Source organism: Peromyscus californicus, unplaced genomic scaffold, assembly GCF_007827085.1.
Source record: "Peromyscus californicus insignis strain IS unplaced genomic scaffold, ASM782708v3 Scaffold_4__1_contigs__length_199733344, whole genome shotgun sequence".
Taxonomy (NCBI): Eukaryota; Metazoa; Chordata; class Mammalia; order Rodentia; family Cricetidae; genus Peromyscus; species Peromyscus californicus.
Genome location: NW_026294562.1, coordinates 155,711,691 through 155,855,869, shown reverse-complemented (window position 1 = coordinate 155,855,869; position 144,179 = coordinate 155,711,691). Strand labels below are relative to the sequence as shown.

The window sequence follows — 144,179 nt, the reverse complement described above, 5'->3', positions numbered from 1 at the left end:
ATCTGTAACTCCAATTCCAAGGGACCCAACACCCGCTTCTGGCCTCTTTGGGCACCAAGGATGCGCGTGGTACACAGACACACCTACAGGCAAATTACTCCTGTGCATAAAATATAGAATAAAAATAAATCTAAAAAATTATTTTAATCACATTCTTTCACATCATTGCTAATGTTTAACATCATCAGAAAAGTCTTTAAATATTGAGAGTCTGTCAAGCTCATAGTGGCAGATAAAAGGGTCCCCTAAATTGTAATGCTTGAGAGCTTGCTTTTAGTTGTCAGAGACAGGCACTGGCAGTTGTTCTCCTGGGAGTGACAGGCTCATTTTGTTCATTTTAAACAAAATGTCTGTTAAACACCTGTGATGATTAATCTTGTTTGCTGACCTTCCTGGCTTTCAATTTATGTAGGAGATGGTAAGTCACACCTCTGGAGGGGGCTGTGAAGGTCTTTCCAGAGAGGAGGAACTATGGGGAGAAAACAAACTTTGAATGTGGGTGGCACCATCCCATGGGCTGGAGGCCCAGAGAAAATGAAAAAAAAAAAACCCACCGTTTTAGTTTGATCATCTGTCGCTGTGATAAACACCACGAGCAAAAGCAACTTGGAAGAGGAAAGGGTTTATTTCACTTCATCGTCGTCCATCATGGAGAGAAGTTACGGCAGGAACTCAAGCAGAAACCATGAAGGAACTCTGCTTATTGGCTTTAGCTCACTTACTGGCTTCTGCTCATCTAGCTTTCTTATACAGTAGGACCCAGCTGCCTAGGGATAGTTCTGCCTACAGTGGGCTGAGTCCAAAACAAAGTCAAGACATTCTCTCAGAGACATGGCCACAGGCCAGTCTGATCTTGATTATGCTTCACTTGAAGTTCCCTCTTCCCAGGTGATTCTAGGTTGGATCAAGGTGATTATAAAAACTAATCAGGACATGGAGGAAAAGGGAGACACCCACATCCTCCCACCCCCTACCCCCACTTCCTGTATACCGTGATGTAAGTTGCTGAGTTCTACCATGCCCTCCCTGTCATGACATCAGAAGCCAAACAAACTGTCCTTCCCTAAGTTGTTTCTGTGAGGTATCTTGTCACTGCACTGAGACAGTAAGAGCGCAGTATGTGCATTTGAATGACCACAGTTCAACAGACTGGGTCTACCAAGTAAAAACAGACGGAGGAGGGACTAGCAAGAAGGCTCAGCAGTTAAGGGTACATGTTTCTCTTGCAGAGAATGCTGGTTCAGTTCCCAGCACCCAAATGGTGGATCACAACTATCTATCACTCCAGTTCTACAGGACCTGATACTCTCTTCTGACCTTTCTGGACATTAGGCATCTAAGTGGTATACTTACATGCAAGCAAATCATACATAAAATAAAATAACAGCCGGGCGGTGGTGGCGCACGCCTTTAATCCCAGCACTCGGGAGGCAGAGCCAGGCGGATCTCTGTGAGTTCGAGGCCAGCCTGGTCTCCAAAGCGAGTTCCAGGAAAGGCGCAAAGCTACACAGAGAAACCCTGTCTCGAAAAACCAAAAAAAATAAAATAAAATAAAATAACAGCTGAGACATAGCTAGGTGGTAGAGCACCTGCCTAGCACATAAAAAATGCACACAGCCCAAAGGTCATTCCCTAGCACTGAAAAAAAAAATAATAAGATAATAGTATTTCAACCAGTGTGGTGGTTCACAAGTTTAATCCCAGCACTCAAGCAGAAGAAGCAGATGGATCTCTATGAGTTCAAGGCCAGCCTGGGAGGGTTACATAGTGGGACCCTATCTCAAAACAAACAAATGTAACTAGTTCAGCTCACAGCTCATTGTGTTCAGCAGCGTGTTTCCCATCATCACACAGACATCTCAAAGGCATATCGTTGTTAGAGATGCTCTGAAGTGAAAGTGTATGAGTGACTGGTGACAAGGAATTCAATGACTAGTAATGTAGCCAAGTGTCACCGACACATTGATGCCAACATTTTACCCACACTGCTGCCTTTGTACTGTCACACAAATATCAAAGGTACTAACAGAAGGGCACTAGGAAATGAATATTTTTATTTTAGAGTTTTAATTTTTATTTTATGTGTATAAGTGTTTTGCTTGCACGTGTGTATGTGTACTACAGGCATGCCTGGTGTCCACAGTGGATAGAAGAGGGTGCCAGCTCCCCTGGGACTGGAGCTATGGATTGTTGTGAATCATCATGTGGGCGCTGGGAACCAAACCTAGGTCTTGTGCAAGAGCAACAAGTGCTCTTAACTGCCAAGCCATCTCTCTAGGCCCCTATAAAATAGTTTTGCTTTGTGAACTACTGGATTTTGGAGATCACTTATTTAGAGACAGGGTCCTGCTACATAGCCTAAGCTAGCCTTAAATTCTTATCTAGTCACAGCTAGATTCTAACTCATGATCTTCCTGCCTCAGCCTTTGGGGCAGTGGGATAACAGGCATGTGCTCAGCTTGGAATCAAAAAATTTTGATCCAATATACTCTTCCCAGTTGAATGACTGTTGGGTGATGTCCTATACTAAAATTTTATGTCAGGAATCTTTTCCCAAAGTATGTCTGATTAATATATTTTTAAAGTTGTTTTCAGATTGGCTTGAAAACATGACCAGGGCCTGGCTAACTATTATACTGTTGTTTTCTAAGTGGACATGTTCTCACACTGTCTTCTGAATATTTATGTTAATAGGTATAGATTAGTGAGACTTTCAACCTTGGTCAGAGAAGTTTCCTTTAGTAGTAGGTAGCAGCTAATGCAGAGACTCATAAGTGGTCAGAGTCCTGAGAAGAGACTGTGGAGTGCTCAGTTCTAAATGGCACATCTATATCAATTCTACCGAGGCCAAAGAGGGAGCAGATGAATGTAACAGCCGGAGGATGTGAGAAGTGCTGTGAAATGCTGTCACCTGTAGATGACATGGCCATTGTACCCATTAACTCATCGAAATTATGGTGCACAGATCTGTCAACAAGATCCATCAGGAGTCCAGTGAGTTGTCCAAGTTGACTCCATGGGTGATCAGAAATGAACAGGAGAGGACATGAAGGTAGGAGAGGAATGCTGGGATAGATATGATTGAGATACCGTATGTGCATCTATGAAATTATAGAAAAACAAAAGTATCCTTTTACATTTTTATTACAATTATTTACTTATTTTATTTATTTATGTGTACATGCATGTTCACATGCCACGGTATATGTGTAGAAAAAGTCAGAAGACAACTCACAGGAGTATATTCTCTCCTTCTACTATGTGGGTCCCAGAGATTGAACTTAGGCTATCAGGGTTAGCTTCAGGTGTCTTTGTCCCCAACACCAGCCCAAGAAAATATTTTTTAAAAAGCAAACCAGGCCATGTACATTCCTGTAATGCCAGTACTTAGGAGGCTGAGGCAGGAAGACTGAAAGTTCAGGACCAGCCTGGGCTACATAGTAAGATGCTGTTTCAAAGAAACAGAGAGGGCCTGGAGAGATGGCTCAGAGGGTAAGAGCACAGACTGCTCTTCCAGAGGTCCTGAGTTCAATTCCCAGCAACCACATGGTGGCTCACAACCATCTGTAATGAGATCTGGTGCCCTCTTCTGGTCTGCAGTCATCCATGCTGTATACATAATAAATAAATAAATCTTAAAAAAAAAAAAAAAAAAAAAGAAAGAAAAGAAAAAAGAAACAGAGAAAGATGAGGCAAAAGATGCTTTCAGATTAGTGGGTCCCCAGGTTGCTGACTATAACCAAGTTGAGAAAAGCAGCTTAGGGGATAGAGAGATGGCTCAATGGTTAAGAACACTTCTGCTCTTGCAGATTAGCTAAGTTTGGTTCCCGCACCCACACAGTGGCTCACAACTGCCTGTGACTCCAGTTCCAAGGTAATCTGAAGACCTCTTCTCGCTTCCATAGACACTGCGTGCACATGGTGTGTATATGCACATGCAGACAAATACTCATGCACATAAAAATAAAAATAAATAAATCTTTTAGAGGATAGAAAGACAGCCAAACTCTCCCAGAATTGTAACCCACCCTTGGGATCTTTCCCAGGGCATTGGCAACCCATCTGTGATCAGGGTCAAGGTCAGGAGTTAGTGGCTCTGAGGCCTGTGCTCTATGTTGGTCCTCCTCCTAAGACCGGGTGATCTTACATGCCCCAGCAATGGTTACATTGTCACTACCCTTCCATTGCTTTGCCTTAGCTATAGAAATGCAAAGTGCTGGGCACTTTGGATAGGAAGCAGAATTAACCTGATCAATTGCACTTCCTCGCCCTGATCCATAAGGAATGACCTCATAGTTTTCTAATTTGTCTTTCTCTTCTTGCTCATTTGGTCCTCCACAACACAAGTGGTTCAGCAGCGTTCTCATCGTTTACATGCAAGCCAGAGCCCTTGAGTTCAGTCGTCTATTCTCAGGAGGAAATGAAGCTGATGCTCTCTCTAACCAACTGCATATATTACTGACCTGAGGCATTTCCAACCCTAGGGGCTTCAAGATTTGCCCTCCTTATAAATGCACCCAAGCATCCTGGCTGCTATGTCCTATGTCATCATTCTGTACAAAACTACCTCAGGGACTGAGGAATTACTGTCCCCAGCTTCTCTCTAATCCTTCCAGCTATGCAAAGTCTCTGTTCAAGACCTGGCTCATAAGTTGGCATAGAATTTCACAGAGCACAGAGGAGCAGAAAGAGGTAAAAGAGGCTCAAAGAATCCCATTTTATACAGCATAAACTAAGCCTCTGCAATTTGAAAGTCCAGTCAAACCGAAGCAGAACCTGTCTGCAGACATGCTTAGGGACAACACTGCTTCTTCTTATGTTTTTTAAAGTTGTGTGTGTGTGTGTGTGTGTGTGTGTGTGTGTGTGTGTGTGTGTGTGTGTGTATGCCTCTGTGTGTTGGATAGAGGGTGTCCATGGAGGTCAGGAAAAGGTTTCAGATCCCCTGAGGCTGGAGTTATAAATAATTGTTAGTACTGGGAGGTGGGTGCTGGGAACCCAACTTGGGTCCTCCGGAAGAACAGCAAGTGCTCTAACCACTGAGATATCTCTTCAACTCAATGTAGCTATACCTTTTACAAGAGGTGAAATATAATCATAAATGCTATTAACTTAATTCTTTACCTAAATGTATCTGGGAAAAAACATATTTATAGATTCACTGCCCAAAATAAACTGTAGAACTAAACCTGATAAGATCTGTGTAAAACCTACTTGAAGAAAACCAGTAATTTTTACATAAAGTCATTAAGATAGAGCAGGAGATATGTCTCAGTGATTAAATTCACTTGTTGCTCTTGTGGAGGACCCAGGTTCTATTCCTAGCATTCACATCATGGCTTACCACCATTCATAATTCCAGTTTCAGGGAATGATACCCTATTTTGACTTCTGTAGGCACAAGGTGCACACATGGTACACAGACACACATGTAGGCAAAATATCCATACACATTAAAAATAATGAAATAAATCGCTTAAAAAGAAAAAATAAAAGTTATAAACTTCTAAACATCAAAGCATATATCAGTGCTATCAAAGTATGATTCTCTACAAATTAATCTATATGTTTGATGCAATCCCAACAAAATCCACATAGAATTTGTGATGAATTTGTTAATACTCTCAAGTTCATTTGGAAGAGTAAATGCCAAGAATTAAAAAAAAATTGTGTAAAGAGCAATTGGGAGTGCTTTGCCTGAAGACACAAAAATGTAGTTTAAGACATCAGCAGTCAGAGAACACAGCATTGACACAACGCGTGGGAATCAGTGGAATAGAACAAAAACTCCAGAAACACCCTTAATTAAAATCTTGTTTAAGTTTGGCGTTTCAAATTAAAAAGAAGTAATGGAGTATTTGATAAACACTGTTGGAATAATTATCTATTGTTTTAAGGAAAGAATCTTTTACTTAAAATAAGTAGGGCTGGGGGCATAGCTCAGTGGTAGGGCACTTGTGCGTGAGGCCCTGGGTTTGAACTTCAGCACCACAAAATAAGTAAAAAACAAAATTGAAAATCAATGTCAGAAGCTGCCTTTTCAGTGGGCAGCAGTCACATGCTGAGAATAAGAGACTGGGTGCTCAGACCTAAATGGAACATCTAAATCAAACAGTTCCCATCTCACCAAGGCTCCAGGAATATCTCAGAAGAGGAGCCTGAGAGAACCTGGAGCCAGAGAATTTTAATAAGTGCTATGAAACACTGTCTTTTGGACTTGACCTGGTTACCACACTCATGAACTCACAGTCACTGCAATTTCCTGCATGAGACCAGAACAAGATGAGGGTGTGGCCACCAATAGGTTTCCCACACTCCAGTGGGAGGTCCCATCCCCCGGCACATATGAGCACTAACTGGATTTAGTGACTTATTAAAAAAAATTATGCTAGGCATGATCACTTGGGAGGCAAGCAGATTCCTGAGTTCAAGGCCAGCCTGGTCTACACAGCTACTTCCAAGACAGTCAGGGTTACACAGAGGAAACTCTGTCTTGAAAAACAAACAAACAAATAAACATAAGTTTGAAGGAGGACATATTGAGGGGAAGTATGAGGGGTCTGGAAGGTGGAAATAGGTGCTAAATATGATCATATTTCATTGTATACATGTAAGATATTTTCAAGAATAAAACAAAATTTTAAAATAAAGAATAAAATAAATATCAGTTGAAATATTGACCCCCAAAACCATAAGCATTATAAATATAATACAAAAGCTGAGCACAGTGGTTCATGCCTTTATTCCCAGCACTCAGGAGGCAGAGGCAGGCAGATCTCTGTGAGTTCAAGGCCAGCCTGGTCTACAAAGAGTGTTACAGAGCATCCAGGGCTACACATTGAGATACTGTCTCAAAATAATAACTGACTATAATGTAATGTAAAAAGTCATAGTCGATTTCAATAGTTTTGAATATAGCTGAGTGGGAAAATATTCTTAGGTAAACACAGATCCATAAAGAAAAAACATAAAACTATGAACCTTCTCTACAGTAAAAGGTAACTCAGTGGTACAGCACTTTCCTCACTGCCTCAAGGTCCTAGGTTCCATCTTTAGTGTCACAGAAAAGAAGAAAAGGGAGGAGAGGGAGAGGAGGGGGTGGAAATGAAAGGAACTGAAGAGATGGCTTGTTAGCACATACTGTTCTTCCAGACAATCCAAATTCAATTCCCAGCGTCCATGTTGGACAGCTGACAACTGTCTGTAACACCAGCTACTGGAGATTAGATGACTTCTTCTGGCCTCCTTGGGCACTTGCACACATGTGTGCATACATGCATGTAGACATACACATACATACAAAATAAAAAACAAATCTTTTTTTTTAGGAAAGAAAAAAGGAGAGTACCTCAAAATTAAAGAAAATGCTTGCAATGTTTTTAATAAATAAAAACCTAATATCCATATCATAAAAGAAATCTACAAATAATTGACAAAGAATAAAATCCTTATTATGAAAAGAAACAAAGACTACAGTGGAGCAATTTGAATAAGAAGACAAAATGATCAAGGACTGTATGGAAGATGATTCAATCTCTCTAATGCTCAGAGAAATGCAAATTGAAATCAATATTATATTTCATTTATTAGATTGATGACAACTAAACATTTTAGCATTCAGTGTTGGGAAAATATGAAAAAAAAATAGATGCTTATAAACTGCTCATAAGAGTGTGAGTCAAGCTGGAGATAGTGGTGTGTACCTGGAGCCCCAAACCTCAGGGGAAGGAAGGTGGGAAGATTAGTAAGAGTTAGGAAGAAGAAAAAGGAAAAGAAGAAAGAGGAAGACGGGGGGGGGGGGGGGGGGGGGGGGGGGGGGGGGGGGGGGCAAACAAGGAAGGAAGGAGAAGAAGAAGGAGTGGGAGGGGAAGAGAAAGGGAAAATTTTTTTAATGTGTCTAATGCACTAAGCTTACAGTGGCTATGTTGAGGATCAGAGGACACTAAAAGAGCAAAGACCTTGTGAAGCTCACAGCCATTAAGGACAAGACCTCAATCCTATGAAGATATAAATGAATTTGGAGGCAAAGTCCCCCTCCCCACCATTCTTGCCAGCACCTTCAGATAGAGCCAAGGCCTTGACTTCATTCAGCCTTTTAAAATACTAAGGAAGCAACCCAGTTAATTTATCCCACATTCAGACTTCTGACTACAGAACTGTGAAGCATGTAGACATTGTTCTAGGCACTGAATCCATGCTAATTTGCTATCATGGGGGAATGAAAACTAATATATGCCCAGAAGAATAGACTAGTGTACAGGGGTTGGAGAGAAGTCTCAACCCTTCGGAGTACTTGCTATTTTTGTGGAGAACACAGGTTTGCTTCTCATCATCCACATGGCAGCTCACAACTACTATAACTCCAGCTCCAGGAGATCCTATGCCCTTTTCTGGCCTCCTCAGACAACTGCACATGGATACACACACACACACACACACACACACACACACACACACACAACATACTAAAAATTAAAATAAAAAATAGACTTACACATAGGCGCATTTTGTGGGGGACAGGGATGAAACTCAGGGCTAGACTCATGCACAAGTGTGTACTGTGGGGGGCAGGGATGAAGCTAGACTCATGCACAAGTGTATGTTGTGGGGGACAGGCTGCACAAATGCTACAAACATGCTCTTCCCTGAGCTGTACCCTGGCCCCAGATGTTCATTGTTTATCTCCAAACAAAAACTGAAAACAGGGGTTTGGGTGATGCCTCAGCAGCTATCAGCACTGGGTGCTCTTCCAGAGGATCTGGGTTCAATTCCCAGCACCTACATTGTAGTTCATATTCATCCATAACTCAAGTTCTAGGGAACCTGATGCCCTTTACTGACTTCTGCAGTATTGGGCACACATTAGTGCACATATACACATGTAGACAAAACATCAAGATACATAAAATAAAAATATTTTTTTAAACCCTGAAAAACATCATAAATGACAATGCATCACGTAAATGAATTAAAAGTATATCATGCAACAGAAAACACCTTGATAGTGCATGTGCATGAGCCATATGGAAAAATATCAAAATAATGGTGCCATGTGAAAGATTCCAGACACCAAAGAATGCAGGATTTCACTCACATGGGATCTAAATGATACAAACACACCTCTGGGAGCAGAAAGCAGATGAAGGCTAGGCAGGGCCAGGCACTGAGAGAAGAATGACTGCAGGGAAACAAGGAAGTAATGGTAATGTTCTGTGCCTCCACTGTGGTTTTGGTTGTGAGCCTAGCCTTTAATAGCTGAGTCGTCTCTCCAGTTAGTCCTTGTGCCTCCATTGTGACACTTTCAAGGGTGCACACATTTTCCAAGCTCATCACCATGTACAATTTAAATGGATGCAGGTTTTTGTATGGAAATTAAACCTCAATTAACTTGATTAAAAAAATAAAATTCAAAGGCATCAAGGGGGGCCTTCAGGAGTTCTTAAAAGAAAGGAATAAAATTTTTGATAGAATGAGTTTCTCTTACCTCTGATTGGAGTTACACTAAGTTTGTAGACTGGTCCAGTGGAACTCACCATTGTTTCAATGACCAGTCTTTCTATATCTTGGGACAACTAGATCTGAGTCCTGGGCATCTAAGCATTGCAATCTTCAAGGACTTGATAGACTTTACCTATCAAACAATATTGTGGGAGAAGAGGATATGGAGTCCGGGGAAAGATTAATGTTTATGGTTTGGATGGGAAATGTCTCCAAAAGCTATGCCTAAGGATCAGAAGACATTCTTCAAGAGCAAATACCATGTGGTACTGACAGTCAGCAAGGACAGGACCTACCCCAGACCTCCCTAGACTGACCCATATCTTCTCAGCTTACCCTATGCCACCTCAGCCCATTCTATATCTTCTTAGCCTGCCTACCCCACTTCTCTTCAGCCCACCCCACATCTCTAACCCACTCCATATTTCCTTAACCCATTTGATATTTCCTTAACTCACCTCATATCTCCCTGCCCTACTCCATAACTCCTTCACTGATGCCTGAATTCATGGATAGCTGGGGTGAACACTTCCCAAACATGCTAACAAATTTCTACTACCAGTTTTTTGTTCCTGAAACCTCAGCCTATGTGGAGGGCAGACCAGAAGTGTCAGGAAGCTCATATGCCAAGGGTGACTCTATTTTAAAAATGTTTTTGTTTTTAATTTTATGTATATGGATATTTTGTCTACATGATTGTCTGTGTACCATATGTGTGCAGTGCCCATAGAGGCTAAAAGACAGCATTGGATCCCCTGGAACTTAAGTTATCTGCAGTGTGAGCCATAGTGTAGGTGCTGAGAATCAAATCTGGGTCCACTGGAAGAGCAGCCTGTGCTTTTAACCAGTGAGCCATCACTCCAGCCCCCACCCCTAAGGATGACCCTTCAATCTAAACAAGACAGGAGGCAGGGGAAAGGATCTGTTTCCCCATCCTAGCTAGGTATGGTGGTACACACCTATAATCCCAGCACTGGGAAGGTTGAGGTAGAGGATGCTGAGTTCCTGGCCAACCTGGGCTACACAGAGACCCTGTCTCAAATATAAATACAAAATCACTTTTCTGCAGAGGGTCCTGTGGAGTAAGATGAGCCAGTCACTAAAGCATCCACTCTGTGTCCCATTCCCCTCCCCCCTCATGCTTCCTGAGAATAAATAATACTTAAAATAACTTATGAACAATACAACCTTCTTGCTCTCACCCAAATATTAATTATGATATCCCCAGTGAGTGGCAATGTGATTAAACGTGCTTCATTATTTTTGACGATCTTGATTACACAATTTGTGGTGCAGCGATTTGAAAACCTCGTTCAAGTTCATTTTATCTGAATATCTGGTTTAATGGTACTTTGGAAAGATAGGTGGATCCAGGGCCTGCTGGCCATACCTATCTATGACCTTGGCACTCTGTAGGCTGAAGCAGAAGATCTCATGCTAAGGCTGGCCTGAGTGAGCTACATAGGAGATCTTGTTTCAAAAACTAAAGCGAGCTCATGATACCACATTGTGCATTTTCCAGGGACTGCACATAAACCCACCAAGTAGGCAATGAGGCAAAGATTTTAGTTAAATTCCAGGCAGTGAGATGGTTCAGTAGGTCAAAGGTGCTTACTGCTCAGGCTTGACTACCCAAGTTTGACCTCTGGAGCCCATGGGAAAAGGAGACCACTAACATCTGAGAATTATCCTCTGAACTGCATGTTCATGCTGTGACACACACACACACACACACACACACACACACACACACACACACACATCAAAACAAAAATAAATAAAACAGTGGCAGGAGAGATGGCTCAGAAGTTAAGATCACTTGCTGCTCTTGCAGAGCACCCAGTTTGGTTCCCAGAACTCATACAATGACTCACAGCCTTCGAAAACTCCAGTTCCAAGGGGATGTAACGCCCACTTCTGGTTTTCACAGGTACTGCATACATTTGGTGCGAGACATGCAGACACTCAAACATAATATAATAAAAATGTTTAAATGGTACTAAAATAATAAATAAAAAATTTAAATAAGTAAAATGAATTTTGATAAATTAATCTGGTCAGTTCTGGTCTTGGTAGCACAGGTCTGTCATCCCAGCCACTTGAGAGGCTGTAGCTGTAACTAAAGGAGCCAGAGTTCAAGGCCTACCTGGACTAGAATCAAGTTCAACTTAGACAAAAGACAAAATAAAAAGAAAGAAAAAGGCTGTGGATACAACTCAAAGATATAGTGTTTGTTCAACATCCTAAATCCCCAGCACCCAGGAGGTATGTGTTGGGGAAGGAATCCAACCACAAATAATACTTTTCCCTGATGCCAGTCTTTTTTATCACAGATAGACAGGTAGACAGACAGACAGACAGACAATGATAGATAGATAGATAGATAGATAGATAGATAGATAGATAGATAAACAGAGAGAGATTGATAGATTGATAGATGAATGTATGTATGTATGTATGTATGTATGTATGTATGTATGTATGTGTTTGAGACAGACTGTAGCTCTGTGTAGCTCTGATTGTCCTGGAACACACTAAGTAGACCAGGTTGGTCTCAAAATCACAGAGATCTGCCTGCCTCTACCTCACAAATACTAGGGTTAAAGGTGTACACCACCATGTCTGACTTGATCACTGATTTTTCTTAATGATACACCTGCTTATTTTGAAATTTATTCTATTTTATGTGTATAAGTGCCTTGCTTACACATATTTCTGTGACCATTTGTGTGCCTGGTACCTTAGGAGACCAGAAGAGGGCTTTCGATCCCCTGGAACTGAAATTACAGATGGTTGTGAGCAGCTACACAGGTGCTAAGAATCAAATCCAGAACACTGGAAGAGCAGCCAGTGTTCTTAACTGCTGAGCCATCTTTTCAGGAGCTATCGTTCTAGCCCTGATCAATGATTTTCAAATGTTACATTTGAAAGAAAGAAGGGGTGGGGAGCAAGCAGACAGGCAGATGTGGTGGCACTGCCTATAATTCTAGCACTCAGGAAATAGGCTGGAGGCTTAGGAGTTCATTCAAGGCTAGCCTTAGCTACCACTGAGTTCCAGCTCACCCAAGGCCATATGGCAGCCCCACCCCAAGTTGCAGGTTTATGTTTATAGTGGAGAGAACCCAAACTCACCCAAATTATATATTCTGGAAGATTTGAGGTTTGCTTAGGCCTGTAAACCTACTCACCAAAATTCTTCAAACTCCATTAAAACTTAGTACATTTCCTTGTGAGTAGGTTGCTTGATGTCTCCACAGCTAACAACAACAGCAGCAACAACAACAACAAAGGTCCAAGATGTTCCAGGAATCTGTGGAGAGGCTATAAAGCTTCCTGGGAAATTCCATAGGTCCTCTGCAGGGGTCCCTTCTTTCTTGAGTAGTCAGCATTTGGCTTCTGAGCTGGGGAAGATTTGCAGGGCTAGAGAGAAGGCTGGACCACCAGGAAGTCTAGAGCAGACATAAACCATCCTCCCAGATGGAAGGGAGACTTGGAAGCATAGTCTTGTTTGGTGTGTCACCTGCCCTGACTCAGGTCCTCTGGAAGAGAAGCCAGTGTCGTAAACTGTTGAGTCATTGATCCAGCCCTCTACTTACTTTTAAAATCATATATATAATTAAAATTATATGATATAATAATTATATATTGATTACTATATAATATAATACTTAATTATTGTATGCAATATAATAATTATTATATGTAATTGAAATAAATATAAATTTTATATTTTTTTTATCTTTTAAGTCCAGGGTGCCAGGGTGTCCTTGAACTCACAATTATCATGCTCCAGCTTTGATTATTAGTATTTCCACATGTCTACAATTTTGTTAAGGTTGTTGTTAATGTTCTTTGTTTGTTTGCTATAGAGGGCTTGTAGGGTTCCCCAGGCTGACCCTGAACTCCTAGGCTCAAGTGATCCTCCTGTCTCAGCCGCCCAATTAGCCAGGACTACAAATGGGTGTATACCACCATGCCCAAGAAAGAGATCTTCATAGTCTCACCACCAACACTCTCCCCAAAACACAGATAAATACCTAAGGAGAGTCAGGTTCTGTTATTATACAATGGATGTGCATTCAAACATGGTGACACACCCCTATAAATGGCAAAACTGTTACATGTGGAATCAAGAATAAAATTTTGAAGGGGAAGCTGGGGGGTGTAGCTTAATGGAAAGTGCTGGCCTAGCATGGGTGTGGTGGTTTCCGATGAGAATGGCCCCCATGGGCTAAGATGTTTGAATACTTGGTCCCCAATTGATGTTGCTGTTTGGGTAGGTTTAGAAGATGTGGCATTGCTGGAGGAAGGATGTCACTGGGGCGGCCTTTTAGGTTTCAAAGTCACTCACCATTCTTAGTTCACTCTCTGCTTCTATCTTGTGGTTAAAGATACAAGCTCTCACTGGGTGACCTTTAATCCCAGCACTCATGAGGCAGAAGCAGGCAGATCTCTGAGTTCAAGGCCAGCCTGGTCTACAGGGGGAGTTCCAGGACAGCCAAGGCTACACGAAGAAACCTTGTCTTAAAAAAAAGAAAGGAAGGAAGGAAGGAAGGAAGGAAGGAAGGAAGGAAGGAAGGAAGGAAGGAAGGAAGGAAGAAAAAGAAGCCGGGCGGTGGTGGCACACGCCTTTAATCCTAGCACTCAGGAGGCAGAGCCAGGCGGATCTCTGTGAGTTCGAGGATAGCCTGGGATACAGAGTGAGTTCCAGGAAAGGCGCAAAGCTACATAAAGAAACCCTGTCTCGGAACCCCCCCCCCCCCCAAAAAAAAAGATGTGAGCTCTCAGCTGTTTCTGCTGCTACAGTTCCCCACCATGAAGAACTCTTCCTTACCACTCTGGAACCATAAGCCAAATAAATCCTTCTTTCTATAAGTTGCCTTGGTCATGGTGTTTTATCATATCAACAGAGGACAAACTAAGACTATGGGTAAGACCCTGGGTTCCACCCCAGCATTACCAAAGTGTGAGCAGAAAAGACAGATGCTCCATCTGAAGCTGGAGAATGTGAACTAAATGGGAGATGGATGGCAAGCAAGCATGGCTTCGCTGTTCAATCTCCTAGCTGAGGGAGGGCCTGGCACAGGCCTGGGCGATACTCGTGTTTGTGGAGTGGAGGGACAGGTGGTTGAGTGGGTGGAGTGGTGACTCTTAGCTCCTCTGGGTCCTCCTTAGTAGACCTGACTAGATCTGGGCCCAGAGCTGCCAGCCTGCTGGGTCCCAGAGCTGAGATTCCTGAAGGTATGATGAGAGCAGTGTCTGGGAAGGACACTGGTGAGGGTGAGTAGGAAGGTAAAAGTGAATTGGAAGGCCCCTTCCTGATGGAGGGAGGTCCTGGGGAAAATGAAGGCAGTGAACAAGCTGGGGTGCTGGGCTCTGGGGCATGACAACTGGATGTTGTTGGCTGGAAATAAAGCAGTGGATAGGCTTTGCTGAGGGGATAGAGCCCCAGATCTGTGCTACCTTATGCTCTGTTCTGCTTCCAGGCCTGTAATCTTCTAGACCAAGTCTCGTCCAAGGCCAAGGCTCCACCAGGCTCCCCAGACATTCAGTTTCTGCAGCTTCAATGAGGGAAGGAGTAGGTGCAGATCCATCAGGCAGCAGCTTCCCAGCCTTTTGTCCTTTGTTGCTTTACCCTTGAACCTAGAAGTGGGAGGCAGAAGAGACTTTGGAGACCAAATCCATAAACCCAGACTTCACCAGCTTTTCAAGGCCCAGAGACTCCAGCCCTGCTTCACAGGGGCCTTGAAAAAGTCAGAAAACAAAAGACTGAAAGAAGTCTCTGGATGCAAGACTCAAACACGGAGTCATGAATATGCAAAGTCATCTTGTTAGAATTTGCTGATTGATTGATTATAGGCTCACTAATCTCCTGGATTCAGATTTACCCAAACAACGATGGAAAACTTGGGAATTCTATCAAATACCATAGGATAGTGTCCCACTTATGTTCTTTAAAGTGACTTGTCCAGAGATCTTTGGCTTCCAGTTCACCATGAATATTTCATAAATACGCCATACATTTAATATTTTAACACTTTTACATCATATCTACAGTAGCGGTACCTGACTTGTATATTTATGTGACTATTGTTAGAAGTGACTAATTGGGTTTGATTAGTTCCATCATTAATATTCTGTCCATAATTTAACATGCTTCAATAAAATACCCTAAAGCAGTGTAATGATTAGATTTCAGGAATATGTGTTTTGCAATTAAGTTCCTCTTGATTTTGATATGCAGATGAAGAAATGGTGGTCTCATTTAAAAAAAAAAACTGCCCTTATTAACTCAGCAGTACACTCCGAAGATTAGGTAAGAAGCCCAAGATTTTCTCTTTGTATATGCTAGTTAAAATGTATTTCAATCAAGTCTATGTGGGCAAATCAGATTTGATTAGTTTAAGTTCACAGTCATTCTATCTAAATGAATAATGTGTCACCTAACATTGCAAAAATTTGATTAATAGTTTATCAGTTAATTAAAACCAAGGTTTAATTTTTCTTTTTTAGGAAAATGCAAGGTAGATATTCTTTGTGTTCATCATAAATGCAAATTATTTCAGCTTGAATCTATTGTTCTTATTCTTTCTTCATTTTTTTCTTCTTCTTAGCCAACTGGCAAGAAAATAAAGCTTTTTAGGCATATCTTCCTGAGGGATGTGCACTGAAACTTTCTTTGGCTCCTACAGTAGCTGTCACTTGCATCTTGTTCTAGAAGGGACAACTGTTTGTCTGGCCTCAGTTTCTCCAAGTGCCCCTTGGCCTTGGCCAGTCCCCCACCAAAAGCTCCTGCAGTCCTTGGCCATGAGACATTTCTAAGTGGCAGGTAAGGCAACCTTGTTTTGTCTAATTGATCCATGGAGCTGGAACCAGGGAACAGAGGATCCTGTATTTCCGGGACACTGCAGCCCAGCATAAGAGCTAAAGCTGTCTGGTCCTCTCCTACCCTCCTGGTCCAGGAGATCTGCATCTGGGGGTGAGAATCTCAGAGAACACCTTCTTTGTGGAACATGGATCATCCCTGAGAGGCTACTGTGCATACATGGAGCATAAAAGTGCTTCTCCTGGGCACAATGAAGAGGGAAGGCTGACAGGACTACGCTGAGCAAGACTGAGTAGGTTGTAGCATGAATCTTAAAAGTTCTTATTAATAAAATCAAACCTGAGGCCAGTTATTGGGGCGAATGCTGGAAGGTCAGAGAGACAGAACAAGCCACAGCTAACCTCACCTGGCCAACTTCTCAGTTGATCTTGTTTCCTCAGACTGGAAGCCTCTGTGTCCTCATATGCGAATGGCTCTCAGCTGAACTGTGCTGCTCAAAACCTAAAAGCTTAACCAGCCAAATGCTTAACCAGGCCAAATACTTCTAGTTCCAGGTTTTCACACCTTATATACCTTTCTGCTTTCTGACATCACTTCCTGGGATTAAAGGCTCACTTCAGCTGGGCGGTGGTGGCGCACGCCTTTAATCCCAGCACTCGGGAGGCAGAGGCAGGCGGATCTTTGTGAGTTCGAGGCCAGCCTGGTCTACAGAGCGAGATCCAGGAAAGGCGCAAAGCTACACAGAGAAACCCTGTCTCGAAAAACAAAAACAAAAACAAAAACAAATAAAGGCTCACTTCTTGGGATTAAAGGCGTGTGTCACCATGCCTGGCTGTATCCTTGAACACATGGATTCTGCCTCTGGAATGCTAAGATTAAAGGTGTGTGCTACCACTGCCTATCCTCTATGTTTAATATTGTGGCTGTTATGGTCTCTGACCCCAGATAAGTTTATTAGGGTGCACAATATTTCAGAGAACACAATACCACCACAGTAGGTCCCCCACAGCAACCTCTGGGGGCACAAAACAGACCAGGCCTTCACCATCCTGAGAGCAAAGCAAGGGTGTCAGACTGTTTCTCCCTCCTTGGTTCCCTGAAACCCTAACCTGGCCTTTCCCACACATTCTGTACACTAGCGGAGTGACCGTCCATGGTTACAGCTTGTCCCCAGAAGAAGGGGTGAGGTCTTGCTTCATTGCTTAGCTGCACCTGAGGCCACAGTGAGTGCAGAGGCTAGGGGAGGGCAGATTCCACTATATGGGGCCCTGTGCTGATGTGGTCAGTCCTGTGAATGATACAAAATCCAAACTTAGCTTTCAAAGGAACTTACTGTCACTCAGTGTTTACCAAGAACACATGCTTACATGGGGATCCGACCCTGTCCCAGCAACACTGGTAGGTACTGTAGCAATTGCTATCAGTTTATAGTATAGAAGCAGGGAGTGGCACAGATGTGTCAGATGTAGGAAGTACAATGGAGCTAGGGTGTGGGGCACTTGGGCCTGGGTCAGGGCAAACTGTCTTCTCAAGCTGAGATTTGAAAGGTGACAATCAACCTAGCAAGCAAAGATCTGGGGGTGGATATTCAGGCGGAGAGCTGAGACTGAAACAGGTTTCAAGTGTGGGGGAAGTATGGCCAGACTACAGGGAGGGAGAGGAGTAGAGATCAAGTGGCTTTGGGACAGCAGTCAGGGACCAGGTACAGGGGATCTCAAAGTGTTCACGGAAGGATCCACACAGTGAAACCAGAGTTACTGGGAAAGGTTTTGGATCCCCTCCAGGACAGTGTTTAGGCCTCAACGGGTTCATGTAGTAATAACAACAAAAACAAGACCAGAGTCTTGCTATGTAACTCAGGCTGATCTCCATGTTATGACCCCCCTGCCTCTGAGTCCTGGGATTATAGAAGTACTCCTGTATACCTGGCTTCTGTATAGTAAATTTTATGCATGTTTAAGTAAGAGACCCTCTACTCTGGACTGAAAATCAGAATTCAATTCCAGCTCACAAGTAGGGAGCCAAGAAGGGAACGTGAAGAGCTCTAAGGTGCACCTGCCTGGCTCAGCAACAGAAGCAGAGCGTCTTTCTCACCCGATGTTCAAGGAAGTCCCCATACATTGTCCAAGTCTGATGTCCCAGCAAGGCCTGGCCTGCTGCTGACTGTTAAAGCTTTAACCAGGATTGGGTCCACATGCTTGTTGTCATCTAGAAAGATCTGGAAAGAATCTCAGTCTATCTCTATCCCTTGCTGTGTCTGTCCCCTGAGAGAAGCTGGCATTTCTCTTCTGCTGCACTAGAGGGCTAGACTTTAGATTTCTGCTCCAGACCATTAGGGAGCGATCTCTGACCTGGGTTTAGAATCTGGAGTCAAATATGCGTGCCTGGAACACAGATTGGGCCCGGACAGGTTGTTAATGCCATGGAGGTGGAAAGGTGAACCACAGGTTTTTATTTTTACATAGACTTATTTGTTTTATTTTATGTGTATGGGTGTTTTGCCTACATGTATGTATATGCACACATGCTTGCAGTGTCCACAGAGGTCAGAAAAGGGCGTCAGAACTTTTGGAATTGAACTTACAGATGATTGTAAACTGCCATGTAGGTGCTGGGAATCAAACATGGATGCTCTGGAAGAGCAGTCAGTGCTCTTAACCACTGAGCCTTCCCTCCAGCCACTGGCAATTTAAAAACCCTGTACCAGGATTCTGTAAATTACCAATAGACAAATATGGTGGTTCAACTCTTGGGAAGCTAAGGCAAGAGGATCCCAATTTTGAGGCCAGCCTGTGCTACTCAGTGAGTTCCAGAACAGTGTGCTGACATTCTGTCTCAAAACAAACTGCAAGTAAACACACACACACACACACACACACACACACACACACACACACACACACACATACACACACACATACACACACACACACACACACACACACACACACACACACACACACACACACCAGTCCCTGGACAAGCCATCAGGGAGGAAGGACTGCTCAAGGAGGCAAACCCAACAAGGAGGGCCTTGACTCCAGCGCATCACAGCCCCCCTCTCTCATACCCTCACAGAGCAGATGCCCACTTCCAATTCCCCACCTTCAAAGAGCTACAGGATTTTTGGCTCTCAGGTCCTGCTTTAGCAAGGCACCAGGGTGATTATTTCTGTCCCTCTTACTGCTGTGGGCAGGGTATGACAGGCCTTAAATGATCCTGATTAGTCTCCAAAGAAGACTGTTGCCGCTGTGCTGGTGAGGGTTTCTAGAATCCTCCCATGCATCTGTTAAAATGTTTACTTGCTATATGTAATAGATTATGACCTTAAATATATCTTACTCTGGAATTGTGGGTGTTGTTGTTTGTTTTTCTTTTTGTTTTTGGAGAGAGAGTTTCTCTGTGTAACAGTCCTGGCTATTCTGGAACTTGCTTTGTAGACCAAACTGGCCTTGAACTCACAAGGATCAGCCTGCTTCTGCCTCCTGAGTGCTGGGATTAAAGGCATGTGCCACCATGCCCGGCTTAGCACTGTAGTTTTTTTAATGATAATATATTAAAAGTAACTCTCCTAACCCTTCTGAGACTGAGTCAAGGGCTGGAGAAAAGACTTTGGGTGATAAAAGGACCAGAGTCAGGCAGGTAACCTTGGAGACCATATCCTGAAAGTCCCAAGCCGAACCACAGTCCTGGGCCTGGGTTGCTTCCCTGCCCTCTGCCTCTTGGCTGCTCTTTAAATGATGCCTCACTCTCCAGCAGCAGCAAAGGACTTACATATTCAAGAACCAGGCTCCCCTGCTGCTGGAGAGATGAGAGGAGGCGAGCTGTCAGTGATGCGGTCTTTTAAAAAGAAAAGAGAAGGAGAAAAGAAAGAAAGATATCTACAGCCCACCAGAACAAACTCCAAAATCAGGCAAGTTCAGCCCTCAGGAAGGTCTCTGAGCATTGTGACATCCATGGCTTTGTGGGGCTCAGTGGTGTGTGAATATCTGCATGAAGCCATATTTTGAGGAGCATGTGTTTTCAAATAAAAGCAATTAATTCCAAAGCAGGCATGGTGGCACAAGTCCCATATCCCAACTTTTAGGAGATAGAGGCAGGAAGATTGTGAGTTCAAGGCCAGCTAGGGCTATTTAATGAGAAACTACACATCACAAAATAAAAAGTAACGTTTAGAATCCAGTAGTTAGGAGCACTGACTAAGCTTTGAAAAGACCTCGATTCTGCTCCCAGTACCCACATGATGGCTTAAAACCATCTGTAACTCCAGCTCCAGGGGATCCAACACCCTCTTCCAATATCCTCAAGTACCAGGCATGCATATGTTGTACATACATACTTTTTGAAAGGAAAAAAAAATCTAAAAAAAATTTTTTAAAGATATCCTTATGAGGCAGTACAAAAAATAAATATAGGAAAGTTTAAAACTGGGTGATGGAATCCCCTAAAAACTAATCCTAAACAATGGGGTCAGAGGTTGAATTTAGACTGAAAAACAAAACAAAGCAAAAACACAAAAACAAAACCTTATCTGCAAATCGGGCAGACTGGACCGGCTCATCTACAAAGACAGATGGATCAGAAATGGATGATTTTAAATCCAAGCCTGAGATGCTGGCCTCCTGGTCGCAGGACTAACTAAGCTTGCTGGGTCTCTTGAATTCCCAGTGCTAGCCCAAATTTGCAGGCTGCAGGTGGGAAGACCAGAGATGCCTCTGTAAATTATTAACTCCGTGTCTGCTAGACATCTCAGGGGAGACTGAGGGAAGGTGAGGGAGCTCCTGCTGGCTGAGACCCTGCTAAGATGTGCTGCTGAAGGAGGAGCCAGGAGGAGCCATGTGTGAGCATTTGAGGACACCATTAATTCTGCTTCTGGGATCCTCAGCCTCTACCTGGAGGGATCCCCAAGATTGTACGAGGTTCCTTCTCCTGCCAAGGGAGGGGTGGGATGCAGAAAACTCCCAGAAGTTAACAAAACGATTTGTTATTTTCATGAGTATTGGCTGGTGCCTATTAGTTTTGACACATCACTCAACAGATTTACTTTTTTTTGTTTGTTTGTTTTTTTCAGACAGGGTTTCTCTGTGTAGCTTTGAGCCTTTCCTGGAACTCACTTGGTAGCCCAGGCTGGCCTCAAACTCATAGAGATCCACCTGGCTCTGCCTCCCAAGTGCTGGGATTAAAGGCGTGCGCCACCACTGCCCAGCCAGATTTATCTTTTTGTTTGCTTTTCACTGCTCAGGATAGAAACCCTGGCTTTGTGCATGCCAGGCAAGTACTCTACCACCTAGCAACATCCTCAACCCTAACATATGCTCTTTTGAATCTCAGCAATGCCCAAGGCAAGGTGGAGAGGAATGAGCACACTCTGCTAACATGGATATAAGGTAGCTGCCAGCTGTTTTGAGAGAGTCAAAGAGCTGCAGAGGTAGTGGTGAACCTTCTACCCGTGGTCTGGGGCAGCCACCTAGAGAAGTACTGTTAGTCCAAGTGCCGTATGACCCTACAGCCCTCCTGAGTACTGTGGATACCCATTCTCCCAGTTAGCCTGGGAAAGGCTAAAGGATTTTCTCACCCTGCTCACTGATGAGTCCCAGTGCTGGGACCTGAACCCATCACTCATGTCCTACATCTATTTTAGGACCTAAAGAACAAAAGGTCTACTCTGGATAACACAGGGACAACTGAGGTGAACATTTTCAGTGTGAAAATGCTATTTCCTCTATCAGATGGACCCATGCCAGCTGAGTGCCAAGGAGTTTGCTGGGTTTCCTGTTTACTTCTCTCCCACCTCAGATTTGAAATTGAACATTGCACAGGAGACCTTTTGACATTACCTATGGGTGGCGATGAGCATTTTTACTCATTGTCTTAGAGCCCTGTTCTGTGTTCGGATGATATGGGACAGACAAGAAAACAGTCCACCCCTGGGAGCTAAAAATTCCACCTAGAAATTAAGGACCAGAAGATAAAGCAGGGGCATAGTGAGCTGAGCATTCTATAGATCTCCCATCTCCTCATTTCCTTATCACTCTTAAAGTTTCAGCCACAGACTGGCACTCTCGGGCAGGCTTTGTATCCCCTCCCCCATATTTGGACTGAGCCACTGATGCAAGTGGGAGAGTTTGTGCCCTGATTCCATAGCTCTCTGGAGACTTGCCTGCCCCACCCCATGCAGGAGATCTTGTGAACGGTAGCCACTAGCCTGCTTTCCACTCTGTTTCCCTCTTCTGCAGGTGCCTTCTTCTTAATTACACCCAGAGAGAACAGGAAAGTGGATGCCAGCGATATTTATTTTCTGCTCTGAACCAAGCACAGGTAACTCACAAGGGGCATCTTTCTTAATGAGGGAAGAAAAATGTCAGAGCACTGATCAGCCACGATGTGCCCAGTGGACTTAAAAATAAGCAAAAAATCACATGGAATTTCATTTTGCATTAGCTGGCTGCATATATGAGATTAGGAGAGTAGGAATTTTTTTGTAACTGGGTGAAAACCGATACTGGGAGTTATCCCAAAAGTGGACATACCTCCTAAGACACTATTCATTTGGGGGGGATTTTGTTCCATTTAACACCAGCTGGATGAGAGCCTGAGGCAGGAAGATGGCAATTCAAAACACAGTTCTGTCAAAAGCAAAGGCTTTGCCTTCTGCGGCTGTGGGGTCAATGCCAGAGCCCTGGTGAAGTAATTACCCAGACTAACTGGCTGAATGATGGACTGACTGCATACTGACAGGATTCAGCTCTGGAGCTGGGCACACAGTAGGAGCTCACCATAAGGGCTTGGTGGTGCTCAGGGAGCCGGGGAGCTGGGAATGAACTCCTGATTGGTTTCACTTAGAGCAACACGGACGGACGAGGTGTGGAGGGTATGACAGAAAAAGCCAGGATGTAGTGAGGTCCCTAGAGGGAGCTGCCTGGCTCCCTCTGTGTAATTCGGGAGGCGGTGGGCAGACCTCCAGGTTGGGAACAGAGCTGCCAGAGTCTTTGCAAACGATCAGGAATCAGGCCGGAGGCTCACAGATGAAAGCGGAAGGCCTGTATGCCCTTCTGTACCCTTCTCTACCTGCTCTTTACACCTCCCTCCAAAAGCAGACACTCCCACGTGGATGCTCCCTTCAACTTTCTGGATAGTTGGACCATGTGAGTACCAAGAAGAGACTGAGGTAGGGGCAAAGCTGGAAGTTAGGCATTCCCTGGGCTCTAACTTTATGGGTCATAGCTCCTCTATGTACCCATTAGACCCAGAGTCTGCCCCTACTTTTCAAGTCCTCATCATAAGCATGCTTTCATTTCTGCTGGGTCCTGGAAGCTACAGGGACATCCTGGGCTTCTAACCCCCAAGGGGAAAAAAGGAGCCATATTTGGACAAGAGAGGATCTTGTCTCTAAGAAGCACTACCCTGCCCAAATGTCAAAGGACACCCTCAGGAACAGAGCCTGGCCTCTTTTGGAAGGCAGCAAGCAGCATAGACCTTAGTGGTCTCAGCCTCTTCCATGTACCTGAGTTGTTTGATGAATGTGTCCCTAGGCTCAGCTGCAGCTGTCCCCAGAGGACAGCTCTCAAGATAAATAAATAAAGTCTTCTCTGATGGTACATGCCGGTGTCCGGGCTCCAATGCCTATTTTTAGAATGTAGGGCAATTTTCTCCCAGAATAGACAAGACAGCTAATCCAGGAGGGAGGCTTGAGAGAGATGAAGACGTCGAGTCTAGATATGAATTAGTTGTGAGTATATTATTTGAAGAAATGTTGAACAGCTAAGCAAATATTTGATACCTTTGAATTGGAGCTGGCGTTTCCACAGGCTGAGCACTATGCACTGCCACTGCTGAGACATCCCCCTTCCTCCAGAATGTACCTGGCTGTCACACCCGGCTCTGTAGCCCTCCTCCTGCTACATGCTGAGAGCCATGGCAGCTGTGTGCCTGCTGGAACTGTGTGCAGCCAGCCTAGCACGTCTCTGGGACAGTAGCTGCTTGCAGAACTCTCTCTCTCTCTCTCTCTCTCTCTCTCTCTCTCTCTCTCTCTCTCTCGATGCTCCAGCCTCAGCCTCTTGGATACTGGGACCACAGGCCTGTGCCGCCACACCTGATCACTTTCCTTTTTTAAGAGTTGTTTATTGCCCTTCAATTTATCATCTTTTTAACATTTTTATTACGTTTATTCATTGTTTGTGTGTATGCCACAGAGCATATGTGGTCAGAAAAGGAAGTCTCTCCTCTCCTTCCATCATGTGGATCCTGAGTATCAAACTTAGACCATCAGGCTTGGTTGGCAAGCACCGTTACCACCTGAGTCCTCTTACCATGTCTTATTAGAGGGAGTGAGGCAGCTGCTCCTGTAGGGCCACATTGAAAAGGGTCAAAGAAAATGATCTGTTCTATATTTGGATCTTTTAGTCTGTGACCTTGGAGAGAGGGTTTGGAGACAGAGAATAAGCCTTATCTATAAGGCAGGAGACAGAGTCTCAAGGTTTGGACACAGTTGTGAGAGCTTGCAAACTGGTTGAGAATCAGCTTATAGTTGGAAGGAAGACCTAGGAGACCCAGGACAACCAGTAGATCTGTCCTCAGAGTGGTAGAGCCATGTTATTAGTTAACCAACCTAGGGGTGGAAGCCAGCATTGGTATTCCCATTTTACAGATGGAAAAAGTGAAAATCCATGACATGACCAGTGAGCACACTCATCTGGTGTGTGTGCCTGTGCCTGTGTCTGTGTGTTTCATTCTATGCCTTGCATATGCCTGCTATCTGCAGTCTACCCCAGTGTTTGATGTCAACTTGACACAAACTAGAGTTAACTAAAAGGGGAGAACTTCAATGAGGAAAATGCCTCCATAACTTCCTGCTGTAGGGCATTTTCTTAATTAGTGATTGATAGGGGAGGACCCAACCCACTGTGGGTGGTGCCATCCTGTGGCTGTTGGCCCTGAGGTTTGTAAGAAAGCAGGCTGAGCAAGCCATGATGAACAAGCCAGTAAGCAGCACCGCCTCCCCCACCATGGTCTCTGCATCAGCTTCTGCCTTCAGGTTCCTTCCCTGGCTGAGTTCCTGTCCTGAACTTCTTCAGTGCTTGACTGCGATGTGGAAATGTAAGCCAAATAAACCCTTTCCTCCCCAATTTGCTTTTGGTCATGGTTTTTCATCATAGCAATAGTAACTCTAAGACACCCAATAACAGTTAGCATGCTTTGACCCGAGGCTTGACCTGAATCAACCCAGCTGATCATTACAAAGGCTTCAAAAGGCATGCAGTTCTATCAACTCCAACTTACAGAATAATAAAAGGGGTTCAGAGAGATGAAAGGCCCTGCCTCCTGCTACTTAGCTGGGGCATACCGAGCTTGCCTCCCATGTCTGTACACCGACCATTGTACACATGGCCTTCTTGGGGATGCTTGCTTTCTCACTCTGCCAGGAGAATCCCAAGCAGGGAAAGAGGTGGCAGCGTGGACACTGTGTGGTTCCAGAGGCTCTGGGTGCAGCTATGAGCAGGGCCTGCAAGCGCTGATGGCGCACCTGCAGGAGCGCAGCCACCAGATGGCAGCAGATGCCTTACGATCCAGTGACCGCGAGGGAGCGCTGCCCGGGCCGGACCTGCGGAGCCCACCCGCGGTGCACTCCCGGGAGCTGTGCTGCCAAGGCCAGCAGCTCTGCTGCCCCCGAGACTTCCTCGCGTCTCACCCCACCCGCCCTCAGCGGGCCGCCGCCTGCTGTTCGCGGCGCGCACACACTGATTGGCTTGGGCTGCAGCTAGGGAGCCCGCCGAGCAATCAGCCCCTGCGGAGAACCAGCGTGGGCGAGCGCTGGGCTGCAAAAAGAGGCTGGATTTTCCTACCCAGGCGGGTTAGAACGTACCCTCCCGCCTGCCCATCTTACATCTCCCCGCAGGCGTCACCCTATTTGACTTCCGACAGTGGCACATGGCAGACCAGGGCCTGCCGGTTCCAACGCCCAGGTAGGCCATCACATTTAAAACAGCCTAGGTCTGGCCCGCAGCGCTGTGAATGATGAACAGGGCCAAATACATGTAGGTCCCAGGGGCTTCTGAGATTACTATGGGTACTGGGCAAGGGGTGGGGGAGGTGAGGAGCTGTAGAAAGGGTAGATCAGGCTCACTCGGCACTCCTGGAGATCAAACCATTGGCCATCCTGAGCCAAACACCATCAGTGCAGAGCCAGAATAGAATCCTCTGCCCCAGAAGAACTGACTGAGAGTCATGCGTGCCCTGGACTCCATTCCACAGAGAGAGAAACCGAAGCAAGGTGGGAACTGAAAGCACGCAGGGAGGGGTAAGTCAGAGAAAGAGAAAGGGGCATAGAAGAAAAAAAGTGGACTTGAACCTTTTAGTCAGTGACATTAGAGATATGTCACAGCTATAGAGTCTTTAAGGGGCTTAAAAAAAAAAAAAAGAGCTTCATCCTGAGCATTACAAACCTCACACTAGTAAGACCCCTTCTGGCCATGCCATAAAAAGCCCACCTAGCCAAGAGTGCACATATGCCCAACCCTCATGACTCCATGCAAGAGGGAGGCTGGGCTGCAAGAAACTGGGGACCTGTCAGACTTGTACTAATCTACTCCACTGCCCACCTGGTGTAGGCCAACCTAGGCTAGGCCACCACTTTGGGGCAGAAGTTGAGGCTTCTCTGGTTGTAATTGGGGAGCCAACTGTACCAATTTTGCAGTATTCTGTGTGCATATTACAAGTCTTCTGTGGTCCTTAGAAAAGGAAGGGCTAGTTGAAATAAAACAAAATACCAGCCCTGAATATGGGTGGTGCCTGCAGAGTCCAAGAGAACAGATTCCCTAGAGCTGAAGTTACATGTAGTTGTGAGCTGCCGTGTAGGTACTGAGAATCAAACCTGTGTCCTCTGCAAGAACAGCAAGTGCTCCTAACGGCTGAGACATCCCCAGTACCTGAGTCTATTTCTCTGGGCATATATTAGTTTTCTATCCCCACAATAGCAAATTAGCATGGATTCAGTGCTTAGAATGATGTCTACCTGCCTCACAATTCTATACACAGAATTCTTTCTTAGTATTTTAAAAGGCTGAAGTCAAGGCCTTGGCTCCTATCTGAAGGTGCTGGCAAGGATGGTGGGGGAAAGGGACTTTGCCTCTAAATTCATTCATATCTTCATAGGATTGAGGTCCTGTCCTTGCTGGCTGTGAGTTCCACATGGTATTGCTTGTCAGTAGAGCCACAGAGAATTATGTTTTCATGCAGGTGCTAAAGATTTTTTTTAATGGTTTTAAATTTAAAGATGATTTGATAAGATTTTTTTATTCCAAATAAATAGATGAAGATGAATGGCTTTTCTTGATAACCACAATAAACGGTCAGGGATGGAAATGGGGAGATGGAATCCCCTACACAATGACCACAGAACCCAGAACTTAATAAAGAATAATATTATGGACTAGAGCAATGGTGGTTAAATGCACTGGCTGCTCTTCCAGAGGAGCAAGGTTCAATTCCCAGCACCCACATGGCAGTATACAACTGTTGGCTCCAGGGGATCCAATGTCCTCTTCTGGCCTCCACCAGCACCATACATGGCAGACAGACATACTTGCAGACAAAACATTCATACACTTAAAATAAAAAATAATAATACATCTTTAAATTAAAGAATATTAACCATAAAGTCTTAGCATTTGAAAGGAGACCACTTTCAGACTTTATTCAAAGAAGACTAAAAGAGTGACTTACAGATATACTGTGTCTGGATGGCAAACCATCTGTCGCCATTCTGGTTCTTCTCTGGTTTTTGGTCAGCTCTGATATAGTTACCAATCCTTCGAAAATGATCCCTTTTATTCCTGACTCTAAAGTGTGCTGCCATAGGCACACGGTTGTATGCGCATGTGCATGCATATATGTGTGCTATAGCAGGTTTGTCGAGGTCAGAAAACAATTTTGTGGAGTTGGTTCTCTCCTTCCCCCTGTACGTGGGTTCTAGGAGCCAACTCAGTTTTCAGGCCTGTGGTGATGAGTGCTGTTACCCACTGAACTGTCTTAGAAACTCAGTTAAAACACACACACACACACACACACACACACACACACACACACACACACACACACACAATTTGTATTCATTTGTCTCTATATTGTTTTCGGTTTTTCTAATTTGAAAATTTTTGTATTTATTAATTCGCTCCTACTGTTGCTTTGTGTGTGGCCTTCTCTACTCTTCTTTTTCTAATCTCCTAAATTATGTAAGCAAGTTGATTTTGGTGGCCCATGCCTGTAACACCAGGACTTGGAAGGCTGAGCCAGACCAAGAGTTAGAGACCAGGGATGGAGAGATGGCTCAGGGGCTAAGAGCACTTGCTTCTCTTCTAAGGGATCTGGGTTCCATTCCCAGCACCTACACAGTGACTCACAACCATCTGTAATCCTAGTTCCATGAAATCTGATGCCCTCCTCTGGCCTCCACTGGCATTGCACACACGTGGTACACAGACAAACATGCAGGTAAAACAACATACAAATAAAAATACGAGAGGGCATAGAGAGAAGAGGGGGGAGGAGCTAGTCCTGGAGAGACAGCTCACCAGTTAAGAGCACAAGTTGCTCTTGCAGGGGACTGGATTCAATTCCCAGTTCCTACATGGTGGCTCACAACTGTAATTCCAGTCCCAAGGGATCCAACACCTCTTCTGGCCTCCACAGGCACCAGGTACACATGTGGTGCACAGACATACATATAGGCAAAACACTCATACACATACAGATAAGTAAATAAAATGAAAAAAAGAAAAAATTATAAGCCAACTTGGGCTATATAGTAAGATCGTCTCTAAAAACCTGGAAAAACTGAAATATTTTTTCTGTTTGTATTATTTACTGTAAATTTTCCTTTGATTGAAACTTTGCCTGCATTGTTAGGTTTTTATGTAAAGTTGTCATTAATTCTTATTGTGACCCAGATATTAAGGAAGCTGCTTAATTTTCAATGATCACAAATTTGTTCTTCATTCTTGGGGAGGAGTCATTTTTTAAAAAAACTTTTTATTTATTCTCTCATACAACATATCTCCACCATAGTTTCCCCTCCACTTCACTCTCTCCCCTGCTTCTGCACATCCACTCCCCTCCCAGTCTCCCCCAAGAAAAGAGCAGGTCTCCCCAGAACATCAGCCGAACATGGCACAAGATACAATTAGACCAGACACAAACCCTCACATCAATGCCAGGTGAGATAACCCAGTAGGAGGAAAAGGGTCATAAGAACAGGCAAAAAGAGTCATAGACACCCCCACTCTCGCTGTCAGGAGTCCCTCCCTAAGATACCAATCCAACAACCATAACATGTATGCAGAGGACCTAGCACAGACCTGTGTAGACGCAGTGATTGCCGTTTCAGTCTCTGAGTCCCCATCAGCCCTGGTTACTTGATTCCACAGGCTGTGCTCTCCAGGTGCCCTCACCCCTTCTGGGCACCACAATTCCTCCTCATCTACAGGGTTCCTCAAGCTCTAAGGGGACAGACACATTGAAGACTTCCAACCTGGGCTCTCTCTCTGCGTAATACTTGGCTGTGAGTTTCTGCATCTGCTCTCATCAGCTGCAGGAGGCAGCATCTCTAGGCACCAATCTATGTATATAGCAGAACATCATTATGAATCATTTCATTGATTTTTTTCTTTTCTTTTTTTTTTTCTGCCAGTAGTGTTTGGTTCTACCCTAGGTCTCTGGAATATCCAGCCTTTAGTTTCTGGACATCCAGTGTGGGAGTCCAGCTCCCACTTTTTGAAGGGTTCTTAGGTGGAGGAGAGAGGAATGAGGAACTATCAGATAGAAAGAGAGACCTAGACCATTAGAAGAAAGACAGAGACACAGGATAGCTTCATGAAGGCCTGGGTCAATACCCAACAGTCTCATCATTTATTGAAAAGGGCTTTTTATAAATGCCAAGGGGAGAGGCAAAAGACCTCCTCCTTGTAAGATCAAAGAATACTGTACAGCCAAGTGTAGACCCTCCAAACACCTGGTAACCATGCCCGTGACCAAATCATCTGCTTACACAGTCCTGCTGGGTAAAGCAAGCTCAGATTCTCTGACCCTGAGTAAGGTCTCACTAGATAGCTTCTGTGGGCTCCCACAATCCAGGCAGTGTTGGGCATGGGCTTCCTCTCATTGCTGGCATGGGCCTCAAATTAGACCACTCCCACAAGTTCTGCACCACTATTGCCCCAGTACATCTTGCAGGCAAGGCAGAGTGTAGGTCGAAGGTTTTGTAGCTGGGTTGGTGTCCCAGTCCCACCACTGGAAGTTGCCTGGTTACAGGAGATGGACAGTTTGGGTTCCATATCCTCCATTACTAGGAGTCCTTGCTAGGATCACCTTCAAAGATTCCGGAGAGTTTCCACTGCACTAGGTTTCCACATCACCCCACACAAATGCCCCCCAATTCTAGGCATCTACCAGTAGTCTCTCCCTCTATCCCTCCCACCCCTACCTCATTCTACCTCTTCCCATCCCCATGTGCCCCCAGTCTACCCACAAAATCTATTCTATTTCTTCTTCCCAGGGAGATCCACGTGTTCCCCCTAGGGCCCTCCTTGTTACTTAGCCTCTCTGGGTCTGTGGATTGTAGCATGATTATCATTTACTTAACAGCTAATATCCATTTATGAGTGAGCACATACCATGTTTGTTTTTGTGGGTCTGTGTTACCTAACTCAGGATGACTTTTTTCCAAATTCCATCCATTTGCCTATAAATGTCATGATGGCATTTTTTAAAAAACAACTGAGTAATACTCCATTGTGTAAATGTACTGCATTTTCTTTATCCATTCTTTGGTTGAGGGACATCTAGGTTATTTCCAGTTTCTGGTTATTATGAATAAAGCTGCTATGAACATAGTTGAGCGAGTGTCCTTGTGGTAGAATGGGACATCTTTTGGGTAAATGGCCAAGAATGGTATAGCTGGGTCTTAAGGTAGATCAGTTCTCAATTTTCTGAGGAATCGTCATATTGTTTTCCATAGTTGCTGTACATGAGGAGCCATTTTTTTAAGCTGGCTCTTTCTAGTTTAACTGGAAAATGATCAGACAGTGTGGCTTTCATTCACACTGCCTAGGATTGTCCTTGCAGACAATAACCTGTTTGATGTTTAGAGATATCCAGAGAGACAGAAAGGGACACAGCAGAATGGCGTTTCTCTAGTATAGAGTAAAACTCACAATCTTAATTAATGTTAATCACTTAACCTTAATTAAACTCAACTCGTAAATTAAGGTCCTAACTGCATTATTCAAATCCTACATCTTTGTCCACCAGGGTCTTCTACTTTCTAAAAGAAATAAAGGACACTGCCATTATCCAAGGCTGTTGTACTGAGAGACAAAGCTAAGATTCCTTGAAGTGAATCCACTTGGGGAGTTTCATACACAATGTAAATAAAAAAAATATTAACACTGAATGCTGAGAGATGAAACCAAATATTATGGAAAACATTTATAATCCAATATTTACTAAAGATGATAGCTTCTAGCTAGAGTTTTCCTGCCTTGCCCACAGTCAGGACAAATCTTTGTCACCCGCCAGTCCCACAGCCACTCAGACCCAACCAAGTAAACACAGACACTTATATTGGTTACAAACTGTATGGCCGTGGCAGGCTTCTTGCTAACTGTTCTTACAGCTTAAATTAATCCATTTCCATTTATCTATACCTTGCCACATGGCTCGTGGCTTACCAGCATCTTCACATGCTGTTTCTCATCATGGCGGCTGGCAGTGTCTCTCTGACTCAGCCTTCCACTTCCCAGGTTTATTCTCCTCCTTGTCCCGCCTACACTTCCTGCCTAGCCAATGGCCAATCAGTGTTTTATTTATTGACTAATTAGCAACACATTTGCCATGCAGAACATCCCACAGCAATAGCTTTTAATTTAAAAAATTTATTTTTATGAGCACTTTGGCTCCATGTATGTATGTACATCATGTGTGTGCAGTGCCCATGAAGGCATCAGATCCCCTGGAACTGGAGTTATAAATAGCTATGAGCTTCTTTGTGGTTGCTGGGAATCGAACTCAGGTTCTTTGTAAGTGTGTTAAGTGCTCTTAACTGCTGAATCAGCTCTCTGGCCCCAAGACCCACTTCTTGAAGAGATCATCTAAGTGTCTGAAGACCTATGTCAAACTAGACATAGATGGATCAATCCCTCCCTACAGTGTCCTGCCTTCAGGCTGCTTCTCTTACTTTCAAAGCCATTAGCTTCTTTGCTTCTTTTCCCTTGGTGATGCCCTTCCATCCCTCCCTTTGGCGACTGTATTGTTCAGAACTGATCTCCAGGTCAGGATCTGCTCTCTCTCAGAGTCCCAGTCCACCTTGTTGGGGATGTAGCACTTCCCCAGCCTTGTCTTCAGACAGAATACAGATTCAGCATGCTTTGAAACCTCTGGTGTCTTAGTTAAGTTTCTTTCTTTCTTTTTTTTTTTTTTTTTTTTTTTTTTTTTTTTTTTTTTTTGAGACGGGGTTTCTCTGTGTAGCTTTGTGCCTTTCCTGGAACTCACTCTGCAGCCTAGGCTGGCCTCGAACTCACAGAGATCTACCTACCTCCCGAGTGCTGGGATTAAAGGCGTGCACCACTACCGCCCAGCTCTTAGTTAGGTTTCTATTGCTGTGATAAAACACCATGACCAAAAGCAACTTGGGGAGGAGAGGGTCTATTTCACTTCCACTTCTACATCACAGTCTATCATCAAAAAAAGTCAGGGCAGGAACTCAAGGAGGGTCTAATACAGAGGCCATTGAAGAACCTGTTTACTGGCTTGCTCTTCACGGTTTGTTCAGCCTGCCTTTGTTACAGAGTTCAAAACCACTGAGAACAGATCACAAACTCACTCCAAATTATAATTAGATGAATCTATTAATACTGCTAACAGGACAAGAGCCTTAAAGCCAAATCAAAGGTGTGCCACCCAGAATGGGCTAAGAGAAGGGCTTTAAAGGTGGAGCTCATGATTACATCATCTCTGTGGAATTTGCAGCTGCATGAAAAACTGCTTTACTCCCCTTAGCTGGTGAGTAGCTGTCTCCCTCCCCCTGGTACACAGCGATAAATGGGTTTACAAAACCCAGAGCAAGCAGTTAATTATCTCACAGCCCTTACATCATTCTGGGGAAGGGACAAGGGGAGCAAAGAGTCAGAGTTGCTTTGAACTTATTTTTAAGAAATTTAGAATGGGTGCCTAGCACAAAAATGGAGTTTTCCTAGCCATCACACCTTCTTATAACATCCAAGACCCCTGCCCACGGGTGGCACCACCAACAATGAGCTGGGCCCTCACACATCAATCATCAACCAAGGAAATGCAGCACATGCTTTCCTATAGGCCAGCCTAGCAGGGGCATTTTCTCAATTCAGGATCCCTCTTCCCAAATGGTTCTAGCTTGTGTCAAGTTGACATAAAACTAGCCAGCACGTCTGGCAATCCATTTCCTGGTATGCAAAGGATACCTTGTAAGGAGGGATGACTCTTGGGCCACTGTCCGTGACACTCAGGAATCTGATCAACCTGTTATTCCACCTTCCAGGGAAGCAGATGAGAAAGTCAATACTAACCTGATGTTTTTCCCTCTGTCTTGTCTTTTTCTCTTTTTTCCTTTTCTTCTCTTTCTTCCCCTTTTCTTTTCTAAACAAGATCCCACTAACTTGCCCATACTGGCTTCAAATTCACAATTCCTCTGCCTTAGCTCCCTAGGTACTAGGATTACAGATGTGTGCCACCACATTAGACCAATTTTCCTTTCCTTTTAAGTAGCCCCTCTTTTGTCTGAGAGTTCATAATTCTGGAATTACACCAGGGTCTGTCTAAGTATATGCCTTTCTTTAATTAATCCTTCCTGGAACTTTATCAGCCCCTTTAGTCTTTCTGAAGCTCAGAAAACGCTCTTTAATTAATTGTTCAACTCTTGTTTTCCCTTTATACATTTCCCCTTTTCTCTTCTTCTAAAGCCCCTCTCCTTCCAGTGTTAGGTCCCAGGATTTGTCCTCCGTCTCTCTCTTGTGCTCTGGTGAGACTTTGCTCCACATGAACCTCCAGGACACCTGCATTTCTCAGCACATCTCATTCTCTGAACTCACTGACTGTATTTGTATTTATTTTTATTCGGTTGGTCTTTTATTATGTTTTTGTTTGTGCTATGATTTGAATCTGGAATGCTCCCCCACAGGCTCATTTTGAGCACTTTGTTTCCGGCTGCTGGTGCAATTTGTGGGGGAGGGGCTGTAGGACTTTAGGAGGTGAGGCCTTGCTGGAAGAATGAAGGCTGGGCCTCCAGGATATATTACTCCTGATTCCTCCCTTCCAGCTTCAGGGTGTGGCTGTTACTGACTCTCTGCAGCATGGTTCTTGCCTTCTCTTCCCTACTTGATGACCATACTCCTGGAAACTAAATTAAGATGAAAACCCTCCATGGCTGCTGCTGATTGTAGGTCCCGTGGAATGTGGAGTGGAGCCTCTCAGCAGGACTGTAGAGAATTATCCTGATTGCGATTCGGTTGTAATGGGAAGATCCGCCCACTCTGGGTGAGCACATTCCCTGTGCAGGGGATTCTGGACTGTGTAAGATGGAGAGTGTGGTGGGCAGCAGCACACATTTGTTGCTCTCTTCTCACCATGGATGTGGTGTAGCCAACTGCTTCAGGCTCTTGCTGCCTTAACGTCACTGCAGTAACAGACGATACCTGAAACTGTGAGCTAATATGAACGCTTCCTCCTGAGTTGCTTTTGTCAGGGTGTTTTATCACAGCAAAAAGAAGAAAGACACTCCTATAGGTGGTTGTTGTCAAGTACTCAGTCACAGCTACACAAAACACTAATACAGTTAGGGTTTTGAGACAGAGTTTCCCTATGTAACAACTCTAGGTAGCCTCAAACCCTGCATCCTCCATCTGCCTCCAGGGTTACCTCCAGGCTGGGCTGGGCTAAATTTCAAATGGAGAGAAGGCTTCCTGTTCGCAGCTCCTTACAGTCTCAGCTTCCTTCTCGGTTGCTGTAATAAACACTATGGCCAAAAGTCACTTGGGGAGGAAAGGGTTTATTTCAACTTACTCTTCAAGTCATATCCATCTTTGAGGGAAGTCAGGGTAGGAACTCAAGGCGGGTACCTGGAAGAGTGATGCTAACTGTGTGTGTGTGTGTCTTTGTGTCTGTCTGTCTCTCTCTCTCTCCTTCTCTGTGTGTGTGTCTCTGCATCTCTCTGTGTGTCTCTGTCTCACTTTGTGTGTGTTTGTGTGTGTGTCTCTCTCTCTGTATCTCTCTGTGTCTCTGTCTCACTTTGTGTGTGTCTCTCTGTCTCTCTCCCTCTCTGTGTGTCTCTGCTCACTTTGTGTCTATTTGTCTCTGTGTGTCTCTATTTCTCTTTATGTCTGCCTATGTGTGTGTGTGTGTGTGTGTGTGTGTGTGTGTGTGTGTGTGTGCAAGCGCCTAATGCTCAGCCTTGCTGTCACAAGCCAAGACAACCTGAGGTGGTGGTACTGCCCACAGAGAGCTAGGTCCTCCCACATCAATCACCAACCAACCATGACAGTTCCCCCCAGATACCGCCACAGGCCAGTCTGATCTGGAAAATCCTTCAATTGAGACTTCCTTGTGTCTAGTTGACAATGGAAATAACAAAGGGCATTCACAGTCCCTCTGCAGGCACCCCCAAGGATCTCCATGAGAATTCTTACTTTTTGGAGACAGTTCACTTCCTTCCTCAGTGCTTTGCTCTCATCTGGGCTTTGGCTTTGCACTTCCTCCTTGATCCCGGGCTCTTTGGGTCAGGTATTGTTTTTGTTTGTTTGTTTGTTCTTTTGTTTTTGTTTTTGGGTGGGGGGTGACTTGCCCGGACACCATGTAGGTAAGGTTGTTAATATTTATCTCCTAATGATGACAAATCTACACAACAGTCTTGGGCAGTCTAGCCCTTACAGGGCTGGCAATGAGCAAACTGGTAATTGTTCTCTTCTGCCCAGGGCTGGCAGTGTCCTCTCAGGCCACACAATCTGCTAAATTCCATCTTCCAGGGGTGAGGGGCACAGGGCAGGGTAGAGGAAAGTATGTACAGGCTGGGAGGCCGTGGAGGTTAACGGGACCCTTCTCAAGCTTTCTACTGCAAGGGGCCTCCCTGGACTTTGTGGGAGAGGAAGGGCCATTTGGAAGGGAAATCAGAGAGAAAGTGTTGCCCCTCATATTCGTTTGCATGCTGGAATAGAGCCAAGAGGAGACCAGGAATTCTATCAGGAACTGGAAATCCAAACCAGAGGTTTCTGAAGCACATGAAATTGCCTGAAACCTTCTAAAATAGATTAACACAGGCCGTATTCCATCCCAGTTAAACTGGGATCATCGAGCTGGAGGCTTCGATGTTGTTAGGTTTCCACCCTGGGACATCAAATGAATGAAAAAAGAAATAAAAAAGAAAAAAAGGAACATGGCTGTTCCTATGTATGATGGAGGAAAAAGTTGATTGTAGATATATGGGAGAACATAGCAAGAGGCAGGGACAGGGACATCTGGGAGAGTCCAGAGTGGTCACAATCCTGAGCCATGTGGGGAGAGAGGGGAGGGAAAAGGAAGAGGACAGACGGGAACCAGGTACAGCAGCCAGGAGGCCAAAGGTACAAAGAAAGTGGGCAACCAAAATGGTTGGATTACACAGAAAAGAGCAGCCCAGCCCCCTGGCCTGGAGAGTTCAGGGTAGGGGGTGGGTACTTCAGCCAGAGGGCCCTGAAATAAGTAGGGACAGAGGGATGAAGGAAGAACCTGACTGCAACGTCCACTTTGATGTGTTAAGTAGGCACCTCTGCCTTTTGTCCCAGGGTTGAAATCTAACAGGTCAGTATTTTCACTCTATGCAGGTGGATTCTTCCAGACAGTCAGGGCCAGAACTGTTAGGGACGCCTACTGAACCCATCTGATTTGGTTCAGGATGATGGTGTTATCTACCCTCTCCTAATATGCTGGGGGATTCACCTGTTGCTGTGGCTTGTATTTGGTTTATCCTTACCAAAACTGATGTGGAGACTTAAAAACTTAGCACAGCCTTGTTGAGAAATACGGCCCAACAGAAGGAAGGTGGGTAGTTAACGGAGGCTATGATCACTGGAGAAGGAGAGCGCCCTCTAGTGGTACTGGATTCTTTGCCGCCAAAGCAGACTGACTTTAGGTTCTGCACAGGCCACCAACCCTGCCCTGTTCAGCCCTGCCGGGAGCAGCAAATCCCTCACCAGAAGCGGCCAGATGCGACCAAACTTGGATTTCCCAGCCACCAAGGCTGTGAGCCATGGAACTGGGTTATAGCAACAGAAAATGGATTAAGACGCTTGCTTATTTGTGTGTCTCTAAAAGAAGTAATCATACTTTTCTCTGTACCCCAGATCCTAGTAGGGTCTGACAACAGAGTGCCAATATAGAAATGAAGGAATAAAACTGTAGTTAGAAAGTCTGTAAAAATGCAAAACTGAGAAGCCCAGTTTCCTCATGAGACACTCACACATACTTTACAGGTGCAGGAATTAAGGAGAAACAAAGATTAACACTGGCTAGAGTCTGGCTGAGAACCCATGAAGTCTATTTTTACTGTCTTCATTTTGGTCTCCTTCATGTTCCTTGCATGTCTGTGCATATGTGAGGAGAGGTGAAATAGAGTGCCACAGGCTGGGAAGTGGGGATATCACTTCCCACCCTCTCTCTACAAATGCTGCTCATTCCAGGAGTCCATGAATGGGTCTGAATGTGGACTGAATGTTGGCAACATTTGTACTTAACACCAAGTATTTATTGAATATCTACTGCATTAGGAAACAGTCCCCAGTATCCATTTTGTGGCTACATCAGTGAACAAAGGAGAGAAGAAAGAAAAAAAGTCATCCTGCCGTGAAACAACTCTTGTAGAGTATAGCAGATGTCTCCAAAGATGTTGGCCAATTGTTCCAACCACAGCAGTCTGGGCAAGGTGTCCCTCCCATTAAAAAGTGAAATGCCCTGCCCCAATTTAAACTGCCTTTGACCAATAGAATGTCTTAGAAATGGGCTTGGGCCATTTCTGACTCTGCTCCTTAAGATAATTGGCATCTTTTTTTAAAATGTATTTTATTTATTCATTTTATTTTATCTCTGTGTATGTGTGCTTGCCTGAGTTTTATGTGCACCAAGTGCTTGAAGGAGCCTGAGGAGGCCAGAAGAGGGCATTGGATCTCCTGGACCTGGAGATACAGATGTTCAGCTGGAATCTCCAGCTCGGGCCCCAATTCTCTCTCTCCAAACCCTGACCTCTCAGAAAAACCGCCAAGTGGTGGATTCTCCCCTAAGGCTGCCAGGTCCCCATTTCCCACCCAAAGCTTTATAATTGGGCACAAACAAACCCAGTTTGTGGAGGACAAGTCATTGCCTCACACCTACAGGGTATTTAAGCCCCCTTCTCTAGAACAGCCATGTGATTTCTCTCCTGCCCTCTTCCCCTGCCTCCCTCTCTGGGGGCTGGAGGACTCACCTTGGAGTGCTTTGTTCAAATACACCTGGTCTTTTACTTTTTAATTCAGCTTGACCTAGCTTACTGCGTAGGCAGAGAAAGCTACTATTGGAGTACAGAAATCTATCAGCAGGCAGTTGTGAATCATTATGTGGGTGCTGGGAACCAAACTCAGGTCCTCTACAATAGCAGATGAAACTCTCAACACCAAGCTGTCTCTTCAAATAAACTGACACCTTTTAATTTGGTCTCATAGAGCCTGGATCTGCAATAAGAGAAGTCCAAACTTTACTGAGTCAGCTATCCTAGTCACTGCAGCTAAGGTTCCAGACACAAAGCAGTGCCATCTTGGTATCCCAGCCCTATCCAAGTCCAAGTTATGTGGTGCCAACCAACACCATGTAGAAAAGAACCACCCAGCCAAGCCCAGCCACCCATAGTCATTAGACATAGTAAATCACTGTTGTTTCAAGCTCCTAATTCATGTGGTTGCTTAAATCAACAGATAACTAAAATATGAGGGAGTCAGATTGCAAACAACAATCATAAAATATTAATTAATAGTCACCTGACTTATCCTCAGTTATCAGTATTTGTGTTGCTTAGCTTTTTCAACACTGTGGAAAAATACCTGTAAAAACAAGAGGAAGGATTTTTTTTTTTTTGAAACAGGGTCTCAAAAGGTTCTATGTAGCCAAGAGTGACCCTGAACTCCCAATCTTCCCGCCTCTGCTTCCAAAGTGCTGAGATAACAGCCAGGAGTCACCACATCCAGCAAGGAAGGATTTATTTTGCTCATGGACTCTAAGGTTTAGTCTGTAGTCATCTGATTCCATTACTGTGGGCCCAAAGTAAAACTCATCATGGCAGGATCACATGATGGAACAAAGCCACTTACATAATGAACAGAAGCAGAAACAGACAGGATAGGATAGGATAGGATTAAGACAGGACACCCAAGGACTTGCCCTAGGCTGTTGGATGGTTCTACCCATATTCAGGGAAGGTCTGTGCAAACACACATACAAACACACTCAACTGTGTGGTCTACTGATCTCCAAGACCTCACTCGATTGAGCCAAGTTGATGATCAACATTAACTATCACATGACTCTCAATTCTTCCATTTAGGTCCATGAATATTATTCTTCTCAGCAAATATCCCCATACCCAGGACCTTCCCCACCTTGTCTCCCTCTTTGAGGCATAATCACATGATCAGAACTGTTCCCCATGAGTGCAGGCTTCGCACCTGCCCCCATCTCTCAGAGTATCTGGTACACAGTGCTCTGTGCATTGGGCTGACTCTGGCAGACCCCTCTTCCTCTCTTCCAATCCACACTAGATCACTGCTCACATGGCAGTGCCTCCCATGAGGGGAATGGATGAATGATGATAATTCCAGTGCCTTTCCAATCATCTATCCATGATACCTCCCTTCTTTCACTGGCCTTGCCTCCACATTTTGCATCTGGAGGGTACCTTCTGAATAGTAACATCCCCAGAGCAGGGAAGGCCCCGAGCAGTGTGTCATATGGTCTTCTGCTCACATCCATGTGAGGAGAAGCTGCAGACAGGACCAGGTCACAAATGGTGGCAGCGGGACCATGAAGGCAGCTGCTTCTGCTCCATGTTGCTGGCTGCTTCTCATTATGTTGGTGGCGATGGTGACACTGCTACTGGAGACTAAGGGTTTACCGCTGCTTGTTCAGAGAACAATTGCCAGGACCATCATGTTACAAGAAACCATCTGCAAAGGTCAGTTTCAAGAAGTTTGGTGAGGCAAATGGTGGGGAGAAATTGCTGTGAAGATATTCTCTTCTAGGGAAGAACGTTCATGGTACAGAGAGACAGATATTTATCAGACTGTGATTGCTCCAAACCACAGAGGAGGGAAAAAAAATTCTTCAGGGAACCATGACCACGCTAAACAGTGACTTTAAAGTCTCCAAACAGATGACATGGTCCCACAACGATGATTCCACACAGACTATGATAAAGTCATTTAGCTGATTAACACCAGCCACAGATCAGCTTTGGACTACAAACTGCTCAGAACAATTTCGAGGTGGCTAGGTGAGATGATCCAGCCTGACAGACTACTTGAACAAGGACTTGAGACAAGCCACGCACTTTTCCATTATGCAGAGACTGGACAGATGATACAGGACTTGACAGTTAACCCAAAAATTTTCTTTTCAAGATCCCCTAAAGATGTCTTTGCCCCCAGAAAGCAGGAAGTAAAACAATGCCCACATTCCCAAGAGGTGGGATGGGTGGTTTTTGGTCATTTGAGTTATGGATGTTGTCATTGTTTATGATGGTTGTTTACAAGTTGTTAATTGTTAATGGTCGGGGGGAAAAAGCTAAATAAAGGAGATTAGATTCAGGGTTCTTGTTTAAAGAAAAGAAGAAAAAGAAAAAAGAGGATATAGATAAGAAGTAGATTATTGAATCTACTCTAAAAAAAGAAATAATAAGATAAAAGGTATATTTTTGAATCTACTCAGAGAAGAAAAAAGAAAGAATATGAGTATAAGATAAAAAGGTAGATTATTGAATCTACTTTTAAAAGGGAACTACTCGTTTTAAATAGGATAAGTAATGAAATTTTTTGGCTAAATTTGTCAAATGTTAATGGACTGGACATTGTTAAAGTATATAATGGAGTTTTTGTCTGAATCTGTCAAATGTTAATGGACTAGACATTGTTAATGTAATTCTTGACTGTATATATTGTATATACTTATTGGATATAGTTTTTCTTGTATTAATTATAAGTTTTTTTTAATTTTAGACAAAAAGGGGGAAATGTGGTGATATTGTGTACCCTAATAAACTTATCTGGGGTCAGAGAACAGAACAGCCACTAGATAGACATAGAGGCCAGAAAATAGTGGCACACACGCCTTTTATCACGAGTTTGAGGCCACACTAGGAACAGAACCAGGTGTGGTGGCACACACCTTCAATCCCAACACTTGAGATCTCATATCTTTACTTGGGAAAGACACATGTCTTTAATCCCAAAAGGTGATGGCAGGAAGCAGAAAGGTATATAAGGCGTGAAGACCATAAACTAGAGGCTTTTTAAGCTTTTAGGCTTTTGAGCAGCAGTTCAGCTGAGATCCATTTGGGTGAGGGCTCAGAAGCTTTCAGTTTGAGGAAACAAGATCAGTTGAGGAATTGGCAAGGTGAGGTTGGTTGTAGCTTGTTCTGTTTCTCTGATCTTTCAGCGTTCACCCCAATATCTGGCTCCTGGGTTTGTTTTTATTAATAAGACCTGTAGCTAAAGTTTTCCTGCCTGGCCCACAGTCAGGACAAATCTCTCTCACCCACCAGTCCCAAGCCGCTCAGACCCAACCAAGTAAACACAGAGACTTATATTGCTTACAAACTGTATGGCCGTGGCAGGCTTCTTGTTAACTGTTTTTACAGCTTAAATTAATCCATTTCTATTAACCTATACCTTGCCACGTGGCTTGTGGCTTACCGGTACTTTACATCTTCCTTGTCCTGATGGTGGCTGGCAGTGTCTCCCCTCCCAGCTTCCTGTTCTCTCAATTTTTTTCTCTGTTAGTCCCGCCTATACTTCCTGCCTGGCCACTGCCAATCAGTGATTTATTCATTGACCAATCAGCAACACATTTGACATACAGACCATCCCACAGCACCTCCCCTTTTCTTTTCTTAAAAAGGAAGGTTTTAACCTTTACACATCTCCAAAGTTAGCTTGGTATATTTGGGAATTTGGGCGTAGCTTCTCTTATTACTTTCTGCTGGAGGGGGGCGCTGTATCTTCTGGGGAAACAAAGAAAATTTTAGGATCATGGAGTAGTCCGTGAGGCTGTATCATCTGAGCCAGTTGCCTTGAAACGGTTCTGGATGTTGGATCATCTGGGCCATGGTGTCATCGGAGACCTTTCAGGGGGTCTTGGTTGGTCAAACCTGATGTGTCTTAATCTGGAACAAATCCATAGCTTCTGGCTTTTTGTGGAAACAAAAGCAGAGTCTCCTTTCCAAAGTAACATATCCTTATATCCAAATTTTGAAGTCAAGGTACCTTTAAAATATGTATATTTGTTTAACTCAGCTTTCTTTACAATCAAATATCTCTCTGTAGTTAAGAATCCCAAAGACAACACAATCCAGACTCTCTGTGTAATAGTCATCTCTACGTGGCTTATTTTTTATATTAATTTTACTGTCTCTTTAAAGACTTTACTTTTTAAAACTATGTATTTGTTTTTATAACTGTATATATCACCTTTTTTGTCTCTTTCAAGCCTACGTATCTTTTACACACATTTTAAACTATTACATCTGAATCTGTCTTATTGTGAATCTATTGCTTTAAGCTGCAGCAGCTGTAGCTGCTGGCTCCGCCCACCTCAGCTTCCCAACATGGCGGTGGTACGCTTTCCACCAGCTCTGGGAGCTATCGTGGGTCTCTATGCTTTTATCCAAGCAGCGTGTAGCCCAAAAACCTCTTTTTTTGTTTTGTACTAGTAAAGGCTAAATCCACCATGTAGCTTAATGTGCTATTTGTAGAGGCCTCATTCCCGCCATATGGCAGGTCCAGCGCGCACAATAGGAACCCGCCAGTAGCTCAAACCAGCAGCTGCTGCTCATTTGAGAGAGACAATTAGGAACTGTTTTTAGCTCTGTTTTAGAATCTTTTTTCTCAGTTTTTAGGTGGAAACTCTTGCCCCACGTTGGGCGCCATTTGTAGCTAAAGTTTTCCTGCCTGGCCCACAGTCAGGACAAATCTCTCTCACCTGCCAGTCCCAAGCCGCTCAGACCCAACCAAGTAAACACAGAGACTTATATTGCTTACAAACTGTATGGCCGTGGCAGGCTTCTTGTTAACTGTTTTTACAGCTTAAATTAATCCATTTCTATTAATCTATACCTTGCCACGTGGCTTGTGGCTTACCGGTACTTTACATCTTCCTTGTCCTGATGGCGGCTGGCAGTGTCTCCCCTCCCAGCTTCCTGTTCTCTCAATTTTTTTTCTCTGTTAGTCCCGCCTATACTTCCTGCCTGGCCACTGCCAATCAGTGATTTATTCATTGACCAATCAGCAACACATTTGACATACAGACCATCCCACAGCAAAGACCTTCTAACAATTCGTGCTACACATCCATTCACTCTTCCTGTGGGAACAGAGCCTTTACTTTGCTCAAGGAGCCACTGCAATGAAAGGCATTTCAGTGTCTTACTCGACGCCCCCCCCCCCCAATTCAAACCCATACTATTGGTGAATTTTTATGACAGCCACATTGATGGTTTTAGGGATAGTGTGCATAGCCAAAGCCCATCCAATCAGAGTGGATTCTGGGACATCTGGGCTTCCAATGGGAAGGAAGTTCCTTCCTCCACTGAAACTTCCTTGGGTATGGCTATTGTCAACATGGAGTCCCTTTCTCCAGCAGGAAAACAACCAGAAACCCACAGAAGCAGAACCCAAGCAGAGGAGAGCAGCTCTGGAGAGTGGAGTGGACACAAGAAATGATGATATCCTCAGACCCTGCAGTTCCAGCAGCCATCTGGTCTCCTTAGCAGAGGAGTAAAAAGTATCCTCCACTTAACTTCTCTCAGGCCAGTGGGGAGATGGCTCAGCAGAAAGGGCACTTACCACTAAGACCCGTGACCCAACTTCCATTCCTAGAGCCCACATAGTAGAGAGAGAACCTCATCTTGTCCTCTGACCTCCACATATACTCGGAGTCATGGCTGGTATGTCCTGCCCCCAAGTAAATGTTTTTTAAAGACCACAACTCTCCACTCTGAAGGACAGAGGACATATTCAGGGAAGCTAACTACACTTTTCTGGCAGGTATTATTTACAGCTAGATAATTGAAAGTCACTGGGCCTGATGACATGTTTGTCATCCCAGGACTAGGCTGAGGCAGGGGGACTGATTTGAGACCAGTCTAGGCTACATAAGAGTTCAATGTTTAGCCTGTGCTACATTTTGAGACTGGAGAGATAGTTCAGCAGTTAAGAGTGTCTATAACTCTTTCAAAGGACTCAAGTTCCATTCCCAGCACCAACCCTGAGCAGCTAGCTTATAACTGCCTGGAACTCCTGCTCCAGTGGGATCCTGCACCCTCTTCAGGCCTCCTCAGGTATGGCACTCTTGTGCACATAGACATACGCATATAAACAAGTAATAAAGTAAGTCTTTTTAGAAATGCCCCAGCAGCTACATTATAGAAAAAAGAAAAAAAATCCCAGTGGAGAAAGGATACTTCATTCCTACTGGAAGCACAGATGTTCCAGGATCATGTTGATTGGATGGGTTTTGGTTATGTGCCCGTTTATTTTGTTTGTTTGGTAGATTAGTTGGCTGGTTTTGGTTTTCTCAAGACACAGTCTCACTGTGTAGCTCAGGCTGTCTTGGAACTCACTATATAGATGCCAGGCTGGCCTCAAACTCACAGAGATCTGTCAGCCTCTGCCTCCCAAATGCTGGGACTAAAGGCCTGTGCCACTACACCCAGCTCATATGTGCCCATTCTAAAACCAATGTGTGTGTCCATAGTGAGAATTCACTGATAGGCTAGGCTTGAGGAGAGTGGAGTAAAAGAATGGAGTAAGACACAAGGGAAGAAGTTGTGGATCTCCAAGCAAGGAGATGGTACTATTTTCCTAGGGAGGGTGAGTGATATCTACTGAGGTAGGAGAGGAGGAAGCCAGGCCTGGTAGTACACACCTGTCATCTTGTACTTGAAGCAGGAGGATCAGAGTTCCAGGCCATCCAGAGCTAAAGAATGTGTGTGTGTGTGTGTGTGTGTGTGTGTGTGTGTGTGTGTGTGTGTGTGTGTGTAGGGAAGGAAGGAAGGAAAAGAGAGGGGGAGGGGAAAGGAGAAGGAGGGATGGAGGAGAAAGGGATGGAAAAGGAGACCTGTTTGGGGAGCCATGGGAACTGTCTACAGCTCAGCCATCTTGATGTCTAAACATGTACCAGTGCCCAATCATGCGGTATCCTGAGTCTCAGAATTGGGCTCAAACTGAGTATCTTCCTTTCAGACAGAAGGACTGATCCCACTGTAGGGGGAGGGGGAGAACCTAGAGAGAAGGCTGGCTTGCCTTTGAATTATGCACAGTGGAATGTCTTGGTGGCTTTGATGGTGTTTAATTAAATATTTGGCACATTTAATTAATTAAATATTTAAACGTTAAATACAGAATCGGATGTGACTTGGTGGACATTATGTCTCAATAGCCATTAGTCATTCAGAAGCCCTGTGAATGGATCTCTGCATCCTGGGCCTCCCTCCTGGCTTGCAGAATGGCTCCACGAGACATTTGTAACCACCCCAAATTAATCTTCCCTCCCTAGCTGGGCTGCCCTGGCTCTGGGCAGTGCACACAGCACATGTGCAGGAGAGGGGGTCCTGTTGTTTTTTCAGCATCTGCTCACAAAGTGGTGGAATAGGCCAGAAGCCCAAAACTGCACCTGCCCCCATGAGTACACCTTCTCTTTCCAAAACAGTATAGATGTACCCCCACCCCATAATCATGGCAGGATGCTTCCTCACTTCCAGCACATCCTCACCCTTATCCTGTCATGTACCCAGAAGGTGTAAGAGACTCCTGAACAGCCATAAAAGGGGGTCTGAGAACATGTCTGAGAACATGCTCCCCTAATGACCCAGCATGAGGTGTGGTGACCTGCAACCCCTTGCTGCTGAGTCACCTAGGGACACCCTGAGGCACCTGTGTCCACCAGTGCCCAGAGCAAAGAGTAGGAACAGATGCCTTCACATAGCCTCTTTTTGCTCCTTCCTTTGGAATGGCAGAGTCACCTGCTACCTAACTATCCTTGGGTTCAGGGAGGTCCAGCTAGCTCATCCATGCACATGCTCAGCGGCAGGCTCAGATGTGTATATGGGGTGGGGAGACAACGAAATGTCAGCAGACAGAATCCTTTCCATGGGGTGGAAAGATAGTCCCTCAAAACAAAGTCCAGATTTCCCGAAGCTTCCCTTGCCAGCTTTGCTGCCCCTATCCCAAGCACCATCTTGACTCTTCCTCAGCCACTCTCCTTCCAATGTTTGACATACAGTCACACCAGGTCCTGTCAACTGTTAGGTTTCAAACCCAGGACAAATGGCTGAGTGCCTACTTAACATATCAAAGCATCCTGGCAGCCAGGTTCTCCCAGCATCCCTCAGTCCTCACCCGTTATGGGTCCTCTTGGCTAGCATACCCTGTTGCCTACCCTGAACTCTCCAGCCCAGGAACTGGGCTGCCCTTCCCTACATAATCCAACCATTTTGTGTACCTGGTCTTTTGGGCCTCCTGGCTGATGCACCTGGTTCCCCTCTCTCCTCTCTCCCATCCCCTTCCCCCTCTCCTCAGGTGACTCAGTCATGTCCACTCTGGACTCTCCCAGATGTTGCTGCCTCTGGCTATGTCTCCCTTTTATCTATAATAAACTTTCTCCTACACCATACCTAAGGCCAGTAATGTTCCTTTCCTTTTTGTTTCTCTTTTTCATTCATCAACTTTTTTTGTTTTGTTTTTCGAGACAGGGTTTCTCTGTGTAGCTTTGCGCCGTTCCTTGAACTCACTCTGTAGTCCAGGCTGGCCTCGAACTCAAAGAGATCCGCCTGGCTCTGCCTCTCGAGCCCACGCCTTTAATCTCATTCATCAACTTTTAAAAGCTCCGGGATCTGGGTCCCTTCCCTTTCCTTAAGTCTTTTAGAGGAGTCACTTAAGATGACACTTCCTGCTCCTGGAAGACCCCGGCATTTAACACGGAACTAGGGGTGAGAGACTGAGTAGGCAGCCCCAGGCACGGACACTGGCTGGCCACTAGACTGTCCTGTCTAGCTTAGGTGCATCAGGGCCTGGATGCTGTCCACCCCACCCACCCTCAACCCCCAAGGCATCAGCAGAGATTGTGTGACATATTACTGAAGACAAATGGAATCCTGGGGTGGAAAGGGAGGATGGCCAAGAAGAAAGCTCAGAAGTGCCACCTACTGGCTGTTGAGAGAAAGACCTGTGATTGGTCCTAGACCTAAAGGATATCGGGGATCTCCTCTCCCCACTTCTAGGCTGAGTCTGGCCAAGATTGGGAAAGGGGGAAACCAGTTACTTTGAGGTTTGCAGAATATCCTTTGATATGAGTCAGGCGAAGAGGGAAAAAAAAAAAACCTAAAATAAGGTTATAAAACTCAGAATTATTTAAAACAAATAATAGCTTTTACATTGGAATATACAAGGATTTTAAAAAACAAACAAAACTGTCTACTACTGACGCAACACAGGTGCTCTAGGAAGACAGGTCCGTCGTCCCCCCCCCCCCCCCCCCCCCCCCCCCCCCCCCCCCGGCTCCCGTTGCACGGCGTTGGATTCTCCCGGATAACCCCATTTGGGACCCAAAGTCTGGAGCAAGAGAAACCCGAGGTTTAGCGCAGGCCCAGAGCAAGCACAAACACGCTGCGCCCTGCAGTGACCTCTTCCAGGCTCTGGGCCGGCTCCTCTGCACACCTCTCGGCCACCCAGCCTCACTTCCCAGCCCTTTATAAATATGCATATGCATGAAGCCTCAGAGACGGGGGGGGGGGGGGGGGGGGCAGGCTTCCCCGCCCCTTTTCTTTTTGAGGGAAAATTAAGCACAATGACAAATTTAGTTATTCATGCAAACCATGAGCCTGCTATCCTGATTATGCTGGACGCAAACTGTGAGTATCTGAGTGCCTGCGCTCTCATCAAAGGCGCCATCGGGCTGCAAGAGCCCCGGCCCTGTCCTCTTGGCCACTGCCTTTGTACTCACGTCACGACCAGAGAGGCCGGCCATCTCCCTCTGACTGTGCGCTCCAAACGCAGGGACCCCTCCAAGCTTTATTTTAAAGGATTAATTAACCTTGTGAGATTGGTGGGGGGAAACTCCACCTGGCTATCTGTGCATGAAAGCATCCGCTCACCAGAGTATTTTAAGCCCACGGTGAAGACCATATGGTATTTCAAAGAACAGAAGTTGAAAGTACGGTACATATTTATTCCTTCCACAGAGTGCATGAAAGGGTTTAAGTATTTTATTAAAGCCTGTATGTGCAGGCATGTGTGCGCACGTCTGTGTGTGTGTGTGTGTGTGTGTGTGTGTGTGTGTGTGTGCGCGCGCGTGCGTGCACGTGTGTGCTCATGAAGTGAACAGAAATCTACTTGACGCATGGAAAAAATAAATTACACAGATTTATTTTCATCTCTCTGCCAAGCCACCCCATAGCAACAGTGAAAACTTGGTCTATGTAAACTCGAGAAAACAAGAAATATTTTATCAAGTCGACTCAACTCATAGGGCTACTGCCAATTTTTCCTTTTCCATTTTTTTTTTTTTTTTACAAAAAAACCACCATCAGTCCCCTGAAGTCCTTGGGCCAGGCTGAGGGAAGACAGCGCAAGTTCAGGGCCACTGGATCACAGCAAAGCTGTGAGAACCTCGGTGCAACACTTCATAGGGTTGTCCCAAGACCAAAAAGAGAACTGTGTGGTAAGTACTCAGAACAGCAACTCTGGACACAGAGCAAGAAGCACAAGATTTTTATCTTGCAGACCCCTAGCTCTGGAATGTGAAAAGGTCTGTGGATTTGATCCCACTCCCTTCTGTACCTAAAGTTCTATCCTAGTCCATCAGGAAGCAAGGCTTCCTATTTAAGTAATTAGCTTGGGTTGGATTAACGCCATCCCTAACGGGTCACCATGACAACTTCTGACCAACCAGAGTTCGGTATCTCCCTGGCCTCCAGGACCTGGTCAGGGAATGGTCAAAAGACCCAAAGCAGGCCTGCTCCTTGAATTACTGGGGAAAGAGGCTCTCCTGTGGGGACAGAATTCTCAAGTCAGGAATGTAAAGCTCTTTGCTAGCCTAGTTGTGGGTAAAAATCATATGTACTGGGGCTGGAGGGAGGGCTCAGCAGTTAACAGTGCTTTCACAGTGGACCTCAGTTTGGTGGCCAACACCCACATGGCAGTTTAGAATCATCTATAAACAACTCCAGTTCCCAGGGACCTGTAGCTCTCTTCTGGCCTCTGTAGGCAACAAGCACATGTACAGGCAAGACAACAGGGTTTCTCTGTGTGTAGCCCAGGCTATCTTGGGACTTACTCTGTAGACCAGGCTAGCCTCGAACTCTTAAAGATCCTCCTGCCTCTGCCTCCCAAGTGCTGGGATTAAAGGTGTGTACCACCACCACCCAGATGTATAGATAGATAGATAGATAGATAGATAGATAGATAGATAGATAGATAGATAGATTGAATGACTGGTTGGTTGGTTGATTGATTGATTGATTGGTTGATTGATTGATTGATTATCAGTTCCTTTTGTATTTCTGTGACAAAATTCCTGACAGAAGTGACTTAAGGAGGAAATGTTTAGCTGGCTCACTGCTTCATGGACCTAACTCTTCTTCCTTAACTTATCCATAAATCTGACCAACCTAGAGACAAAATAATAATAATAAAGAAAGAAGAGCCTGGCGGTGGTGGCGCACGCCTTTAATCCCAGCACTCGGGAGTCAGAGCCAGGCAGATCTCTGTGAGTTCGAGGCCAGCATGGTCTACAGAGTGAGTTCCAGGAAAGGCGCAAAGCCACACAGAGAAACCCTGTCTCGAAAAACCAAAAAAAAAAAAAAAATAATAATAATAATAATAATAATAATAATAATAATAATAATGAAAGACCCCCGTTTGGAGTCTTCCCTCTGGAGAGACCCTCGCCCAGAGATCACACCGAGACCACAAGTCAGATGCAACAGCAAGAGGCTTTATTCAAGAACACGGGTACCCGGGGCGATACAGTCCCTCCAGAGGCTGAAGAGACTGGCGCGCCGTCGGGCTGGAGTGGAGGGTTTTTATAGGGTTGGGCAGCGGAAGGGCGGGTACAGAAGCAGGAAGCATAGTTTACAGGGTTCTGATTGGACGATTCGTATGAGGCCAGGTTCAAACTCAGGACAGCTCGTGGTTTCCCCCCCCCCCGCCCCCCAGCTCGACACGCCTGCTGACTTGGCTCTTATCCAGGGTACAAGTTGTTTTTCTGACCTTTAGTACCCTGTTCTGGGGCCAGGTGGCCGACCGCAGATACCCTGTTTGTTCCTGTGCCTATGAACTTTCCCCGTACTTTTCAGGCCTTGCTCAAAAATGGCGTTAGGCTAAGCAAGTATGCTGGGGCCCTTTCAATAATAATAATAATAATAATAAAGAAGGAAGGAAGGAGAGAGAGAGAGAGAAAGAGAGGGGGAGGGAGGGAGGGAAGGCAAGAGGGAGAGGGAGGAAGGGGAGGGGGAGAGGGGAGGGGTAAAGGGAGAGAGAGGAAACAGGGAGAATACCAAACCACTCTGTCCTCTCCAACTGGGGTTCTGCCTGCAGTTCCCAAACTTGTCAGAGGGGGCGCAATGAGTCCTGCACCTGAGATCTGATGGAGGTGGAGCCTCTTGAGCAAGTCTTTGGAGGAGTTTGAGGATTAGGAAGAGACTTCCAGAAGATACACAATCCTGATGCACAATCCCAGGAAGGCATTTATGGCCTCATCAGTTCACTAAGAGCCCACAGACTTTGAAATCCCCCAGACCTCCTTTTACACCAATACTCTAAAGATAAAGACTCCAGGCAGCCTCCAGCCGTCTATGTTTGCCTTCTTGACTTTGGGGGTGAGAGAGTTTATTCCAGTCATAAGATCTAAGTGTGAAAACGCAATTTTCTCTATGATTTGCTTCCAGGTGCTTTGTTCAGTTATGTCAGATTTCAACTCAGACACTTTTCTTTTTACTGTTTGGGTTGTTTGTTGTTGAAACAAAGCTTCACTATACAGCCCAAGCTGGCCTCTAACTCAACATCCTCCTGCCTCGGCCTCCCAAATGCTGAAATTACAGGCATGTGCCACCATGTATGGCTCCCTCAGTCACCTTAGATTATCCTCTCCACCTGCTTTTTCTTCCGAGTTCCTAAGGCCAACAGAGTCAGAGCTTGAGTGACACTGTCTTGAGAAGTATTTGTCTGGCCTATCCAGTTTCATGCCTCAGAAGTCCTGCTCTGCTCACAGCTAAATAACACATAATAGTCACACACACAACAATGGTGAAATTGAATTTTCAACCACCATCCTCTGCAAGGGAACTGAAGCCACACATATGGTAAGAATTAAGCCAGGTTTAGTGCCTACTTAAATGTACTCTTCAGATTTGAATGTTGCCCAGAGTGCCAGCATGGTGGCCCACACTTGTAATCCTAGCACTGGGAGTCCAAGACAGGCAGATCAAAAGTTAAAGGTCAACCTGGGCCACAAAGTGAGTGGAGTGTTGTGGGAGATGATGGAAATATAGTATATGTGTAAAATATGTTTGCACATAGCAAACATCACATTAAACACTGTAAATGTATACTATTATTTTCTAGTTGTCTCTTAAAAATAGACCTGCTGGGCTTGTAGCACATGCCTTTAATCCCTGCACTCTGGAGGCAGAGGCAGGCAAAGCTCTGTGAGTTTGAGAGTAGCCTTGGTCCATGGTACAAATTCCAAGAAAGCCAGGGCTACACAAAGAGACCCAATCTCGAAAAAATCAAAACAAAAGAAAGGAAGGAAGGAAAAGAAAGAAAGAAATCAATCAATCAATCCCCGAGGTTATGTGGGAATTCATTTGCTGGGAGGTGCACAGACCTTTAATCCTAGTACCCAGATGGATCTCTGAGTTCAAGACCAGCCTGGTTTAGAGAGGGAGTTCCAGGACAACCAGGGCTACACAGGGTCCTGGCTACACCTGTCTTGAAAAAACAAACAAACAAAAAGCACAGAGAAGGGGGTTCAATATTTCAGTGCTCTCCAAATTCTACAAAGTCTCCAACACCTTATCACAACATGGAAAAAACCAGGGAACTGCCTGACATAGGAAAACATAAGTCAACTCCAGAGAAAATAAATAGATACAAACACAATGTAGCTTTAGATGATGAAATTAGCCATTACTTTAAAATTTATTTTTATTTTGTGTATGTTGAATGTTTTTCTTGCATGCATGTCTGTATACCATGTGAATGACTGTTGTCCAGGGAGGCCAGAAGAAGGTGTTGGATCCCCAGGAACTGGAATTAAGAATAGTTGTGGCCAGTAATGGTCCATGCCTTTAATCCCATGTATGGGAGACAGAGGCAGGCAATCTCTGTGAGTTCAAGTGCCTGGTCTACTTAGTGAGTCTCAGGACAGCCAGACCTACAAAGTGAGACCCTATCTTGAAAAAAATAAATAACAAACAAATGAGAGAGGGGAGGGAGAGGAAAAAGAAGAGAAAGAAAGAGAAAACAAAACCAAAGGATGGTGGTGAGCTGCCATGTGCTGGAGACTGAACCCAGCACCTTTGCAAGAGCAGTCAGTTCTTAGCCTCTGAGCCATTTCTCCCATACCCTTTATTATTCTTTGAAAAATTATGTGTGGATGTTGGGTGTCAGAGGAGTTCAGAAGAGGGTGTCAGATTCTCTGGAATTGAAGTCACAAGCTATTGCAAGCCACCACGTGGGTTCTGGAAACCAAACTCTAGCCCTCTGCAAAAGTAGCAAGTGCTATTAACCACTGAGCCATCTCTCCAGCACCAGCCATTAATGTTTAAAAACAGTTAACAGGTTCAATATTCCTTATCCGAAATGCTTCAAACCAGCAATGTCTTGGATTTTAGATTTTTCCCTTTTTTCCTTCCTTCCTTCCCTTCTTTTTCTTCCATTCTTTCCTCCTCCCTTCTTTCCTTCCTTCCTTCCCCTCTCTTTTTCTTCCCTTCTTTCTTTCGTGTGTGTGTGTGTGTGTGTGTGTGTGTGTGTGTGTGTGTGTGTGTGTCTGAGAGAGAGAAAGAGAGAGAGAGAGAGAGACAGACAGACAGACAGACAGACAGAGACATAGAGAGAAAGTGAGTGACCAGGTCCTTTAATAACACTGGCATTTGAAGGTGGAATGGGAGACCCAACAGCAATGCACAGAACAAGGAAATTCCTCACATTTATAGACCTTAGGGGGAGCTTAGGAGGAGGGGTCTCTGAGCTTAGAGGGAGGGGTCCCTGGCCTTAGAGGAAGTGGTACCTGATCATAAAGGAAGGGGTCCCTGGTCTTAGAGGGAGGAGTCTCTGAAGTTAGAAGGAAGGGTCTCTGATTTTAGAGGGAGAGGTCCCTGAGTTCAGCAGTTTAGGGAAGGTACTAGATAGGACATAAGGTGTGGCTGATCCCCTCTTTAGAGGCAACCTCTGGGATTCTAGCCTTTTTGCTTATATACATAAAGAAGAATGACTTCATAGAACAGAGGTTAGAGGTAGGTGGGGTCCAGTTTATGGTTGTCAACTTTAATTCGGGCTACTACCTGCAGAAAATGGAGCATTGTGGGAGTTAAAGTCAAGCCCTTACCCTCTCCATCCTATGCCATTTGGTCCATTGGTGGTTCCTTAGTCAAGAGCTGAGGTCTCTCCTCAGGATTCTCCAAGAGGTACTCCTCTGAGATGGGATTCAGAATTGAACTCAGAGTTGACTCAGTGGTTAGGAGCGCTTTGAGGGGACCCAGGTTCCATGCCCAGCTCCCACATCAGATGACTTACAACTGTCCTGTGACTCCGGTTCCAGGGGATCTTACCCCCTCTTCTGGTCTCCACAGGAAACTGCACAGAGATGCCCCCCACACACACACACACACAACAGACACATAAGCAATATATATATTACTTGGGTTGGAGAGATGGTTCAGTGGTAAGAGCATTTAATGCTCTGCCACAAGACCCAGGTTCCATTCTCAGCACCCACATGACATCTGTAATCTAGATTCCAGGGGATCCAATATTCTCTTCTAGCCTCTGTGGGCACCAGATATGCATGTGGCGCACAGACATACCCTCAGGCAAAATACACATACACATAAAATAAAATAAAAATAAATTTTAAGGTAAATTTAAGTAAATTTTACTGACTGGAGGTGGAGCAAGGATCTGGGAAAAGTTAGAGGAAGAATTGGGTGAACATGATAAAAATACATTGGATACATGTATAAAATTCTCAAATAATTAATAAACTATGTATATGAAGATTTTTGTTGTTTGTTTTTTGAAACAGGGTCTTATCTATCCTGGAGATCACTATGTAGACCAGGCTGGTCTCAAACTCACGAAGATCCTCTAGACTCTCCCTCCTGAGTACTGGAATTAAAGGCGTGCCCAGTATGTATATATTTTTACAAAGAGCTGAACTCATATCTGATTGAAGTGTAGGGTGTGTTGTCCTTGCATTCCAGGAGCTGGTTTTATCCTGGAAAAATGAACAGACACCTGATACTTTGGTGAAAGTGGGGGTGATAAGGAAGACCAGAGGAGTCCTGACCACAGAGGCTGGAGATTTAAGATGGAGAAGCAGACCCAATCAATCTTCTTGGTGGAGTCACAGGATGAAGATAAAGAAAATCCACCTGTAACAAGAGATGGCACCAGCGCCTCCTTTAAAAGTCCTGCAGCATCCAGGTCCTTGGTTCTCCAAGCTCTCAAGTGCCAGAGTTCTGCATCACATGCTTTAAACAATAAGAATTCTTTGCAGGTTTATTAGAGTGATGCACTAAGATAGATTTCACATGATTGGGTCCTTCAATAACACCCCCAAACACAAGGCAAAGAAGCTAGGATAGGAGATCTAACATCAACCTGCTGGATTTCATTAATGCACATGACTATACTAACATATGCATAATGAGCTCTTTGGAGTCAAGACCTAAGTCTGAGCACATGTATGTTTCATGTACACCATTTATATATAGCCTTAAGTAATTATATACAATATGTATAGCACTCCTATGTTTGGACTGAGGCCTGTCTTATAAAGTCAGGGCTAGAATTTTCCACTTGTGCCATCATGTGGGTGCTCAAAACTTTTGGATTTCAGGGTTGTGGATGTGGTTTAGTAGTAGAAGGATGCTTATGTAGTATTCATGAAGCCCACAAAAAAAATAATAATTGAATTTCAGAGCATTTCAGATTTTAAGTTTTCAGACATGAGATATGCATATGTACAAGTATGTAGGAAAACCCAACCCAATAAAGGGATAAATATGCTAAAGGAAATACAAATTGTAGGATGCTCAAGAATGATGTCACTTCCTCTTGGAAATCCACTGGTTACAGCTCATGCATCTGTACTTGTAGACATTAGTGTCTGCTTCCATCTGGGTCAGAGATGTCAGAACACATGAGCCCCTCATATTCATGTAGAATAGGAGATCCTCTCTTGACAAACATCTTCCCCTGATTTATTTGTTTGTTTATTTACTTATTTATTTAAGACAGGGTTTCACTATGCTGCCCTGAGTATCCCTATTTAGACCAGGCTGGCACCAACTCAAAAAGTCCACCTGCATCTGCCTCCCTATTGCTGGGCTTGAAAGTGTGTGTCACTGTATTTAGAGGATAGCGGTTCCAGCTTTGACCTGGAAATACTAGCCCCATTGAGGCTTCGGTAACTGTCATGCCTACAAGGCAGAGCTGAGAGAGGACCCCTGAAGACCCGAGAGCCGGAGGGGCTGGCTCTTTTGGTTCCTGGACGCTGGAGGTAGACAGAGCAGAGTTCTCCAGAGAACACTGCTGGATGTGGTGGTATTGTGTTCCCTAAAATATTGTGCACCCTAATAATTTTATCTGGGGTCAGAGACAGAACAGCCACTAGATACAAAGGCTAGAAAATGGTGGCACTCACACCTTTGATCCTAGCATTCCAGAGGCAGAAATCCCTCTGGATCTCTGTGAGTTCATGGCCACACTGGAAACAGCCAGGCATGGTGACACACACCTTTAATCCCAGATAGTGAGCCTTTAATCCCAGGGAGTGAGGCAGAAAGCAGAAAGGTATATAAGGCGTGAAGATCAGGAACTAGAAGCATTTGGCTGGTTAAGCTTTCAGGCTTTTGAGCAACAGTTCAGCTGAGATTCATTTGGATGAGGACTCAGAGGCTTCCAGTCTGAGGAAACAGGATCAGCTGAGGCACTAGCAAGGTGAAGTTGGCTGTGGCTTGTTCTGATTCTCTGATCCAGCATTCACCCCAATAACTGGCCTCAGTTTGATTTTATTAATAAGGCCATTTAAGATTCATGCTACAGCTAGACTGCGCTTCACCTTTCCCAGACCCTGTAACCTATCCCTTCAATTGTAAGTTACCCCACAGAATAAACCTCCCTTTTAACTATGTGGAGTAGCCTTAATAATTCTACCAGTAACTGTGCCCAGCTGAGAAATCCATTCTTATCAGAGAGCACCTTCATAATATTAACTGTCTTAGTTACTTTTCTATTGCTGTGAAGACACTGTCACCAAGGCAACTAATAGAAAAACAGAGTTTCTTTGGGGCTTACAGTTTCAAAGGGTTAGAGCCCATGACCAGCATTGGGGAGAGCATGGCAGCAGTCAGGGAGCCATGGCACTGGAGCAGTAGCTAAGAGCTTACATCCTGATGCATAAAGCACTAGGCAGAGAGAGCTAACTAGGAATGATTGTGGGCTTTCAAAACCTCAAAGGCCAGTGACACATCTCCAACAAGGCCATACCTCTTAAGTTTTCCCAAACAGTTCTATCAACTGAGGACCAAGTATTAAAACATGAGCCTATGGGGGACATTCTCATTCAAAACTCCATACTAATATATCACTGTTTTACTTCACCACTCATAATTAGGTATTTAATCTATTTCATGTATATAAATATGTATAATATATATACACATATATATGGATAGATACACACACACACACACACACAGAGCTTGAAGATGTGTGGACACAACTTTACTTTTTCTCTGCTGTGGAAAGCTCGGACCCCTAATGCCAATTGGTAAATCAGGGTGTCTCACATCATAGCATTTCATCACCTAACATGACACATATAATTGATTTCTCTTGACACGTGTAATTGATTCACTCTGGACTCTTACACTATTCTATTTGTCTGTTTCTACACAAAGATCTCTCACTATGCCACTGCAATTTGTGATAACACCAGTACAGCAAGACATTCCTTTCTTCTTTTTCAAAATTGCCTTAGCAGATCATCGACCATTATTGTCCTACACCATAGATTATTTCCCTAATTCCAATACAACTAGATTGGAGTTCTTGTAATGAACTTGTATTGAATATGTAGGTCATCTGATAGAAAGCTTACATTCTTTTAAAGGTTCTAGTTTGGGTCGGGCAGTGAATCTCTGTGAGTTCGAGGCCAGTCTGGTCTATAAAGTGAGTTCCAGGACAGGCTCCAAAAGCTACACAGAGAAACCCTGTCTCGGGGGAAAAAAATTCTAGTTTGATTTCTGTTGCTGTGATAAAACATTCTGACCAAAAAAGAAATTGGAGAAGGGAGGAAAAGGGTTTGTTTGGCTTACAGGTTAACCCTTCATTGAAGGAAACCAAAGCAAGAACCTGGAAGCAGGAACTGAAACAGAGACCATGAAGGAACTCTGTTTCCTGACTTGCTCCCAGGTTCAGCTACTTTTCTTGTAAAGCCTAAATCCACCTGGCTAAGTATGACATCACCCATAGTGAGCTGGACCCACCTACATCAATTAACAGTTAAGAAGCCCTACCCCCACCCCACCTCCCACCCAACACTTCCCCACCCACCCACCCTGCGAACATGCTCATGGGCCAATCATTTGAGGTTCCCTTTTCCCATGTGCGTCAAGTTGATTACCCAGATTAGCCACTACAGTAAGACACTTCCTCCTTATTTACATATTCAAATCATTTTTAAAAGCTGCATATGGCCATTTCAGGTTTTTCTGCTAGCTCACTGTCCAAATTCTTCAGTATTGCAAAGGATATTGTATTTTTATTACATTCTCAAGAATTATAAATGAAGAGAGACCCATTACTGACTATATTCTCATTTTAAGCAAACTATCCTGTTACAGTCTTCTTAGTTTAGCTGATCTGTTGTTTTCTATGTTGATGATCATTTGACAACAATAAAGGGTGGCCTTTTTTTTTTCTCCCCCTGAAATGGGGTTTCTCTGTGTAGTAGCCCTGGTTGTCCTGGAATTCTCTTTGTAGACCAGGCTGGCCTTGAACTCACACAGATCCACCTGCCTCTGCCTCCCAAGTGCTGGGATTAAAGGCGTGCACCACCACATCCAGCAAGGGTGGCCCTTTTGGCTTCTAATCCTTTCATCACTCATGAAGTTTCCCACCTTACTACAGAGGCTGGGACCTTCAGTAACCCTTCCTCCATAGCTTCCATGTCTACATCCGGGGATTCAATCAACAGAAGACTTGGTTTCCAAGCTGTTCTGGAGTTGAGGCCCTTTTCTCCTTTCTTTTATGTGGACCTGTGCTGGGTGAAGATTGGACAGGCATTAATGCACTACAGCAACTTTTGGTTCTATGACAGGATTAACGGAGTGATATTTCACAATTCATCTATCAACCCTAATGAAGTGTTTCAGGAGGTGCCTGCCTGTGGACTGTGTTTGAGCATATGGTTACTGTGAATTTCTCTATTGTAGTCAGGACTGTAGCATCACTATGGTCAAGTAGATAGCAAGGAATTCTGCTGTCAAATCTGAGATAGCCCTGCCACATGGGACACAGACTGCGCACTCTTTTAGGTAAACTGAAAAGGAGAGAGAAGGAAACTGGCAATCTTGCTACACAGGAGGTTGATATGAGAATCTGCATGCAGAAGATGTGGAAGTCAGGGATGCTGTGCTCCAGTGCAGTCAGAGAGTTTGTTACAGACACTTGGTGCATTCACTGCATGAGAAGACATGTTTATCCTCCATAGAGAAGCAATGTGGACTCTGTGCAGAGTGTTTAGGAGTGAGGATCTGATGTGTGACTTTGTAGAAATCTGTAAAACTGGGTGAGGATGAATGAAATCCCAACTCTCATCCATTTAAAAAAATAAATTAATTTGTAATTTTAAATAAAATGGCATGTTGCCTACTTATAATCTCCCCTTTTTACAAAAGAGCTAACCCTGCTTTTACATGGAATATTATTTATTAATAAAATGTTTCCTATTTAAAAAAATTTCAGTGTTGGGGAGATAGCTCATCAGTAAAGTGCTTGCCTTGCAAGTGTGAGGACCTAAGTTTGAACTTCAGAACTCACATTAAAACAAATAAATAAGCCGGGCGGTGGTGGCGCACGCCTTTAATCCCAGCATTCGGGAGGCAGAGCCAGGCGGATCTCTGTGAGTTCGAGGCCAGCCTGGACTACCAAGTGAGTTCCAGGAAAGGCGCAAAGCTACACAGAGAAACCCTGTCTCGAAAAACCAAAAAAAAAATAAAATAAATAAATAAATAAGAAGCAGCCAGGCACAGTGGCCTAAGCTTGCTCACAGTGCTCCAGAGGTGAGACAGAATTTTTAGAGCTTGCTAGCAGCTACAAGAGCATACTTGGAAAGTTCTAGGCAAGTGAAACACCCCGTCCTGAGGAATACCACAAGAAATTGTCCTCTGAACCACACACACACACACACACACACACACACACACACACACACACACCAATATTGGCACACACACATTTGCACACAAAGATATACACACCAGTATCTGCCCACAAGTAGATACATACACACCTGCAATCTGCATGCACACACACAAACCAGTATCTACACACACGAGTGCACACACACACAAACACACCCACATCTGCACATGCAGGTGCATACACACCACTCCATAGGAAATTCCAATTTATGTTCTTTCCTTGTCATTATTCCCTAAACAATAGAGTATAATATATAACATATATTATGGCATTAGGTATGATAATCTAGAGACACAGAAGGCTATAACAAGTTACATGAAGATACTACAGTATCCTCTGTAAGGGTCAAGCATCCTCAATTTTGATCATTTCGGTGGTCCTGGAACCCAACCCCCAAGGATTCCATGAACAGAGGTAGAGCCAGAGAATACCATTGCCTTTTTCCTGTCTATCATTTTAATGAAGAGATTTGGATTTCTACATACAGGTAATGAATGAAATAATTTAGAAATGTTAGGTAGACTTAAGGAAAGACAAGAATAGTGGATCTTCTAAAAGTCCAAGCAGATACAAGTGTGAGGCACTTTTAGGGCCACAGACATGAGTATAGCAGAGAATGAAGGGAAGGGAGGTTTTCTTTCTTTCTTTCTTTCTTTCTTTCTTTCTTTTTCTTTCTTTCTTTCTTTCTTTCTTTCTTTCTTTCTTTCTTTCTTTCTTTCTTTCTTTCTTTCTTTCTTTTTCTTTCTTTCTTTCTTTCTTTCTTTCTTTCTTTCTTTTTCTTTCTTTTTCTTGGTTTTCAAGACAGGGTTTCTCTGTGTAGTAATGGCTGTCCTAGAACTCGCTCTGTAGACCAGGCTGGCCTCGAACTCACAGAGATCCACCTGCCTCTGCCTCCCAAGTGCTGGAATTAAAGGTGTGTGCCACCACCAACCGGCTTTCTTTTTTTTTTTTTTTTTTTTTTTTTTTTGAGACACGGTTTCTCTGTGTAGTTTTCTCTGAGACACAGCTGTCCTGGAACTCATGCTGTAGACTAGGCTGGCCTTAAACTCAGAGATCTGCCTGCCTCTGCCTCCTGAGCGCTGAGATTAAAGACATGCACCACTACCACACCCAGAGGGAGCGGAGATTCTAAGGCATTTAAATTTCGGAGTCATCAAGACTAATTGTCTCTGTCTGAGGCTTAACCATCTGTGATGCCAATCACTGCAGAGACCAGGTGAGACACAAATTTCGGAGAAGAAAAAGGGGTTCCTCTTTATACGTGTTGGCTTAAAAGGGATTGTGATGCATCCAGGGAGGAGTCTGATACTGGTAAAGACAGAAACACATGATTTTGGAGCAGCAGGTCTACACAGGAAGATTTATGGAAGCTGGGCTTGACTGTAATATCAGCTGTTTAGGAAGCTGAGGCAGAATGATCACAAATTCGATGCCAGCCTGGGCCTAACAGAGGGACTTCAGGGCTAGCCTGGGTCTACGGAGAGATTTCAAGGCAGACCTGGGCAAACTTGGTTTCTAAATAGTAAAAGTGAAAATGGCCATTAGTGGGGCCAGTAGTAGGGCACATGCACAGCACACCTGAGGCCTAGGTTCAATCCCTAGTATAAAAGAGAAAGTGGGAGTAAATAAAGGAAGAGAAAGAGAAATAAGGGGGGAAATAGGTGTAATGAGCCTCAATGGTATCACAAAGCCAAAATGGATGACGCATGAGGCCTGCACCGCACCAAGCCAGAAGAGCAGAAGAAATAGCAGGAGGGCAAGGGAAGAGAATGCCTACAGTAGCGGCAGGAAAGCAGGTCCCAAAGCAGAACAGTCCCGAGGCGCCTGCGCTTGTGCCACACCCCGGACCCGCCCTCTTCAGCCCCGCCCACGCGTTGCCCTCCTCGGGAGCCGGTGAGCACGCCTGGCCCCGCCCCTACCCGTCCAGCCCCGCCCCTCGCGGTGTGCCGCGCAGCCACGCGGAGGCCCAGTGTTCTGCCTGCCCAAACAGCGTTCCGCTTAAGCTCAGCTATGTTATAGCAGCGGGTAGCATTAGCTCACTACTGCGCAGCCGCACAGATGTGGGGCGGAGTCGAGGGGTGGAGCGGGCGCGGAGGCGGAGGCTGGGGGGCGGGCTCTGAGGTCACGTGGGTAAACATGCCGCACGTGGAGTACAGTCTGAGCCAGGAGGGCGGGGCCGCGGACTCCGAGGAAGGAGGCGGGTAGGCTCTGCGCGCGCAGGGAGGTCTTGGGCGGCGGGGGCGCGGGTGGCCTGGTTCTGGCCGAATTTCAGTTCCTCCATCCTATTGCACTGTGACCGCTGTGGCCAGGCCAGGCCCTAGAGGACGGAACCACCCTATATGATAACACCACACGGTGCGCTCTTTCCCATTTCACAGATGAGGTAAAGAAACTTGTCCCAAGCCACGTGGCTGGAGAGTGGAGCCACCAGAATCCGCCTAGGCAGCTGAGCTTCTGGGGCTTGCTCAGTGGCTTGCGTTGCAGGGACTCTGGGGTCTGACTCCTGTGTCCTGCCCTTGCCCTTGGGGCTGCATGTGGCCGGCCAACATGGTGAGGCTTGCTGCCCGTGAGCAATGAAGTGACTAGGGTGCCTGCTTCCCTAGCAGTCTAGAGGCGGGCGCATGCCAAACCGTCGAGATCGTTTCCGCCTGGGTGTGGCGGAGACATTGCGGTGGTCCAGACCCCTGGCCCCGCATCGCTGCTTCCTGGACATCCCTTCCTCTATTTCTTTGCTCCTTTCTTCTCCCTGAGACACGCAGAACTCCTTTCAGAGGCGACGCCCAATGCATTGGGCTCCTATCCTTCTGCCCCAAAGGGCCTCCTTCCTCTCCTTGTCCTCCTCCTCTCCCATCTGTGCCGCGTGACCAGGGGGAGGCGCCGTACAAGGCGCAGTCCAGGCGTGGGGCCCAGCCAAGCTGTCATCCCAGACTGGCGGGCCTGAGGAGGCCTAAAAGGGGGAGTCGAGGGCTTGGGACTGGTAGGAAGCATGCTCCAGGCAGAAGGGCTCAGCTGCCAAGAGTCCTGGGGAGGAATGCGCGCCCCCTGCAGGCTTAGGCGACTAGGTCTTGTGGCCCTGAAAACCCATACCTGGGCCCCTCCCAATTTTGCGTTTGAGGGTTCAGGAACTTGTTAATAGGACATTCCATTAACCCGACCAAGGCTCCCAGGCAGCTCAATGTAGCAGCAGGCCCTGAAGCCAGGCTGAGTGTCTGACCTTTGGCAAATTGCTGAACCTCTCTTTTTGTTTCTCCAGATTCATTTACCCATATGCCAGCTTCTGTAATGTCCCTCTCTGATGATGTCTTTGTTTTCCCTTGTCCTCTAACCAGCATCCCTACATATTCAGCCACGTGTGTTCTCCCCGTGCCTCCCAGAACAGCCATGGGGTGTTGGGCTTATATCGTGTAGTACAAAGGCTTTCTGGAGAGAAATCCTAGCTTGGAGATTTGGCTAGGGAAGAGCCTCCTGGGCTGTCTCTTTCACCTGAGTGAGGTTGAGGAAGAGGAATATGGAAGCCCAAACACTGGGAGCCCTAGGACACAGCAAAAAGGAAAAATTAGCAGAACCCTGCCGGGTTGTGCCCAGCCCTGAGGCTGAGGGGTGAACAGGCTTCCCCCAGGCCAGTCACTGAGACCATCATAATGGGGTTGTAACTCCATTATGGGGAATGGGTGAATATGGCTTCCCAGCTACAGCAAAAATCCTGCTGTGAAATGCAGGATGCAGCTGTTCACTGGCTCATCTCTGCTGCAGCGCAGGCCTTAACCAGGTTCTGTGCTATTTCTGCATTTGCTGCTTTTGCCCGACCACTGACAACCCCCCACCCCCTTCTGTGGAATCAGGTAGTTCTGATGGGCTGACTCCAACCCCAGGGACTGATGCATGCTGCATGCCTGGCCTGCCCCAGCTCTGCATTCCTTGGCCACAATGATTAGGGACTCTTCAGCTAGAGATTCTGAGAAGGAAGTTCTAGCTGGCAGGAATGTCAACCTTAAAGATAATGGAAAATACCAAGTAGAGAATGGATGTCGGCACAGAACAAAGCCAAGCTGGGCAAGGAGGACTGCCTCTCAACACCCAGATGGAGGCACACCTGAAACACGTAGCATTATACCTTGGCTATTTTTCTTAATTCATAAATTTTGTATTTCTCCTCCTGGCAATTGTTCCACTTTAAATTTATCTCATCTGACTCTTTAGAGACCAAAGACCCCAGCTACCACTTCTGAATGAAATTTGGGACTTCAGGTCACATGGTTCATCAGAGTTCGGTCTGTCTACATATCTTCCATGGTGTATAGGGCAGGTTACCTGCTTTAACTTTTCCCCATCTGTTGAGCAGTGCTCAATAGATGACCCTGAGAGAGTGCTCTCTGGGCTCCTTTCTGGGTCTGTCTTGATCCATAACTATAATCTTGGGGCGCAGAACCTTTGTTCTCAGCTAAAGGAAGGTGAACTAGCCATTGGTCTTCTTCCATGGCTGGCTGGGATTTGGCGTTGCCCTCCTACTCTTGGCTTGCACTAGTCTAAATGGCAGGTCCTTCTCTGCTCTTGTTGGTCACCTAACCCATTCTAACCATTCTGCCGCTCCCTTGGGCCCTCTCATAGATACCGTATGACCAGTCTTGAGTAGTGCCTGAGAGATGCATTTCAACTCTTAACTTTACTCCTCTAGATCCCGAGTCCCACACAAAGGCTTAGACACTCTGGGCACTTCTAAAATCACATCCAAAGGCCACAGCTGTTACCCACCAGCAAGCCAGAGGGTGGGAAGTGTGAACACACAGGAGGGGAGAGGATGCAGTGCAGAGATACAGACGGTACGCCTCCCAAAATGTGCTGCCGCACATCTGCCCAGAGAAAAAGGGAGGCTCAGAATCGCCAGCTTTTTGTTATTTTTACTTTTTGGTGCGAGGGGCCATCTGTGCAGGTTTGAGCTTGTCTGGAGGCAACCGGGGTTGCAGATGAAATTCAAATACAGGCTTCCTTCACAGGCTGTCATGCAGAGACTTCCTCCAGGAGCTGGGATGACAGTGCTGGGATTTTTTTCAATAGCATCAGAGCATGCCAGGGTCCAGCAGCTGTGCACAAGGAACCTTCTACCAGCACACCAGCCACTTCAGCCACAGTCCTCTCAGCAAAGGCTCAGGAAGCCTGTGCTCACCAATCCAATGGAGGGAACAGGCTGGCGATGCCAGAGTTGGGGTGGGGGTGGATCTGATGCCCCACACTGGCACCGTGGTGCACCAAAAATGCCTCCGTGAACATGCTCTTGTGGGCTTGGCCTCATCATATTCCTATGGCCTTTGTTTCCCTCCTCCTTGTATTCCACCCTCCCTTCCTTTTTTGTGCTACTGGGAATTGAACCAAGGACCTCTGTGTATGCTAGACAGTCTACTGAGTTACAGCCCCAGCCTGCTTTTTTCTTTTCTTTCTTTCTTTCTTTCCTTGGTTTTTTGAGACAGGGTTTCTCTGTGTAGCTTTGCACCTTTCCTGGAACTCACTCCGTAGTCCAGGCTGGCCTTGAACTCACAGAGATCCACCTGGCTCTGCTTCCCGAGTGCTGGGATTAAAGGTGTGCGCCACCACCGCCTGGCCTTCTTTTTCCTTTTTATTTTGAGACTTGCTGGGCTACCCAGGCTGTCCCTGACCTTTCAATCTTCTTGCCACAGCCTCCTGAGTACTTGCGATTACAGGCTATGCCATCAGGCTCAGCAGGACCCTAATTTTATGACTGCCTACTGTCTGGTACCTGTACCCCAACCCCCATCAGCCTATGCTGATGAAGTTCATATTCACTTAATAACACAGTTTCTTGTTGCTCTCATTTAGAGCAGAAAATGCTGGGTACTGGACAGATGCTTTCTTGAGGCCTCTCCCCTGCCCTGACTCCTTCATGGGGTTCTGCTCATTAGGGAAGGAAGAGAAGCACAGGCAAGTTTCGAAAGTCTTCCATGACATTCCTGACACCTCAGCCTAGGGCTTGGGGTAAGAGGGCAATGACAGGTAGCCAGATAAATTCAGTGTAATAACAGCGAGGACCAAGAGAATTCAAACCCCAGATTTCTTTCCTCCTTCCCTCTTGCTCCTTTTCCCTCCTTCCCTCTCTCTGTCTCTCCCCCCGCCCACCCCAACCCCCCCCCCCCCCCCGGTGCCTCCCTTCCTACTGTCCCCCCTTGTCCTCTCCTCCCTCCTGCTCACTTTTCTCTGTTCCTTCATAAGGAGCCCTTGCTGGGGTGGGTACACACATTTAATTCTAGCTCTCAGGAAGCAGAGGCAAGCAGATTGCTGTGAGTTCAAAGACAACTGGTCTACATAGTGAATTCTAGGGACACATAGTAAGACTTTGTCTCCAAAAAAAGTCCTTTAATGAGTAATAGGATTGGAGGATCACAAAGATCTCTACCTCCTGAACAATGTTCTCTCTCTCTCTCTCTCTCTCTCTCTCTCTCTCTCTCTCTCTCTCTCTCTCTCTCTCATACACACACACACACACACACACACACACACACACACACACACACACACCCCTGCTGTGGCTTCCAGAGACGAGACTAGATTCCAATGTCAGAGGGCTTCCATGTGGGATTACAGAAGAGCATGGTGGAAGAAGGGAGGGTAGGAGGTTGAGGCTGGCCAGGCAGGACTGCTGCCTTCATTCCTAGGTGCAAACATGACAGGGTGAAGGCACAGATAAGAGCTTCCAGGCCTCACTGGGCTCTGGGCTCACATGGTGACGACTAGCTGGGCGGACCGACTTTTTCCCAATCAAAACAAAAAGATAAATCATTAGTATCAACTGGGTATGTTCAGAGTAAATTATTGAAGTGCCATTGTTATGAGGATAAAAGAAATATAATTGATAAGCCCCACCCACCCTCCTTTTGTGCTTGCATGAACCCTTAATGATGACTGCATCTATCTCACCCTGCAGGTGGGATGCCCCTTCAGGCTGTCTTGGATCACGGTGAAATGTACCCACATGGAGTCAGTCACTCTAGGATATAAAAGCAGGCCTCTGACAGTACACGTCATCTCTAACCCTGCAAGCGCATCTCAGAGGCAGTTGGTCTTCCACTGTGAGACAGAATGAAGAAGGGCGTCTTCCTACAGTTCAGTAGAGGAGCCAGTCCAGGAAGAACAAAGCCAGCCCCAGGGTAAAGGATTTTTTCAAGAGCCTCCTCTGCCTAGGATTCTTTTACGTGGTCACCCATCAGGGAAGCCAGAGGTATTAAGCTTCAGCCTTTCTTCATAGTGGGCACCATTTGAGGGAACAGCTGTGAAGTCTCACCTGCCCTACCTCTGGTCTTGACACACCTTAGATGAGCTAAGGGTCAAAGATGACCCCAAAGATCTTAAGGAGACCAAGAAGGCCCAGGGAAGGTGGGGTCCACCTGCTTGTCTGAGTGACTTCTGTGCTGTAGACTGTTGTGGACCTCAGCACCACCCACCCTGACCTCTAGAGAAATGAAACTACCTTTGCATGAGAGGAAGCAGGGGAATTGCTTTAAGTGTGATTGCAACCCCCCAGACACCCCAAACTAGTTCTTCATCACCATCTGGAAGAAGATCCCACAGGAAACAGAAATCAAGCTCTTACTGCTGACGCTGAACTGTGCAAGAACATGCTGGGTCTGTGGAGAAACTGAGACTCATTGAGCTGTCAAACAGCAGAGCCAAATGACAATAGAGCCAACTCTCCCATGAAACAGTAGCTTGCAGGCTCAGATGTTTTTGAAAGGCAGGTATAAGACCATGTCTATCTTTCTCTATGTTTAATGGTGTGTGTGTGTGTGTGTGTGTGTGTGTGTGTGTGTGTGTGTGTGTGTGTGTGTGTGTGTGTGTAAGGTTTCTCTATTTAGTTCATACTGGCCTTGAATTTGTAGCAATCCTCCTGCCTCTGCTTCACCAGTGCTATAATCACAGGCAGCTTGAATGCCAAGAGATTTGTATTAAATATTAGCAGTGGTCAAATATGTGCACTTCTAGGAAGAAATGTGTACTTCCTTTTCTTTAAAAAATTTTTAATGTATTTTATGTATGTGGGTGTTTTGCTTGCATGTATGGACACCACATGTGTGTAATGCCAACAGAAGTCAGAAGAGAGCATTGGACCCCCTGAAACTGGAGTTATGACAGTTGTGAGTCATCATGTGGGTGCCAAAACTTGAATACAAGTCCTCTGGAGGAGAGATAGGGCTCTTAACCACTGAACCATCTCTCCAGCCTGTTTCCTGTTCTTCTTCTTTTTTTAAGTCTTCCACTTCTGCTGTTTTCATTTTGAAATCAAATTCTTTCCTGAAGACAAGGTCTAACTATCTTCCTTAAACTCCTAGAGCTCCTCTTGCCTCAGTCTCCAAGATGCTGGGCTTCCAGGAATTCAGCGGCCTACGCAGCTTGTGTTCAATGCACACTAGCACACTGAATTTTATTGTATGTACTGAGACAGAGTCTTATTGCCTAGGGTGGTCTTGAATACCTGAACTTAAGATATCCTCATGCCTCAGCCTCCTAAGTAGTTGGAACAATAAAGGCCTGCATGTATGCCTACATACACATTTTAAAATACTTAGATGTGATACAAAAGAATGAAACAGCCTTTTAGAAAACAAATAGCAAAAATTTCCCTTTATAAATTCAGAATAAAATTTTAGGCCAATGTAAAAAATTTTTTGGTGTTTTTTTGTTTGTTTGTTTTGTTTTGTTTTTCAGACATTGTCTCACTATATAGCCATAGCTAGCCTGAAACTCGCTGTGTAGACAGGCTGGCCTCAAACTCGAAGTGATCCACCTGCCTCTGCTTCATGAGTGCTGGGATAAAAGGTGTGTGCCACTATACCTACCCAAGGTAATATTTTAGCACCACTAAAATGGCATTTCTAAGGGATTAGCACGTTCTGTATTTTCCATGTTTATAATATTCTAGCTTATTATAATGGGCACACTTTACTTTGACAATGAGAGAAAAACCAATAAAGCCAAATAATAGGAATTTTTTTAAAGATTTATTTATTTATTATGTATACAGAAGAGAGTGCCAGATCTCATTACAGATGGTTGTGAGCCACCATGTGGGTGCTGGGAATTGAACTCAGGACCTCTGGAAGAGCAGTCAGTGCTCTTAACCTCTGAGCCAACTCTCCAGTCCCAGGAATTTTATTTTTATTTACTTAGGCTGTTTGAAAGATGATCTTTCTTTGTAGCTGAGGCTGACCTTAAACAGAAGATCCTCCTGCCTCTGCCTCTCAAGTGCTGGGGTTATAGGCAGGTACCACCACACCTAGCAAAATGATAGAACTTTTAATGGGGAGAGAAGGAGGTGATTTGATGTTCAGGAACAAATGTGAGGAAGTGGGCGCTTTCCCTCCTCCCTCGCTAAGAATGCACATTGGGGTAATTTGGAGAAGGAGCTGATTACAGCTGGGGAAGGTGCAGGGACTTGTGCTCTTTGTGGCAATCCCACAAGTAGCAATGTGACCTAGAGGAAGCACTCAACTGATGAGCCACATCTGAGCTCCTCACTGGGGGAGCCTAAGCAAGCGTTCCACTGCTGAATCACATTCCCAGGCCCGTTGTTCCATTGTATTCCTTGCCCAGTTCTCTGATTCAGTGGTTGTCATCCCTCTCAATACTCATGACAGAGCAGAGGAACATTAAACTGAGAGACACTTAGCATGGATCACTTCAGGAAGTGGCCCAGCCAGGTCCTAGCACAAGGTGTCTGCTTCCAGAGCCCAGTGGAAACAGTCTTTAGTGGAAGTCAAAAAAGGGGTGGGCTCACACAGACAGCAAGGTACAAGCTGACCTAGAAGGGTGAGCAGGCAGATGTGCAGGGCAGAAATAGCTCTGGCTAAGGAAAGATGCAGGTAGTCAACGTTGGTGTATAATCCTAGAACCTAGAAGGATGAGGCACGATTATGGGCTAGCCTGGAGTATATAGTAAGCCCCCGTTTCAGAAGGAGGGAATGGTAGATTAGTGCATTAGTGCTAGGATGGTGGTGCACACCTGTAATCCTAGCTTCTTGGGAGGCAGAGGCAGGAAGGTCATGAATTTGAAGCCAGCCAGCCTAAGCAATTTAGCAAGATCACATTTAAAGGGGGACAAAAGACTGGGCTATTGCTCAGTGGGAAAAGCACTTAACATGCAAATATGAGGACTGAGTTCAGAACTCTAGAAGCAATGTAAAAAACTCAATGCCATACCACACGTCTGTAATCCCTACTCTCCTTCAGTGAGGTGGGAGGCTGAGAATCCTTGGACGCTTGTGGGCCAGCTAGCCCAAAGCATGCAGTAGTGAACAAGAGACCCAGTTCTCTGACCTACACACTTGTACCATGGTACATATGCCCATACTTACCCACAGGAATGAACACACACACACACACACACACCAAGTAAGTGTGGGAGCTGTTGGTTTCTAGATGTCCCTGTTACCTTCCCTTTATGGCCCTCATGTACTGCAGTTGTTTTCTTACAGTGCCACAGAACCATAACAGAGCCACTTCCCTCGATGTCTGCCTTCAAACCTGCTCTGAGCATGTCAGTCGTCACCCTGTCCCTCCTTTCTAACCCCAGCTTCCTGCAGCTCAGGCCACCACACCCATCTTCAGTTTGATGTGCAGTCTCTGTCACCTTTTTTGTCTCATCTTCCTCCACCCAATGTTAGGAACACTTTTTGCAGACTGCCAGAGAGAATTCAACAGCCACACCTAGCTTGGCATGGGGGGACACACACACCTGTAAACCCAATACACGAGGCTGAGGCAGGAGCAATGCCTGTTTCAGGCCAGTGTGGGCTACACAGCAAAACTGTCTCAAAAGACAAAAACCTCAACAGCAACAGGAACAACTGCTCCAGCCTGGTCCCTGGAGGCCACCCCGATCCTGGGTTGCTGTTTTTTTCTGGACCTAGTCTCCAGTATTGGTGATACCCAGCACACAGTAGAGGACCCACTGGAAAGGACCTCATTCCTCCAAGTGGGAAAAGCCAGTGTTAGACTTGAACCTCTTGGGCCAGTCTGATGCTACACTTTTTAGAATTGGGATTGACGAGAATGACAACTTAAAGGGGTTATTTATTTAATAAGAGACAGCATTGTCCTCCCCAACTGAGGCTCCTTGGAAATAGTACCAGGTAAGTCAGTGACACTGAGCACATTAGAGTTTTCTGGAGTTAAATTCAGAATTAGGACAAGGTAGGAAAAAATCTATGCTCATTGAATAGAAAATGCAATTGTCTGTCAGCGCAGGAACTGAGTGTCTGCAGCAAATTATATTTAGGACTTTATTGTCGCGGGTAGATTGGCTAATGCCTGGTTTTAAGTGTGGGCTTCTAATGCTGTTACTCCTGGTTAACTCTGCCTGCTAGGTAACCTTGTGGAACAAATGACTGCATTGCTTGAATAACATATTTGATCAAATAGGACAATTCTTTGAAAAATTGAGTTCTCTGTGGCAATTTGAGACCTGTAATCAGCAAATTAGATGATTACAGCAGGGATAAAAATAGTCTTCTAACAATGTCCAAGGTATAAATGTGACTTGAATTTCAAACTGCTGAACATGTGGTAGGAAAATGCACGGTTGGGTAAATAGGACGAGACATTATCAGACCTGATTTCCCTTCCATCCCTGCTCTGAGCTACAGCCTAATTTTGTCTGAATATCTTGCAATCTCCTATGCAGCTGAGTTGGAAGGAGGAGAGAGGTGGGTCAGGCACTGTGTTCATATCTTAAAGGGCATACCTGTCTGCCTCAGAAACACAGTCCACATGACCTTAGTCCACATGACTCATCTATCCACTTGGTATGAAAGGACCTCTAAAAGACAGCAAGCTGTTTTACCACCTGGGGAAGATGGCACTGGAAAGCTTTCCATGCCAACATCTAAGTACCAATGTTTTAGGCAGTGGTTAGAGAAATGACAGAGACTCTGGTAAACTGTGAGCTGGGGAAGAGACTGGTGTGGTGGACCAATAGGCTCTGTCCCTATGTCAGATGCAAGAATGTTTCTGCTCTTGATTCTTCAACCAGTGACCTTCCTGATGATCACCTGGCCTCAGCTGCTTTTGGCTGAATGGTAGAACAGAAAGAATGCTGTAAACAGGTCTACAGAGGCATCAGCCACAGACTTGTTACCAGAAGATGGGAGCTTTGCTAAGGGACCTGTCACTCACTAGTGCTTCCCAGGGTTTTATGATGAGCCACAGGAATTACCAAATATTATAGATTTTATTCACCCATGAGGAATTCTTTGTTAGTACAGATGGCATTGGCATTTGACAAGCTCCATGCTAGGCATGATGGTGTATAACTGTAATCCTAACACTAAAGAGGCTGAGACAGGAGGACTGTTTAAGGCCAGTGTGGGTTACACAGTGAGACTCTGTATCAAATATCTAACTACTTTTTTATTTGTTGTAATATAGGATCTTTTTATGTAGCCCAGGCTGCCCTTGGTTGGACTCTCCTGCCTGAGCATCCTGGGTGCTAGGACTACAGGTATAGGCCACCATGGTAGCCTTTGCTTTTTAAGACAGGAGTGCTTCTGCTTGAGACTTAGCTGGGTGTGGTGCACCCCTTTAATCCCAGCACTCGGGAGGCAGAGGCAGGTGGATCTCTATGAATTTGAGGCCAGGCTGGTCTACAGAGCGAGATCCAGGACAGCCAGGGCTGTTACAGAGAAACCATCTTGAAAAACACAACAAAAAGAGAAATAACTAGTTAGGAATAATGTTATTTGGATAGATGTAGACTTGTTTTAAAAGTTTTATCTGTATGAATGTTTTGCCTGCATGTATGCCTGTGAACCACATACATGCAGCACCAAAGGAAGCCAGAAAAGGCATTAAATTTCCTGAAACTAGAGTTATAGAGGTGAGCTGGGAATCAAACCTGGGCTCTCTAGGAGAGCAACCAGTGCTGTTAACCATTGAGCCATCTTTCCAGCCCCAGGTGTAGGTTTCTGATACACTGACTAGGAAGACTATTAAAACTTCCAGAACTAGCCGGGCGGCAGTTGTGCATGCCTTTAATCCCAGCACTTGGGAGGCAGAGCCAGACGGATCTCTGTGAGTTCGAGGCCAGCCTGGTTTACATGGCAAGATCCAGGACAGGCACCAAAACTATACAGAGAAACCCTGTCTTGAAATGCGCCCCCCCAGCCCCAAGAAAACCAGATTCAAGTAAGTTGAAAATAAAAGTGGCACTTACTTGCTCAGTCATCTTCCTGTGTGTATATACAAACTGAGGCAATGAGAAAGTGAAAATATAATGACCAACAAAGGTGATCAAAATGTACACACTAGGCCTAAAGTGATCAGCAGCAGGGCTTTGGGTGTTTCTATAGCCTATCAGAAAATAAACTGCACTAAATGTCCTGACCTCACTTTAGCTATGTCATCTAACTTTGCACCCCATCCCCTTCCTGTCTTTTGAGTAGCCCAGGGTAACCTAAAACTTTGGAACCTTCCACATGCTGGTTCTGCAGGTGTACACCAATGTGCCTAGGTTCATTTCCTTAGCAGCTGTTTCAGGCTATGTTAAATTGTTTAAACAAAATCTCTCATATTTTCTTTAGATTTGGATAAGGGTGAAGAACATGAACTAGAGCTCTGTAATGACCTTTAACTAGTCTGGAGAGATGACACTAATAAAATTCCCTGAGTGTGGAACAGCTTCACTAGCACTGCCTACCACAGCTAATGACTCTAGTGTAAATAGACACCTGTGTAGGGCATTGTAGAAGAGTCTCATGGAAGTCTAGGCTACATGGCAAGCTCTGGGCCAGCATTGGTTGCACTGCAAGACTGTCTCAAAAATCATGAAACCAAGAGAACTTGGTAGAGCCATTCTGAAAGGCAACTTCTAGCTTCTGTTACAAGACAGCATAAAAACAGCTGCTTCAAAGATAGTATTATCTTTATTAAAAATTGATAGACATAGCAGCACTTACAAAACAAGAGTTCATGAAAGGCAGGACATGCTGTCAGCTGACAGTGGAAAAGGGTGGCCTAGCCCGGGTTGTGGGCTCTGTATTCCATGCTTGCTCACAACCACCTGTCCCACCCAATGCAACAGCAACCCAGAACACCCGAGCAGAGGCCAGCAAGACTGTGGCCTCCTTAATTTCAAGCTTTTGTCATGTGTGAAGAGTCCAGTGGGTCAAGTAGCACCCTCCTTTAGCAGCTTCTGGAGCACTCAGTGGTGTTCTGGAGGTGGCTGGTGTACTTGACCCTATTATTAAAACCCCTAGCATTCAATAAAAGCACTTCTGTCCAAGGCCATTTTGTAGACCCCTGCTGCTTTGGAAGAGATGCACCTTTCTGCAGAGCATCTGCAGGGGCTCCCGACTTCCAAAGCAGCACAAGGAGCTCCAGGCAGCTGCTTCTACACCACTGTCTTTGGAGACGATGGCAGGTTTGGTCATTCTGTCCCCTGCTCACTGCTCTGCTTCTTACTGCTCTGTGGGGGTGTCAGGACCCCACTGGGAGGAGGAGAAATCCTGTTTTGTTCTGACAATATGGCTTTCTTTGCTTGGGCTTTGTCCTACATGAAATAAAAGGAAAAGTTGTCATCAAATTTAAAAAAGTGTTGTTTCATTTGATGTACATTTTTAATATGAAGGTGAGTGGGAAAAATAACAAAAATAAAAGTAAAAACTAATAGATCTAAAGTTAGGTATGGTGGCAAACTTGTAATCCTACCACTTGGGAGTAGAGGCTGACTTTTGAGTTCTAGGTCAGCCTGGGCTCTCTATAAGACCTTGTCTCAACAAACAACCCCTCCCACCTAACGTCTATGGTCTGCAGATACCCAGACACAGGATCTGTGGACCAGAAACATAATGGAATTAGGAGAACTGGCCTTTCTGAGGCTCCTGGGGCCTGCCTGAAGAAAAGTGAGGTTGTTCAGGCAACATTGGTTAAGCACTTGTCTGATGGGAACAAGAGCATCACTGACCAGCAAATCCAAGCTGTTGGTATGGGTCTGGATGTTGTGGGAGGCTTCCATGGGAACTCCCCGGAAGTGCTTGAGCTTGGAACTTCCCATCTCCCGGATAACCATGGCAAATGGAACCATCCACTTGACACACTTCTCTACATCGCACCACTGATATCCTGCCAGTAGAGAAGTTAGAGGATAAGTCTAGCTGACAACTGGTCCCTAGGTTGAAGACACCTTGTCTGCAAACTCACAGGAAAAAAAACAACATACCTGACACCTTCTGCATCAGTTCCAACGAGGAGAAATGATACAAGGCAGAAGCAGCAAGGACACCATAAGGAAATTCTAAGCAGCCAACATCCAGGACACACAGATCTAAGAGCTAAGGGAAGACAGGAGTGCTAAGACAGATGCCACATGAAGCTTCTAGAAGCCCCTGGTGAGTTGTGGTGTGCTTCCCCCTCCCCCAGCTCCCACACACAGGATGGGGAAGCAGAAAGTCCACATACCTCTGCAATCTGCACAAAGACCTGCTGTGGGTACTGAGGCATCAGTACTTCACTTGTGTCATTGACATATGCTACTTGGACATAAACATTCAGCCAGGACACAATGGTCATAGGGCTTAAACGCCACTTAAGGGCCTAAAGGGAAAGAGATGATAGTTGTGAAAAGTTCCAAAGATGCAGCTGTAGGCCTTGCCACCACATGTCTAGCTAGAGAAGACCCATTGGGTGCATCCACACCTCCCCATGGGAAAAGATAGATGTGTACACTTAGCTGATGTCTCTCTCTTACATACACACGAAGAGAGAGAGGTATTAATGTGTAACCTGCCTGCATCATCATTAATTCCATGGTAAGAATTTCATCTCCGGAGCAAGCGCCGTCTGTAACATAAGCGAACTGGTGCAACTTTGGAGGGTAGATTTCCTAAAAGGGAACAGAAGGAAGGTGCTATAAGAAGGAAACCATTCCTGGCAGCTTCAGATTAGGCCGTGCATCCAAAATGATTCTGGCATGCTGACACAGAAAGAGGATATACTAAAGGCCCAACACAGGTCCACTTCATCAACCCCAAATATATTAGTTATAAAGAAGTGAAACTGCCAGGTGGTGGTGGCGCATGTCTTTAATCCCAGCACTCAGGAGGCAGAGGCAGAGCCAGGCGGATCTCTTGAGTTCGAGGCCAGCCTGGTCTACAGAGTGAGATCCAGGACAGACACCAAAACAACACAAAACAATAAAGAATGTTAAAGAGTTGTTTACCTCAAGTTTAGAAGCAATAAATAAGGCTGAAATCCCAATAAGCTGTAAAAGCGTTTTTAAGATATTCTGTTGTGACGCCATGTAACGATCAAAGAAGTCCTGCGCCAAGTAGAACGTCTCCCTATGAAGCTTATAGACTTCGCACACCTGGAAGAGGGTTCCATGTTAGAAGAGCTTCTTAGGGTACAGCAGAAGCAAACTTGCTGAGTTCTGACATAGTCAAAATGCTAACTACTTTTCTGACTGAGAGCACTGTGACCTACACAACAGCGAGAGCCAATCAGACAGGCTCAGTCTGATCAAAGTGGCATTTTCATAGACCAATCCCTACCCTGCAAAGCCTACAGTGCTCAAAGAATGTAACCCCCATTTACAAGCTTCATTGTGACTCAGAGAAAGAACTAGTGTATTTCTTCACAGCTGAGCAGTACCAGTTACATTTCCTTTTTAAGACAGGGTCTTACTATGTAGCCCTGGCTTGAAATGGAACTCGCGCTGTAGACCAGGCTGGCCTGGAACTCAGAGGTCCACCTGCCTCTGCCTTCCAAATGCTGTGATTAAGACTGTGTGCCACCACATGTAGCAGCTTATATTTCCTTTTGCAGTGGTGGGGACAGAGTCGTAGGATTACAGGCTTGTACCATGATACGTGGCTTATACAGTGTTTCCAGCCTGCACAACTCTGTGCTCAAAGCATTTCTAGAAGATACTAGAAACAAGAAAGCAGATTTTGGGACTGGAGAAACAGCTCAATGTCTAATAGCAATTGCGGGTTCTCCAGGACCCAAGTTTGGTTCCCAGCACCCAGTGATCGGCTCACAACTGCCTATAACTCTAGCTGACACCCTTTTCTGACCACCGTGGGCACCCAGATAAAAGTGGCACACACAGATACATATAAGTCTTAAGAAAACAAAACAAAACCTGTGGTGGTATACATCCATAATCCTACTACTTGGGAGGTGGAGGTAGAAGTTTACAGTTAACTTTGACTCCATAGCAAGTTCAAGGTTAGCCTGGGCTATATGAGAGAGAGAGAGAACCTGTCTAAAATAAAACTGAGACTCAAATTTAAGCAACTTGTCTGATTGAGGCCCATCGATGTAGATGTCAGCAGAAAATGATTCTAAATCTGTCTGGTACCACTAGGATGCATGTAAACTTTGGACACTGGCTTTCCAAAGAGTAGATGGCCCCATAATACAAGTTACTTATACACTCCCTCTACATACTTCTGAAGGTGAACCTGCTAAGATAATTCTTCCACCTTTCAAAGAAAATGCCATTTCTTACTCACTGCAGGTACCTAGAAAGCTCCTTGAAGCCAAGCACCATGTGTGATTCAAAGTTCATCCCCAGTAAGGTGTGTAGCACTAGTCAAATCTCACTGTCTGTTGGCAGTACTAACGATTGAGCCTCGGGGCTCAATGTGAGGCCAATGCACCAACTACAGCCAGAGCTTCAGCCTTTAAATTTCCTTTTTAAAAAATGTGTTTAATGATTATCTTGTTAGTCTGTCATACTTTTGAAAATAGGGCATTTGTTTGTTTCTTGAGCTGCCTGAAATGGAACCTAAGGCCTGGAATATGTAGTCAAGCTCCACTCCAGCCTCATGTACCTGCTTATTGATCAAAAACTACACATAAGTAGGGAAATGATTCTCAGTACAATTAGAACAGCCAGCCTGTTAAGAAATCCTTCTGGGAGCAGGACTGTAGTGGCACATACCTTTAATCCCAGCACTTGGGAGGCAGAGGCAGGCGGATCTCTGTGAGTTCAAGGCTAGTCTGGTCTACAGAGTGAGTTCCAGGACAGCCAGAGCTGTTACACAGAAAAATCCTGTCTTCAAAAACAGAAACAAAAACTTTCTGGGAGGAAAGAATGGACTCAAAGAATTTAAAGTCACCTGTGAGATCTGACTGCTGCAGATAACCTGTCCATGTAAGACTACAATTAATGACAGTGACCACTGCACAGCTGATATGTACATTCCAGGAGACATCTTTAAAAACAATTTAGCACATATATAGATTGCAGTAGCACAGAAAGATCTAGCAATTGTATGCCAGTGGCTAAGACAATCAAGCTCACCTCCATTAGCCAATCCAGAAGAACTGCTCGCATCCTTGCCTGCAGGAGAGGATGGCGCTGCAGAAAGTGCTCATCTCTTAGGTAAATCTTTTCCTTGTTTAACATGATCCTCCAAACCTCTTCTCTATTGCCCCAGCTGTAAAAAGAAAAAAACCACAAAAACCTCAGATAGATGTCAGTCTGCATTCATACTAATGTGGACTAGAAAGACAAATGACATCTCAAAGCCATGGATCAAAATCAACACCTACTTCAAGACTGGAAGTGGGGAGGCTCTGGGTGGTCTAATCTTCCGAGGCTGAAATGCAGTCTTCGGGTACTCAAGTTCATCATCCTCTTCTTTGTTAGGGGTGGGGATGAAAGAGCAGGGGTCCACAGATGCTGAATTATCATCCAAAGGCTGCCAACGAAACACATTGCAATGCGTTGGATGAAAACCAGTACCTTGTCCATTCATTAACTGGTAGATAAGCTGGGCTTGGCATACTAGCCTTTGTTAAGATGGAGACAGCGTGGATAAGCAAAAGCCACAGGCATGCCTCGAAGCTTCCATGTCACTTCTTAACTAGTTTAGGTCACATGGACATCAAATTAAGTATTTGGGTGGCCAGCTGGACACAAGAGAGGTCAACTTATATTACAAAAAAGACTGGCCATATATATCCAACAACAGGAACCTCTGGTTCTACATAACTCAAGACAAATCACTACTTCATTAGAACCAAATCAAGTTGTGATCACGTGTCAAACTAATGAGTCCATAGAGATGATTTCATTTCCTAATAAAAAGCCCATATTTTGATTTTTAAGTTATAAAGCAGAGACCAGGGATTGGAGAGATGGCTCAGAGGCTTAGAATTCTGGCTGCTCTTGCAGGGGACCTGTATTTGGTTCCCAGAACCACATGGTGCTAACTCTAGTTCCAGAGGCTCCAGTGCCCTCTTCTGGCCTTCTCAGGCACCAGCTACACACAGTGGTACACAGACATGAGATAGAGGCAATATACTCACACATAAAAAATAAATTAATCTTAAAAAGAAAAAAAGCAAAAAACCAAAAACCACAAAGGTATTAAGCAGATAATGAATCTGCTAGTGTGGAAGCCCTTTGAATCTAAGACTTGCATCATTTTATGTACTGATTAATTCATTTGTTGACAGGGTCTTGCCTATGCAGTCCAGGTTGGTCTCTAATTCATGATCTTCCTGCCTCACCTCTTAAATGTTGATTAGAAGAGCATACCAGCATACCACCTATCTACCACTAGCAAGGTACCTAATTTTAAGCAAAGGCCACTAATGTGGACAAGAAAACAAAACAGGTAACTGAGATGTCTACCTGAATTGAATGCCTCTTGAAGCTTTTGCAGCAGCCAGGCCACTTTTGCAGGAAGACCAGATTTTGAATCAGTGGGAAGAGCAAAGCTGCATATAGCTCCTCTCTGCTCAGTGTAAAGAGAATCAGGCATACAAATTATCCACAACAGCTCCTGCCAGCTGTTCGAGAAAGGCAGCTTCCTTTCAGTTCTGGCTTTGCGTGTTTGGTAGCATCACCAGCACTGATTCAAAAGGTTCATATTACCACTATAGGAAGTTGCTCTTCATTCAAGAATAAGTCCTTCTGAAGGTACAAGTTAAGTGCCACCCTCCACAGCCTGATGGCTGGCACATCTGGGAACAGGCCTTTAGAGATAACTTCAGTAGTTTCCAACTTGCAGTTCACAGACAAATGGGCTCCCAAGTTTGCTGTGGGATGTTCTGTATGGCAAATGTGTTGCTAATTAGTCAATAAATAAAACACTGATTGGCCATTGGCTAGGCAGGAAGTGTAGGCGGGACAAGGAGGAGAATAAACCTGGGAAGTGGAAGGCTGAGTCAGAGAGACACTGCCAGCCACCACGATGACAAACAGCATGTGAAGATGCCGGTAAGCCACGAGCCATGTGGCAAGGTATAGATTAATGGAAATGGATTAATTTAAGCTGTAAGAACAGTTAGCAAGAAGCCTGCCACGGCCATACAGTTTGTAAGCAATATAAGTCTCTGTGTTTACTTGGTCGGGTCTGAGCGGCTGTGGGACTGGCAGGTGAGAGAGATTTGTCCTGACTGTGGGCCAGGCAGGAAAACTCCAGCTACACAAGTTGGCTTTAGAAGCCAGTGGATAAGGCAGAATAATTAAGTTTGTTTTTGAGTGTATATCAAGTTTCACAAGATGCCAGATCAGCCTGATTTTGAGATCAACTGCAACTATGGCTCACCACCTTTTATCCTACTGCATTTTTTTTCTTATGCAAAACAAGTGGAAAAGTAACTTTGACTAGTATTCAGCTTCAAATAAGAAAGCTATGTCTTGCCAGGCAGTGGTAGCACACACCTTAATCCCAGCACTCAGGAGGCAGAGGCAGAGGCAGAGGCAGGCAGATCTCCATGAGTTCAAGGCCAGTCTGGTATACAGAATGAGTTCCAGGACAGCTAAGGCTACACAGAGAAACCCTGTCTCAAAAAACCAAAGGGGGAAAAATGTTTTGCTGGGTGTGGTGGGTCATGCCTTTAATCTCTGCACTCCGGAGGCAGAGGCATGCAATCTATGAGTTTAAGGTCAGCCTGGTACAGAGTGAGCTCCAGGCCATCCAAGGCTACAAAGTGGGACCCTGTCTCAAAAAATGGACATACGCCAGGCGGTGGTGGTGCATGCCTTTAATCCCAGCACTCGGGAGGCAGAGGCAGACAGATCTCTGTGAGTTCCAGGAAAGGTGAAAAACTATACAGAGAAATCCTGTCTGGTGGGGGTGGGGGTGGGGGTGGTGGACATGCAAAATAGATTTTATTATAACAGCACATTCTTGTCATTTAGAATAACTCAGGTGGTAGGGTACATGTTTCTAATCCCAGCACTCTGAAGGCTGTGGCAGGGGATCACTGAGTTTGAGGTCAGCTAGGGTCACATATAGGGACCCTTTTCAAAAATAAAAATATAGTAGCTGAAGAATCAAAGATCTTTGTGGATGTTCAGTATCATTGAATTTAATACGACTATTCTCACTGGCCCAAAACTGTTAGGCTGAACTTGACTCCACAGAAAAATTCTATGCAATTAAAACACACACACACACACACACACACACACACACACACTCCACAAAATTACCTATACCCCAAATTCTAACTTCATGAATCTTCACAGAAAAGGAAAAATACTGAACATCAACAGTTGTTTTTAAGCTATCTACTCTATAAACTCATCTCTGGACAACCATGAAAATGCCTTCTCATAGGGAATGATGTGACAGTCTCAACTGGATCCTTGCTATTGCCCCATTCATGTGCTACAGCTATCATCTCCAGTCCTTTCCTGGACACTCTAAGCACTGCTGTGGTTATTCCTGAGAGCAGAAGTGAGCCTGAATCTCCATAAAGCCAATATGGATGCCTTGGCTTCATTTTCACTTGGAAACTTTTGTCGAAAACACAGCTGGCAACATGAACAATCTTGAATTCTCCAAAGCATGGTTTATCTTTAATAATAATAATAATAATAATAATAATAATAATAATACCCAGCTTGCTGAAGGTTTTCTTTAAGGGGAGAAAAGAGAATGTGGGGTGCATTTCCTTTCTTCAGGGGCTATTTTTTTTCTAACAGGAAGAGAAACTGACCCCTTTTTAATGGCTAGTGGGGTCCTCCCAATGTCCCTATGGCAGACATCGTTGCTCGGAAGGCATTATTCAGAACCATCTGCCTCTCCCTGCTCTACAAGTCACTGCTAACCTCTTTGGGACAAGAAATGAGGTCAACAGAATATTGTTCCTGCTCAGCGTTATCTGTGATGAAGGCCGAAGGTCTCACCAGCCACTCTGAAGATAGGCTGTTTCCCCCATCAGAGCCATAACTATAGTCTCCAGCCATTTCTGGAGGCAAAGAGATAATACAAGCTCCCTCTGCAAGGATCCACTGATATTATGATACCATGCTGCATTTGAAAGATCTGGCAGGCACAGGAAGGACAGAAGAAAATGGAGCAGCCAGTGAAACACTGGTTGAGACATACGTCATTACAGACCCTTGCTGAGGCCAGGCAAAGCCCAGACAGCAGTGATCAATGGAGTTAAGTGATAGTGGAACATTCTGGGCCACAAGAGGAGAAACGTTTTAATTTTTGTTTTTCAACAGAATCTCACTATATGGTCTGGGCTGGCTGGAACCCACTGTATGGACCAGGCAGGCCTGGAATTCACATCGCCTGCCTTTGTTTCCCTACCGCTGGGATTATAGAACTGTACCATCATACTTGGCAAGAGGATAAAAGTCTGAAATCTGACCTAAAGGGATGGAAGAAGTCTATATTTGACACAATAAAAGCCACACAGTGGATGAGGGAGAAGTAGTTGGGAATCCAACCCCCCAAGTCACTAGCCTTTGGCAATAAGGCTATAGGCCCAGCTCTGCTGGCTTGCAAAGGGCTCTGGGTTGCCTTCTGAGTCTCAGTTTTCCTCCTGGGCTTAGAGAGGACCAAATTATATGATGCTCATTCTGGTTCCTTCAGGTATCAGTACCTGTAACCTCAGAGGTGCTACTCAAGAAACACAAGCCCTTCCTACAACCCCAGGCCCAACAGAAGCCAGGCCACACTGACAGGCTCTGTGGTTCAGCCATGTGGCCTGCGGCTCAGGTTTGGGAAACTTGGAAGAAAGAAAGCATGGAACTCAAGCGGCAGAATTCGTAGGCCAGCAGACCTACCTGACTGCTATCCTGGCTTTTCACAGTCTTGTCAATCTTGGAAATTTCTTCATCTGGATCTTGCAAAAACTAACAGAAACAAAAAAATCCCAATCCACCAAGGGAACACACGGAGCAACCCAGAGACAAAAACACGGAGAGAAAAGGGGGAAAAAGTTTGTTAGGTTCTGAGTTACATTTAACTAAAGGAAAACTCCCTGTCAACTAATTCTCTTCACTAGTAGGTGGGAAGACCCAAAACTGGTACCCAGGTAAGATGGAATGGTGGGGGGGTCCTCCCAACCTGTGTCCTTTGTACTCACAACGGCCACATTCGCCTTCCTTTTTCTGGAGCGGACCGAGAAGTCAGGGCCACCTTCTTCTTTCATGCTACTGTGGTCCTTCGCATTTCTGCAGAGGCATGGTGTCACGGAGGTGCTGCTCCCCAAAAATCTCAGGCCGCCCCTCCCCCACCGCTACTCACCCTTCCCCTCCCGCAGCAGCGAGGCCACTCACCTCTCCTTCCTTTCCCTTGGCATGGCGCAAAGCTTGAGTTCCGAACTCAGACCTGGGGAGCGGGGGGGACACCAAGCGGGCATCGTGGTGAGCACGGCCCGCAGAGGAGACCCAAGTCCGCCGGTCCGTCCCCGGCACCCCTCCCCCCTCCCGCGCGGGCGGCGGCGGCGGGAGCCTCCCGGGCCCGGAGGCCGGCCGGGAAAATGGCCGATGGGCCCGGGTGGCTTGTCACCCGCGGGCACCGCTGGCAGCCTGCGATCCCGGGTCCGAACCTGAGGTTGGGGGTGGAGGCCTAGACGCCCTCCCAGAGGACCCCCGAGCCATCAATGCCTTCGGGGCCGGGGCTGCCTATGTCCCCTTCTACACCTCCCCCTAACCCGTCTCTCACAGCCACCCCGGCCAGGGCACCCCAAGCTGATACCTCAGGGGACCGGGCAACCCGGCCTCGCCCCACCCCCACCCGGGCCCGGCCCGGTTCGGTCCGACCAGGTCCGGACGCTCGCGGGTCGCGGGTGTCCCGGGAGTCTAGGTAGCCCGTACCCGAAGCTGTGTCCGCCGCAAGCAGGCGCGCTCAAGCGGGCAGGAGGCCGACGACGGGCGGGAAGCAGGAGGCGGGAGGCGGCGGCCGAGCGCGCGGCGCTGGCGGGATCCGCGCCTGCCCCCTACACCGCGCTGGCTGCCGAGCCGGCTGCTCCTGCGCCCGGCTTCGAGCGGGACATTTAAAAATCCCAGCGCGCGGCACCGGCCCCGGCCCGCCCTCGAGCCCCGCCCCGCGGGCTGCGAGCCCTTCAGCGGCCGCCGCAGGCCCGGGGCCCGCCCCGTCGCCGCGCGGGCCAGCGAGGCGCTCTGACAGGGGCGTGGCCTGTAGGTGGGCGTAGGTTTGCTGTGGGTGTGGTCTTAGAAAAGGGGCAGGAATAAATGACAAGGCCTGCGCGCCAAAGGGGCGTGTCGCGGGCGTGGTGGGCGGGGCCTGCGCGGGGCGGGACGCGGGAGAGTCGGCTGGCGCGAGCGGCTGCGGGGCGGGCTGGCAGACGCGGGAGAATCTTGGCGCGAGCGCTCGACGTGTTCCGAGTGTGCGGTGCCACGAGGAGCCGCGCGAGTGGAATGTCAGCTCGGCAGATCGCAATGATCTCCCGCCGGGTTTGGCGGGAGGGATGTACGAGAGGGCCGGGCGCAAAGAATCTCCGTCCGCCTGTCTCCTGCGCGCGCGCGCGCACTCTCCCTCTTGGCGCGTCTTCCCCGCCCCTGAGACGCAGAGTTCCGGGCCCTGAGTCCCAGGCGTGGATGTCTCCAAGGTCACAACAGCGCGTGGCACCTGGGACCAGAATCAGGATTCAGGCTGCTGGTGTGAGGTCTCCTGTGGACCAGAAAGTATAATCTGTCAATGCCTCTTGGTTCATTCATTCATTCTATCTATCATTCAGCTATCCAAGCACCTTCCTGTGCCTCTAACACACATTCGCCCAATCCGCATGCAATCAGGCCTCTTTGACCCCTCTCCACATGAAGTGAGGCGGTCTCCAGCCTAAAACTTTACTCCAAATGTTTTCATTAATCTCAGAATAAGCACATGCCTCACAACGTGAAGTGACCCTCACCCTCTCAGACCTAACCTTCAGTCAGCCTTCCTTCCGCCTGAGCTGCTGAATCCGGTGCCCTTTCTCACCCCAGGGCCTTGGAGCTTTCTGTACTCTGTCCTGACCCATACCGGCTGTTTGTGCTTCCGGAAAACTTGAAGGTCTTTAGTGACCACTTCATCTCAGCATACCTTTTCCCAGGACCGCCTCTCCAGTTATGCTGTGGCAAAGCGCGTTTCCCTGAGTCTCTTTTTTTCTTTTCTTTCTTTCTTTCTTTCATTCTTTCTTTCTTTTCTTCCTTCCTTCCTTCCTTCCTTCCTTTCTTTTTTGTTTTGTTTTTTCGAGACAGGGTTTCTCTGTGTAACAGTCTTGGCTGTCCTAGAGTTCTTTTTGTAGACCAAGCTGGCCTCGAACTCACAGAGATCCGCCTGCCTCTGCCTCCCAAGTGCTGGGATTAAAGTCGCGTGCCACCACTGCCTGGCTTTCCCTGAGTCTCTTGTTCACTTTTTTCTTGTTCCCTTCCTCTATCTTGTTCAGTGCTGGGCTCTGGACATAATGTCTGGACCAAGATGGACACTTCCCTCATGTTAAGAGAGTGATACAAAAAAACCACGCTGACCCAGGTCTGTGGAGCATACGGGATAGTGAGAGAGACACTTTGAACAATGGCTGGTGGCAAAGAAAGACCCTTTGGGCAGGCAGTGGTGGCACTCGCCTTTAATCCCAGCACTCGGGAAGCAGAGGCAGGCGAATCTCTATGAGTTCGAGGCCAGCCTGGTCTACAGAGAGTTCCAGGACAGGCTCCAAAGCTACACAGAGAAACCCTGTCTCAGAGAGAGAGACAGAGAAAGACCTTCCCTACTCAACTTGTAGCATGTATAATACCTCAGGGTAAGCTTGTCTCCTCTCCCTCAGTGACAGTCTTCTGGAAGTCAAAGCAGGGTGTGCCCTTCCCACCGGTCCTGACTAGCACACTGGTGATGTCATAGACTGCTGAGATTATGTGTCAGGATGTCATATGCAAATTGAGCCCAAGACCCTGTATTCTCCCAAAGCTGTTGGTAACTACAGCAGATGGTAAATTTATCAAGATGCAACTTTGGGTTAAGCTCTTTAAAGTTAAAGCCTATCCCCATGAATTTAACAACAATCCTTTCATGTTGGTTCCATAATGACCCTAGTTTACAGACCACAGCTATCTACTGTCTACACTCACTGTGCCAACCAAGGGAAACAAATGAATCAGTACCAGGCCTGGCATACAGTAAATGCTCAATAAATGCTCTACTGTAGCAGTGATAGAGTTTTCTTTATGGTTCTATCAACAATACTTCATGTCCTAACAATAAAATAGATGAATTAAAGACTACACAATAAAAATCACAAATCACTGACCCTTACAGCAGCATACAAGAATTCCACACTCAAGAAGGCAAAACACAGGTTGGGCATGATAGCACATTCCTTTAATCCCAGCACTGGGGAGGTAGAGACAGAGGCAGGCAGATCTCTGTGAGTTCAAGCCCAGCTTGGTCTACAGCTCGAGTTCCAGGACAGCCAGGACTACACAGAAAAAACCCTGTCTCAAGGAGGAAAAAAAATTTTTTTTTGAGCCTAAATCTTAATGGTGGCGCAAGCATTTAATCTCAGCACTGGGGAGGCAGAGGAAGGTAGATCTCTGTGAGTTTGAAGCCAGCCTAGTCTACAGAGTGAGCCTATCCTGAGCTATATTTTCTTTCTGTCTTAAGAAAACAAAAATTAGCCAGGCAGTGGTGGCACACACCTTTAATCCCAGTACTTGGGAAACAGAAGCAAGTGAATCTCTCTGAGTTCTGAGTTTGAGGCCAGCCTGTTCATAGAACAAGCGAGGGCTACACAAAGAAACCCTGTCTCAATAAATGAATGAATGAATGAATGAATGAATGAATGAATAAATAAAATAAGAAAAGGGAAAAAGGAAAGGTTGGTGGTAGAGTACATGTGATTACAGGCACAGGCCCTGGGTTCAATTCTCAGCACCCCACAGTGGAGAAAAACAATGGCCATGGAGTAGTGAAAACAGGAGTTATGTCTGCAGTAAAGAATAATAACCAGGGAAGGGCCAAGGGAAAGTTCTGGGTTCTGGACATGCTTTACCTCCTGACCCAAACAAACAAACAAAAAACTGAAACAAAACAAAATTTGTTTCAGCCTCTCAGCCCAGCACTTTCTATAGCTTAGCCCAACTCTCCTTAGAGTGCTCTGGACACTCACACGAACTCAGTGGGACACAGTGGTCTAATACAGGCCTGTTTTAATTTTTGTTTGTGCGAGTGTGTGTGTGTGTGTGTGTGTGTGTGTGTGTGTGTGTGTGTGTAGGCCACATTTGTGCAGGTGCCTATGGAGGCCAGAAGAAGGCATTGGGTCCCCTAGAACTAGAGTTACAGATGGTTGTTAGCTGCCCAGCTTGTGTCTTAACCAAATTGTCTCTTCAGTACCTGAAAGGTCCATTTTACAGCAAAATATTGATCAGCATATGTAGACTATTATGCTGAACAGTGGGTTCGTGTTTGCCTTGTGAAGTCAAGCAGTCCGCTGTATAAGATCCAGTCAGTGACACCTATAAACCATCAGTGCGTTTTTATATACAAATACAAGTAGTTGCCAGCCATTATGTGGGCAGTGGGAATGAAACCAGCAGCCAGTACTCTGAACTGCTGAGGCTTCTCTCCAACCGCAGTAATTGTTTTTAAAAGATCAATAGCAAGAAAAGCCAGATTTTAATTTCAGCTCATTTAGGAAGAGAGGCAGTCATGTGGATTGGCAGTTGCTATTCAGAGCAGTAATGACTGAGATGAGAAAATTCGGGGGACTATGACTGTAAGTGGGGATGGATGCCTGGAGGGCTTTATGGAAGAAGAAATAGCCAATGAGTTGCCCACTGCTAGGAAAAGCTCTGCACTGACCTCCCTGCGCTCCACTGTTATCTGCAAATGGATGTGATTCTAACTGTCCAGCCTCCTAGAGTCCCTGTGGGGATCAAGTTATCCATGCCTACCAAGCTCTTGCAACAGTGTCTGACATGATGGGTGCCCAGATTATTCACAGGGCAAGTCGGAGGCTTTGGTTTGACTTCCTGTGTGACCCAGGCCCTGATCATGGTGGAGAGGTAGACACAGGAGCCAGGATATGAGGTTTACAGAAAAGGAAGACCAAAAAAATATGCTATTCTACATGGGGGCCTGGACAGGCTTGAGAGATAAAACTTTCACCAGCTCCTAAAAGCCCCCACCCCCTCCCCACTCTCCTCTCCCCACTCCCCCCACCCCGGTGTCTATGTGTGTTGTGCTTGTGCTGGAACCCAGAGCCTCACATAAGCAAAGTAATCTCACCACTGAGGTATGTCCCCAGCCCACCTTAAATGTGTTTAAACAGAAAATTAAGAGGAGAAGTTCGCCCAGGGAAAGTGAGGCCCCATATCTGTGCTCCCTAAGTCTTACTTGCTGTGTCTACACAGCTCACACTGCTATACTTGAGCCTCACAGTGGAGAGGCTACAGCGGTGGTCACAGCTCTGTCCTAACTGTTATATGCTGTTTTAAGTGGGAAGCTAGGATCAATGAAAAATACCAAGGAAAATTAAAATCACCCTTTCAGCCTGGTGTAGCATAGAAGAGAGGTGACAGCTGATGCATATGGATTCTGAGCCAAGCTCTGGTTTGCAAGGATCAAAGGCTAATTTGCAGATACTTCGAGAAGTGAGGGTATGTAAGCTAGCTGGGTGTTGGGGGGCATATATGCAGCAATCACTTACTGCCTCAGCACAAGGGTGCTTTGTTCTGTATCTGAACTCCATATCCCCAGCTTTCAGTTAAATCTCCTCATTTTGGGCTTTCTGAAGACAGACACAGCTGCAAAACAGAGGTGGGGCTTGAGGGAGAAGGCTTGGCTCTCACTTCTGGTCAGAGATCAACATTTTTCTCTAAGCACCGCCCTCTGAGGCACTTTGATGGGAGACAGGGCTTTGGCCAATCAGAGCATCACATTCCTGGTTGTGTGATTGGTTTATGCACAGGCCCATGGCAAAAGCCGAGCCAATGACATTCCTCAGGAGTTGCTAGGCTGACTGGAAGTGGGCTTGCAGCCACGAGGCCATCTTGCCACATAAGTTGACCTGCTTTGGAGAAAAACTCTTACTGGAGAGCAGAGCTGGGGGTGCTGGGAGGCAGGTTTCCGATTTGTTCAGTCCCTGTGTCCAATCAAGCTTAAGACTGGATTGCTAGGAACTTCCTGGATGCTGGAACCAATCAATTCTTTTCATGTATTGACTTAGCTAGTTGGGATTGGGTTTCTTATCGTATGCCACTGAAAATCATGGTTGTCACCAGTGAGTGAGAGAGTGAGGAATGGCCAGTGAGCCTCAGAGTCCCCAAGGCAGTGGTCCTCCCCAACAAGGTCTGCAAAGCCATAGATACTTTCCTCTGTGGATGCCAGGCCTAGGTACATAACATCCTTCAGTCACTGTCATAGTTACATTGGAATCCACTTACAATCGGCCTGGCAGCCAACAGAAGTCACACACACAGACAGGTGCTGGCAGCCCACTGAAAAATAGCAAAATTTTGAATTCCTATATGCGTGAAGGTTTCTGAGTCATAGAACAATGGAATAATTTGGCCAAATTGAGCCCACATCTGCGCACAACAACTGCAGGGAGCTCCCTGTGTGGAAAGTTTTTTTCTTCACATCTTTATTATTATTATTATTATTGTTGTTGTTGTTATTGTTATCATCATCATCATTTTGCCTCATATCTTTATTCCTAATTTAGGGATCCACCTGGTCTCTTTGCTTGTCTGGCTTTGAAACCCCACCTAGGGAGGAATTCAAGCTGACTCAGAGCCTGGAGGGATGAGGGAGGATCGAGAGTAAAGGAAGAAAGCATGGAGGAGGGTGAGACTAGAAGCAGCTAGGCCCGTTCTTAAGTGTCTCTAGAGCCCAGCCCAGACTCTGGAAACCTGACTTTGCTGTGCAAATAAATGGATCGATGAGTGGATAGAGGACAACGGGATGCACTTCAGACTGCCTTTCTAGGAGGTGATAGGAAGCCCAGGGAGGTCGGGTGTGTGGAGTGCAGTACCCAGCACATTCTTTTGCTGGTATTAGAGACACAAAGGCTAGTCCACATGTGAGGGCAGGATTTCCCCCTCCCTCCTCCTCTGTTCTGGATTCCGAAGGCCTCTCCACCTTTGACCTCTTACTACAAATTACATTTCCTACTTCAGTCCTCGTGTTTGCAAAGGAAAACCTCCTGTCTCTGCCCTAAATGGAAAGCCAGCACCCCTAGACACAAGGGAAGGAAAGTATCAAGATGTTTATGACTAAAGTAGACACATCCAGGCAGAGCCTGCTGCCTGCCCCAGGCTGTTTAAAGCAGGAGATGATTGTAAGATGCCACTTACACAAGGTTTCTGGGGTAGTCACATTCACAGGGACAGAAAGTTGAGTGCTGACTGCTAGTGCCTGGGGAGAGAAGAGAAGAGAATCATTGTTTAATGGGGATCAAGTTCCAGTAGGGCAAAATGAAAAGAGATGTGGATAGACATAGATAATGACAGTACAAGAATATGAAAGTCCTTAAGGCCACTGAACTGTACATTTAAAAACTGTGAGAGTGGTGCTGGAGAGATGGCTCAGTGGTTAAGAGCAGGTACTTCTCCTGAAAAGGATCTGAGTTCAATTCCCAACATCTACGTAGGGCTGCTTACAAAAGTCAAAACTTGAACTACAGGGACACCAGACACCTCTGGCATCTGTGAGAACTGGCACTCACCTGCATGTACCTCAACACAGACCTATACACATAATTAAAAATGTAAAAATACAGTTAAAAAAGGAAACAAAATTGTAGGCCAGGCATGGTGGCACAAATCCCAGTACTCACGAGGCAGAGATACACTGTCCAATGTGAGTTCAAGGCCAACCTGTTTTATATAGTGAGTTTCAGGCCAGCTAGGGATATATAGTGATATATATGTATATATAGACCCTATTTCAAAATAGACAAACGAAATAGGAAGGGGATCGGGCACGGCTCAGCAACAGAGTGCTTGCTTAGCTGGGGTTCCATCCCTAACACCACAAGTGATCAACTACAAAGCACCCCCAAGCAAGCTGTAAAGTGAGCTTGTATGTCTACAACCTCAGCACTCAGGAGTCTGAAACAGGAGAGTCATGAGTTCAAGGCTGGCCTGGGTTACATATTGAGACCCTGTCTTAAAATGAAACAAATCAAACACCACAAAATCAGTTATTCTGAATCTAAGGGAGGAAAGGACCAATGGTGGGTGGCAGTTCCAGAGGCAGTGTGTGACTCTGAATGAAGGCACTGGAGAAGGTGAGTGCTTGACCAGTCCCAGCTACATAGTGACACCCCATTAACAAAACAAAACACATGGCGCTAGAGAGATGGTTCAGTGATTAAGAGCAATTGCTGCTCTTGCAGAGGACTTGGGTTTGGTTCCCAGAACCCTATCAGGTGACTCATGCCATCTGTAACTACAGTTCTAGGGGAATCTGACACCTTCTTTTCATCTCCATGGGCATGCACACAGTGCAAAGACATACATGCTAGAAAACACTCAAACATATAAAATAAATAAATAATAGGGCTGGAGAAATGGCTCAGTGATTAAGAGCGTTCATTGCTCTTTCAGAATACCCAGGTTTGATTCTCAGAACCCACATGACAGCTCATAACCATCTGTAATTCTGATTGTAGGTGATCTAACACCCTCTTCTGGCTTCCTCAGACACTGCACTCACAGTGTACAGACACTCATGCAGACAAAACACCAAACACATAAAATTTTAAAATATTTTTTAAGCCCTTAGGAAAGAGACTTGAGAAAGTTCACTCAGCCCCTCTGCCATGTGAGGACAGAGGAAGAAGACAGATCCATGGACCAGGAAATGAGCCCTCTTTGGACAAGGCATTCATGGGCATTTTTATAGTGGCTTCCCAGCTTCCAGACCTGTAAAAAACAAGGCTTCCGGTGTTCAGAGCCACTTGGCTTATGTTCTTTTGTTAAAGCAGCCTGGACAAACTTAGACATTCATGGTCCTCCACCTCAGCACCCTGGAATAGTCTTTTCAGCCCTCTCTGGAGCAATGGATGTGGTCCATTTCTTTGAGGCTCTCAGCTTGTGGGATCTCTTTCCCAACCCTTAGTTGATATTTTACATTTCCCTGATCTTCCTCCTTTTTAAAAATTTTTATTTTTTTTTAATTTTTATGTTATTTTAAACCAGGTGGTGGTGACACACACCTTTAATCCCAGCACTTGGGAGGCAGAGACAGGTGGATCTCTCTGAGTTTGAGGCCTGACTGGTCGACCGAGTGAGTTTCAGGACATCCAGGGTTACATAGAAAAACCCTGTTTACAAAAAAAAATTGTTATTTTGACAGAGTCTCATTATGTAGCCTCCTTTAACCCAAGATCCTCTTGTTTCAGTCTCCCCAATGCTAAGCTTTGGGGTATATGCCACCACATCCAACTCGAGCGCTCTCTCTCTCTCTCTCTCTCTCTCTCTCTCTCTCTCTCTCTTTCTCTCTCTCTCTGACTGTGTTTTTCTGTGTAGCTCTGGCTGTCCTGGAACTTGATATGTAGACCTAGCTGGCCTCAGATCTTAGTGCCCATTAACTCCCTCCGCAGGAGCTCCCGATGCCCCAACCCCTGCCTCAGCCATGCCTACTACACATCTCCATTTGCCTCTAAGCAAATCCAACATAAGATGCCCAATGATGAGTGATCTCCCTACTCTGTCCCCACTCCCTTATCCTTATCCAGGGAAATCCCTGTGGCCATCATTCACCCACCTGCTCAAAGCCCAAGCCTGACATTTAGCCTTGGTTTCCCCCACACACACACATGGCATGCCCCAATGGCTCTCAGCCTCCCAAATATTTCTAGTCTGTTAGCTTTTCTCTTTCTTTGTTGCCATCATAGACCAAAGCCACAGTCCACTGACTGGAAGGCCACATTGTCTTCCTGCCTTCATGGCCATCTCTGCCACCTGCTGCAATGCTTGTTACCCAGCATTTAGGATCATCCTTTTCGGAAGTAACCCACACTAGATCTGCCCCTCTGAAAATTGAGGGATAGCTTCCAGCTGCTTTAGAGCAGTCACGTCCCTTCCTGGGGAAGCAGGCCTGGCGGGCAGAGCCCTCTCCTCCCAGCATCCCTCTGTTCCTTCTCTGGCTGGCTCCCTGCCCCTTTCTCAGGCCTGTGGCTGCCTGGAGGGTTCACACCTGTTCTTCACCCTTCCAGCCCTCCCTGCCTTCTCAGAGACTGGCCCCTTCTGATGGGGGCCATTCATTCTTGGCAACATTTTCTGAAATTGTCTGTCTCCATCTCAGGCTGTTATTTTTTTTTTTCACCTGTCACCCATGTCCTTGCAACACCGTACTTTTTTAATTATAAAAATATTCCAAAATGCAGGATAGAGAGAAGATAGTGTGACGAGCCCTACGGCCTTCCTTACCCCATATCCGTAGTAATTAAAAATTTGCTTGTCTGCTGGACCTGGTGGCTCATGTTTTTAATACCAGCACCCGGGAGGCAGAGGCAGGTGGATCTTTTCAAGTTTGAGGCCAGCCTGGTCTACTTTGTGAGTTCTGGGACAGCCAACGCTACATAGTGAGACCCTGTTTTGAAACAAAACAAAACAACAGCAACAAAAAAATTGCTTGTCTATCTTCCTGAGTCAGTGCCCATCCTCTTGGGTGAAGTATTTTAAGGCAAATTCCAAACATGACATCATTTTGTTTTTAAACACTTGAGCAGGCATTTCTTTAAAAGTATGAGTGTTTGTACATAACCATAATACGAATAAAATACCCAATAAAGCCAGTCATGAAATCACAAGACTCAAGAAGCTGAAGCAGGAGGATCTTCAGTTCAAAATCCAGCCTGGTACACAGTGAGATCCTGTCTCAAGAAAGAAGATGAAGACAAAGGTATCAATTAGTTGAATGATTCTGGGGCTGGAACTCAGGGTCTTTTATATGCCAGGTAAGGGCTCTACCACTGAGCCACATCCCCAGCCTCTCACTGGTGCATTCTAGGCAAGCACTCTACAGCTGATTCACACCCTCAATCCTGGTGGATCCTAGGCAAGTACTCTGCAGGTGAATCATGCCCCAACTCCTTACTGATAGATTCTAGTCAAGTACTGTATGGCTAAGCTAAATCTTCAGTCCCTCCCTCCCTCCCTCCCTCCCTCCCTTTCTCTCTCCACCACTATATAAGTATTGTATTTTATAGGTATTCTACTCTTATAGGTATTCCTTTCTTTTTATTTTCTATATGCAGTGTATTGTCTTAGTTAGGGTTTTTTGTTACTGAGAAGAGACATCATAGACACCATAACCACGGCAACTCTCTCTCTCTTTTTTCCAAGACAGGGTTTCCCTGTGTAGCTTTGGTGCCTGCCCTGGATCTCACTGTGTAGACCAGGTTGGCCTCGAACTCACAGAGATCCGCCTGGCTCTGCCTTCTGAGTGCTGGGAGGCGTGTGCCACCACTGCCCGGCAACTCTTCTAAAGGAAACATTTAATTGTAGTGGCTCACTTATACTTCTGAGGTTCAGTTCATCATGGTGGGGTGCATGGTGGCATGCAGGCAGACATGGTGCTGAAGCTGAGAGTCCTACATCTAGACTCAGAGGCAACAGGATGTTGACTGTCACACTGGGTGGTACCCTAAGTATATGAAACCTCAAAGTCCACCCCCACAGTGACACATTTCCTCCAACAAGGCCATCCCCACTCCAACAAAGCCACACCTCCTAATAGTGCCACTCCCTGTGAGATTATAGGATTATGGTATTATGGGGACCAATTGTATTCAAACAACCACACATATGTACACATGTATGTAGTTGCGTGTAGAAGCTAGAGGTTGACATCAGGTGTCTCCTTTTAGCCTCTGTACCTTATTTTTATGTGTATGTGTACCACACGCATGCCTGGAGGCCAGAAGAGAGCATCAGATCCCAAAGCACTGAGTTATGGAGGATTGTGAGCGGTCACGTGGGTGCTGGAAACTGAACCCAGTCCTCTGTGAGAGCAGTAAGTGCTCTTCACCGTTGAGCCATCTTTCTGCCCCACTACCTTATTTTCTTGAGACAGAGTCTCTGAATGAACTCGGAGCTCACAGACTGGCTGGACATCGAACCCCCAGAATCCTCATCGGTCTGCTTCCATCACACCGAGCTTTTTCTACCCTCAGGTTTCCATGCCGAGCAGCAGTCTGTCCGCTAAGCCATCTCTACAAACCCACAGCCTTCTCAGGAGGATCTTCTCCAGGAGTACATATGGATCTTGTTTGTTTGCTCTGTGTTTGTTTTTGTTTTCTTCTTGTGTCCCAGGCTGGTCTCAAACTGGTAATCCCTCTATGTCAGCCTCTCAAGGGTTCATCTTGACCTCTCTGGAATCGGTTGTCTGATGAGGTTGTGAACAATTTCTTCTTCATTCCAGGCATCTCCAGGGGGACGGTGTGTGGAAACCATCGACCCCGATGCAGATGCAGAGAAGAGGTGAGGAATGCAGTCTGTAATGAAATCGGAGGCAGTCATCAACAGCCTTACAGCCTTCTGCTTTCTATCAGTTCTAGGCCCCTGTGAGGCTAAGCGGTGCCAGTCCAGGAAGACTCCTCCTGGCTTCTCACCCCATTTCCGTGCCCTACTGTACGCAGTCTTCTGGAAGGGAATTTTTAGGCTGTTTGGTTACCTCAAAATATAGCTCACATGGTGGAGTAAATCTCATGCTTTTGAAGAATCCTATTACTCTTTGTTTGTTTGTTTGTTTGTTTGTTTGTTTGAGACAGGGTCTCACTGTGTAGCCCTAGAGGCCTGGAACTTGCTATGTAAATTAGGCTAGCCTTGGTCTTCCACAAGCCTCCTGCCTTTACCTTCCAAATGCTGGGATTGCAGGCATATGCCACTGTACTTTTCTGTGTGACAAGGTCTCACTATATAGCCCTGGCTGGCCTAGAATTCACTGTCTAGAGCAGCCTGGCCCAGAACTCAGGTGTGTGTCACTACACCCAGATGATGATGGTGGTGGTGGTGGTGATTACAGGGTCTCACCCTGAAGCCCAAGGAAACTTCAAACTTGCAATCCTCCTGCCTCAGTGCTAGTGCTAGGGTTACAGGCACATCTGAACGAAGAGGCATGAGTGGGTGGGCGGGGTTCTGTGTAGAGTGAGCTGAAAGATCACTGCAGGGAGGAGGCACCGAGCAGGCTCAGGTTGTTGCCTAGGAGCCCAGGTGCCCCCAGGCTGTGTTTATGGAGAAACTGGCTCCTGCCCTGGGGCCAGGGTTCCACCTTCTCCTCCTCTTCTGGCTCCTTACTGAGACTTGTTCTTCTGGGGCTTTCTTCCTGGTCCTAGGAAGCACTCCCATACCTGAGCATAGAGCTCATCCACAGTCTCAGCCAGTTCTGGCCTTCCCCCCTCCTTCCTTCTCTAATTGATGTTTTCCTTCCACTTCACAAGTGGGTTGGCTGGTAACACTGAAATCTGTTTTATATACATATAGATAGTTAGCAAACACAAAATGTGTGGCAAGCTACGTTCCATCTTTATGTTATTAACACACAAAAGCACGAGCACTCCAAGTTAGAGCCTGTGCAATTTAGCCGCTGCCAGCCATATGGCGTGAATGTGGTGCAAAAGACGATAGAGGCCTGCTGAGTCCTTCATCTAAAGCACCCTGGGCAAGCAGACACAGGGACAGGTTCTCCTGCGTACCCTCCCCCACCATATCCCATTGCCCTGGCCAGGATCAGCTGACCTTTCTCCCTCACTCAATGTTCAGATTCTTCCCACAAACCCAGGACTGCTTCCCCATCATGACAGGCAGAGACCGGTTCTCAATAAGGGAAAAGGGTCAGGTCATAAGTAAGCCAACTAATATATGGAAAAGATAAAATTCTTTCAGTGCCTTTAGAACTCACTAGTGAATAACTGGGCAATGGGCTACAGAGTCAATACAGCCAGGCCTATCACTTGAGATAAGGTGGCTTAGACAAGCCTTTCACAAGAGGCTACATTTGACCTATGACCTGAGGCATGAGGAAAATCCAGCAAAAAAAAGAAGAAGGAGAAGAAAAAGAAGACGAACCACTGGGAAAGTATTGCAGACCGAGGATATTGTATGTGTTAAGGCCCAGAGGCAGAAATGCGTGAGTGTCCAGGCTAGCTCATAAGGTTGGAGAGGCAGGCAGGCTCATAGGCTGAACCAGAGTTTAGTCAACTTCACCTAGATGCCTTGGGAGGGTTTGAAGGAGGCAGGTGAGTCATCTGATTTTCAGGCTTAAAGGTCACTGTGCTGAGGGGAGCCAGAAATGCGGGGCACATGATGGGGGATTCTATCTGTGGAGACCAGTGGGCCAAGCAGACAAAATAGCAACTTGGCCAAAGTTGGGCATGTGGGGTGGACCCTGGGGTCAGACACCCTTGCCAGAGAGAGGAGACTGATCACCCATCCATAGCCTTCTTGGGGCCTCACAAGGTCTTGGGTTGGTTCCTCCTGTAAGGCTGCAGGATTTCGGTGTATGCTGCCTCTGCATGGGTGAGTAGGAAGTGAGTGGTATTTATTTACTCTGATGAAGTTTCCCCAATCCCTCCAGGGCTCCAGGTGTCCATGCAACACCCTAGGCTTCTTAGGAGCGAGGTAATTCTGGAGGCTTAGCGCTCTACTGGCTTTTCCTTCTGACCTCATCCAGCATCCATCTTTATCAGTCAACATCACATTCAAGGACTAGCTCAAGCAGGTAGCTAAAGGCTTCTTTCTCCCCTCTTGCAGCGTGTCTCTGCAGGATCCCTGCACTTACTGTACACACCAACATGGTGTTGGTGCTTCTGGGTATCTTGTGACTCTGGAAGACTGGGCTCAGGCTTTGTTCCCTCCCTCTTTCAGTTTTTTTTGTTTTGTTTTGTTTGTTTGTTTGTTCGTTTGTTTATTTATTTATTTGTTTGTTTGTTTGTTTTTTGAGACAGGGTTTCTCTGTGTACTCCTAACTCTTCCTGGCACTCACTCTGTAGACCAGGCTGGCCTTGAACTCACAGAGATCTGCCTGCCTCTTCCTCCCGAGTGCTTTGATTAAAGACATGTGCCACTACCACCCGGCTCTTCCTGCTTTCTGTACTGAATTGATCAAATGCAAATACACATTTCCTGACTGGAGAGATGGCTAAGCAGTTAAGAGCACTGGCTGCTCTTCCAGAGGTCTGGAGTTCAAATCCCAGCAACCACATGCTGGCTCACAACCACTGTAATGAGATCTGGTGCCCTTTTCTGTCCTGCAGAGACAAGTGCAGGCAGAACACTGCATACATAATATATAAATAAATCTTAAACAAACAAACAAACAAAACCCCCCACACTTCCTGGCAATTTTTTTCTGAACAAGTTGTGGCAGGTCTTCAAGCATGTCTGGTTCCCAATCATGGTTCTCAACTGAGTCAACTGCTGGGTCTTGCTGTCTGTTAGGCCCTCCCTAGAAGACAGCAAGGCCATTCAGGTATCCCAGCAGAAGTCTAAGCTTGGCATCCATTAGTCTGGCTAGGTCATCTGCTGTCCCTGGCTTCACACTTCTGATTGGTCAGACTTGGATCATATACTCATTTAGGACTTGGGGTGTTCCTTTGGCCTAAGATCACCCCAGGGTGATCCCAGATATGGAACAGTCAAGAGAATAGGGTGTTCCCTGACACCTCCCTCTTTTCAGTTCCCCTCAGGGATCTGCAGGTTTTGATGCTGCCTCTCCTCTACTCTGTTGTCCCTAATGCTCCAGGGGACAGCATCCTCCATTAGGGCCCTGAGGTAAACCTCAAAACATCTCTGTCTACCAGTTCACCACTGTCCACATTCCCTACAGCAGCCAGGAAAGGTCTTCCTAAAGCATAAGCCTACTGCAGCCTGCCTAACACCTTCCATAGCTCCCCATTGCTCCCTGGATGGAGTCTGTTCCTAAGAATATGTCTACTCTTTGATGACTTGATTCTGTCTCATTCCAGACCCTCCAACCTCTACTCTTGCTCCCCTCTGGGACTTGTTCTCTGCCTGGAATGCCTTTTCTAGCTTGTCTAAATGGCAAAGTTCCTCCTCAACATCCTACTCAGACATCACCCCCTCCAGGAAGGCCTCCCAGACTTCTTAAGCATTTAGAAGTGCCCTCTGCTGATAGCCTGCCTGAGATGATCCTATTTCTCAGCTCACTCTCTTCGTCCCTGGTTTTGTTTTTTTGTTTTTTTTTCTTAGGGTGAAGGTGGTTCTTTGTGCTCATGTGGTGCTAGGCCAAGCTACAGCACCCAGTCAGAGAGTCTGTTGGCAGATTTTGTCTTGGGTGGGCTGAACCTGCTTTGGAGAAAACAGGGCTTCAGCACTCATCTTATACCTCCTCCAAGCAGCTTGCCCTGACTTTCCAGCTGTCTTCTGACTGCTTATCACAGGTTCCATTCCCTTCTGGCACTTAGCACAGCTGTCCTTACTCTGTTCACTTATCTGATGTCTTTCTTGCAGTTTGCCCACACCCATGACCCTGTCAGCCCCACAGGAACAGACCCTGCCAACCCCACACCCATGACCCTGTCAGCCCCACAGGAACAGACCCTGCCAACCCCACACCCATGACCCTGTCAGCCCACAGGAGTAGACACTAACTAGCACTGTGCCTCCAAGCAAAGGGGCTCAGTGAAGAACAGCTCAGTGAATGACCCAAGGCTCTCCCCAGGCTGGCAGATGCATTAGAATTGCCTTTGGGAAGATCTGTTGCAGTTTCCTCTCTGCATGTGTGTGTGTGTGTGTGTGTGTGTGTGTGTGTGTGTGTGTGTGATCATGAAAATAGAAGAATTTTGTAAGGTTTAAAAAAATGGAATTATGCCAGGCGGCAGTGGCACACGCCTTTAATTCCAGCACTCGGGAGGCAGAGCCAGACAGATCTCTGTGAGTTCGAGGCTAGCCTGGTCTACAGAGCATGATCCAGGACAGGCACCAAAACAACACAGAGAAACCTTGTCTTGAAAAACAAAACAAAACAAAACAAAACAAAACAAAACAAACCAGAAAATGGGATTATAATAAGTAGATAAATAAATAAAAATACAAAACAACAACAACAAAAAATTTTAAGGTTGGCAGTGGTCACACACATCTTTAATCCAGCACTTAGGAGGTAGAGGCAGGCCAATCTCTGTGAGTTCAAGGGCATCCAGGACTACATAGTGAGACCCTAACTCAAAAAACAAACAGGCCAGGCGGTGATGGTTCATGCCTTTAATCTCAGCACTTGGGAAGCAGAGGCAGGCGGATCTCTGTGAGTTTGAGGTCAACCTTGTCTAAAGAGTGAGTTCCAGGACAGTCAGAACTGTCACACAGAGAAACCCTGTCTCTAAAAACAAACAAAACAAACAAACAAACAAAAAATAGGATCATGAGGAATGGAGTGATGGCTCAGCAGTTAAAAGCATTTACTGCTCTTGCTGAGGACCCAGGTTCAGTTCCCAGCACCCACAATGGGCAGCTCACAACCACCTGTAACTCCAGCTCCAGGGGATTTGATATCCTCTAGAGGCATCTGCACTCACATGTGCTCAAACTCTTCCGTATACACACACACACACACACACACACACACACACACACACACACACACAACTAAAAACAAAACAAAACAGGTCCTGTTGTGTATGTGCAACTATTTAGTTAAAATTTTTAAATCTATCTATCTATCTATCTATCTATCTATCTATCTATCTATCTATCTATCTATCTTATTTGTGTGTGTGTATGTGTGTGCATCTGCACCACGATGCCAGTGTGAAGGTCAGAGGACAATGAAGCTAGTTCTCTCCCTCTAGCCTGTCGGCTCTGGTGATGACGTTGTTAGTCTTGGTGGCAAGCATCTTCATTGGTGCTTCAGACCCTGATCAACTAGGGTCTTTTTGTTTTTGCGACAGAATCTTGCTGTGTAGCCAGGGGAGGGCTGGAATTCGAGATCCTTCTGCCTTAACCTGTAAGTATTGTGATTATAGATGGCTTACACTGGGCTGAGACTATCTGAGACCCAGGATTGTCCAGAGCTGCCCAGAAAAGCACCTGTCCCTCCTGTGTGGTGTGGTGTGGCCAGAATGCCTGTTTCCTTGGCTAGCTTTATGTGAGTTCTGGGGATTCAAACACAGATCCTTGTGTCTGTGCAACAAGTACTTTACCCATATATCCCCAGCCCTCTGCTGGCACTCATTCTCACAAGGGCTGGCTTCTAGTAGATTCCTCTGTGCAGGTACACGCCTCACTTTTTCCGTTACTCTGCTGTTGAAGATGGTGATACCTCCTCACGTCACTGTGTTCCTGGGTCATACACTGATGTGGCTGTCACTTTCATGATGACACCCTTCCTAGTGACACTGCTCATAACCACCCACCCCCACTCAGTGACAGTGAAGCAGAGGCCCAGCTGGGGCTGAGTGTCACATGAAGGGTCTCTCTGTGAAGTAAGGGTCCTGCAAGGCCTTGATCAGAGGGAGTGAGGAATGCTCTAGACTCTCAGAACTCCATTACCCCAGAGAGGCACCAGGCATCCTGTGACCTCAGCCCCTTGTGGCGCTGCCTGTTTGCATAGACAGCATGAAGCAAGCTGCCCCACCACCTGTTCCTGTCAGCCCTGGGCTGCAAGCCTGCGGGCAGGACTGGGTGGACAGCTGCCAATTGGGGCCTGGAATGAGTAAGAGATTCTCATGGAACAGGGAATGCCCCACCATCCCTGGCCCTCTGAAGTCCAGCACAACCCAGGATGATCCAGGGCCACCTGAGAGAATGCCTGCCCTGCTTCTGCTACCATCTCTGAACAGCATCTCAGATTGTGGCGGACACCGCGGGTGGCATCCTCCTCCTCCGGCATGCATGCGTGCTCAGCACAGGTGCAAGCTGTTATTCACTCTCCAACTTCCATTTCCACAGTTCGGCACCTGCAAGCCAGGCAGAGCCTGCCAACAGGGCCGCGGCTGTGTGTGTGCCCACCAGCATCAGCCCCGGCTGCTGGTGCTTGCAAGCAGCCACGAGGGAAATTTTCAGCACAAAGACCCTATGCCCGAGAGAGAAAGGGGAATTGCTCAGCAAACTTCAGAAGCGATCAAAATGTCCTTTTTATAAAGTCTCGGCTTTAAAAATGTTAGCAGGTGCATGTACAATAGCGAGCCAGCAGGGACTGGTTCTTGCACAGCCATTTCCGCCCTCACCATGTTAGGAATTTGAAGCAGCATTTTCTTCAAAATTGTCATTCTTGCCTGGTAAGGAAAGCTGATTTCCCCCCTATGGGGGCACTCCAATCTCCTGGGCTCCTTGAAAGAGCATCCTGTCAAGCTCCCCACATCCGTTTGTGACTGCCTGAGTCTCCCAGACCACCTGCAGTATTCCATTATGGACAGGGAGAGCTTTGGGGGACAATAGGGATGGTTCCTGATCATTTGGAGATGGTGGCTCACGCTTGTAATCTCAGCAAATGGGAGCCAGAAGCAAAAGGATCATGATTTGAGGCTAGTCTGGGCTACATGGTGAACCCCTCTCAAACAAAACAACCAAAAGACTCAAGATAGTGGTGCTAGAAATGGGAACTGAGGAGGGTTTTATGAAGATGAGGTGCACATGGCCAGGAGGTGGCACCTGGCCAGAAGCTGAGTCTTTCTTTTTTTTGGTAAACAGTTTATCTTTATTTTATGTGCATTGGTGTATGCATGCATGTCTGTGTGAGGGTGTCAGATCTTAGAGTTACAGACAGTTGTTAGCTGCCATGTAGGTGCTAGGAATTGAACCCGGGTCCTCTGGTAGAGCAGTTGGTGCTCTTAACCACTGAGCCATCACTCCAGCCCCAAAGCTGAGTCTTTCATTAGTTCACCCACTCACTCATCCATAATTCAATATGAGCTTTATTTATTTATTATCTTTACTTGAGACAGGATCTCTCTACACTCTACATAGCCCTGACTGTCTTGGAACTCACTATGGAGACCAGGCTGGCCACGAACTCACAGTGATCCGCTTGCCTCTGCTTAAAGGCATGTGTCACCATACCCACCTGCTTTATTTGATTTTTAATCCTGTGTATATGTGTGTGTCTGTGTATGGGTATGTGCACATGAGTGCAGGTGCTCTTGGAGTCCAGAAGAGGGCCTCTGGTTCCTTGGAGCTGGATTTAGGGGCAGTTCTGAGTTGTGTTATGTGAGTACTAGAAATTGAAGTAGGGTCCTCTGTAAGAGCACTCTGTAAGTACTATTAACTACTGTGCCATCTCTCCAGCCCCAAAGGTTTATTTTTACTTTAAATGATGTGTATGTATTTGTGTCTCGGTGTGGATATGTGCATGTGATTATAGGTGCCCACAGAGGCCAGAGAGAGTTTCTCATTTCCTGCAGCTGGAGTTACAGGCAGTTGTAAGCTGCCTAATGTGGGATCTGGGAACTAAACTCAAATCCTGCGAGAGCAATGCACACTCTTGGCCTCTCCACTATCTCTCCAGCCCTTCAACATATGTTTTTGAGCATGTTCTATATTAGGCCCCTTCCCCTGCTTGGATGGCATAGCAATGCCAGAAAGGTTCCTTCCTATGGAAGAGAGAGCAGAGGAGGAGGAAGGGCTGTTTGGGGGAAGAGCCTAGGGGAGGTGCCTTAGGACTCAGTCTTCAGAGAAAGAAGGAAAGAATCAGCCAGGGGCAGTCAGTGGAACTTTGTTTGCACTCCAGCTGGGCACAACCAGAAGCCAGGCAGCCTGATGTTCAGTGAGAGGGAGGTCCGGATAAATCAGCTAAGTCAGAAGTGAGGATTCAGGGGATGTGGGGTGTCCAAGCTGGAACAGCAGCACAAATAACTGAGTGTTTTTAGAACTCACCCAATGGATGGGTTCTAAGTATGGGGAGATACTAATGGTTTGCAGTAGAAACCCCTGGGATACACAAGTTCTAGACTAGCCTAGGCTACACAGCAAGACCCTATCTTAAAATTCCAAGTAGCCGGGCGGTGGTGGCTCACGCCTTTAATCCCAGCACTCGGGAGGCAGAGGCAGGTGGATCTCTGTGAGTTCGAGGCCAGCCTGGACTGCCAAGTGAGTTCCAGGAAAGGCGCAAAGCTACACAGAGAAACCCTGTCTCCAAAAACCAAAAAAAAAAAAAAAAAAAAAAAAAAAAAAAAAAATTCCAAGTACTTGAGGCTGGAGAGAGGGCTCAGTGGTTAGGAGTAATTGTTGCTCTTGCAGAGGGTCAGAGTTTGAGTCCCTGCACCCAATGATGGCTCACAATCATCTGTAACCCCAGTTCCAAGGGATTTAATAGGCACACAAGTGCATAATTCATGCAGGTAAAATATTCATACATATAAAATAAATCTTTAAAAAAAAATTTGAGGGCTAGATATATGGCTCAGTAGTGGAATGCCTGTTTGGTGACTTCAAAGGTTTTGGGGTTTATCCCCAACATGAATAATTAACCCATTGTCTCCATCACCTGGCTTAGGCTGACAACATGGGAAGCTGCAGAGAAGTGGACCAGGAGGTCTGAACTCGGCTTCCCTAAGGCTGGCCTTTAGCTTTAGCCTTTCTTCTCACTGGGCCCCAGACTCACCTGTAGACTTCCTGAGCAGGGCCATCCCTTCAGATATGTGGGATTGCCTAAAGCTCTAAAATTCTGTCTCTGTTACTGGTGTCCCGGCTCAGTGCCTCCCCATGTGGAGGACGATGGAGAGAATGAGTGATGGAAAAGGTTGACCACATTCCTGGGGCTTTCAGGGGCAGATGGGGCTCGGTCTGGCTATCTGCCTGCTGCCCACTCTTTCTACCCAGGGCACAAGAGCAAGCTGCATCCTCAGTAGCCATTGTGAGACCGTGGGGTCCTGCTCATGAGCTCTGAGTATCACTAGAAAGGCACCAGGAGCTCCAAGGTACTTTACTATTATTGACTGTAAAACATTTTTGACAAATGATAGCACTATCTGCGTCTGAGGAGTTGCTCTTGCTGGGGATAGATTTTTGGGTGGTTTAAGAGTCTTTTGGAGCCAAGAGCTCCAGATCGGGAGGATCTCTCAGAAACGTTTAAGAGTGGGATGCTCGGGACTGGGAAGTCTTTGATTACCTTACATCTGGTTTTATGGAAACTTCTGGGAGCAGTGAGGGAAGCAGAACTGTAAACAGCGCAGTCTGAGTGGCCTCTGCACCAGACTGCTAATGGGAAATGGCCTACGAGGCTCCCCTGCCACGCGGCCTGGGACACATGCAGGAGTTATTAAATAGTATGGCCGCATGGAGAGCAGGATTGAGCCCCAGAAGGGGAATCAGTGTTTTATGCCCTTCGGTTCTGTGCAGTAAAAGAAAATATCCCCGTTAAGTGCAAATTAATTGGCTACCGTAATTGGCGCGTGGTGCTGCCTCTAGCCTCTGGATGGGTTGCAGCCGGGATGTGGAGACCTGGCCGTGGTCATGGCTCCGGCACCGGTGGGAGTCCACTCGACTCACTCTGCTGATGAATAGCTTCCTGTTGTTCTGCAAGGGGTATGCAGCAGGCATGCTGAGCTGCCTCTTATCTAGCGCCTGGGGAGGGGCATGACCCCCTTCTTGCTGCAGGATGCTGGGTCCCAGTCAGGCACTGTGAGTCACATGTGTGCACACACTATTCACTACCAGAGATGGACCTTATGCTGCCTAGTCCAAGAGTCCAAGATGTCAGGCTGTTATACACAATGGGTATGTTGTGCACTGCACAGGGGTGTCTGGCCAACAGCATCCTACACTGTAGGTGCCAAACCATGTTTGGGATGGTGCTAATCCGTAAAGAAAGCTTTAAGTTTGTTTGGATTTGTTTCATTTTGAGATAGGGACTCACTCTGGTGGGTGTAATCGTGCACATGTGTAGAGGTCAGAGGTCAACCTCAGTTGTCACTCCTCTGTTGCCATCCACCTCCCCCCCCCCATTTTCTTTTTTCATGTATGTGTGTATGGGTGCCTGCAGAGTCCAGAAAAGGACATCTGGTTTTCTGGTTCTACGTGTTTGTGAAGAGCCCAAGATGGGTGCTGGGAACCAAACTCAGGTTCTCTGAAAGAACAAGTGCTCTTAACTGGAACCATGTAGGCTAGATTTGCTGGCCAGTGAGTCAAAGGGATCTTCCTGTCTCTACCTCCCCAGTGTTGGAATTAAAGAGACATACCAACATGTACTGTTTTTTTATGTGGGTGCTGGGATTGAACTCAGGGCCTCAGTGCTTTACTGACTGAACCATTTCCCCAGCCCCTCAAGTCCTCTCCTTGAAAAGCCTTCCTGTAGTGCAGCCACAGTTTGAGATCCTGGGCTTCAGTATATGAGTCTAGAACATAATTCAGGCTACAGAGGAGCTGGCTGTGCATGACATGTGTGTGCAAGCCCCCATCTCTAGCTGTCACAGGTTCCTACAAGCAGGTGACTTCTGTGATGCTGACCAAACTCCCTTAACCCTGAGGTACATACATGATATTATTTACCTTCATTTACTTTCATGGATGCCGACCATGTGCTGAGAGAAATCTGTGTTATGAGCTTTGGGCCCCCTTGTGACCATGCAAGTCATTGCATGTTTTCTACGCAACCCTAAATTTAGGGGTCCCCTCCAGGGACTGGTTTTGTGCAATGGATCAGCACCCATGAAACTATTCTATTTTGTTTGTTCCTTCCACCTCTGCATGGATCTGGGGGTCTCCCCTGCATCTTCCCTGAGGTTCTTCCAGGCCCTGAGGGACATGTCCATGGATGTGGTGCTGGAGTACCCTCATGTCCCATATTCTGCAGACTCAAGAAAGTCTTCCTTCTTTTTCTTGCTCTCACTTTTTCAGATGTCCTGAGACACCCAGCAGCTGAGACACAGAACCTGCAGGTGACCTACTCTGTCCTTCTCTGTGGCAGGGAGTGGGACAGCGGTGCATGGCATTGAAGCATGGGCCCCTCTAGTGGTATCACATGGACCTCAAAAGGCCCAGCATCATTCACATTCTAAGTTTCTCTGAGAAGCAGAGACTTTAGTTTTAATGGTGCTTCTAACAGTTTTAGTGGTTGAAAACTGTTCCAAATTCTTTGAGAACACTATCACACAATAAATTTACCAAGTTAGATGCAGCCTGGCCTCCATTTGAGCACAGAGGGAAGAAATGTAAGTCTACAGCCTGGGAAATCAGGGGAACTTCTGCTGGACAGAGAAGGGCCCACAGTGTTTTACAAAGAACTCACTAAGTGTAATGTTTGAACACCTGTGGTCCCAGCACTCTGGATACTGAGCCAGAAGAATTAGGGGTTCTGGACCAGGGGTTGGAGAGATGGCTCAGCAGTTAAAAGCATTGGCTGCACTTGCAGAGGACCTGAGTTCAGTTCCCAACACTCACCTGGTAATTCACAACTGTCTGTAACTCCACTTCCAGTGAATACAATTTCCTCTTCTGGCCTCCTCAGGCACCAGGCATGCATGCGGTATACAGATAGACATATAGACAAACACTTATACATGTAAAATAATAAAACAAAATAAGGAGTTCCAGGCCAGCTTGAGCTACATGTCAAGAACTGGTTCCACCTTTGCCCAAATAAGCAAAATCAACCAACCAACCAAACAAACAAACAGAACCAGAAAAGATTTGAGAGCAGAAATTTGGGGACAGCCAAAACCATTGGGTGGTGTTAAAATCCTCTCCCCTGACTGAAGAGGAGCCTGAGGGAGGTTCTGTCTGGAGCTCTGACCTCAGACTTTATGTCGTGGCTATTTTGTGTAGAAAGCAGTGGCCCCGTGTCCTGTCAAAGGAGCCCAAGTGTTGGGTGGCATAAGGGTGGGGCCAAGTGGATCCCTGTGGCAGACACCTCTAGGTGAGAATGTAGTGTGATTCAAGTCTTTGTGACCCCATAGCTAGGGAGTGAATGGAGAGATGCATAAGTGAATGCATGGAGAGATGGATGAATTGATGAAATGTTAGTGCATAGATAGATGAATGATAGATGGATGAATGGGTGATGGATGTGTGGGTAGGAGGGAGGATATATGTATGAAGAAATGGATGGCTGGATGAATGGAGAGATCAATACATACTTAGATGGATACATGCGTGCACTGATGTATGTATGTATGTATATGTGAATGGATGACAGATGCCTTTGATGAATGTGTGGATGAATGAATGGATGGATGGAGAGATGAATGGATGAATAAATGTATTAATGGGTGGATTATTGACAGATATATTTATGAATGGGTAAGTGGATAGAGAGACTGATGGATTAATGGGTGGAAAGATGAATGGGTGGATTGATCAATATGTTGATGGATGGATGAAGAGCTGGAGGATGGATGCATAAATGACAGAGGAGACATGGTCTGGGGCAATTAACAACTCTGATATATCAGGATAGTATTTACAGGTAGAAATATGAAGGTCTCACCCAGGCTTGGGACTCTAGTGGACAACCAGAATCCATTTCTCCCCAGAAGCTATATTTTATGCCTAGGCTGTTTTCCTTAGAACAAAGGAGGCAGCTGTGAGCTGGGTGATTGGCTTGGTCTCTTAACAGGGGGTTTCAGTCAAATCCTTGTTTCTCTGGGTTTGTGGTCCTCTTTTATTGTCCTAGGCTGCTTCCTTACAGAGTGGGAGAGGTCACATGTTATTGCCTTGATAAGTTCAGTGTCAACTTACAGACTAGTATGTCGAAAGAAGTAGCTGAATCATGTGTGCTGGAGGTCTGCGTGGCATCACAGGTCATATATGTGTATCTGTCAGTCATCTGCCTCTCTACTTTAATACCTCATCAGTCTATCTACCATCTACCAATCCATCTAGCACTTGTCTATCTATGCATCTTCCACTGATATCTTTTCTATTATCTATTCCTTTGTTTGTTTTGTTTTTTCAAGACAAGGTTTCTTTGTGTAACAGCTCTGGCTGTCCTGGAGCTCACTTCATAAACGAGGCTGGCCTTGAACTCACAGAGATCCGCCTGCCTCTGCCTCCTGAGTGCTGGGGTTAAAGGTGTGTGCCACCACTGCCTAGCTATTATCTATTTCTTAGTCAATGATCTGAATCTATTATCTACTGTCTAAGGATCGATTTCTCTGTCTGTCTGTCTATCATCTCTGTAACTACCCCACATAAGAGGTTCGCCCTATACTGAAGAAAGTCCATAGGGAGTTTTCTTTCATTGTGGCAAGATTAGCCATTAGGGCAGGAAACTGCTTTTGCCTTGACTGCTTGACAGTGTGGTGTATAAATTGGTCATGCAGGACTGACAGGAAAGTGACTGCTGAACTTGCCAAAACAAGGCAGAACAATCCTTCAGGGTTTCTACTTCATGGAAGAGTCTGCCAGACATTCTGCAGGAAACAGAGGAAAGTGACCGACAAAACTTTGTCAATACAAAGCAAGACAGTCCTTCAAGTTTCCTGCTTCACTGAAAAGTTTGCCAGATACTCTAGGCCTGTAGGCTGAATATGGATACTCCAACATTGCAGAGGAGCTTTGGGTGACTGTGCAGGCAGCAAGATGTCTCTGTTGATAGGTAATATTACATTCTTCTGGGTCTTTGATGGAGTTAAAGACTAAATAATTATAGTTTTCCTTAGTTGTGATAGAAAGTAAATTGGCTATAAAACTTGGGAATCACTAAGATAAGATAGATAATGGAGTATTTTCTCTGAATTTGCTAAACACAAATGGACTGAATATTGTAAGTGTAATTCTTACTTGTAATTCTTTTTGTTGTATGTAGTTTTGCTTTGTTAAAGTTAAAACTTTTCATTTTTTATTTAGACAAAAAGGGGGAAATATTGTAGAATATTATTTTAAGGTGTGTTACATTTGTTTATGCTGTGGAACATTTGTTTAATGATGAAAAAAAAAAGAAGAAAAAAAAAGCCCTATTGAATAAAGGACTGGGCAGCTGGGTATTGACCCAGGGCCCTCCTGATGCTATATATATAAAAAAAAAAAAAAAAAAAAAAAAAAAAGAGGTTCGCCCTAGAGAATAAAGCCATGGCACTCTGTGTGGCTTTGGCCTGACTGAGTCTTCGTTCCAGCTGGCTAGCATAGGTGGGGAGCTTCAGAGAGCATTGCGGCTTCCCTGGGTCTTCTCAATGGGACCTTGGTGTCTTGCTGGCATGAGCGCCTGACGGAGCTAGGTGTCACTGTTGGCACCCAGTGCCATCCTTTCCCAGCAGTGACCCACTGGCTGGTGAGGATGCTGGGGTGTTTGTGAATATACCAGCCCTGGTGCTAAAAACTGTTCATCTGGGAGCTGACCCGGGTGCCTGACTCATTTGTGGGGGAACAGTGGTGACTAAAGTAACCTTGCTACTTGTCACAAGAATTTTTTTTCCTGGGGGATGGAGAGGACTCACAAAGCAGTGCTCAGCCCCTCCTTCTAAGATCCCAATGACAAATCAAAGTAAGATTCCACCAAAGTTCTCCCCAGGGAACTGATGAGTTTATTAGTCTTTCTGACAGAGTGTGAGTGAGGGGCTGTGGGCAGGAGTGCAGGTACCCTAAAGCAGCCACACTGAAAAGTCTGCATCCAGCATGTATGATAGCTTCCCCATGGCAGCTTAAATGGAGCCCTGTCCCCTAGTCCTCTCTAGCCTAGATGCTCTAGCCCCTCCAGAGGCCCCAAGGCCCTGTGCAATTAGAGTAAAACTGCATACAAATGTCTGAGAGGAATGGCTGGTACTAAGGTGAGGACCTCATGACCCCCCCCCCAGCTCCCTCCTTATAGAAGGGAGTGTTAACAGTCCACAGGACTGATCTTGGTAGGCTTTTGCAAGTTGACATCACTCCCACCAGGCCTAGCATGAGGGCCCCAGGGACCACTCTGACTCTCTTTTCTTTTTGCCGGCCTTGGTTATCTTATCTGCCTTATGGTACGTACATGACACATACATGTATTGTTTTTGGAAATAAAGCATTAGCATTAAGCAACGAAAGACAGGCAGTTTGTCAGTGCCTCCTGGAACCATCTCAGGGCCCCAGCCTCTAGGCATCATCTTAAGCTAAGGCTCTCTGGCCCAGCACTGCTAGCAGTCGGGCTGGCCCGTTTGGTGTTGTCTGTCTGTGAACCAGAGGATAGTGAGCTGTTGGCTTGGCGCCCACTACCATTCTTTTTTTTATTTTTATTTTTAATTTTTTATTTTTTGAGACAGGGTTTCTCTGTGTAGCTTTGGTGCCTGTCCTGAATCTCGCTCTGTAGACCAGGCTGGCCTCAAACTCACAGAGATCCACCTGGATCACCACCGGGCACCATTCTTTTCTAACTGGGCAACCAGAATGCCTGCAGACATTGACACATGCCCCTGAAGGGTAGAACCACTTCCCCATGGGACCCTCTGCCCAGATAATCAGCATTACTCTGTGGAATGCTTTTGCTAAAATGTAAAAGCAAACACACAAAAACCTGGTAGTGTAACCTGCATGTCATTCTTTCATTTTGTTTGTTTATTTTGCTTTTTGAGACAGGGTTTCCCTGTGTATCCCTGGATGTTCTGGAATTCACTCTGTAGACAAGGCTGGCCTCGAATTCAGAAATCTGCCTGCCTCTGCCTCCCAAGTGCTGGGATTAAAAGTGTGTGCCACCTCTGCCGCCGCCGCCGCCGCCGCCGCCGCCGCCACCACCACTGGCTGCATGTCATTCTTTCACTGTCCTTCAGCCCATTCATCATAAGTCCAGGAGGGTGCCCGAGGTTGTTTGTTTGGTTGGTTGTTTCGAGACAGGTCTCACTATGCAGCCCTGGTTGGCCTCACACTCACAGAGATATTGTTAATCCCATTGGTTGAGACCACTATCACAATTTAAAGTCAAATTTGAAGCAAGTTTTAATTAAATACTGACCAGATTGGTGGACTCTGACCAGGTGCATATCTGGGTTCCCAGAAAATGGCCATGAGTCATGTTTGGAGAGGTTTAAAAAGGTAAAACCACCCAGCCATCGTATTTCCCATTAGGTCCAATCAGGGGCAAGTGTACATCCTGACATATTTCCTGCCCAGTACCTCCCACCCACATGTGATCCAGCACATCCAGTGCAGTTGGGTCAAACAAACTTGTTTAGCGGAGTGAAAACATGTGGCTTGTTATCTCCCACTAACAGTAGCCACCAGCATTTCAGAAAGTATCTATCCTTGGGCAAGGGCTTACAGGTTAGAGGCGTTTTTTGTTATATGGATCTCTTAGGCACAGTAATTAAAACTTAAAACATAGCTTTGGCTCTTACAATGTCTGCCTGCCTTTGCCTCCTAGGTGCTGAGATTGGAGGTGGGCAACACAAATTGTACTTGATGTGAACAAAAAGAAGGATAAAGCTCAAAGTTGGGTTGGACTCAGTGGGAGGGTAGAAGGGTGGTTACGGGAGGAATTGAAGGGAGTAAATATGTCCAAATTACACTGTATGAAATTCCCAAAGAATTAATAAAAATATTGCTTTAGGGGGAGGGAAAGGCTTGTGCTAGGGCTTTGAACTGGAGCCAAGCACTCTACCTCCCAATACTAGACCCCCAGCCCCACTCTGGCTGGCCTTAAACTTCTTATGAGTCCTGGGCCTCATGCATGCAAGGCTATCACTCTACCAACTGAGCTAACTCCCAGTCCCTGCTTTTTATTTTTATTTATTTATGTTTTGAGATAGGGTCTTATGTAGCCCAGGCTGGCCTTGAATTTACTACATAGCTGCTATATGGCTTTAAACTCTTGATCCTCCTGCCTCAACCTCTGAGTGCTGGGACTACAGTTAAGTACCACCATATTCAGCTCCAGCCTTTCTGTTTAAGAATTTTCCACAATGAGTAGGTAGAATGAAACTTGTAGGTCTTAGGAGATATGTGTTTAAAGCATTTAAGCAGGCCACAGCTTGTGCCAACACTAACAGTTACACACAGACCAACTTATGGGTAAAGCTTGACATCACTCATAAAGCCTGATATCACGTGACTTCACCTTGCCTCTCTGATGTCACAGGCAGCAGATGCTAAAGGCCAGAAAGACAGATAGCTGAGGGCAGGTCCTCTAGGATAGGCAGCCTGTGGTGTCGGAAAGGAGGTGGGAGAGGATAGGCCAGGACTGACAGGTGGAGCCTGGTGCCCTGGGGACACTGTGACCAGTCAGCAAGGCTGGAGCAAAGGGAGCACATGTGTCTTCAGGAGCAGAGGTCCTAGGAAATCTCATAGGCCAGGAGTCCCAGGAAAGCAAGGGCAGATGCTCTGAAAGCTAAAACAGACATGTCAAGGTCCTGAGTCTGTTGAGGACTGTGGTGGCCTAGGACAGCAGGATGTGCTCCCAGCTGTGGAGGCTAAAGTCCAAATCTGAGGCATCAATAGCCCTGGGGGAGCAGCCTTCCTGCCCCTCCTACCTGTTGGTAGATCTAGGCCTTGGCTTGTGGCTGTATCCCTGAATCTCCGCCCACATCATCATATTACCACCATCTTACTCTTACTTTATTTTATTTTTTTTAAGGTGGGAGATTTGCTACGTAGCCCAGGCTAGCCTCAAACAAACTATCCTCCTGACTCAGCCTCTTGAGTGCTAAGATCACCATGCCCTGACACACAGCTTTCTGTTTATGAACCACTTGCTTGTCTCTGGATTATGAACCCACCTGACTCATCGTAAGAGTCTTCCCTTCGTTACAGCTGCAAATCCTTTTAACAAACAGACCAGGACTTGGATATGACATTTCCTTCCCTTATACCCATTCACCTTCCTGTTGCTCCCCCCTCCCCACCAAGGTCACCCATCTACATTTATATTTAGATCCTGCACATGAGAGAAAATGCCCAACATCTGTTTTTCAGGGTCTGTATGACTTATTTCCCTTAACATGATGACCCCTATGTCCATCTAGCCTTCTGCAAACAACATTTCAATCTCTTCTATTCATTTTTACTTTATGAGTGTTTTGCCTTCATGTATGTACACGCACCACATGCATGCAGTGTCCATAGAGGCCGGAAGAGAATGTCGCCCTCCACTCAACCCCCATCCTGGAATTACAGACAGTTGTGAGTTGCCATGTGAGTGTTGAAAATCAAACCCAGGGCCTCTGGAAGAGCAGCCAGTGCTCTTAACCACTGAGCTGTCTTTTCAGCCCCTAATTTCAATCTCTTTATGGCTGAGAAAAATCCCATTTTGCGTATGCAACACATTCTCTTTATCCATTCACCATTTGATGGACATCGAGGCTGGGTCCACTTCCTGGCTTTTGTGAATAGAGCAGCACTGAGCACGGTTGTGTATATTGACTCAGACTCCTTTTGTTGTTCTGTTTTAGCTTTTGGAGACGCCTCCATGCTAATTTCCATAATGGCTGCACCAGTTTACACCAGCAGTGAATAAGGGTTCTTCCTTCCCCACATCCTCACCAGCATTTGTGGTCATTTGTTTCCTTTTTTAAAAGATTTATTTGTACTTTGTGTGTGTGTGTGTGTGTGTGTGTGTGTGTGTGTGTGCGCGTGCGCGTGCGCGTGCGCGTGCGTGTGTGTGTGTGTGTGTGTGTGTGTGTGTGTGTGTGTGTGTGTGTGCACAAACATGCATGGACACATGTGTGGGTGACCATGGAGGCCAGAAGACGGTTTTGGATCCCCTGGAGCTGGAATTGCAGGTGATTGTGAGCCCCTTAAAGAACAGCAATTGCTGTCAACCCCTGAGCCATCTCTCTGTGTTTCCCTGATGGCTAAGGATGCTGAACATTGTTTAAGAGCTGTCTGTTAAAGTCGGGCATGGTGGTGCACGCCTTTAACCTCAGTACTTGGGAAGCAGAGGCAGGTGGATCTCTGTGAGTTCAAGGCCAGCCTGGCTTACAGAACGAGTTCCAGGACAGCAAGAGCTGTCACACAGAGAAACCCTGTCTCAAAAACAAACAAACAAAGAACTGTCTGTTAAATTCATTTTCCCATTTATCCATTGGTTTATTTGCTTTTGAGTGTTTAATATTTTAAGTTCTTTATAGATCCCAGATAGTAGCCTCCTTTCACATTTATAGCTAGAGAAGATTTTCCCCATTCTGTAGGCTGTGTCTAGGCTCTGCTGTTGTTTCCTTTGCTGCAGAACCTTTTAAATGTCATAGGATCCCATTTGTCAGTTCTTGCTATTATTTTCTAGACTTCCAGAGCCCTTTTCAGAAGCCCTTCTCCTTGTTTGGAAGGAGTCTGGTGGAAGATCCACCTCAACTTCCCTCCCCTATCTTTTTCCCTAAATCTGCCCCTTCAAAGCCCACCAAACACAGTTCCTCCCGGAGAGAAGCTCAAGACCACTCCCACAGGGTATATTAGCTGCATCCCAGAAAACAGACATGTGGTTCTTCAGGTCTCCTCTCTGAGGGGCTGGGGAATCACCCGGGAACACTTTACCAATTAAACCTGGGCTCTTCCAATTCAGTCTGACTCAGTTTAATTTGGATTGCTGCATCAGCAGAGAGGCCTTCAGGGTGCAAAGATTTATCATCTGGAGGTTCCATTAAGAGGGGTTTGATTTTTTCCCCCCCCACTGGACCAGGGCTCCGTGGTGGGAAAACACCCCTAACCCCCACATCTACTTTCTGCCAGACTAAGATCGGCTCTTGGCTGGGTAAGTTGCCCTTTCCAAGTCCTTGCCTAGGAGGCCCAGGGCCTCTTCATTTTTCTGGGTGTCTTGCCCCCAACCCGTTCCAGAGCACAGGGCTGCCTTCGCTACGTCCCACCCATTCTGGAGCAAAGGGCTGCCCTTGTTCTGTGAGACCCCTTCTCCAGAAAATGTTCTGTTGAAGGGAATTTCCCACCCCCAACCCCATTTTTGATCCAGGACTTACCACAGTGGATGCATTGTGCTAGGCTCCAGGTCCCGGGCATAGATTTGAGAAATGACACTTGCCATCCAAAGTCTGATCCCCAAATGCCCCTGCGGGGTCTTTTACAATATCTATTCAAATTGGGGCTGATGCAATTGGACAGAACTGCCCTACGTCAACGGTTTTTGGGTTCTACATTCCCACCCTCTCTACTCTGCATTCTAGACCTCCCTACAGAGGCCAGTACCAGTCCATTCACTGCTGGAAACACTGACCCCTCCCCCACTTCCCCCAAACTCTACCTACCCAACCCCCTCCTCCGGGGCCACAAATCTAAGATCAAATTCCTCCTCCTTACCCTCCTTCCTGCCCTCCCCTCGCCCCACTGCTCCCCCCATCTCCCAATGCCTCAGCCGACACATTGGCCTAATGCCCCCAAATCTTCCCCAGTTTCTTCTTAGACTCGGTCTCGCCAGACTCCTGCCTTCCAACCCATTTCACTTCTCAGTCAGCGCGAGATACTAGAAAAAAATTTAAAAAGGCTGAGGAGGATCCCCAAACTCCCCTACAGGAATTGGTGAAAATGGCTTTTAAAGTTTTTAATGCTCGAGAATGACAGCCAAGTCAACCCGACAGACAAGGCTGCAATAGAATATGCTCCAAGCCCAAGCCTTAGCAGCTGATCTGAGGCTACAAAGGGTACAAGGGAAGTCGGCCACGAGGCTCCATCCTGCTGGAGCTCAGCTCAAGTCAACTCCGCCAAAAACTTGCTTCAAATGCAGTGAGCAGGGCCACTGGTCACAGTATTGCCCTGACCCCCAGCCGCCTAGGAGGCCATGCCCTGTCTGCCGACAGCCTGGGCACTGGAAATCGGAATGCCCCCGTGCAGGCTCATCCTCTATGTCATGCCATGGAGGCCCAGCTTCACCAACTCTGGCAACTGAGAACTCCTAAGCCTGGCGGAGAACTGACATGGCCTAGACCTGCTGACTCCCATGGCCCTCTCTGAGTCTGGGGTGATGCTGCAGGTAATGGGTAAGTCCATTGACTTTCTTTTCTTTTCTTTTTTTTTTTTTTCCTTTTTTTTGGTTTTTCAAGACAGAGTTTCTCTGTGTAGCTTTGGAGCCTATCCTGGAACTTGCTTTGGAGACCAGGCTAGCCTTGAACTCATAGAGATCCGCCTGCCTCTGCCTCCCGAGTGCTGGGATTAAAGGCGTGCACCACCATCGCCCAGCTCCATTGACTTTCTTTTGGACACGGGAGCTACCTATTCTGTTTTGACATCTCACTCGGGTCCTACAGTTCCCTCGCCAATTTCTGTCATGGGGGTGCACGGGATCTTTTCCTTCATTCTTGCAGCAAGATTTTTCTCACACTTTTTTCTGGTTATACTTGCTTGCCCTGCACCTCTGCTAGGTCTCAATATTCTCAGCCTTTTTGGGACCACACTCACCTTTGCCCCCACACTCTCCTGAGTATTTCACAGGGGCTCTCCAGATATGTCAGCCTCTGCACCAGCTTCGAGGACACCAACCAGGCGAGGATTGGCAGGTGAACTTCTCTCACATGCCACACCTAAAGAACTCCGTTACCCTCTAACTATGGTTGACACCTTTATCCTCAAGAAAGGTTGAGAAGGCCAATGGACTCATCAAATGACAGCTCACCAAGCTCTCCATTGAACTCAGGTTATCTTGGCCCTCCTTTCTCCCCATTGCCCTTACCCACCTCTGGGCCACCCCACGCTCTCCTACAGGTTTGAGCCCTTTTGAGCTCCTTTACAGAAGGCCCTTCCTCCTCAATTATCACCTCCCAGCCCAAACTCCCCCACTGGCCGGGTACCTCCCCTACCTCTCTCTTCTGTGGTCCCTTCTTCATTCATACTGTGATCCTCACTACCCCTAGGCTGCCAAGCTCCTGGGACATTCATGCTGGTACCATCTCTCCAGGCTCAACTAGGCACCTATTCAGGATACATGGTCTGTCCAGCAACTGGGACCCTCCGCCCTCCAGTTTTCCAAGATGTCCCAATAAAGGGCTTATCTGCTCTTCTGTTCTGTACACTCATCTTTACAGTACAACTAGGGCAGATGTTAACGATCTATTTTTTCCTAGTTGCTTCCTCAAGAAACAGATGCCCTGAGCTGGGCGGTGGTGGCCTACGCCTTTAATCCTAGCACTCAGGAGGCAGAGGCAGGCAGATCTCTGTGAGCTCGAGGCCAGCCTGGGATACAGAGTGAGTTCCAGGACAGGCTCCAAAGCTACACAGAGAAACCCTGTCTCAAAAAACCAAAAAAAAAAAAAAAAAAAAAAAAAAAAAAAAGAAAGAGAAAAAGAAGCAGATGCCTGAGGTCTCCAGGATGACAATTAACTGGATGCTCCTCCACTCACACCTCCTGTTAAATGTGAGCTTACTGATTCCTGACTCCTCTTCTCCACATTGCCCCATGCCCACAGGAAGTAGTCAGACTTGAACCAGCGTCCCTATACCCAAGGAGCCTGGAATGTTTGTGTAGGAGCTCCACCTCAACCCCTGGCACCCTGGCATCCCTATATCCAAAGAGTCTGGAATGGAATCCCCTCTTTCCCTAAACCCATTCCTTCAAAGCCCGCCAAATACAGTTCCTTTCCTCCCCTAGATAGGCTCAAGACCACTCACACAGGGTATATAAGCTGCATCCCAGAAAACAGACACGTTATTCTTCTGGTCTCTCGTTCCTGTCTCCTCTCTGAGGGGCTGGGAATCACCCAGGAATGTTTTACCCATTAAACCTGGGCTTTTCCAATTCAGTCTGATTCAGTTTGCTGCGTCAGCAGAGAGGCCTTCAGGAGACCTAAAGCTTATCACTCCTGCCTATGCCTAATTTTGATATATTTCCTCTGTATTTTCCTCCAGCACTTTCAAGGTTTTAGGCCTTACTTTGAGGTCTTTGTGCAGAGAGAGAGAGAGAGAGAAGGAGAGTTTCCCCCAGCACATTGCAGAAGAGGTTATCTTTTCCCAGGGTATGTTTTAGCTTTTTTGTCAAAAACCTGGTGTTTGTAGCCATGTGGTTTCATTTCTAGGTCCTTTATTCTGTTCCATTGGTCTGTGCGCATGTGTGGTAGCTTGAAAAAATGGCCCCCAGAAGGAGTGGCACTATTAGGAGGTATGGCCTTGTTGGAGTAGGTGTAGTTTTGTCAGAGGAAGTGTATCACTGTGGAGGCAGACTTTGAGATCTCATACATGCTCAAGATACCGCTCAGTGTCTCAGATCACTTCCTGCTGCCTGCAAGTCAAGATGTAGGCCTCACAGCTCCTTCTCCAGCACCATATCTGCCTCATGCCACCATGTGTCCCACCATGATGGTAATGGACTGAACCTCTGAACTGTAAGCAAGCCACCCTATTAAATGTTTTCCCTTATGAGAGTTGCCATGGTCATGATGTTTTTTCACAGCAATAGAAACCCTAACTAAGACATCATGTTTTGGTGTCAAAGACTTTGTTACCATGGCTCTGTAGTGTAGTATCAGGTCAGGCACTGTGATGCCTCCAGCACTGTGAATTAGGAACTGAATGCCCAAAGGCTGTACAATTCCTGGGCTTATTAATCAACCAAAGAAGGGATTGGCAATTCTGGGATGACTTACTCGACAGTTGTTACATGGTTTATAGGGCCTCATGTGCTTCCTGTAGACCTTGTAAGCCTTGGCCACTGTGTGTGCTTGCTGTTGTGTGCATCTGAGGCTTCCTGGCTTGCTACCTCACTGGCTCTTTGAGGTTCTTAGGGCTGCAGTGCTCGAGTTAGTACCCCGAAACCAACCATGTGCTATTCATAGAGAAGGTGACATTATGAGTGTGCTTGGGGCGACTCTATTCCCAATCTTAGTCTAGAAGGAGACCTTTAAGGACTACAGCTCTGATATCTTCTCACCTTCTTCTTAATGTTCTCAAACATCAGGCATATAGGAGAGGGACTAAATTTTCAGATGCAAATGTCTCCCTCAATGGAAAAAAGCCTTAAAGCTAACAGATGAAGTATGGAAAGAACGTGACAATTTCTTTAAGAATCTTCATTCTCTGGGTTATAACATCATGTGGGAGTATATGTGTGTGTTGTGTGTTTTTTTAATCTTGCTATCATGAGCAGCAGGTAGCAAAATGTTGATCTTTAATGTGTTAGTAAAACAGCATACATTTGAATATTGGCTTTTTCTGCCATCTGCACCAGTTGACACTGTTTTTCATACCAGCTTATTACATTTCTTGTACAAACATACTTTTGGGTGTCTGTTGATTTATGCTATAGTTGCTCTGGGATTTGTGTTAAAATAGCATTTTAAAACTTATAAAACATTGCTATTTTTTCCTTGCTTGATTCGTTGTCACTTGAAAAGCTCTGGAGTGGCACAAATTTCCCAAGGATGTAGTTGTCAGTCCTGCTACTCTTGAGGGGGTAGAAGATTGGAACAGGCTGACTCAGAATGTTCTAGAAGGTCCAATGGTGCACCCCGCAGGGTGCTGAACTCAGGTCCCCTTGGGGCACAGTGCAGGTTCTCCAGGGCTATTTTGAACTTCCAAATGAGAACAGTAAAGATGAGATGATGTAGGGCTGGAGAGATAACGGAGAAGTTACAAGAGTGCTTTGCTCTCACAGAGGGCCTGAGTTCGATTCTCAGCACTCATGTCTGACAGCTCACAACCTCCAAGGGGATCCTACACCTCTGGCCTCCTTAGGCAAGTACACATACCCACACATAGGCCTGACACATATACACAATTAAAAAATAAAATAAATCTTTTAAAAATGAAAATGAAAAGAGTGTGTCTTTATAAACCTTTTTTTTTTTCAGGACAGGGGCTTGAACCAGACTCTTCCACATGCTAGACAAGTGCTCTGCTACTGAACTGCAGCCCCAGCCCTTTTATTTTATTTTGTTCTTTTGGGACAGGGTTTCTCTGTGTAGCTTTTGGAGCCTGTCCTGGAATTTGCTCTGTAGATGAGGCTGCCCTTGAACTCAGAGAGATCCACCTGCCTCTGCTTCCTGAGTGCTGGGATTAAAGGCGTGCGCCGCCATCACCTGGCAACCTCAGCCCGTTTTTGTCTTTTTATTTTGAGACAGGTTCTTACTCAGTTGCTGTGGCTGGCCTTGAACTTACACTGTAGCCCAGAATGACCTTGAATTTGTGATCCTCCTGCCTCAGCTTCACAAGAGCAGAGACTATAGGCCTGTACCACTATGCCCTGGGGTAGTCTGTTTTACTTCTCAAATAGCTTTAACAAAATCATAAGCTAATCTCCCTGAGATGGCTTGGTATGGGGGTAATTTGCTGATCTGCACACCCGCAAATCTGGGGCTCCCTTATACAGAGTGAGGGAGAACATCCTGGCTTTTGGCAGTGTTGGGCTGGAGCACAGCTGGATTATGGGGTCTGAAATAGGATTCCTTAGAGCCCTGGGGGAGGCTTCTCCCCAGAGGATGGTGTCTGCAGCAGGCTGGTGCCGAGGCAGGCGAGGCATTCTGACACTTTAAAAAAAACCTGTGTGAACTGCCACAGATGGAGGAAGAGCCCGGATTCAAATTGGAGGCTGTTTTCTAACAAGTTAAAGATTTGTGTTTTTACTCACTGCTGAGCACGGCAGCAAGATGAATTTTCTTGTTGTAAAGACTGAACAGGCAGCAGACTCGGCCCTCTAAGCAACAGGGCCAGTGTTGGGTGGCACACCCCTCTCCCTGTGTCTGAGACAGCCCAGTTCAGAAACTCAGGCCATCTCCTACTCCTGGGATTCCGTCCAATCAGACCATCCCTAACCTGCGTCCCTTTCTTGCTGCCAGGCAGATTCTGGCCCCTCTTTGTTTGTTTGTTTGTTTGTTTGGTTGGTTGGTTTTGTCTTGTTTGTTTTTTGAGACAGGGTTTCTCTGTGTAGTTTTGGTGCCTGTCCTGGATTCTGGTCCCTCTTATTAAGGCTCAGCCCAGTACTGAAGACAGTGCTGAGAAGTAAGATTTGACATTCTAGCTCAGTGGTCCTCAACCTTCGTGACGCTGTGACCCTTTAATACAGTTTCTAATGTGTTGACCCCAAACCATAAGATTATTTTCACTGCTATTCATAACTGTAATTTTGCTACTGTTGCGAATCAGAATGTAAATATCTGTGTTTTCTGATGGTTTTAGGGAACCCCTGTGAAAGGATCGTTTGACCAATTCATCCTCAGTGCACAGGATCTCCCCACTCCTGTGAGTTCCCACATGCTCCATGTTTCCATACTCAGCTCATGTTCCTTTGTCTTTCTTGAATCTCAGCCCAGGCCTAGGGAAATAGCAAGGGCTCTGTGGGTCTGAAATGAGAAGGGAAATTCTTTTGAAAAGCAAAAAGGTGTATGTGCGGGGACAGTGGTGGGGCCCTCACTATATAGCTCAGGCTGGCCTCAAACTCATGTTCCTCCTTCCTCATCCTCCTAAGTGCTGGGATTATGAGTGTATGAGGTCATGTTCAGTTCATTACCTAATTTTCATTTTTGCAAAATGAGGCCTATGGTGGGGACCTGGATAGGAAGGTTTAACACATAACCAAAGTATTGGAAAAGAGTGACAAACAGAACACACAGCTCAATTCTGCAAGTGTGTGGTCTATGGGAAGGCTATTCACAGGCCCGAGGACCAGGAAGGGCTGCTTGTTTTTTCTGATACTTGGAGCAGGCTATGTGGAATGAAGGCTTTCCCTGGTTTGCACCTGGTCAGCCACCTTCTAAAGGAGCCGTGGGGCTAGGCGCCCTCTGCTGGCCAGAGCTGGTAATGACTGTAGAGGAACTCAATGGTCAGTTCTAAGCAAGAGGGGCCTGTAAGAGGTAGTAAGCGAGAGAAAGGCTAGGAGAGGGCACCTCCTCCCCTTGTTGGGAGTAAAACCCCTGGTGAGCTTCCACATTCCCTCTGAGAGTAAAGGCTACTGTCTCATACCTCAAGCCAGGCCATGGAAGGGCTCTCTGCATGGTGGTCCTCACTCAGGGGAAATAGAACCAGGAAGGGACTTCTGACATTGCAGAATATAGTTATGGGAGCCCTGGGGTACATATACCCACACAGGTGCACACACATACATATAAATAAAAATAGAGAGTGACCGTCCATCAGCAGAGCCTGTGGGAATGGCCAGCCCCTCCATGCCCTCTCTGCCCATGGTTGGTATGCTCCGGACTTACAGTGTTCTTCAGAACTCATGATCTGAAGGCTTGGCTTCAGGCAGTGGGATTCAGAGGCTGGGCCTTCTGTGTGTGGGTGGATCAAGAGGACCTGACTGCCCTCTCTGAATTAATCCTTTGGTGGATTCATAGTAGCTGACTGGGTTTGGGGAAGGGGCTTGCCATGAGATCAAGCTCACTCTTGTCTTCTTGGCCACTTGTGAGCAGATCTTCACTCCTTCCTGTTCCTATCATAATGCTCAGAAACAGTACAGCTCATCTTTGTGTGATCTCAGATGCCAGAGATCTTGAGGGGGGAAGATCTTGGCAGTGTCCAAGGTTAAGATGGAAAGGGAAGTCCACATGTGTGCACAGGGGACATCAGGCACTCATGAGTCTGAAGTGGCCTGAGTGTGCTCTGGGCACTCACAGCACTATGCCGGAGGCTCCCAGTGACCCAAGACAGTCATCTTCACTGGTCACTCAGAGAGAGATCTAGTGTGGGTGGGGGGAGAAGGGGGGAGGAACTGAGGGAGGGAGGGAAGGAGGAAAAGAAAGAAGGAGGGAGAGAGGGAGGAAGCCTCATAGCTGCACCAGTGATATTCTGAGAACTAGTAGAAATCTTCCCTAAACACAAGTTCTGGGAGTCCAGCGTCTACAGCATCATAGCACAAAGACCCCAGCAGACGCCAGCACCTTGATGCTCACCCCTGAAAGCAGCCAAATAAACTTCCATTCGTTGTAAATGAATCAGCATCAGGTATCCAGTTGTAGCAACAGATAACAAAGACAAGGGTTCATTTCTCTACTTACTGGCCAAAGAATGGCTGTAGCAAGTTGAAACAAAATATTCTTAAATCCTGGATTCTTAAGGAAAGTTCCTGAGCCAAGCACTACAGGCTTTGGAGTTTGCCCTGGGACCTCCAGGTTTGTGCCAGGTGACTCTTCGCGCTCAGGACTGTCCTAGGAGGTTATGGGATAATGAGTGAAATGGTCATCCAGTCTTGGCATGGTGCAGGCCACTCACTCATTACTTGAAGCCTGGAGAACTGGGGCACGATCTTGGTGTTTAGGCCACTCTCTGAGCCAAACCAGACCTGTCTCAGGAGCAAAGCCAGCTCCTCAGGGACTTGGCACATTACAGAAGTGTCAGGACCTCCCACAGGCGGGACACACAGAAATCCACAAGTAGGAACTGCTGAAGAGTGAGGAGGTAGGATTCTATGCCTTGCAGTGAGCATGAGGTGTCCTGTACTCTCCATCCACAACAGCTCTCTCCCTCATGACACTTGTGGCTTAGTGCTCCCTCTCTAATGTACACACATATGATCAAATATGAAAGGCAACATCCAGGATCCAAACTCAAGTGCAAGACAGGGCAAGGCCAAGCATGGTAACAGAGTGCATGAAAACTTCAATGTTGGATGCTCGCTCAGCACAGCAGCCAGTGTGGATCTACAGAGAGACAAGGGCTGACAGGAGATGCAGTGCTCAATTTGTTTGTATCAACAGCAGAACCATGTTGAAGACAAGGGAGGAAAACTCTCCTTGTCCAATAGACTCTACCAAACACTCAGGTACTGTCTGTACATCTGGGGAAATCTAGATTCTGGTGGTGTTAAAGTGACATGATGGACAAGGGCTGAGAAACACTGGAGTTATTCGTGCCTCATGGGATGCAGCAAAAGGAACAGGAACCACCTGTGAGCTGAAACAGGAGCCCCAGACTGACTACTAAGAAGAAGGAAGGGTGTAAGAGGGTCTTCTAGGAGCAGCTCCTGGGTTCTCCTAAACCACCCCAGGCACAGGATCCAGGTATGACACTGTCTTTCCTGTGTCTAGGGATGGAGAGCCCCTGTTGGGAACTGTCAGAGATAGAGTCTTGCTGTGTAGCACAGCCTGGCCTGGAACTCTTACTTTAATCTGTGCTGGAGACTGAACACAGGACCCCACACGTGATAAGCTTCTTAGCTGCTCTTCTGTTGCTATGATACAATACTGTGACAGAGGTAACTGAAGGATTTACCTGGGCTCACCATCCAAGGTATAGTCTGTCATGCTGGGGAACTCACAGTGGCAGGAACTTGAAGCGCCTGGTCACATTGCATCCACAGCCAGGAAGAAGACAGCAATGACAGCTCACTTTCTCCTTTTTTTTTTTTTTTTTGGTTTTTCGAGACAGGGTTTCTCTGTGTAGCTTTGCGCCTTTCCTGGAACTCACTTGGTAGCCCAGGCTGGCCTCGAACTCACAGAGATCCGCCTGGCTCTGCCTCCCGAGTGCTGGGATTAAAGGCGTGCGCCACCACCGCCCGGCTCACTTTCTCCTTTTTATATAGTTCAGGACCCCAGCCAAGAGAATGTTACCACCCGTAGTGGGAAAGTATTCTTGCATTCATGAATCTAATCAAGATAATTCCCCACAGGCATGCTCCAAATGATTCTAGATTTCATCAAGTTGACAGTTGAGACTGACCCTTCTACCAGGCAGACCCTGTGCTCTGAGCCACACCCCCATTCCTCTTTCCATTTTTTTTAAGAAAATTAAGACTTGGTCTCACTACGTTGCTCAGGTTGGCCTTCCTGCCTCAGGCTTCTGATCACTGCACTGACATACAGGTATCACATGCCTGACTCCTCCAAGTGAGTTTGTCGTGTCCCAGAGTCCTAGGGCAACATCTTAACTTTACCCCATACCTCATCCCCACTGGGTCTGGGGTCTGAGAACATGGTCTCCTGGTCACTTCATCCATTACAAGACCCTGTCAAGCCTGCTCTCCTTCCTGCCCCTTATCCCAGCAGGGGAGGACTCCAGTACGCTCCCCATCTTGGGTTCCTTGGGGGTCCTTTAGACTTGTACCTCCCCTTCTGAATCCCAGGTGTCAGGCTTGAGAGGAGGCCTATACAGCTGCCACTTGCAGACAGGGCCTGGGGGGACATTTTTGCTCTGGGGAGCCCCACCATAAGCATCTGGGGGACGATTATGACTTCTGTTGTTAAATTAATTTTCAAGCTGTTGGAGAGTATGGTTAGTGAGTTCAGATGTTTGTTTTAAATTGTCGTCCTCCTGAACAACAGAAAGGGAGTGGATACCTATTCCACACAGGAGGAATCGATGGAGGGCAGGGGAAGCAGTGAGAACTAAAACTGGCACCCTGAGGCAGAAGATCAGTGCCCAGACCCCTCAGCCCTAAGTCCACCCTCCAGTCTCCAACCTTGACTCATGACCCTTGACCCACAGCCAGGTTGAGGTATGCAGGTTAGAGAAGGGCCACACTATTCCTATCAGACCCACAACTCGGCCCGCAGGCAAAGCCTTATGTTGGGACAAGTGGGGACTAAACTTCCTCAGCACTACTCTCTATACAAGATTCATTTTATTTTTAAGATTTATTTAACTTTTTTATGTGCACATGTATGTGGGTATATGCATGTGAGTGCAGTGTCCTTGGAGGCCAGAAGAGGGCGTCAGAGCTACTGGAGCTAGTCACCATTGTGACTTCATGTGGGTGCTGGGAACTGAACTCATGTCTTCTGTAAGAGCAGCAAGTGCTTTTAACCACTGAGTCATCTCTCCAGCTCACTTTTTCTTGTTTTACTTTTCCTTCTTTTACCTTCCCCCTCTCCTTTTGGGGGTTGATGAACAGGGTCTCCGAGGAGTTTCTCGGGCAAGCCTCAAACTCCTCGTCCTTCTGTCTCAGCTTCTTGAGAGTTGGGCTCACAAACAAATGCCACCATACCCAGCTTCTTGGATGTTCCAGTAGCAGTGACACGGGGTACCCTTTATGTGGCAACTGTGATACTCTGTGTCACCTAAATGTGTGACAATATCTGATTTGGGGGAATGCAAGAAATGAGGTCAGGTATACATCATGTAAGTGAATTTCAGCGTGGAAATAGCCTCCCTGCTAAAGATTGTACTGTGGGTCACCCACAAGAGCCCAGCTCAGCAATCCAGAGTGCTGGGATGACAGGCATCCATCACCAATATGATTTTTGTTTTACTTGAATGTCAGTGTCATTTGGACTTTTTAGTTTGTGAGAACATTCTGAGCTGGGCTGGGCCATTGGCCTTCAGGAACCTCCTTCCGAATCTTGCTGGAACCCAGCCTTAGTTTTCTCATCTGCAAGATGGGCCTGATGACAGGACTCTGCAGGGGCTCTGCTCTGCTTCCGGGAGCGGGGGAGGCACAGGAAGGGCTGCAGACACCCACAGCCTGCTCATCCCACCCACCGCCAGCATGAGGCCTGACTCTGGAGCCAAGATGGAGAGGGAATCCCTGGATTCGAGCTGCTGCGAGTTTCCAATAATTTATCAAGAATCAAGAGCCAGATTTCCTCTGGGAAATATTAGTCCTCAGGTTTAGAAAGTGCCTTGGCTGTAAATACCCATAAAAATGACAATTTGTTGGGCCATATTTATTCTGAAGCCGGTCAAAAGATATTAGCACATTGAGACTGGATAAATCTGTCAGTTCCTGAGTTCCCTGGTGCTCCCAGCATGCTCTCCTGCCTAGGCACAAGCAAGAAATATGCCCCGCTAGGCTGGCCTGGTGTTCCCCATCCTGAGGCAAGCGTAATCCTGGAGCTGAAACCACAGGTGGAGGGCAGACTGGTCCTAGCCTCGGGAAGAACCTTCTAGGTGGAGAGAGTGAGAGACCATGCTCCTGCACTATACCTTAACAAAGGAGAGCCCCCCCTCCCCTGCCCTCCCCTCCCTCTCCATCCTCTTCCTCCTCCCAGACACTGGCTGCTGTAGATTAGCTGTTGTGCCTTGATGGTAGCCACACGACGGCACTATGAGGAAGACAGCTTCTGGGACCCTAGCCTTTCCTCTTGTCTTTTCTTCCTGACCAAGGGAAAGCCGTTTACTCCCCTCCTAGCTCCCCAGTATTGCCAGGATCCCCACCAGAGGGCCCCAAAGCAACATCTCCAGCTGATGGGTCATGGATTCTCTAAGACCATGAAACACAGTGAACCTGTTTTTCTCTGAGTTAATTCTCTCATGCATTTTGTCACAGCGACAGAAAGCTAACACTGAGTCTATGAACATTGCTGCCTGCAGGCTTATGGCTGGTCTGGGCTGTTGGAATGTTCTTTGCTCTGTCCATCTTGATTGCTCACAGGTCTCAACTCATGCACTTGGAGAACACTGACATCACACACCATTTCCTCTTTATATTTGAGGACAAGAGCAGAGGTAGCCACCTTGCAGTGAAGCCTGGATTCAGCTCCCCGACGTCTTGGCACACCCACAGCTTTAGCTGAGCATACAGCCTGCCTGCTGGTCGGTGAAGAAACATAGTAGTGAGTGGTACTACCTACTACTGCCTGACAGGGTCTCTGTGTACTGGCCAGGTTGGCTGTGAACTTAGTTAGGGTAATCTTCCTGTTTCAACCTTATGAGTGTTGAGAATGCAGTTGTGCGCACATCATGCAGGTTGCTGAGATACCACTCTACTGCAAACTGAGCATCTGCTGGCAAGGTCCATGCCACACTGAGCTCTGGATAAAGGCTTGGACAAGGTGGAGGTCAGCAGACAGTGCCCACAGACTCAGAAAATCATTTGTGCTACTAGGTGGGTCAAAGGTGGAGATTTTAAGTCCAAGGAAGAGCACTGGAGAAAGCTTTTGTGGGGGTGGCAGGCATAGTGGCTCCAAAGCCATCAAGAGCTATGGTCAAGCCAGGCTTCTGCCAGAGGCTCCTCACTGGCCTCTTTGCACTGAGGATCCTGCCATCATTCCACCATGGACTCTGTGCTTTCATTCCATACAGCTCACAGGCAGCACTGACAGATCCCCCCCAATACCCATTTCCCTCACCATTTATCTCCTTTGATCAGAACATGGAGGGCAGGCCACCCCAGGTAAATCAAGCATTTCCTGTCTCCCAAAATGGGTTTGCAAAAGCTTATTTCATGCCATTACCATTTTTCTGCTTTGAACAGTAAATCAAAAAACTATCGCCCATTCATCCACTTTAAAAGTAATGTCTTTCTTATGCATAATTACTCGGACCCAGTGGAGATCTGTGCACAGTAAATCCACTCCTTTACAAGGTTCCTCCGAAGTACATCGGTGACATTAAATTGGTGTAGAGCAAATTTATTTATTTAATAGGTTTATTCTTTTAACTGGTCTGATAACCATTACTGTTCACTGTTTGGTTTGTGGGGCGGAGGGAGTTTGTATTAATTTATCCGATGTATTTCCATGGCAGGTATTTATGTAAAAGACTTCTCTGGAAATAAGGGTGAATGAATTTATTGGCTTAGCACGTTGACTCTTAAGTGGCCTTCAGGGGAGCCACCTGGTGCTCACAGAGATCAGGGGAGTGTCTTAAAATAATTTAAAATAATTGAAGGTAGGGAATGGGTGGGATGGACTGCAGGGAGAAAATGTGCAAGGCTGCATTTGGGTGAAACTTTCTTTCTTCCTTCCTCCTTCTCCCTTCTCTTCCTCTTCTCCTCTTTCTTCCTATAATACGAAAATAAAGGGATGTAAGTAAAAAACCGGATTATAGGAAAAAGGAGGGGGAAAGGGAGGCAGAGAAGAAAGGAAAGAAAATGTGGAGGGAGGAAGGAAGGAGAGAGGGAGCAGCTTCAGTATCTGCTCCACAGTGTTTGGGAGAGTTGAGTTTGAAGAAAACCTGCCGGTCGGGCCTTGTAAAGTTGCTTGCTTTATGTCATCTTGTTTGTGACTCCTGATGGTGTTGGAGTGAAAGCAGACAGGCCCAGCTGGTGGAGGCAAGGGAGAGAAATGCTGAATTTTTAGCAGTTCGTGTTTATTTTTAGGCCTTTAACGGTATCTTTAGCTTCCCAGTAAATGAGCCCATCAGAGGACCACAAGTGAAATCATTAGAATGTAAAAATACAGGACAGAACCTGAAGCACCCCAGGACCAAACTGTGCCAATGGGCTCCCCTGCCTGGCACAGATGGGCCAGGCAAGCTCATAGCACCCTGTTGCCCAGGCTATCCACACCCACCTTGAGAGGGACACAGGGTCTAGGGCTCCTGCAGTCAGTCACCAAGCACCAGGGTCCTCTCCCTTTCCTGGCCCCAGGGCTGGTCAGGCCTGGCCCTCGCTCAGGGGCAGTGAGCCTGGAATGGAGGCTGGTGGGTAGTGACCTGGGATTTGAGATCTTGGTCTGTTGGGCTGCTGGAGAGAGTGGGGCTGAGGACTTGGCATGTTAGAAGGAAGGGCTGGTCTTGGTCGTTCTTGGACTCTATCAAGACACTGAGATGGGCTTAGCAAGCAACATGTGGCCTTCACTCATTCCAGAGCCTTCCAGGAGGGCCCAGGCATGCGCACTGCAGTCTCCTGGGAGTCACAGTAGACACGTGCCCTCCGTTCACATGTCTGTAACATCGGCAAGTACTTTAGAGACAAAATCAATATTCAGAGGACTGTTATCAGTCCCTGTGCAGGCTTGGAAGGTGAGTCTTCTCCCTTTCTTCTCTTATCCTTCTCATTCCCCTTCCTAGATCGGCCTGGTGCTTTTTGTAAGGTAGGCAGGTGCTAGTCTACCACTGAGCCACACCTCCAGTCCCTCACTGGGGGATTCTAGGCAGGGGCTCTACCACTGAGCCACACCCCAGCCCCCTCACTAGTTAGGAATGCTATTCCTGAGCCCACCTCCAGCCCCTGCAGCATAATGTTCTTCAACTGAGCTCAGTCAGTCTCTACTCTCAAAGTGGCCTATGTCCCAGAGGAAACAGGCAGATTGATGGTGACACGTGTAAACACCTAGCACACAGTAGGTGCTGCTGCAAACATTTCTCTTGAATGTTAAATGGGATAGGTAAGCAGTGATGCCCTGATTCACAAGTGTGCAGAGTAGGCTCCTGAGCAAGGCCACCTGCAAAGCAGCCCAGCCCAGCTGCCATCTGCCTGTAATGCTGCCAAGCCCCTGCCCTGGGGACCATAGCTGCTGGCCAGGGCCAGATTCCCAGTTGGCATGAGACTGACAGATGGCGGTCAGCTGTTAGACATCTCTTGCCTTACCAGCACCAATTGCTGTTGAATGGTCCAAAGTCTTGGTTACATCTTAATAATAACACCACACTGGGAGGGACCTGAGGACATAGCCCAAATCCCTCCAGGTGTCAGGATGTGTGCATGGATTAAGTGGCTGTGGTCCTGAGTGTTTAGAGGGGCAGTGGACCTGGAGAGGAGAAGCCAGAGGCTTGCAGGAGGTTCTGGGAGCACCTGGGGCCCTCCCAGTCCACCTGGTTTGTTCAAAACTCTGTTCTGAGGACTATATCATTCTGGGCAGTGGTGGTGGAGGCTCTGCTTTCAGAAGCTAGCTTCTGATTTATCTGCCATCCCTCTGTCCATTCATCATTTATATGTATGTATATATGTTATAACTCAGGGTTCTGTAGAGAGAACTGGTAGAATCTATCTATCTATCTATCTATCTATCTATCTATCTATCTATCCATCTATCTATCTATCATCTATCTATCTGTATATATACATATATACATATATGTATATACATATAGAGAGAGAGTGGGGAGAAAGAGGGAGAAAGAGAGAGAAAGGGGATTTATTAGAATGGCTTACAGGCTGTGGTCCAGTTAGTCCAATAATGGCTGTCTATCAACAAGAAGTCCAAGAGCCCTGTAGTTGTTCAGTCCATGAAGCTGGATGTCCCAACTGGTCTTCAGTATATGCCAGAATCCTGAAGAAGTAGATTCTAATGCCAGTTAAGGAATGGACTTACCAGCAAAAACTGAGGACAAGCAGGCAAAAAGAGAGAACTTCCTTCTTCCCTGTTCCTTATAGAGACTGCCACCAGAAGGTGTGGCCCAGATTAAAGATGGATCTTCCCACCCTAAAAGATACAGATTTAGGGTGGGTCTTCCCACTTCAAATAATTCAATCAAGAAAAATCCCCCACAGGACATGCACAGTCTCTTAGGTTTCAGTTAATTGCCGATGTAGTCCAGAACAGCCCTCACATGATCTTTCACCTGTCCATCTATCTTATCTACTTACCTAACAGTTCTCAAGACCTGTCTCCCCACAATCGCCTCACTCTTGCCTCTCACTGGGAGTCTGACTCTGCCAGATCCTCCCTTCCCTTAAGTTACCCAGAGAGAATGGACCAGACACCCTCAGTCCTGCCCTATGCAATGTTCTAGAACATTATGCTTAGCCAGCTGGGTTCACAACGTTCCACTGGTTTATTGTTTGACAACTTCAAACTCTGCTCCATAGCTTGGCACAGGGGTGCACAGTGCACACTTAGGAGGTGGAAGCAGCAGGACTGCTGTGAGTTTTATGATTTCTTGGTCTACACAGTGAGCTCCAGGATACACAGTGAGCTCCAGGATCACGGTGTCCAAAAACAAACAAGCAAACAGAACACCCAAACCCAAACAAAAAGAACCAATAAATAAATAAATTCCACTTTTTCGGTCATGTGGGGGAACACATACTGTAACCTCAGAACTCAGGAAGCTGAAGCAGAAGGATGACAAGTTCAAGCCCAGCCTACCCTACACAGGCTGTCTCAAAAAACTAATAAGCAAACACTCTAAACAAAGTCCACTTGTTTTTGTTTTTGTTTTTGAGACAGAGTTTCTCTGTGTAGCTGTGGCTGTCCTGGAACTCACTCTGTATAGCAGTCGGGCCTCAAACTCACAGAGATCCACCTGTCTCTGCCTCCCAAGCACTGGAACTAAAGGCGTGTGCCACCACCACCCAGCAAAGTCCACTTTCTTGTTTGTGCAGTGACTATGCAATGTTTATTCTTGGGGTGGTTTGAGCTTTCTAGAAAGTTCAGATGAGCCAGCCCAGCCTCTTCCTCTGGTCCCCATGAACCATGTGCTGAGGACCCCAGGTAGGGTGGCTCACTGAGACAAGCCCACAGGCTCCCAGGTGCCCAGTGCATCAGCTCTCCATCCTCTATTTGCTGTCGCTGGTCTCTCTGTCTCAACGCTCTTTTCAAGTTCTCTCCTGACCCGGCTCATCTCACTTTCCTACTTTCCAGAGAGTATATGTCAGGCAAGATCTGAGTCCCCAGCCTTCCTTCTTGACAGCGGCTGTCTCCAAGTAGAGCCTGGGCTGTGGGAGCAGGGCCTTCACTGTGGGCATGGCCCCAGCACTGAGGATAACAGCTTGGCACCTGGCACCCATACCCACCTGTGCAGAGCAGGAGTGAGAATGAGCAGTCACTCAGAGACTGGTCTTGCTCAGTGCCTGCCCCAAACAGGAGATAGACTCCTCCAGCAGATACACAAAGGACTGTCCTCTTTGGTCCTCATGCTCAAGAGACACTTATCCTAAGTGATCTGGACAAGTCCTGCCCTAACAAATCTAAATAACTGGGGACTGGAGCAATGGTTCAGCAAACAGTTAACGCTGCCTGCTCTTGCAGAAGACCCGGGTTTAGTTCCCAGCACCCACATGATGGGTCACAATTATCTGTAACTCCTGTTTCAGGGGATCTGATGCCCTGTTCTGGACTCTATGGGTACCAGGCATGCATGTGGTGCATTTACATTGTTGCAGCCAAAATACTCATGTACATTTTAAAAGTCTAGATGGGTGGTTCTCAACCTATGGGTCCCAACCCCTCTGGGGGTTACCATATCAGATATTTACATTATGATTCATAACATAATTCAGTAGCAAAATTACAGTTATGAAGTAACAACAAAATAATTTTGTGATTGGGGGTCACTGCAACATGAGAAACTGTATTAAAAAATTGCAGCATTAGGAAGGTTGAGAACACTGTTTAGATCATTAAAGCTAAGCATTTGTTGGTTCCGGGCATCGAACTCTGGCCCTTGTACATTGTAAGCATGTGCTGTAGCACTGAACCCCACCCCCAATGCAGTGAACATTATGTCATTATTATTTGGGGACAGTGTCACATAATGTAGCCCAGGCTGGCCTGGAATTCATGATTTTCCTACCTTAGCCTCCTGAATTCTGGAATGACAGTAGCGCATAGCCACAGCCTACTCCCGTAAATATATTTAAAAAAAAAAACTGTAACCTGGGTGTGGTAGTGCAAGCATATAATCCTAGACTTGGGAGCCTGCAGCAGGAAGATAATAATCTGAGGCCAGCTACACCAGCTGCATAACAAGATTCTGTCTTAAACAAATAAAAATGTTATTGCAGGAACCTTAATCTCCATTTTTCTTCACTGTTGTGGACCTGCTTTCTCTGTTCTGGATTTGTGGCTGCCTCCTCGCCTTTCTGGTGGTGATATTCAGCGAGCCCCTGGTCACACACTAGGCCCTTTTCATCTCATTTTTTTTTAAAGATTTATTTATTTATTATGTATACAGCATGTATAACTGCAGGCCAGAAGAGGGCACCAGATCTCGTTACAGATGGTTGTGAGCCACCATGTGGGTGCTGGGAATTGAACTCAGGACCTCTGGAAGAGCAGTCAGTGCTCTTAGCCTCTGAGCCATCTCTCCAGCCCCCCATCTCATTTCTTAATCTTATCCCTAAATAGGACGTCTTCTCCCCTCTCACCATGTAGTCCTGCTTTTTCAAAAATATATTTTTAGATTTATTCATTTAATTTTAACTTACGGAGTTTTGAGGGAACTGCTTGCTGTTTGTGTGCATGCTTGCTTTGAGACAGGAGTTCAGTATGTAGCCCAGGCTGGCCTTCAGCTCTCAGACTTCTGCCATAGCTTCCCCAGCCAGTTCGGAAATTACAGAAATGCACCACCACACCTGCTATGATGGGTTTCATTTCAGCCCGGACTAGTCAGGGATGGAGGCTTTTCTGAGTCAAAGGTATTTGTCTAGTAATTCCTTGTTTGCTTCATCTTGGTCACTCACCATAAAATGACACAACCAAAAGAATCCTTCTCTACCCCTAAAGGGAAGTAGCTCCCAGGAAGGATGGCTTTGTGGTGGTTGCTGGACTTTTGTTTTAATTCACCCAAGCCTCAGGGGATGGTGAGAGGCAGGAGAGCCCCAGAGCAGACCAGCTGCTGTGTACTACCCAAGTGTGCTTGTCTGAGCTCAGCTGGACTTCTGAGCCTGAGGGGTATGGACAAGTCCCAGCAAAGCTGTGGTGGGTGGGAAAAGGTAGCAGGTAAAAGGTCAAACTGGATCTAGCTTGAGCCTTAGACCAGCAACTTAGCTAGCCTTGTGACCCGGCAGTCTCCTCTTTGTCTAAGTTTCAGTTCTGTCACTTAACACAAGGGATTAAAATCAGAACCAGGTATGTGGCTCAGTGGTGGAATGCTTGCTGAGCATAAACAAAGGCCTGAGTCCCATCCCAGCATTGCAAAAATTAAAATCAAACCGTCCAACCTGGAATTGTGAAGGAGGAAAGACGAAGATTGCTTTAACATTCTCAAGGACATTAAAGAGCAATTGCCAAGTTCTCTCTCTCTCTCTCTCTCTCTCTCTCTCTCTCTCTCTCTCTCTCTGTGTGTGTGTGTGTGTGTGTGTGTGTGTGTGTATATATGTGTGCGCGCACGCGCGCGCACTGGCTTGGTGTGATGCAGGAGGTGATCCCCCAAAAAAACATATTATAATGAATTGTAGAGACCACAGTGCCTCTGGGGACCAGCAGCCCCTCTGCCTGGGTGCTTGTGGCCTCAGTGTTTGTACAGACCTCTTCAGAGGGCTTGGCACATGTTCCAGTGAGCCAGACACACTAGACATGGTAACAGGGGCATGGTCTGTGTCTGAAGGTGGAAGACACTGGAGCACCATGTTGGGAGACTGGATAGGATTGTATGGAGCAGTCTGGAAGAAGAATGGCCATGCTCAGGCTCACCCCACCTCCCTTAGCCTTCAGAGAGCTCACCTGGAGTCCTGAGGCTCCCGGGGATGGGACAGAGAAGGCAGAGGGCAGAGCCCTAGGGGTAGGATAAGTAGGTAAAAGAAAACAAGATATGGGCATGTGGTGTGGCCACAGTGGGCTCAAATTGCTCCTGAAGAGGGGACTTTGGGGACAGAAGGGACCAAGGTGTTGTGATGCACTGTTCTCTACAGAAACTTCACTAGGAACCTCAATATCACAGGACTGAGCTAGTCAGGCAAGTCCATCCTTGGTAAAGCTAGAAATCTTACTTTTTCCCCATCACTGATAAGAGGTAGTTGCAGAGACAGAGTTCATTGCCCAACGTGTGCAAACTCAAAGGAAAATGATGGCTGTAATTATTTTCTCTGATTTCAAACACTGACACCTCTTTTTAAAGCCTGCCCCAACTCCCGACCTTCACTTAACACTCACTATCTTGAACTCTAAAATCTAAAAATCAAAAGATTTCCCAGGAGCTAGAGAGGAAGCTCTCACTATGAAACTGGAGCCTTTAGATCAAAGAACTGGATGGCTTTACACACATGTCTCCAGCTCTTGCCTATCACCTTCCAGTCACAGCACAGGCCCCAGACCTCAGGGAGACCTGATCTAGAGAGACCTGATGAGCCAGGTTTTTAGGGAGGAAAGGCTCTCTTGACCAGGTATTTCACACTCAGGGCTGCTCAGAGAAAGTGCAGGTCCCTTGAAGCGAGTGTCCAATGGTCACACAGCAGGAGGAGAGACACAAGTCACTCAAACTCCTCTTTCTTCCTAAAACCAAACTCCTTCTAGATTTACTGCATCTGTGTGGCTGTGATGGAATGCCCGACGAAGGGAGGAAATGTGTGATTTCAGAGGTGTTAGTCCATCATGGTGGACAGGGTTTGATGAAGCAGAGCAGTCCACATGGCAGCCAGGAAACAAACAGTGCATGCAGGCAGGGCCAAGACAAGATCTAGTCTCAAGGGCACTTCCTCTGTGACTTCCTTCTTCTGGTAAGTCCCTCCCTTTTACGACCTTCCGGTAATGCACTGTGTCCATCAAGAGGTTGCTCCATCGATCAGGTCAGACCCCTCATAGACACACCCAGATGTGGGCTTCACATCTGAATGCAGCTGATGGACTCCATAACCAGAGCTGCCTGCATCCAGTGTGAAGCCCTGGAACATCTGGCTGGCTGAGGCCAGACAGGCCAAGGGAGAGAGGAATGGGAGCTAATGATGTAATTTCACAAGGACGCCATCTCTGAACATTGCAGGCAATGCCTCAGGTGCACTCAGAAGATAATCACAATGTGGAGGCCACCAGTAAACTTGATATGACACCACAGAATGACATCACACTGTCTTTAGAAAGGTAGCAATTATCACTTCCGCTTTAATTTAATTCAATCAAAAATTGAAAATAAACTGATTTTCAGGTACAATTTGGGGAGAAAAATGACCAAGTTATGTCATCCATTTTAAGCGGATTCTGACTGAGATTTTTGTGCATTTATTTTTTAATTTTTAAGTATTTATTTACCTACTTATTTATTGTGGGAGGAAAGGGTGCATTCACCATTGGTGCACATGCGGAGGTCAGAGAACATCTTGTAGGAGTGGGCTCTCTCCTTCCACCATGTAGGTCTGGGGATCACACTCAGGTTGTCACATTTGGTGGCATGCACCTTTACCCGCTGAGCCATCTTTATGGCTCTTTTGTTCTCTTCTTTTGGTAACTAAAACCATCATTTCTCTTCAAGGACTTGGATTTCTTCTTTGTGCTTTTGTTTGTTTGAGACAAGAGCTGTCTGTGTAGCCCGAGATAGCCTGGACCTCTCAGTCCTCCAGTCTCAGCCTCCTGATAGGACTGTGACTGAGCATCTCTGGGCCTGGTTTCTTATCTAACTTTTCTTGTTGCTTTTGATGACATTGACTAATTTGTGACCGATTCAATGGCTAACTAAAAAATGTAAGGCTTCCATTTCATTTTAAAATAACTTAAGTTTTATTGAAAAGCTGTAAAAATAGGACAAAGAAACTAAAGGTACAGAGGGAGAATGATATGCTTAAAAGAGAAAAGAGGGGGCTCAATTCATTGGCTATGAACCTTGGGGCACTGGAGAGATGGCTCAGTGGTTAGGGGGCACTGGCTTCTCTTGCAGAGGACCTGCGTTTCATTCCCAGAGTCTACATGACAGCTCACAACCATATATTACTCCACTTCCTGGGGACCTGATGCCCTTTTCTGGCTTCTGTGAGCACTACACATGTGTGGTACACATACACACACACACAAACACTCATGCAGACAAATATTCATACACATAAAAGTAATAAAGGAAAAGAAACAAATATTTCTTAAAGGACTAAGATTTCCTATATACATGAAACTCCTGTGATCCATGAATGCAGGTCTTTGCATGAGTGTCTTATCATTTTCTCTTGATAGGAAGGTAGAAGACAATTTCTTTCTGGAAACGAGAATAAGTACATAATCTTCATTCTGTTATTACCAAATCCTCCACTACCTCATTGGGATTTTAGGGACTTGCAGGTGACAGTTCTGACATCGGAGATGTGGATGCTGTTCATGGCTCTCCATGGTTTGGACTCAGTGGACCTGCTCCATCTGCATCACTCATCCGGCAGCTCGGGATTCACCCATCCACCTGACCTGTCCATACAAAACCGGGCATGATGCTGGGGCTGGAACCAGCAGGAGGACTCTGTCAGACTAATGAACTAATGCCATGATGCTGTGGGATGTTCTGTGTGGCAAATGTGTTGCTCTGATTGGTTGGTAAATAAAACACTGATTGGCCAGTAGTCAGGCAGGAGGAAGTGTAGGCGGGACAAGGAGGAGAATAAAGCTGGGAAGTGGAAGGCTGAGTGAGAGAGACACTGCCAGCCACCACGATGACAAACAGCATGTGAAGATGCCGGTAAGCCACGAGCCATGTGGCAAGGTATAGATTAATGGAAATGGATTAATTTAAGCTGTAAGAACAGTTAGCAAGAAGCCTGCCATGGCCATACAGTTTGTAAGCAATATAAGTCTCTGTGTTTACTTGGTCGGGTCTGAGTGGCTGTGGCACTGGCAGGTGAGAGAGATTTGTCCTGACTGTGGGCCAGGCAGGAAAACTTTGGCTACACCATGAAGATGTGATCTTTTCTCATTCTTTCTTCCAATGCCTCAGCTTACTTCTCTAGTCTGCAGCTTTTGTGATATAGAAAGATTTCACTCGTTATGACTTCTAGAATCATTTCTCCAGGGCAGCCACTTCTGAGAACATACTCTGTCACAATGTAGTCAGCATGACACATTCTGTACTGTGTGGAGCTGCTCTTGGGCCTGTGAGCAGGTGAGGGAAGGATGCTGTGGGACTGGCAAGGCTTGAAGGGTCTTGGTGTTTGGGGATAGGCCAGGTAGACCCAGCTGTGGGGAGGTTAGTGAGCATCTGGAGTTTACTATGAACCTTGAGACTCTGAGTCACGGGTGTTCAATACATTTGTGTGTTGGCATGGGCAAAGAGCAAACTGCTGCTACAACTCATCTCTATGATCCTTGGATCAGGAGCCAACATGGCCGGGGCAGGAGTGATCATGCAAGCCTTTAATCCCAGCACTCAGTGGGGCAGAGGCAGGCAGACGCCTGCGTTTGAGGTCAGTCTGATCTTCATAGTAAGTTCCAATACATAGTGAGACCCTGTCTGAAATCAGAACAAAAAAATGTTAATTCTGTACTTTTAAAGTTAAAGCAAGTAAGGACAAGAAGTAAAATATCAAAATTTTCAAACTGAAGTGGGATCAATCAGTAAGGAGCGCAAAAAAGGAGTTGTGATGCTGGGTGACAGAGTGGATCCTGTGTGCCACCCAGAATTTGTGTAAGGCCAAGCAGCTCTTAGCACTGGGTGTATGCGCGGCCAGCAGTTCTGTGAGTGGGGTGGCTATCAGGCAGAATGCAGGCCGAGCCCCCTCTTAGCAGGCTGGGCCTGGCTACTGTTCTCCATGATGCTGTTTCTACAGAGACCAAGCAGCCCCTGACAGAAAGGCCACCACCTCAGACACCCTCCACAGACAGCCAGTCCTCACGAGAACTGACAGCTACACTAGATATGGGTTCATACCTTCTGGTACCCTCAGTCCAGGGCTGACAACTCTCTGATTGATTGGCCAAGGATGTGAACAATGTTGCCACAGTCACAGGATCTATTTTATAGTAATTAGGGCTCACAACTACAGACTCATCCAGGACACTGGAAGAGCCCACTTTAGGTCTGACAATGCTGTGCTATGGTGGAAGGGACCATACCCTGTAAACTGGAGTGCTATGTTCTAAACTACAGTGTATGAGCCTCGTCCACAGTGGATATGCCAGAAGCCTTGTGCTTCAACTACAGAAACACATGCTGGAAGCTAGACTGCCCCCTCCATACCACCCTCAGAGTCTCTCTGGAGAAACCTGTGTTTCCTACCTCCACAGCTGCAGGCCGACACCCTTACCCTTGAGTGTGAGAGACTGAGGTGGGCCCTTCCATTAGAGAATGCCACACATTCCACTGAGCAGGGACAAGTAAGGAAGAAAAGGAAAATGAGAAGGAGGAAGAGAAAGATGGAAAAAGAGAAGGACGGGGAAGAGGAAAAAGAAGGAGGAAGAAAAGAAGGGAAAGAGGAGACAGCGTAGGCCTGCAATCCTTGCATTTGGGAAGCTGAAACAGGAGGGTTCCAGGTTCCAGGTCCCAGGCCAGCATGGGCTACACAAGGAGACTCTGTCTCAAAAGAACAAAATAAAGCAGACAAACCCATGCAAATACAACCTTATGGAATGGGGGAAGTACTTGTAAATCATTTATTGGATAAGAGTTTAATATGTAAAATATATAAAGAAGGATTACAACATAATAATAAAGACAAATCAGGCCTTGCAGTGCAAATCTGTAACTCCAGCTACTAGGCAGAGGGATTGCACATTCAAGACTACCTTGAACTATAGGATGAGTTCAAGGTCAGCCTGGGAAAACTATGTAAACTGGGTTCAAAGTAAAAAGTAGACACAGTGCTGGGATATAGCTCAGCGGTGCAGTGCCCGCCTGGGCACAGTGCCCGCCTGTTGTGGAATATTAGTTGAAAATGTGTTACACTTGTTTATGCTGTGGAATATTTGTTTAATGACGCAAAGATGTGTTGCATTCTTTTTATGTTACATTTGTTAATGCTGTGAAGCTGTGTTACTATGCCTGTCTAAAGCACCTGATTGGTCTAATAAAGAGCCAAACAGCCAATAGTGAGACAGGAGAAAGGATAAGCAGGGCTGACAGGTAGAGAAAATAAAAGAGGAGGAGAAATCTAGGCTACAGAAGAGAAGAGGGAAGCAGGGCGGCAGTGGCGCATGCCTTTAATCCCAGCACTCGGGAGGCAGAGGCAGGTGGATCTCTGTGAGTTCAAGGACAACCTGGACTACAGAGTGAGTTCCAGGACAGGATCCAGAGCTATAGATAAACCCTGTCTTGAAAAAACAAACAAACAAACAAACAAACAAAAAAAACAAAACAAAAAAGGAAAAGAGAAGAAGGAGGAACGAGAAAAGGAGGAGAGAGGACACCAAGGGCCAGCCACTCAGCCACACAACCAGCCACGTAGTAAGAAGGAAAGAAAGAAATAGAGAATAGAGAAAGGTAAAAGCCCAGGGGCAAAAGGTAGATGGGATAATTTAAGCTAAGAAAAGCTGGCTAGAAACCAGCCAAGCTAATGCTAGACATTCATAAACAAGAATAAGCCTCTGTGTATTTATTTGGAAGCTGGGTGGCAGGCCCCCAAAGAGCGAAGAGTAAAAAAACCCAACTACGCCTTTCTGAGTGCAGCGCCTGCCTGAGTGCAGTGCCTGCCTGGGTGCAGTGCCTGCCTAGCTGCAGTGCCTATCTGTGTGCAATGCCTGCTTAGGTGCAGTGCCTGTCTAGGTGCAGTGCCTTCCTAGGTACAGTGCCTACCTAGGTGCAGTGCCTGCCTGGGTGCAGTGCCTGCCTGGGTGCAATGCCTGCCTGGGTGCAGTGCCTGCCTAGTTTGCAAGCACTTGATTTTCAGCTCAGTGCCCAGTATCACCCAAACCCAAAACCAAGCACAACGAATGAAGGACTGGAAGTTACACCTCCAACAAAAATATGTAATGACCACATGAAAATACTCTCAGCCTCACTAATTAGGGACACACAAATCAAAACCAGAATGAGACATCATTGCACATCCATTAGACCGCCTACTGTGAGCTAAAGGACAAAATGAGACAGAAAATGATGTGTGGGATGAGAAGCTGGAAGCTTCGAATAGTGTTAGTGAGACTTTAAAATGAGGAAGCCACTGTGGAAAACAATGTGGTGGGGTTTTTTCTTTTTAATTTTTGATTTAAAAATATAATTTCCACATAGCCCAGAAATGTCAGTGTAGGACTAGAGCCCAAAGAATTGACATCTGAGACTCACACAGATACTTGCTACACATGTTCTTCTGAGCTTTGTTTGCAACAGCTGAAAGGCAAGAACAACCCATGATGGACGAATACGGTGAGGTCCACATGTAAGAAGGAGCATCATCCAGACAGAAGAAGAATGGCAGTTCTGATTCAAGCTAACACTAGGAGGAGCCCTGAAGGAGGCACCGTGCTGGTGCAGAAACCAGCTTCAAAGGGATGAACACATGATTCTCCTGATAGGAAATCCCAGAACAGGCAAATTCACAGAGACAATGCTAAATGGCAGGTAAGTGCAGTAGGGTTGGGGGTGAGGGGTGAAGAGTGGGGAGCAGTTGCTTAATGGATATAGTATTTCAGTTTGAAGTAATGAACAAGTTATTTAATTCATGTGTGTGTACATGTGTGTGTGTCACATGTGTATAGGAACCCAAGGAGGCTAGAAAAGAAGGTATTGGGTCCCCTGGAACTGGAGTTCCAGGAGGTTGTGAGCTGTCCATTGTGGGTGCTGGGAACAGATCTCAGGTCATCTCCAAGAGCAGTATAAGCTCTTAAATGCTGAGCTAGCTCTCTAAGTCCGAAAGTTTTGAAAACAGTAATCAGGATTAATACAAATAATGCTACTGAATTTAGGACTTAAACTGATTCAAGTAGAAAATTTGGGACGAGACACATTTTACCAAAATAACAAAGAAGGCAGTAATAATACTGGCAGAGGAAACTAATGATTGGGTGTTGGGGGGGAGACAGAGTCATGGCTCTGTATCAGGGAGAAGTAAGGAAGTTTGGGGCTCAGGCTGTGGGAATAACTGATATGTCCCTCCGTAAGTCAATGACTTTGCAATAATAATAAATGAGCAGCCTCAGCAGCATGGGCCAAGGGTGACAAAGTGACTAAGGACTCAGACCCCAGAAGGGTGAAAGTGTGCTTGACTGACTGTACACAACCCAGACAAGTCAGGGTGGTGGCCATCAGTGAGAAACCCCTGGAAGAGGGTGTATCAGTCAGCTCTGCATGACTGCAGTGAAATACCTGAGGCAACTAACATGACCAAGATAAAAGTTTACTCGACTCACAGTTTGGAGAGGTTTAAGGTTCCAGACTGTGGGGGTTGGGAGAGATGGCTCAGAGGTTAAGAGCACTGACTGCTCTTCCAGAGGTCCTGAATTCAGTTCCCAACAACCACATGGTGGCTCACAACCATCTGTAATGAGATCTAGAGCCCTCTTCTGGCCTGCAGGACATACATGCAGACAGAATACTGTATACATAATAAATAAATAAATCTAAAAAAAGAAAAAAAAGTTCCAGACCATGTTGCTGGAGAGATGGCTCAGTAGTTAAGAGCACTTGCTGAGCACATAACAGACACATGCACACATGCACACACAAACATACACACACACACAATTAAAAATAAAATCTTTAACATTCAAGATCAGGAAGCTCCACAGATTTGGCTTCTGGGGAGGGTGGAGGATAGCTTTGTAGCTGAAGTTTTTGGCCCGCC

General features: G+C 46.2%; 1 protein-coding gene and 1 long non-coding RNA gene across 3 annotated transcripts; one reads left to right on the top strand and one right to left on the bottom strand.

The window, feature by feature from the left end:
- Positions 1-25,917: 25,917 nt before the first annotated feature.
- On the top strand, positions 25,918-74,104 carry LOC128125457 (uncharacterized). Of its 2 annotated transcripts, XR_008223164.1 has the most exons (3): positions 25,918-26,283; positions 44,249-44,555; positions 67,253-74,104. It is a non-coding gene; the product is annotated as an uncharacterized LOC128125457 (long non-coding RNA). The 2 variants fall into 2 exon arrangements; XR_008223163.1 differs by lacking the exon at positions 67,253-74,104 and having other exon boundaries at positions 44,249-46,006.
- Positions 74,105-74,221: 117 nt separating this feature from the next.
- On the bottom strand, positions 74,222-84,639 carry Ccne1 (cyclin E1). The gene is made up of 12 exons (XM_052762889.1): positions 84,398-84,639; positions 83,858-83,909; positions 83,665-83,752; positions 83,363-83,431; positions 78,877-79,025; positions 78,626-78,761; positions 76,535-76,681; positions 76,103-76,198; positions 75,775-75,909; positions 75,536-75,647; positions 75,281-75,438; positions 74,222-74,866 (listed from the first exon to the last, which is right to left on the bottom strand). The coding sequence occupies exons 2-12, from the start codon at positions 83,878-83,880 to the stop codon at positions 74,744-74,746; spliced, it is 1,236 nt and encodes a 411-aa protein (XP_052618849.1). The 5' UTR covers positions 83,881-83,909; positions 84,398-84,639; the 3' UTR covers positions 74,222-74,743.
- Between the last annotated feature and the right edge of the window lie 59,540 nt (positions 84,640-144,179).

Bases quoted from the DNA above. Each gene is read 5' to 3' on its own strand.
- Ccne1 (XM_052762889.1), bottom strand. From the start codon at position 83,880: ATGCCAAGGGAAAGGAAGGAGAG. The intron at 83,432-83,664 runs GTGAGTACAAAG...TGTTTCTGTTAG, and splicing joins GGAAGGCGAATGTGGCCGTT to TTTTTGCAAGATCCAGATGA. The intron at 75,648-75,774 runs GTATGTGGACTT...GTCTTCCCTTAG, and splicing joins TCTTTGTGCAGATTGCAGAG to CTCTTAGATCTGTGTGTCCT.